The 121896-nt window shown below is 46.2% G+C and overlaps 1 protein-coding gene across 1 annotated transcript; it reads left to right on the top strand.

Annotated features, from left to right (window-relative positions):
• Nucleotides 1-10132: 10132 nt before the first annotated feature.
• LOC134933350 (solute carrier family 45 member 3-like) lies at nucleotides 10133-74796 on the top strand. Its single transcript, XM_063928477.1, has 5 exons — nucleotides 10133-10692; nucleotides 63679-63976; nucleotides 65735-66562; nucleotides 73238-73503; nucleotides 74019-74796. The coding sequence occupies exons 2-5, from the start codon at nucleotides 63829-63831 to the stop codon at nucleotides 74478-74480; spliced, it is 1704 nt and encodes a 567-aa protein (XP_063784547.1). The 5' UTR covers nucleotides 10133-10692; nucleotides 63679-63828; the 3' UTR covers nucleotides 74481-74796.
• Nucleotides 74797-121896: the final 47100 nt, after the last annotated feature.

Here is a 121896-nt window from a genome sequence, read left to right as displayed (position 1 = left end):
GATTCCATCTTGAACTTGAATTTTTTTATGTGTGTGTTCAAGGATTTTAAATTTAAAATGGGTCTCACCGAACCGTCCGGTTTCGGTACCACAAATAGTGTGGAATAGTAACCCCGGCCTTGTTGAAGTAGGGGTACCTTGATTATCACCTGCTGGGAATACAGCTTGTGAATTGCCGCTAGCACCGCCTCCCTGTCTGAGGGAGCAATCGGCAAGGCAGATTTTAGGAACCGGTGGGGTGGAGACGCCTCGAATTCCAGTTTGTACCCCTGAGATACTATTTGAAGGATCCAGGAATCCACCTGTGAGCGAGCCCACTGATCGCTGAAATTCTTGAGGCGGCCCCCCACCGTACCAGGCTCCGCCTGTGGAGCCCCACCGTCATGCGGCGGACTTGGCAGAAGAAGCGGGGGAGGACTTTTGCTCCTGGGAACCTGCTGTTTGTTGCAGCCTTTTTCCCCTTCCTCTGCCTCTGGATAGAAAGGATCCGCCTTTTCCACGCCTGTTTTTCTGGGTCCGAAAGGACTGAACCTGATAAAACGGCGCCTTCTTAGGCTGTGAGGGGACATGGGGTAAAAATGGTGACTTCCCAGACGTTGCTGTGGAAACTAGGTCCGAGAGACCATCCCCAAATAATTCCTCACCTTTATATGGCAACACTTCCATGTGCCTTTTAGAAACTGCATCTCCTGTCCACTGGCGAGTCCATAAGCCTCTCCTAGCAGAAATGGACAATGCACTAACTTTAGATGCCAGTCGGCAGATTTCCCTCTGTGCATCTCTCATATATAAGACTGAGTCTTTTATATGGTCTATGGTTAACAGGATCGTGTCTCTGTCTAATGTGTCAATATTTTCTGACAGTTTATCTGACCACGCAGCGGCAGCACTGCACATCCAAGCTGACGCAATAGCTGGCCTAAGTCTAATGCCTGAGTGTGTATATACAGACTTCAGGATCGCCTCCTGCTTTCTATCAGCAGGTTCCTTGAGGGCGGCCGTATCCGGAGACGGTAGTGCCACCTTTTTTGATAAACGTGTGAGCGCTTTATCCACCCTAGGAGGTGTTTCCCAACGTGACCTATCCTCTGGCGGGAAAGGGAACGCCATTAGTACCTTCTTAGGAATTACCAATTTTTTATCAGGGAAAGCCCACGCTTCTTCACACACTTCATTTAATTCATCTGATGGGGGAAAAACTATGGGTAGTTTTTTCTCCCCAAACATAATACCCTTTTTAGTGGTACCTGTATTTATATCAGAAATGTGTAACACCTCTTTCATTGCCTCAATCATGCAGTGAATGGCCTTAGTGGGCATCAGATTAGACTCATCGTCGTCGACACTGGTGTCAGTATTAGTGTCGACATCTGGGTCTGCGGTCTGAGGTAGCGGCCGTTTTAGAGCCCCTGATGACCTGTGCGACGCCTGGACAGGCACGAGCTGAGAAGTTGGCTGTCCCACATTAGGCATGTCGTCAAATTTCTTATGTAAGGAGTCTATACGTGCACTAATTTCTTTCCATAAGTTCAACCACTCAGGTGTCTGCCCCGCAGGGGGTGACATCCCTTCTAAAGGCATCTGCTCTGTCTCCACATCATTATCCTCATCAAACATGTCAACACAGCCGTACCGACACACCGCACACACACAAGGAATGCTCCACAGAGGACAGGACCCACAAAAGCCCTTTGGGGGGACAGAGTGAGAGTATGCCAGCACACACCAGAGCGCTATATAATGCAGGGACTAACTGAGTTATGTCCCCTATAGCTGCTTTTTCTATATAATTATATACAGCGCCTAAATTTAGTGCCCCCCCTCTCTTTTTACCCTTTTCTGTAGTGTAGACTGCAGGGGAGAGCCAGGGAGCTTCCTTCCAGTGGATCTGTGAAGGAGAAATGGCGCCAGTGTGCTGCAGGAGATAGCTCCGCCCCTTTTCCGCGGCCTATTCTCCCGCTTTTTTCTGGATTCTGGCAGGGGTATTTTCCACATATATAGCCTCTAGGGCTATATATTGTGGTATTTTTGCCAGCCAAGGTGTTATAATTGCTTCTCAGGGCGCCCCCCCCCAGCGCCCTGCACCCTCAGTGACCGGAGTGTGAAGTGTGTGTGAGGAGCAATGGCGCACAGCTGCAGTGCTGTGCGCTACCTTGGAGAAGACTGATGTCTTCTGCCGCCGATTTTCCAGACCTCTTCTTGCTTCTGGCTCTGTAAGGGGGACGGCGGCGCGTCTTCGGGACCGAACACCAAGGACTGGGCCTGCGGTCGATCCCTCTGGAGCTAATGGTGTCCAGTAGCCTAAGAAGCCCAATCCGGCTGCAAGCAGGCGAGTTCGCTTCTTCTCCTCTTAGTCCCTCGCTGCAGTGAGCCTGTTGCCAGCAGGTCTCACTGAAAATAAAAAACCTAAATCTATACTTTCTTTCTAAGGGCTCAGGAGAGCCCCTAGTGTGCATCCAACCTCGGCCGGGCACAAGATCTAACTGAGGCTTGGAGGAGGGTCATAGTGGGAGGAGCCAGTGCACACCAGGTAGTCATAAATCTTTCTAGAGTGCCCAGCCTTCTTCGGAGCCCGCTGTTCCCCATGGTCCTTACGGAGTTCCCAGCATCCACTAGGACGTCAGAGAAACGCTGATACCACCTTAGGGAGAAATTGGGTACGAGTCCTCAATTCTGCCATGTCCATATGGAAGATCAGATAAGGGCTTTTACATGACAAAGCCGCCAATTCTGACACACGCCTAGCCAAAGCCAAGGCCAAAAGCATGACCACTTTCCACGTGAGATACTTCAACTCCACGGTCTGAAGTGGCTCAAAACAATGTGATTTTAGGAAATCCAACACTACGTTGAGATCCCAAGGTGCCACTGGAGGCACAAAAGGGGGCTGAATATGCAGCCCTCCCTTAACAACGTCTGAACTTCAGGCAGCGTCTTACCTAGCCTTTAACAGCGTAGGAATCACTTCATCTGGAACGCCCTTTTCCGTTAGGATCCGGCGTTCAACCGCCAAGCCTTCAAACGCAGCCGCGGTAAGTCTTGGAACAGACAGGGCCCCTGCAGTAACAGGTTTTGTCTGAGAGACAGAGGCCATGGGTCCTCCGAGATCATTTCTTGTAGTTCAGGGTACCAAGTTCTTCTTGGCCAATCCGGAACCACGAGTATAGTTCTTACTCCTTTCTTACTTACTATCCTCCGTACCTTGGGTATGAGAGGAAGAGGAGGGAACACATAAACCGACTGGTACACCCACGGTGTCACTAGTGCGTCCACAGCTATCGCCTGAGGGTCTCTTGACCTGGCGCAATACTTTTTTAGCTTTTTGTTGAGGCGGGACGCCATCATGTCCACCTGTGGCCGTTCCCAATGGTCTACAATCTGCGTGAAGACTTCTGGATGAAGTCCCCACTCTCCCGGGTGGAGGTCGTGCCTGCTGAGGAAGTCTGCTTCCTAGTTTTCCACACCCGGAATGAACACTGCTGACAGTGTTAGCACGTGATTCTCCGCCCATCAGAGAATCCTTGTGGCTTCTGCCAACGCCATCCTGCTTCTTGTGCCGCCTTGTCGGTTTACATGGGCGACAGCCGTGATGTTGTCTGACTGAATCAGCACCGGCTGGTTTTGAAGCAGGGGTACTGCTTGACTTAGGGCATTGTAAATGGCCCTTAGGTCCAGAATATTTATGTGTAGGGAAGTCTCCTGACTCGATCATTGTCCTTGGAAGTTTCTTCCCTGAGTGACTGCTCCCCAACCTCGGAGGCTTGCATCCGCGGTCACCAGGACCCAGTCCTGAATGCCGAATCTGCGGCCCTCGAGAAGATGAGCACTCTGCAGCCACCACAGCAGAGACACCCTGGCCCTCGGGGACAGGGTGATCAGCCGATGCATCTGAAGATGCGATCCTCACTTGACTAACAGGTCCCACTGAAAGTTCCTTGCATGGAATCTGCCGAAGGGAATTGCTTCGTAAGAAGCTACCATCTTTCCCAGGACTCGCGTGCAATGATGCACCGACACCTGTTTTGGTTTCAGGAGGTCTCTGACCAGAGATGACAACTCCTTGGCCTTCTCCTCCGGGAGAAACACCTTCTTCTGTTCTGTGTCCAGAAACATGCCCAATATCAGCAGACGCGTCGTAGGAACCAGCTGCGACTTTGGGATATTCAGAATCCAGCCGTGCTGCTGTAGCACTTCCTGAGATAGTGCTACTCCGATCAACAACTGCTCCTTGGACCTCGCCTTTATAAGGAGATCGTCCAAGTACGGGATAATTATAACTCCCTTCTTTCGAAGTAGTATCATCATTTCGGCCATTACCTTGGTACACACCCTCGGTGCCGTGGACAGACCCAACGGCAACGTCTGGAATTGGTAATGGCAGTTCTGTACCACAACCTTGAGGTACTCCTGGTGAGGTGGGTAAATGGGGACATGTAGGTAAGCATCCATGATGTCCAGTGACACCATAAAATCCCCCTCTTCCAGGCTTGCAATAACCGCCCTGAGCGAATCTATTTTGAACTTGAACTTCCTTATATAAGTGTTCAAGGATTTTAAATTTAGAATGGGTCTCACCGAACCGTCTGGTTTCGGTATCACAAACATTGTGGAATAGTAACCTCGTCCCTGTTGAAGGAGAGGAACTTTGATTATCACCTGCTGGAGGTACAGCTTGTGAATTGCCGCCAGTACTACCTCCCTTTCCTTGGGAGTAGCAGGCAAGGCTGATTTGAGGTAACGGCGAGGGGGAGACGTCTCGAACTCCAGCTTGTATCCCTGAGATACCTGTAGAACCCAGAGATCCACCTGTGAGCAAACCCACTGGTCGCTGAAGTTCCGGAGACGGGCCCCCACCGCACCTGTCTCCACCTGTGGAGCCCCAGCGTCATGCGGTGGACTTAGTGGAAGCAGGGGAGGATATTTGTTCCTGGGAACTGGCTGTCTGGTGCAGCTTTTTCCCTCTACCCCTGCCTCTGGGCAGAAAGGACGCGCCTCTGATCCGCTTGCCTTTCTGAGGCCGAAAGGACTGTACTTGATAATACGGTGCTTTCTTAGGCTGTGAGGGAACCTGAGGTAAAAAGGTCGACTTCCCAGCTGTTGCTGTGGACACGAGGTCCGAGAGACCGTCCCCAAACAATTCCTCACCCTTATAAGGCAAAACTTCCATGTGCCTTTTAGAATCAGCATCACCTGTCCACTGCCGAGTCCATAATACTCTCCTGGCAGAAATGGACATTGCATTAATTCTAGATGCCAGCCGGCAAATGTCCCTCTGTGCATCTCTCATATATAAGACTACGTCTTTAATATGCTCTATAGTTAGCAAAATAGTATCCCTGTCAAGGGAATCAATGTTATCTGACAGGGAATCAGACCATGCTGCTGCAGCACTACACATCCATGCTGAAGCAATAGCAGGTCTCAGTATAGTACCTGAGTGTGTATACACAGACTTCAGGATAGCCTCCTGCTTTCTATCTGCAGGCTCCTTTAAGGCGGCCGTATCCTGAGACGGCAGTGCCACCTTTTTTGATAAGCGTGTGAGCGCCTTGTCCACCCTAGGGGATGTCTCCCAGCGTAACCTATCCGTTGGCGGGAAAGGGTACGCCATTAGTAACCGCTTAGAAATCACTAGTTTCTTATCTGGGGAAAACCACGCTTCTTCACACAATTCATTTAACTCATCAGATGGGGGAAAAGTCACAGGCTGCTTTTTCTCCCCAAACATAATACCCTTTTTTGTGGTAACCGGGTTAATGTCAGAAATGTGCAACACATTTTTCATTGCCGTAATCATACATCGGATGGCCCTTGTGGATTGTACATTTGTCTCATCCTCGTCGACACTGGAGTCAGACTCCGTGTCGACATCTGTTTCTGCCATCTGAGGCGTTTTTGAGCCCCTCATGGCCTCTGAGACGTTTGGGCAGGCGCGGGCTGAGATGCCGGCTGTCCCAAAGATGTTACGTCATCGAACCTTTTATGCAAGGAGTTGACACTGTCGGTATCACAAACATTGTGGAATAGTAACCTCGTCCCTGTTGAAGGAGAGGAACTTTGATTATCACCTGCTGGAGGTACAGCTTGTGAATTGCCGCCAGTACTACCTCCCTTTCCTTGGGAGTAGCAGGCAAGGCTGATTTGAGGTAACGGCGAGGGGGAGACGTCTCGAACTCCAGCTTGTATCCCTGAGATACCTGTAGAACCCAGAGATCCACCTGTGAGCGAACCCACTGGTCGCTGAAGTTCCGGAGACGGGCCCCCACCGCACCTGTCTCCACCTGTGGAGCCCCAGCGTCATGCGGTGGACTTAGTGGAAGCAGGGGAGGATATTTGTTCCTGGGAACTGGCTGTCTGGTGCAGCTTTTTCCCTCTACCCCTGCCTCTGGGCAGAAAGGACGCGCCTCTGACCCGCTTGCCTTTCTGAGGCCGAAAGGACTGTACTTGATAATACGGTGCTTTCTTAGGCTGTGAGGGAACCTGAGGTAAAAAAGTCGACTTCCCAGCTGTTGCTGTGGACACGAGATCCGAGAGACCGTCCCCAAACAATTCCTTACCCTTATAAGGCAAAACTTCCATGTGCCTTTTAGAATCAGCATCACCTGTCCACTGCCGAGTCCATAATACTCTCCTGGCAGAAATGGACATTGCATTAATTCTAGATGCCAGCCGGCAAATGTCCCTCTGTGCATCTCTCATATATAAGACTACGTCTTTAATATGCTCTATAGTTAGCAAAATAGTATCCCTGTCAAGGGAATCAATGTTATCTGACAGGGAATCAGACCATGCTGCTGCAGCACTACACATCCATGCTGAAGCAATAGCAGGTCTCAGTATAGTACCTGAGTGTGTATACACAGACTTCAGGATAGCCTCCTGCTTTCTATCTGCAGGCTCCTTTAAGGCGGCCGTATCCTGAGACGGCAGTGCCACCTTTTTTGATAAGCGTGTGAGCGCCTTGTCCACCCTAGGGGATGTCTCCCAGCGTAACCTATCCGTTGGCGGGAAAGGGTACGCCATTAGTAACCGCTTAGAAATCACTAGTTTCTTATCTGGGGAAAACCACGCTTCTTCACACAATTCATTTAACTCATCAGATGGGGGAAAAGTCACAGGCTGCTTTTTCTCCCCAAACATAATACCCTTTTTTGTGGTAACCGGGTTAATGTCAGAAATGTGCAACACATTTTTCATTGCCGTAATCATACATCGGATGGCCCTTGTGGATTGTACATATGTCTCATCCTCGTCGACACTGGAGTCAGACTCCGTGTCGACATCTGTTTCTGCCATCTGAGGCGTTTTTGAGCCCCTCATGGCCTCTGAGACGTTTGGGCAGGCGCGGGCTGAGATGCCGGCTGTCCCAAAGATGTTACGTCATCGAACCTTTTATGCAAGGAGTTGACACTGTCGGTTAATACCTTCCACATATCCATCCACTCTGGTGTCGGCCCCGCAGGGGGCGACATCACACTTATCGGCTCCTGCTCCGCCTCCACGTAAGCGTCCTCATCAAACATGTCGACACAGCCGTACCGACACACCGCACACACACACAGGGAATGCTCTGACTGAGAACAGGACCCCACAAAGTCCTTTGGGGAGACAGAGAGAGAGTATGCCAGCACACACCACAGCGCTATATAACCAGGGATTTACACTAAAGTGAGTGATTTTTCCCTATAGCAGCTTATTATACACAGTTTGCGCCTAAATTTAGTGCCCCCCCCTCTCTTTTTTACCCTTGAAGCCTGGAAACTGCAGGGGAGAGCCTGGGGAGCTGCCTTCCAGCGGAGCTGTGAAGAGAAAATGGCGCCTGTGTGCTGAGGAAGATAACCCCGCCCCTTTCTCGGCGGACTTCTCCCGCTTTTTTATATGCTTTATGGCGGGGGATTATGCACATATACAGTTTATTAGCTGTATTATGTGCTATTTTAGCCATGGAAGGTACTCTAATTGCTGTCCAGGGCGCCCCCCCCCCCCCCAGCGCCCTGCACCCAGCAGTGACCGGAGTGTGTGGTGTGCAGAGGGAGCAATGGCGCACAGCTGCAGTGCTGTGCGCTACCTTAATGTAGACCGGAGTCTTCAGCCGCCGATTTTCAACTTCTCTTCGGTTCTTCTGGCTCTGCAAGGGGGACGGCGGCGCGGCTCCGGGACCGGACGACCGAGGACTGGGCCTGTGTTCGATCCCTCTGGAGCTAATGGTGTCCAGTAGCCTAAGAAGCCCAAGCTAGCTGCAAGCAGGTAGGTTCGCTTCTCTCCCCTCAGTCCCACGTAACAGTGAGTCTGTTGCCAGCAGATCTCACTGAAAATAAAAAACCTAACAAATACTTTCTTTTCTAGGAAGCTCAGGAGAGCCCCTAGAGTGCATCCAGCTCTGGCCGGGCACAGATTCTAACTGAGGTCTGGAGGAGGGGCATAGAGGGAGGAGCCAGTGCACACCAGATGTAGTACCTAATCTTTCTTTAAAGAGTGCCCAGTCTCCTGCGGAGCCCGTCTATTCCCCCATGGTCCTTACGGAGTACCCAGCATCCACTAGGACGTCAGAGAAATAGAGTTGGTGTAGCTGTGCCCCCAGTTGATTTGCCCCCTGTAGTAGTGCCCCCAGTATGTGCCCCCTGTAGATTTGCCCACAGTAGCTGTGCCCCTTGTCGCTGTGCCGCCAGTTGATTTGCGCCCAGTAGCTGTTCCCTGGTAGCAGTGCCCCCTGTAGTATTGCTCCCAGTATGTGCCCCCTGTAGTAGCGCCACTTGCAAAGAAGAAAAAAAACAAAAAAAAAACAATACTTACCAGCCCCGCTCTTGCTTCCGGACCGCTGCTGTCTCTGGCCGCTGCCGGCTCCTCTCTATGGGAGAGACACCGTGACGTCTCTCCCATAGCAGCGCCGCACTGACACTAGGGGTCAATTATGACTTCTAGCATCAGTCAGTGACGCTGGCTGCAGCGGGCGCCCACACAGCCCACGGCGCCTGCTGCTGCCGGGGAGAGGGGCTCAGTAGTAACGGCTCCTGCAATGGCGGCGGCGCCCTGGGCAAAAAGCCTGCTTGCAAGAGCCGCTACTGCTCAGCACATCGCTATACACCGCTATACACACAGCAATGTGTGCTGAGTGATCTGTGCTATCCAGTGTTTTCTTTATGCATGCTAGGTGATCTGACTAGATATATACTGCATGTACGAACGTTCTGAGCTGGCCATTTTTTTTATATGGCTTTATTTTTGGAAGTCCGAAAACAAAACCTTATGGCCCCCATTTAACAACGAGTTTCCTTGCTGGAAACTCATTTTTGGAGTTAAATGGGACCAATCGCTAGCAGCGCTATTGGCCTTTCATATTCCCCATACTGCGGCCATGTAAACTGTATTTAAGAACAATACTTAAGGGCCCTACAGACATGCCGATCCGGCCGATGGACGACCCGGCGGCGGGGGGGGGCAGTGACGGGGGAAGTTAAGTTTCTTCACTCCCCCCGTCACCCGGCTCCATAGAACTGCAGGGAAATATGGACGAGATCGTCCATATTGGCCTGCATGCACAGCCGACGGGAGACCAGCGATGAACGAGCGCGGGGACGCGCATCGTTCATCGCTGGAGCCTCCACACTGAAAGATATGAACGAGTTCTCGTTCATTTATGAACGAGATCGTTCATATCTTTCAAACAAATCAGCATGTGTGTAGGGCCTATAAATGCAAATAGACTCCATCCCCGCAGTCTGAGTGGCAAGTGTAAGTTTATATAAATAAATACAGACTAATATAAAGCCTTTGTACACATTTTAATAAATGTAGACACTTTTGGGAGGCTGGAGATGGACATACACCTGCGGCTCATCACGCTGTGGGTAAGGAGACTGGGGCGGAGTTACAGTTTCAGTAAAATATAAGGGTTTTCTTACTATAAGGTCATTCTGCGATGGCGTTATATAAACTTTTATGGAGAACTTTAATGTTTTTACGTATACTGAGCAGCATAAGGGCCAGATGTACTAAGCCTTGAAAAGTGATAAATATCACGGTGATAAAGTACCAGCCAATCTGCTCCTGTCATTTTTCAAACACAGCCAGTGACATGGTAGTTAGGAGCTGATTGGCTGGCAGTTTATCACTGTGAAATTTATCACTTTTCAGGCTTAGTACATCTCCCCCCAAATTTCCTCACAGTGCCATCATCTGCGAGATAGGTATTAACGGAGATGATAACTGCGATATCGTCAGTGTTCACCCTTTGCTGAATAGCGGTTACGTCAAAAAAGACGGAATCGCTCGTTTCCACACCGTTTAACGTGAAAATTAACGCGCTGAATAGAGCCCTGTATAATGCATGGAGATGAGACGCACTGAAGCAGGGAGTTTAGCAGTGACACGTCCATGTGTGGAGAATGATGAGCAACTCCCTGCTCCGTGCAGCCGCCTGCTGCAGATGATGAGCCCACCCCCGTTGCTCCCCCTTCCCGGCTCCTCACAACCCCCCGCTGTGTCCCCCCGCAGTCAGTCTCGCCCTGCTCCTGTGAGTCAGGCTCAGTCTCGCCCCCTCTCTCACACTTCCCGGAGTTTCCGTTTCCTGCTGCCTCCAGCAGCCCCTGAACAAGCCTGGAACTTCCGATCCCCGCCGCCGCCGCCGCTTTGACCGGAGCCCCGGTGGGTTCCGGGATCCGGGAGGAGGAGGATGGGAGCGCCGCTGGTGGGGTAAGAGGAGGCTGCCCTGTACCGCACACACTGCCCCCTGTCACTCATACTACCAGCCCACACTCTGTAACTGTGCTGTAACTTTCCCCTGCCATGTCCCACACTGTGCTCTGCTGCCGCTGCCACATCAGCCCGGATTCCAGCACAGAGGGGCACGAGCCGGGCACTGCAGCATGGCACACTGGCTACTATCCAATGTACTGTTGAAAAACTTATTTCAATATATATATATATATATATATATATATATATACACACACACACACAAGATAGTCCAGGTATGAGTGGAATTGCATGCTGGGCCTTGTAGTGCCCCCAGTGTTCCCTTTCCTGACATCTAGTAGGTGCTGCAGCAACAGCTCATGCAGCTTATACACTGTGTATGTATTAGAGGAGGAGGGGGGGGGGGGGGGGGTGTCTCTATGGATAACAGTTCTTAAAATAAAACCCATATGACTTATATAAGCTGGCTAGTGTACATGGTGAGTATTAGGGAGGTGTACAGGAACACATGGTGGTAAGTCAGTATAGTTCTGTGTAGCTGACATGGTGGGTTTAGTTTTAATACCGCTGCTAATCCTATAGCCAGATACCCTATATATTAATCCTATATCAATTCTGTAATATTGTGATCCTCCATTTAGCGCATATATAAGTGAAAGGGAGTGCTCCCATTTGCTTGGTGTGATGCTGTCCTTTTCCGGGTTATGTATAAGGTGACCCACAGATGTGTCTCCATACGCCTTCGCTCAGATTGCACCAAATAGCCTCATTTGGGTCTGTGCGGAATTTGCAGCTTAGTCTCGTCAATCACCTCTTTGGGTTCAGTATGATTTACCAGCGGTCGGGATGCCGGCTGTCAGAATACCAACAACGGCATCCGGACCATCAGTATGCTGGCAGCAGGGGGAGAGCAAAATGTCCCCTTGCGGGCTTGCTGCACTCGCCACAGGTTCTATTCCCACTCTATGGGTGTCGTGGACACCCACGAGTGGGAATAGCCCCTGTGAGCCGGGATTCCGTCTGTCAGTATTGCCAACAGTCGGGATTCTGGCATCGATATCCTGACCGCCGGGATCCCGGCTGCCGGCAATTTAACTGCATCTGTCTCTTTAAATTTGCAGTAAATGCGCCTTATGATGGGTACACACCAAGCGATCCGTCTTACGATATATCGTTCCGACGCAGCTCGAAACAATACATCGCACGGATCGTATAGTGCAGAGGTTCTCAAACTCGGTCCTCGGGGGCCCACACAGTGCATGTTTTGCAGGTCTCCTCACAATATCACAAGTGAAATAATTAGCTCCACCTGTGGACCTTTTAAAATGTGTCAGTGAGTAATTAATACACCTGTGCACCTGCTGGGTTACCTGCAAAACATGCACTGTGTGGGCCCCCGAGGACCGAGTTTGAGAACCTCTGGTATAGTGTGTACACCCGATTGCGGGTGCCCGATGGTCGTTCATCACAACATCCCGTCTCCTGTGCTGCACAGAAGATGGGACGATGCAATGAATGTCACCATGCTGCTAAATGCAGCATGCAGTGGTACATTGCGCCATCATCCGCTGCATTGTGCAGCGTGGACAGATGGTGCAGTGTATCGTGCTGTCACTGGATTCACACATCGTAAAAGTACATTGCAAGGGAACACTAACTACTGGGGCTGGCATTACATGTAGTTCTGTATGCGACTAAGAAAAGGCAGAAGGCAGAGTTCTGATAAGCCCAGCTGTGTCATGACTCGCGGATCATATTATGATGTGCAATCTGCAGTTTAGAACATTTTATACCCATTCCTTTGCTATAAAAGTAGTAATCTAGTGTCCCGTGTTCACTGTGAGCGTATTTGTATTTGTCTATGATGAGAAAAAGAAGCAAAATCTTGGGAAAAGTATACACATCGCTACTTGTGACGGAGCGTAGTTGCGCCAACCTCTAACACCATATGGTGTAAAGTGAATAAAGACACGTCTAATATATAACAAGTTGTGTATATGGCAGAGGTCGGTAACTTGTGTACCTCAAGCTGTTGTGGAGCTAGAAGTTTTAGCATGCAAACCAGGGCCTGTAGCTCAACGTAAACTAGAGCAGTGTTTCCCAAACTCCCCCTTTGCAGTCCAGGTTTTAGTTTGAGTAGCCATCTGGACTCAAGCATAGATATCCTTAAAACCTGGACTGTAATGGCGGAGTTTGGTAAACTCTGAAGTAAATAATCACTCGCTGCCTGAGCCTTGGTTATGGCTAGGAGGTTCTGTTGGCTTTGAAAGTTGAGTGAAAATAAGCTATTCTGTGCAGTTAATTCCCTAATGATGTAAGTTCTGTATTTTTGATACTGTCGTAATCCAGAGTGCATAAAAACACAGCGGGGGCACTGCATTTTGGTACAGTACTGCTGGAACAGTTGGTGCAAATGCACTCCGCGACCAGGGTCTTCGTAATTTTTCCTTAAATCCATAGAGTTGCACAGGAAGATGAGTGAAGATCTCTGGGATTGGCTGCACATCGTTGTAAATTACATTTCCCGTAATGAATTAACAACGGTTTCAAAGAATAAACACCACATATTGTTGTATCAGAGCTCGATAAATGCCAGTCACCTTGGAGACTGAGGGGAGATTTATCATAGCTTGGAGAGAGATAAAGTACCAACCAATCAGCTCCTGTCATTTTTCAAACCCATTCTTTAAAATAACAGAAACTGATTGGTTGGTACTTTGGTGGTCATTCCGAGTTGTTCGCTCGGTAACTTTTTTCGCATCGCAGCGATTTTCCGCTTAGTGCGCATGCGCAATGTCCGCACTGCGACTGCGCCAAGTAAATTTGCTATGCAGTTAGGTATTTTACTCACGGTTTTTTCTTCGGTCTGGTGATCGTAATGTGATTGACAGGAAGTGGGTGTTTCTGGGCGGAAACAGGCCGTTTTATGGGTGTGTGCGAAAAAACGCTACCGTTTCTGGGAAAAACGCGGGAGTGGCTGAAGAAACGGAGGAGTGTCTGGGCGAACGCTGGGTGTGTTTGTGACGTCAAACCAGGAACGACAAGCACTGAACTGATCGCAGATGCCGAGTAAGTCTGGAGCTACTCAGAATCTGCTAAGAGAGGTGTAATCGCAATTTTGCAAATCTTTCGTTCGCAATTTTAAGAAGCTAAGATTCACTCCCAGTAGGCGGCGGCTTAGCGTGTGTAAAGCTGCTAAAAGCTGCTTGCGAGCGAACAACTCGGAATGAGGGCCTTTATCTCTCCTGAAGCGATGATAAATCTACCACTAAGGATTTTAACACTGTGGTCTCCATATGAGGTAGTCTCTGTGGTTTGGTCCTAATTGGTTAAGACCCCATCTGTGAGGGATTGTTTTTATTTTATTTTTTATTACAAGACCTCACTCTACATGACTAGCACATGTAGCAATAGTCAAGCTGAATGAGGACCCTCCCACATTATGGGATTGAAGGAGGAGGGTTGAGCGCTCTTTACTGGGCAATTTCAAATATCCCGCTGTAAGCTTGGCTCCGCTAATCCTGACCCAGTACTATGGCTGCCTTTATGCTATTGCAGTTTCCAGACCTGCTAACTCTGATCCTGGCTGTCATCGAAGAAGCTGCTAGGGAGAGAAGGAGATCCTGTTGCCTGGCTGTCACTGACCAGTTATGCTACAAGGCTCTCATAGTCCGCAGCTGGTGTGGGGCTGGCTATCCAGTTTCACTATAATGTATTCCCCCTATAGTAATAATATTATTAATTGGGGACACTGCAGTGTGGCATGCTGTGAGTTGGGGGCACTGCAGTGTGGCATGCTGTGAGTTGGGGGCACTGCAGTATGGCATGCTGTGAGTTGGGGGCACTACTGTGTGGCATATTGTGAGTTGGGGGCACTACTGTGTAGCATACTGTGAGTTGGGGGTGCTACTGTGGGGCATACTGTGAGTTGGGGGCGCTACTGTGAGGCATGCTGTGAGTTGGGCGAACGACTGTGTGGCATGCTGTGAGTTGGGGGCGCTACTGTGTGGCATGCTGTGAGTTGGGGGAGTGACTGTGTGGCATACAGTGAATTTGCTTACTAAAAATTATACTTCCATCTATTTTATTAAATATTTTGCTATGTCATTTATCTCACCACCGTGTGTATGCACCTTTAGAATTTGAACACATTGGAATTTTGAATAATAATTGTTTGTTTAAATAGCGTGTGTGTGTGTGTGTGTATGTGTGTATATATATATATATATATATATATACACACACACACACACACACACACACACACACACACACACACACACAGTAAAAATCACAGGGTGGGGTGCATGTAACGCTGCACTCTCCACCACAGAAGCGGGGTACACAGCTGTACTTACCACTCACAGGGCGGGGTGCATGTAGCCCATGACCACATCGCTCTAATAAATACAAACAGAGAACCCAGCACTCACCAAAGTAAACCGATTCAAGGTACCCCACCTCTAGCAGGCAGATAATGCAGCAGTGTGGTAGTCAGGTTTTAAGACTCTGTGATAGTGTAGGACCTGTATGAAGGTGGGGTACCTTGAATCGGTATACAGGCTTCCGTGCATTGGCCAATCCACCAACTAAACCCCCATCTTTTATTTATTGAATTGTTGAGGATAAGCGAGTTTACTTTGGTGAGTGCTGGGTTCTCTGTTTGTGTATATATATATATATATATATATATATATATATATATATATATATATATATATATATATATATATATATATATATATATATATATATATATATATATATATATATATATATATATATATATATATATTATAAAACAAACAAGAGGCAGGGGTCCGGCACAGCCACTTAATGTAGAATGACACTGGGTGCCCTCACAAGGTAAATCAACACATAGGTAGAGAGGGTGCGGCACTCCAATGATTTTCACACGTCAACTGATCCAAGTTACAACGTTTCAATGCCTTTTAATTTTATGGCATTTTCATCAGGTAATAGCAAGGCAAGTGTATTACCTGATGAAAATGCCATAAGATTAAAAGGCATTGAAACGTTGTAACTTGGATCAGTTGTCGAGTGAAAATCATTGGAGTGCCGCACCCTCTCTACCTGTGTGTGTGTGTGTGTGTATATATATATAATATATATATATATATATATATTATTACTATCCTTTATTTATATGGCGCCACAAGGGTTCCGCGGCGCCCTATTACAGAGTACATAAACAAATAATCAAACAGGAAAACAGCAACTTACAGTTGATGACAGTATAGGACAAGTACAGGGTAAATAAACATAGCTACATCAGCAGATGAAACTGGAATAAGTATCAGGTGGCAGAAGACTGCTGGATTTGGTGCAGTTGAAGATTATTAAAGTAAGAAAAAGGACATGAGGGAAGAGGACCCTGCTCGTGAGAGCTTACATTCTAAAGGGGAGGGTCAGACAGACAGGGGTGACACAGTACATAGAGAGCGTGGAACAGAGGGTTAGGATGAGATTTGGCTGGGTTTGGTAAAGAAGTGGGTCTTAAGAGCCAGTTTGAAGTTTTGTAGAGCGGTGGAGAGTCTGAGGGGGAGAGGTAAAGAATTCCAGAGAAAGGGAGCAGCACGTGAAAAATCTTGGAGGTAGGAGTGGGAGGAAGTAATCAAAAGACAGGAGAGTCAGCGTGCATTAGAAGAGCGAAGAGGACTGGTGGGAGAGTAAAGGAAGATAAGGTCAGAGATGTAAGTGAGAGAGGAGTGGGTGAGTGCTTTGTAAGTGAATGTGAGAAGTTTGAATTGGATTCTGAAAGGGAAGGGAAACCAGTGAAGGGCTTGTAGGAGAGGGGAGGTGGATATGTAGTGCATTTGGTGAGGAACATGAGCCGGGCTGCAGCATTGAGGATAGATTGGAGTGGAGAGAGGTAATTGTCAGGGAGGCCAGTTAGGAGGAGATTAAAGTAATCCAGTCTGGAAATAATCAGTGAGTGAATGATGATTTTAGTGGCATCCTGGGTGAGAAAAGGTCTGATCCTGGAAATGTTTTTGAGATGAAAATGACAGGTTTGTGAGAGGTGCTGACTATGTGGTTTGAAGGAGAGGGAGGAGTCAAGGATTACGCCAAGACAGCGTACTTGGGGGTTAGAGGAGATAGTCATGCCATCAATGGATAATGAGATTGTGGGAGGTGAGGTTGTGCGGGAGGGTGGGATTATTATTTATTTATTTATTTATTAACAGTTTCTTATATAGCGTAGCAAATTTAGTTGCACTTTACAACTGGACACAATAAGAAGACAAAACTGGGTAAAAACAAACAGTCATAGAGGTAGGAGGGCCCTGCTCGTAAACTTACAATCTATGGGGAAATAGGCATTGATACACAAGGATAGGTGCTATCTACTGCATAGTTGTCCACCAGATTGCAAAGGTTCTTGGTGGGCTGCATGATATCACATCACCACAGTAATGAACCAGGGTCAAGAGGAAGGGAGAGTGCAGAATTAAATATGTGAGGATAAGTGTGGACTGTACTGTGGGGAGATAATTGGATATGAAAGCTATGAAGGTAATGTGAGCGGTTCTGGAATTTTATAAGTTTGTCTGAATAGGGGTGTTTTCAGGGAACGTTTGAAGACTAGAGGAGAGTCTTCTTGTAAGTGGTAGGGCATTCCACAGATTGAGTGCAGCCCGAAGAAAGTCCTGTAATCGTTCATGGGAGCAAGTAATGAGTGTGGATGAGAGACGTAGATCTTGTGAAGAGCGAAGAGGTCGGGTTGGGAGATATTTTGAAATGAGTGAAGAGATGTATGTTGGTGTAGTATGGTTAATGGCCTTGTGTGTAAGTAACAGTATTTTATATTGAATAAGGTAGAATACAGGTAGCCAATGGAGGGACTGACATAGTGGGTCTGCAGACGATGAACGTCTAGCGAGGAATGTTAGCCTTGCAGCTGCATTCAGAATGGATTGTAATGGTGATATATATATTTATTTTTTGTTTGTTACCACTCTCACATGTGGGAGTACCACTGTTATTATGGTATTGCCTTGCTCTGCCTCTACCTCAGACGTTTGCACTTTAGTTGACCTTTCCGGACACTGATAAGTTAGCCATAGGGGTCAACCTCTTTTGACCTCAGGCTCCCATTTATCTTAAAAGGGTTGCCCGCCTAAATAATTGCAACTCCCCACACGTTTGCATTTGTATTAACGGTTCTCTTAATTCAAAGGCCATTTGTTTTTGACAGTTAACACATGATATCAATATTGTTATTCATGGGGCCACAAATGTTCATTGTGATAATACGGTGCTGATGCATTTCTTCTATCATTTATAGCACTATTTCCTCATAAGAAATAAATAACTGCAGAAAAACATCTATTGCTGACATATTAATACGACAATTTGAAACACTGAAATAAAATGCGACCGGGTAATAACAGGGGTTTTAATTAAATGATGTTTGCTGCCGCATATTTCATGTTGGTCACGTCAATAAAGGGTATAAGTGCTTAGTGTGTTATATCAGTGGTTCTCAATTCCAGTCCTCAAGTATGCTCAACAGGTCATGTTTTCTGGGGGTGTGGTATGGAGGGTCGACAGTGTCTAGGTTGACCAGTATTGGTCGACAGGGTCTCTAGGTCGACATGGTCTAGGTCAAAAGGTGGACATGAGTTTTTATGTTTTTTTGGTGTCGTTTTCTCCGTACAGTGACCGGGAACCCTAATTAGTGCACCGTGTACCCTCGCATGGCTCATTCGGTCAGGTTACTGTTCCCAATCGTAGTCCGCATGGATCGATAAGTATGAAAAAGTTAAAAAAAAGAAAAAAATTGTAAAAAACTCATGTCAACTTTTTGATCTGTCGACCTAGAGACCCTGTCGACCTAGTTGCTGTCGACCTAGAGACCAGATCCTGTTTTCTGGATTGCTTCAATCATGCACAGGTTAGCTGATCTGGTTTGCTGGGTCAGTAATTATACTATCTGTTTACACAGACAGAAATCCTGAAAACATGCCTTGGGGGAAACTGACTGTATTTGGGGACATATACTTTTAGCAATCAAGGCATCTATTGCTCAGATGTGGAAATCCTCTCTGATTCCCAATATTACAAATAAGTTCATAAGCATTATCTATTTAAGACGGCGGAAAATGACTTCATCTAGTCACATGAGACGGTTCCGATGGGAGAGATGAATGGGACATTCTACCATTCATAGTGCCCCTATGGATTTTGGTGTCTTGAATTCTCCTATTTCTGACCCTTAAGATGTTTCCTCTGAGCTAACCGGTGTGATGTTATACCTTTTTTTATCATATGTAAAACTGATTGATTCTCTGTGATTTTCGGCCCCTCCAAAGCAGGACTTTTCTGGCGACGCCGGCCGGCCCGCCCTTGTATTGTGTATTCTCTATTGTCTCTTTGTTTTTGTTTTTTTAATTTGTTTTATTGTCCTTTATATGTTTGTTGAAAATTTAAATCCAATAAACATTATTATGAAGACTGTAGTTGAAAACCACTGGGTTATATGAACCAGAAACACAGCAATGCTGGTCTGGGGTTAGAGGGTTGTTTGAGTCTGGAACGAGAACACGTGAATTTTGTGTGAACCTTACAGAAACGGTGGTAATGTGGTAGAATCGTTTACTGAGGTTAAGTGGTTCAGAAGATTGATAAGCTATCTGTACAGGTACGTTTTCAGGGAGTGGTTAGAGAATGCTCCTTTTGTGCTGTTATGTATGCACTCCAATGGGTCACACCGAGTGGTAAATAAAAGTGAAGATAACAGTACATTTATTTGAAAAAAGTACAGTTAATCCGTTCTTTTTTGCGTTAACATTGAAAGACATAGGGGGGGTATTCAATGCTTGTCAGACCCTTTCCGGCGCAAAGGATCCAACAATGCAGTATTCAATGAGCTGCCAAATCCGACAAGATTTTTTGAAAATCGGATTGACATTGTCGGAAACGAGTCCAAAACCTGTTGGATTTGACTGCGGAATCCGACAAAACATGTGGATCTGCGGGTCAATCCGCCAAACCACGTGTATTCCGACAAGTCGGAAATTGGCAACTTGTCGGAAAAAAAGTAGGGGAATTGAATAGGTTGGAACAGTTTCCAACCTAAAAAAGTCGGAAACTGACTTTTTTTCCGACAAGACGACAGTTTCCGACTACAATTGATAATGGGTATCACTTCTTAAAGCATGAAGAGTACAGTGAACATTAATTTTGCATTGTGATCTATGTGGTGTTTTGTTCTTTGCCTTTAAGAAAGAAACGGTAGAATGTCTTCAACATGGGTTTAAGTCGCCCCTCCGTTAGGCACAGGCAATCTTTTTATATTGTTTTAATGAAATAAAACAAAATCCACGGCCATGATAACAGGGTCCTCCCCCTCAGGGTATTGATTCAGTTATTTGATGACCTGCGACAATTAGACCATGTGCAGTAGTATATTGTAGAGCAGTAAATCTAGTACAGAATACAGTTGGCAATCCTGCTGGATACATTAACACATGTATTATTGCCATCATTGCTTCCAGTCCTACAGTGTCCTTGTCCGGTGCGTTCCATTCCTTACATACCTTGATTCTTTGTGTCTCTGCTAACAATAGCTTGCAAGAGCGCATTCTGGTTCATGTGACTGTGATGAGGAGTGATAGAATCTCTGGATAACCCTGCAAATAGGATTAAGAATCTAGTTTTGGATTTGCTAGATGGACCTTTTGGATTTAATAACACCGGATCGTTCTAGTAGCTGGCAGAGCGCTGCGCTGGTACATCTGCCATTATTGTTTTGGGGTAAAGTGGCACCCAACTCGACTTTCCCTGCAGTCATTAAATCAGTCACTGCCATGAATTTAGTACTGTGCATTGGATCTATCGGCTCTCTAAAAGGAATGCTTTTTTTTTTAATTTTATTTTATAGAAACACTAAAACCATCAAAAGCTTGAAATTAAAATTCAGTCTTTGCAAATTGCTTATCCTTAGAAGTTAGTAGAAACTGAATAGATTCAAAAAATAAAAATAAAATAAAGACTTGTTTCAACTTCAACTTTTTCAGTGTACAGTATTACAGTACTGTATATGGGAGTCACTGCCCCAAAGCCCCCAGCCCCCTCTTCCCCACCATCTATGGGTGATATTTAGTTGTTTATCGCTCCCGGTCTCCTGTCTGTTACAGGAGATTGGGAGGGGGAGGGGGGGGCGATATTCAATTGTGCATATTTATTGCTCTTGTCGCACAGCTAAACCCGACCAAACTGAAGGACGCAATGCGAAAAGTCCCGTTCAGGCACCCAAATGGGTCACTTTTCGCTCATTTCAGCTCGCCTCCTCCGGGGTAGCAAGCTGAAATTCCGACGCCGGCAGCTGATCACACCTGAACAGAGAAACAATTGAATAGCTCCTTTGGGTGCCACCTACTGGCTGCCGGCACCTCTAACATTTGAATATCGCTCTATACGTCATAAACAGGGCAGCAAACCGATTTGCCGTGCCCTGGTACTAGGGGGTGTGGCAAAGCATGTGGGGCCCTCTGCAGAAACTGACAGTCCTGAAACCCCAGACAGGCTGGCACTTTTCTTGTTTTTAAATGATTTGTCATTTTCAGTCTGAATTTTCCAGCCAGTCTTAACAGTCTATACAACAGGACAGCTGTGACCTTATGTTACTTTCCGGAGAGAAGAAGCTTATTCGTGTTACAAAAATGTGTTTGACAAAATTCTAGTTTAATCTCCTTTTCCTTCTACAAATGTGTCCCTCACAGCTAGTAAAAGGACATATTCCAAAATAAATATTTCAATAACTTAGACTGGATGGGGCAGTGTTCTGAGGTATTCACCTCTAAACAGTAACCCTAAACAGTTTGAGCAATTTGCGAGTATTCTCCGTGTGCCCATATCACAAGACGTATTACATTTTAGGATGATTATATTCCAAACATGTCTCAGCCGTGTTGGCTCTTCAAAAATTGTGTTCTGTATTCTGAAATAGCTTTTTGTTCTGTCAAAAACATGGTCTCAGGTCCAGTCCTCTTTTACAACCAAAAACTCATGTTTTGTGGATATCTGTAATCATCCCAACTGCTTCCACGGACAGAAATCCACAAAACATGGCCTGTTGGGGATGCTTGGGGGTTGTGGTTAAGAACCACTGCTGTATAGATAATGCCTTTAGCCTGATATTGTAGTGTGTATTAGGGATCGCCATCGGTGTGTTCGCCATCAATGGCGAAATTGTGAGTGGCCATCGATGGTCACTAACTATGCTATGGGAGACCACTCATCGATAGTCATCCCTGTTATTTCTGTGAATGACTCGCAGGCCAATCACAGCCCAGGGTTGGGGCTTAGCGGGTGTCAGGGGCGGAGCTATGTTCAGTGTGATGGCATCTTTAAAAAAAAAAAAAGAATAAATAATATTCGTTTAGGCTAAACCATCGATGGAGGGAAAACAACTGGTTCTCTCCCATCGATGGCAAAACCATTCGACATCAGCCATAAACCATCAATGATTAGGAATCGGCGATGGTCGATGGCCATCCCTAGTGTGTATAGCCTGAGTATAGTGCAGTGTTTGATAATGATCCTTATTAAAATGATAGGATCTATTACTGGGTAATTCTGAAAGTACATAGATCTGCAAAATCCAATGTTAGAAATTCCTGACTCACCGATTACGATCATGTTGGGTTGGAATCGGCAAGTAGAGGATTTCCAACATGTTGGATTTTGTTGATCTTCAGAAACAGTCATCGGCAAAATACAGGATTTTCCTGATAGAATGTTGACATATGGGCCCCATAATGGGATGTAGTTGCTTTACTTGCAATTGGGATCCCGGCATTTAGGATACATCAACGACACCCATAGAGTGGGAAAAGAACTTGTGGCAAGCGCAGCGAGCCCGCAAGGCGCTCCATTGCGCTTGCCCCCCTGACTGTATTCTGGCGTCCGGGATTCCGTGGTCTGGATGCTGACCTTCGGGATCCCGACTGCAGGCATTACAGCCCCAAACCCCCCCATAACACACTGTCCTGGTATTTTTTCTGTGCAGACTTGCAACAGCTGTGTTTGAAATTAGGGTGTGCAGTCCAATCTGTTTTTAATGAGGTGACCTAGACTTATCGAGTATGTATGTGGTGCCACTTTGGTGACCCTATTGGGCTGTTTTACCTCTAGGTGGCTACGTTTGGGTATTGCTTGTGTGTGAAGTCATTTTCCAATTGCAGAATGTCCAGTTCCTTCTGATCTTACTGCAGGTGTCTGCTGAAGTGTGGCTTTGTGGGAGGGGCTATGTACTGTATGTAGATCAGTATTTTGTGGCAGTGTTTGTTACCTATGGAACTAAAGTGTAGACTGGTCACCTATTCTTGGGCTTTAGTGGTTCCAACCACTTCTAAGCATAAACCTCTTCAGTTGCCATTAATGTCTCCTGTTCAAAGAGGACAAATAAGAATATATAGGGGTATATGCAATTCACGGCGAATTGCGGCAAATTATCGCCGTTTTTTAATTCGACACAATTCGACAGGTGAATTCCGGCAGGTGGCTGCCGGAATTCACCATATTTAATTAAAAACGGATTAGACAGTCCCGCGGGCGAAAAACGGCCGATTTGCCGGATTTTGCCACGATTTAAAAAAACGGGAAAAACCCGGAAAAAAAATGGCGTGGGGTCCCCCCTCCAAAGCATAACCAGCCTCGGGCTCTTCGAGCTGGTCCTGGTTTTAAAAATCCGGGGTTAAAATTAACAGCGGATCCCCCGTATTTTTAAAACCAGCACCGAGCTCTGCGCCTGGTGCTGGTGCCAAAAATACGGGGGACAAAACGAGTAGGGGTCCCCCGTATTTTTAACACCAGCATCGGGCTCCACTAGCTGGACAAATAATGCCACAGCCGGGGGTCACTTTTATACAGTGCCCTGCGGCCGTGGCATTAAATATCCAACTAGTCACCCCTGGCCGGGGTACCCTGGGGGAGTGGGGACCCCTTCAATCAAGGGGTCCCCCCCCAGCCACCCAAGGGCCAGGGGTGAAGCCCGAGGCTGTCCCCCCCCATCCAAAGGCTGCGGATGGGAGGCTGATAGCCTGGAGTAAAATGACAGAATATTGTTTTTTTCAGAAAAACTACAAGTCCCAGCAAGCCTCTCCCGCAAGCTGGTACTTGGAGAACCACAAGTACCAGCATGCGGGAGAAAACCGGGCCCGCTGGTACCTGTAGTTCTACTGGGAAAAAAATACCCAAATAAAAACAGGACACACACACCGTGACAAGTAAAACTTTATTACATACTGCCGACACACACATACTTACCTATGTTGACCCGCCGACTGCCACAGTCTCCGACGATCCGGGGTACCTGTGAAAAAATTTTTACTCACCTCAATCCAGTGTCCGGGAGATAATCCACGTACTTGTTAAAAAAAAAAAAAACGAACACCCGTACCATGCCGGACTGAAAGGGGTCCCATGCTTACACATCAGACCCCTTTCCCCGAATGCCGGGACACCACGTGACTCCTGTCACTGAGGTCCCTTCAGCCAATCAGGAGGCGCTACTTCCGTGGCGCTCACCTGATTGGCTGTGCGCTGTCTGAGCTGTCAGACAGCGCATCGCAAAGCCTCTCCATTACTTTCAATGGTGGGAACTTTGCCGTCAGCGGTGGGGTTACCCGCGGTCAGCCGCTGACCGGCGGGTGACCTCACCGCTAGCCGCAAAGTTCCCACCATTGAAAGTAATGGACGGAGCTGTGCGATGCGCTGTCTGAGTTCAGACAGCGCACAGCCAATCAGGTGAGCGCAACTTCGTTGCGCTTCCTGATTGGCTTTAGAGACCTTTCTGTGACAGCTGTCACTTGAGAGGTCTCTCTGCATTCGGGGTAAGGGGTCCCATGTGTCAACATGGGACCCCTTTCAGTCCGTTTGGTCGGGTGTCCGGTTTGTTTTTTTTAACAAGTACGTGGATTTATCTCTGGACCATGGCTGAGGTGAGTATATTGATCTTTTCTTTTCAGGTATCCGTGGATTCTACTTGGAGAAGAGGACCGATGTCGGCGTGTGAACATAGGTAAGTATGTGTGTGTCGACGTATGAAATAAAGTTTTACTTTCACGGTGTGTGTGTGTCCTGTTTTTATTTGGATATTTTTTTTCCAGTAGAACTACAGGTACCAGCGGGCCCGGTTTTCTCCCGCATGCTGGTACTTGTGATTCTCCAAGTACCAGCTTGCGGGGGAGGCTTGCTGGGACTTGTAGTTCTTCTGGAAAAAAACAATATTCTTGACATTTTACCAAGGCTATCAGCCTCCCATCCGCAGCCCTTGGATGGGGGGGACAGCCTCGGGCTTCACCCCTGGCCCTTGGGTGGCTGGGGGGGGGACCCCTTGATTGAAGGGGTCCCCACTCCCCCAGGGTACCCCGGCCAGGGGTGACTAGTTGGATATTTAATGCCACGGCCGCAGGGCACTGTATAAAAGTGACCCCCGGCTGTGGCATTATCTGTCCAGCTAGTGGAGCCCGATGCTGTTGTTAAAAATACGGGGGACCCCTACTCCTTTTTGTCCCCCGTATTTTTTTGCACCAGGCGCAGAGCCCGGTGCTGGTTTTAAAAATACGGGGGATCCCCTGTCAATTTTTCCCCCGCATTTTTAGAACCAGGACCAGCTCGAAGAGCCCGAGGCTGGTTATGCTTTGGAGGGGGGACCCCATGCCATTTTTTTCAGGGATTTCACCATTCCATCTATAAAAATAAAAAAAAAAAACATTTTTTAAAAATATATAAATAATACTTGTGCCACCAAAAAAGACAAACCAAGTACCTAATCCCTTCTAATATAAATAGATCTGATATTACCACGAAAAAACCCCACAAAAAAACCACGTTTTACATTTTTTTTATTGGTTTCACCCTCCAAAGTGTGGCGGATTGAAAATTACGAATTTGCTGTCTAAAAGCACTGCTGTCGAATTTCCAAACTTGAATTGAATATGCTTTTCTCGAATTGCAGCACTTGTATCATTGCAGAAAAGTCGAATTTGCAAAAAGTCGAATTTCAAAAAGTCGAATTTTGAAAGTCCGTTTTTTTGACGGAAAGCACTGAATTGCATTGACGAATATTTTTTTTTGGCGAAAAATACCCGAAATTCGACAATTTCGGGAATTCGACCGCAATTGCATATACCCTATAGTCTCCTTGCTAATCTGTGTGAACCTTGCAACTGTGGGTCCATTATGAACCAGCATGTCTCCCGCATGGAGCTGGTATGTTCTCTAGGGTTTTCTCCATTTCTTCACCCTCGTATGGGGAGATGTAGCAATCCTTCTAAAGAGGACAGGTGTAGGTGTTACCCATAGCAATCAGTCATCTATCATTTAACAAGTAGATCAGGGATGGGGAACCTTCGGTCCTCCAGCTGTTGTTGAACTACACATCCCAGCATGCCCTGCAACAGTTTTAGCATGGCCGAATAGCAAAACTGTAGCAAGGCACGCTGGTATGTGTAGTTCAACAACAGCTGGAGGACCGAAGGTTCCCCATCCCTGAAGTAGATTCTATAAAGTGGTAGCTAGAAGTGGATTGATTTCTTTGGGCAACGTTGCCAGTTTGCTTTACAATGTTGAATACACCTCCCCTGCAGCCTCCTAGTCCAAAGACAGATTGGTCGATGGGATTCTGATGAAACTAATGTGCTCACTTGTGGTGGGTAATTAGATTGGGGAAACTAATTAGTACAGTTTTCCAAACTCCGACATCACAGTCCAGGTTTTAAGGATATCCATGCTTGAGTACAGGTGCCTCAGTCAATTTGATTTAACCATCTACAATCAAGCATGGATATCCTTAAAACCTGGACTATAATGGCGGAGTTTTGGAAACTCTGGATTGTTGTGTCTGCTGCATAAATGATTGTGTGTTGAAGCTCTAACCCCATCTCCTCCACACATCACCCCTGGTAATACAGGAGGCAATCATGGCGGAAATCCTCCAGGTTTGCCTTAAAGGCCCTACACACTAAGCGATAATCCTCCAAGATATGAACGATCTCGTTCATTAATGAACGAGATACCGTTCATATCTTTTAGTGTGGAGGCACCAGCGATGAAGGATGCGCGGCCCCGCGCTCGTTCATCGCTGGTGCCCCGTCGGCTGTGCATGCAGGCCAATATGGACGATCTCATCCATATTTGCCTGCACTTCTATGGAGCCGGGTGACGGGGGGAATGATGAAACTTCACTCCCCCCGTCACTGCTCCCCCGCCGCCGGGTCACCCGGTGGCCGTATCCACTGTCGGGCAGCTCGGCGGCGGATCGTTAAATGTGTAGGGCCCTTTAGTGCATACACTCCTATATTGTCTTCCAATTTATGTATTGGTGAAATAGGAAATCTTTGAATGAAAAACCTTTCATGCTGGGGGAGATGTATCAAACCCATAATAACCCATCAGCTTCTACCTATCATTTATCTAGTAAAATGTTTCTCAAACCCATTCCTTATGTAACCCTCACAGTGCATGTTTTCCAGATCACCTAACTGAAGCACAGGTGTGTTAATTAACTGACACAGTAGATGTATAGGTGATGCAAATTATTCCTGATGATATCATCTCTATATAAGCACTGTTAGGGCTGAAACACACACACGCCAGCTTTTGGCGGCCGGGAAAAAGCCGGATGGCTTTTTCCCGTGCCGGTAGTTTAATTAAGAGTGTGAGGGGTAGGGTCCTTTAACACTGCAAGGCCCCGGCCCGGCTGCCGGAAATATCCACTGGAAGGTCCGGCTGCCGGGCCGGGGCCGTGCAGTCTTTGAAGGCAGTGGACCGTGTGTGTGAAGGGGAGCTTTCACACACAACGGTTTTTTTCCAAGCCGTGTCTGCTGCTGCGTATGCGCACAGCATCACACACGTCTCAAAGCCGTTGTGTGTGAAGGACTCTCCCGGATGGCAAAAAGCTGAACAAAGTTTGTCCGGCTTTTTGCCATCCGGGAGAAACCGACGCGGGTGTTACAGCCCTTAGGGTTCCACAAGGCAGAGTTTGAGAAACACTAATCTAGTGCATTCTATAACATGATGGCTGATTCTCTCCCTGCCCCCTTTAGAAGTGTCTGATACATCTCCTCCACTGACTTTTAAAATAAGGGTGTTTATCATGTAATATCTTGGTGTTTGCGGCACTGAAATTGGGGACGTTATGCTGGTGTCCCCTGTGTGTTTTGTAATGCTCGACTGCCTAGTAATCCAGTCACTTCAGGAAGTTCTACAAGAGCTAGGTGATTAAAGGTGTCTGTCCAAGCAAAACCGTGTCACCCATAATCCTCCCCATGCACTGTAGTAATAAATCATGTTCCATTTGTTCGGCTTATAAATGGAGCACGGCTCCCGCTCAGCAGCGGGTGTCTGATTATGTATATCCCACGCCTTCAAAGAGACAACTTAATTTCTTCCTGTCGGAGTAATAAATATCAGACTGGGGCGTTATAGCAGTTCATATTCAGCTCTTCCTGCATTCATTTACATGGCCATGTAGCAGCTACCAGTCTACTGCCAATTATCCTTCAGTCGTTATATAGCGGGTCAACTTTTAATAGTTCTATGCATAACCGTTTCTCTTTTTTTCACTTAATGGGGGAGATATATCAAATATTGGAGAGAGATAACGTCCCAACCAATCAGCTCCTAACTGCCATATTACAGGCTGTGTTTGAAAATTGACAGGAGCCGATTGGTAGTTTATCTCTCCTCCCCTTTTTTGATAAATCTCCCCCAAATGTCCATATCCTTAATTGGTTAATTTCTGCAGCGGGGTACACTGGTATTCCACAGGGAATAACATTGGGGTGTAGAGTTGGATCTTGATCCGAGGCACCAACAGGCTAAAGCTTTGACTGTTCCCAGGATGCGCTGCACCGCCTCCTCTATAGCCCCGCCTTCAGGCACTGGAGTTCAGTTTGTAAGTTTGTGCCTGGAGTGCAGGTCACTAACAGGGGGGCTGTGCTAGGCAGCCCTGAAAAGAGCTTTTTAAGAAGACTTCAAGGGCCGCAGCACTTTTATGTCCATTTACAAAAATCCGTTTAATATAGGCTCCATAGTACCCGGTGGTGAAGCACAGGGGATAAGGCGCTGACCTGTAGCCCCTCCCCCAGCTCCGGGCGCCATCTACTGCTGGTGTTCCTGCACTGGAACTGCATCTCTCTCTCTCTCCCTCACGCCCTGAAGAGATTTTGGCGCCATTACATAGCTGGGCTGATCTTCGGGACTGCTGGGCACTGTCTCCTCTGTACAACCGCCTGTCTTGTCAGCGCTGTGTATTTACAGACACTTAAGTATTCTACATGTCATTTTAGACAGTGTTCGTTAAGAACAAGTGTACTGCTATATGAATATTTAGTTCAAGTATTCTGTGATATACATCCAGTGTTTACTGTGCATTGTTATATCTGTATACATACATATCTATATGTAGATTTACTAGTCCAGTGCAGTCTTATTGTTTATATTTAATAATTTCTGCATTGTACCCGTGACTGTGTGTGCCTATAGCTGCTGCGAAGATTCTATTCTGTGTATCACTATATTCTGTACCCTGGGAGACTAAATGCATCAGGGTCTCATTTCAAATATAGTGTTCCACAGGATATACGGTTTTGTATTTTTCACTGTGTGTTTCAGTCACCTCACACCGCTTAAATCCTCTGTTTTGTGCTTTGCATTTGCTATCACATAGCACAGGTTTCTTTTTGCAGGTATTGTGTTTGTCTGGCTGTTTTGTACTGCTGCGCCCTAAGGCTACATTCCCAATAATGTCTGCTACTCAGGGCGGGAAATCTGCAGACGCACCTGCATAATGCAGTGCTGGCGCTACGGATTTGTCTGAGAAAAAGGTTTCAGCTGAGGGTTCAGGTACTGCGTGCCCTGCACCTTCCAGTCAGTTTGCAGCACCTGTGGCAAATCAAGACCCACCTTGGGCTGCTTTTTCAAATATGCTGTCGACGCTTGTAACGTGGCTTACGCCCCCTGTTGGACCTACTGTGCCATTGCAGCCACATATTGCCCCTGTCGTCAAACCGCCTTGGGCGGATGCTCTGTCTACCCAGTTACAACAATGAAATCGGTCTTTGGTTAGACAAAAACCTACCCCTCGCGCTGCTGGGGCCAAGGGGTCCTCTAAACTGGCCATTTCTTCCTCACAATCCACTAATAGCTCGGATGATTCTTCTGATGAGGATGGGGATTATACTGATCCGTCAGACACTGATACGGTTGCTTCTGATGAGGAATCTACAACTCAAGTTGATGTTCCTGACCTAGTGGAGGCTATCAAGCTGATTCTCCAGATTGATGATGATATTGAGGCCCCCGCTACGTCCAAGAAACCTGATAAGTTTAAACGTCAGAAGGTTGCTAAAGTAGTTTTACCGCATTCTGATCTTTTAATTGACATATGTCAGGAATCCTGGTCATCTCCAGGGAAAAATTTTTCCCTGTCCAAAAAGATGCTAGCTCGTTACTCTATCCCTGCGGAGTTGAGTAATAAGTGGGAAACTCCACCGCCGGTGGACTCACGTGTCGCCCGTCTTGTGGTGACATCTACCCTGCCTGTCACCACTGTCACCTCACTGAAGAAACTGACGGATAAGCATGTGGAGGGATGCCTGTTGTCTATTTACACACTTACCGGTGCTGTGCATAGACCAACTATGGCAGCCTCTTGGGCTGCAAAAGCTATTGAAGCATCATTCTGACACTGCAAGACAATATCTGTCGTATATTACCACAGCCTCTTGCTATATTCAGGAGGCGGCCTCTAACGCAGGCGTAATGGCGGCCAAGGCGTCTACTACGTCTATCCTGGCTCGCCGGATTTTGTGCTTAAGGTCCTGGAAAGTGGACCTGGACTCCAAAAAGACCTCGGAGGTTCTCCTTTTTAAGGGAGACCTACTATTTGGAGAGGATCGGAACAAGATCGTGACTGACTTGGCAACAGCTGAGACTGCATTTTTCCCAAGTACTAATCCTTCTGCTCCGAAGGCTAAGACCTTGTTTCTAGTCCTGAAACCAGATGGGTCCTCCCGGCCTATACTCAACCTCAAATAATTGAACAAATTTGTGAGGGTATCCAAATTCCGTATGGAAACTCTGCGTTCCATTGTACTGGCCTTGGAACCCAAGGACTATATGGTATCCCTGGACATACAGGATGCTTACCTGCACATTCCTATTGCCTTGTCACAGCAGCAATATCTGCGGTTTCCTATTGGCAACCTACAGTATCAATTCCAGGCCTTGCCTTTCGGACTGACCATGGCTCCTTGGATCTTCACCAAGGTCATGGCAGTCATGATGGCTCTTCTCCGCTGTCAGGGTCATGCCGTATCTGGACAACTTGCTGATCCTGGCGAACTCCCCAGAGGTTCTCCTCCGTCATCTGGAACTGCCGGTCCAATTCCTACAAGCCCACGGGTGGCTCATCAACTGGAAGAAGTTCTCACTGGTCTCTGCTCAGAGCATGGTGCATCTGGGGGCATTGTTGGACACACACAACCAACGATTGTTCTTGACTCCGGAGAAGGTCCTGAAACTTTAGGACAGGATCAGATACTTTCTCTCTCGCCAGAGAGTGTCAGTACACTCGGCGATGCAAGTACTAGGCCTCATGGTGTCGGCATTCGACATGGTAGAGTACGCCCAATTTCATTCCCGCCCTCTGCAGAGGTTAATCCTTTCCAAGTGGGACGACCTGCCTCACTGGATCAGGTCTCAAATGATCTTGACTTCGGAGGTTCGTCTGTCACTGAGCTGGTGGCTATAGGATCAACAGTTGAGCAGGGGCCGTCCCTTCTGGATCTCCAACTGGGTCCTCCTGACAACGGACGCCAGTCTGCGAGGTTGGGGCACAGTGTTGGAACAACACTCTCTCCAGGTTCGGTGGACCAGGGAGGGTTCTCTCCTCCCGATAAACATTCTGGAATTGCGGGCAGTGTTCAATGCTTTGACACTGGCCCTGCCTCTGGTACAGAACAGGGCTGTTCAAGTACAGACAACGCCACAACGGTGGCGCACATAAATCATCAAGGCGGCACTCGATGCCGCATGGCAATGATGGAAGTGTCAAAAATCCTCCAATGGGCGGAACGCCATCTGCCAGCTATATCGGCAGTGTTCATTCCGGGAGTCCTCAACTGGGAAGCGGACTTCCTCAGTCGTCAGGACGTGCACGCCGGAGAATGGAGCCTTCATCCAGAAGTCTTTCAACTTCTAGTGGACAAGTGAGGCCTACCAGATGTAGACCTAATGGCATCTCGACACAATCACAAGGTTCCGGTCTTCGGAGCAAGGACAAGGGATCCTCAAGCAGCGTTCGTGGACGCACTGGCAATTCCACGGATCTTTCGGTTGCCATACGTGTTCCTCTAGTGTCACTCCTGCCCAGAGTAATACGGAAGTTCAAGCAAGAAGGAGGAATACTATTTCTTGTTGCTCAAGCGTGGCCCAGGCGGCATTGGTTCTCAGATCTGCAGGGTCTCTCGATAGAGCGTCCTCTTCTACTTCCTCAATGCCCAGACCTCCACGTTCAGGGCCCTTTAGTCTACCTGGACCTGGTCAGACTGGCTTTGACGGCGTGGCTCTTGTAGCATCACTCCTGAGAGCAAAAGGGTTCTCTGAGGCGGTCATTCAAACTATGTTGAAAGCCCATAAACCGGCTTCAACTCGGATTTATTACAGGGTCTGTAATTCTTACTTCACATGGTGTGCCGCTAAGAATTATGATGCACATACTTTCAAAACTTCCAGGCTTCTGGCTTTTCTACAACCAGGCCTGGACTTGAGCCTTCATCTGGCCTCCTTCAAGGTTCATATATCTGCCTTGTTAGTGTGGTTTCAGAGAAAAATTGCGTCTCTTCCTGACTTTCACACTTTCACTCAGGGTGTTCTTGGGATTCAGCCTTCCTATGTCCCTCTTGTGGCTCCATGGGATCTGTCTGACGTCTTAAATGCCCTGCAAGAGTCTCCATTTGAACCTCTTGAGTCTGTGGACCTTAAATGCCTTACGTTTCAGGTCGTGTTTCTGTTGGCTATTGCCTCTGCTAGAAGGGTGTCTGACTTTGGTGCTTTGACCTGTCGTCCACCCTTTCTGATTTTTCACCGTGTGCGGGCTGTTCTTCGAACTCACCCTGGTTATCTACCTAAGGGGGTGGTCTTCAGTATGTCGGCTGTCGGGCTCCCGGTGCCGGTATGCTGGTCGCCGGGAGCCCGACCGCCGGCATACCTTACAACACCCACCTAAGGTGGTGTCAGCTTTTCACCTTAACCAGGAAATTGTTGTTCCGGCCTTCAGCTCTTCTGGTTTTCCCTCCAAAGAAAGATCTTTGGACATGGTACGTGCTCTCCGTATTTATGTGGAAAGGACTGCCTCTATCAGGAGGTCAGATTCTCTTTTTGTACTTTTTGGTTTTCACAAACGTGGCTGGCCTGCGAATAATCAAACCTTGGCCAGATGGATTAGAATGGTGATTGCACAAGCCTATGCGTAGGCTGAGCTCCCAGCTCCTGCTGCTATCAAAGCCCATTCTACTCGGTTGGATGGACCTTCTTGGGCGGCCCGCCGTGGCACGTCCGCAGAACAATTGTGCAAGGTGGCTACGTGGTCCTCAGTGAACATGTTTATCAGGTTCTATGCCTTTGATATTTCCGCCTCCCAGGATGCTTCCTTTGGACGCCGGGTTCTTGTGCCCACTATAGTGCGTCCCCTCCCATGAGGAACTGCTTTAGGACATCCCTGATGTTATTCCCTGTGGAATACCAGTGTACCCCGCTGCAGAAAAGGAGATTTATGATAGATTTACCATTGTTAAATCTCTTTCTGCAAGGTACACTGGATTCCATAGGGCGCCAACCCTGACGCATTTAGCTTCTTTGAGTTTGTATGGCATTAGCCGCTAGTCCCTTCTCCTGTCGTGAGAATGTGGTTCTATGTGACTAACATCTACCGTCTCTCTTACCTGCTACTGCATTGGACTGGAGGTGGGGCTATAGAGGAGGCGGTGCAGTGCATCCTGGGAACAGTCAAAGCTTTAGCCTGTTGGTGCCTCAGATCAAGATCCAACTCTACACCCCGATGTTATTCCCTGTGGAATCCAGTGTACCGCTCAATGAGATTTAACAATGGTAAGTCTACCATAAATCTCCTTATTTCTCATTTAGGCATAGCCTAGGAGTTGTGTGTGACCTCTTTTGAATTTAGTTTGCATATTTAACCCCAAAATCAAAAGTAGACTTTTCCTTTTCATAGCAATGCAATTTTTATTATTTGCCACAAATCTATGCTATTGAAAGTGTTCCTATTCTACTTCCGCTATTGAACTTTAGATCAGATTTCCGGGCCATTAAGTTGTGGGATAAGCCTCTCATGCCAATTATAGCAGTCTGGAAATTTTTTGCATTCCGCAAATTATTCCCAATCAGTTTAATTCTGTTGTGACCGGTGTCTCCGTCCTTACTTGAATCAATAGAAAGGATTCATTGTGAATGTTTAATTACACGGCATGGTTATTCTGCACTTAGGGGAACTAATATAGACTGCTAGAATGAGCTGTACTTTTATGTTTTTCAAAACCTTTTTTTATACAAAATGAATCGGAGAGAGATAAAGTGGATGGAGATAAAGTTCCAGGCAACCAGCTCCTGTCATTTTCAAACGCAGCCTGTAACATGATGGCTGGTACTTTATCCACTTTATCTCTCTCCAAGGCTTAGTATATACACGCCTATTAAAACATTAGGGGTACTCATTAACTTATTAAACAATAATTTAGCATTGTGACCTATGTGGTATTTTGGGTTTCTTTCTCTTAAGCTAGGTACACACCACAGCGACACTTCGGTGGATCTGCCGACAAAGCAGGATACAGTACAGTATACACGGATACAATACAGTCTACGGATACAGAACAGTACACTCATCCAAAGAGCTAAAAATCACAACTCTTAATCAGACCTTCAGTGTTTCAAGTCTCTAATGACAAAATATCTAGCTCCTCTTTTTCTGTGGGTATTTTCTGTTACAAATATATACAACATTACAGTTTTCTCTTAACAACCGTTATATTTGTTGTTGCTGCTATTGTTGAATTATAGTGTTCATTTTTCATGACCAATTGATAGCACGTCTTTTAGAATAAGCCATTATAGTGCCTCTCTGTTGCTTACCCACAAGAGCTGCTATTTTTGTGGGCTCATGAAATCCATACCTCCCGATTGTCCAGATTTCAGCAGGACAGTTCTTGAAAGGGGTGGGGTGGGGTGTGGGCGGATCATGGCTATGGTTTGTTTTGTCCCAATGTCTTATTGTTGGGGAATATTACTGGCATATCTACAATGGTCTTCATTGATAGTATCATCTGTGATTTACATCAATGGCAGGAAATAATCAATGGTTTATACCAGTGATGGCCATCAGTGCTTTGGAGGCGGGACTCAGCAGGCAGCGGGCCAATCAAGGTAGGGGTGTGACTATACAGGCTGTGTTGGGACCAGGGAAAGGCTCTGCCATTGATGGATCTCTGCCATCGATGGCTAACTCATTGACTGTTTGTGGCAAACCAGCAACGGTTACAAATAATGGATGCAGGGAGTGTGACGGTGAATGCACTGCCTGGGAGCTCTGTCTTGTCGCATGTTCCAAATCCCGGGTTGGACCTGGGATTTTGGTGTAAAAGCGGTATAATACCCCTATCAGACATGCAGCTTAATCCCAGGTTTATGCATGTGAACGCGCATCAACCCGGGATTACAGCATGTGTGAAAGGACACAACCTGGGAGTAAGTCCTAGATCGCGACCAGGGTCACAGAGCTGAGACCTGGGAATTTGCCGGCTGCTAGACCTGGCAGATTCCCGGGTCACATGTCTGAGAGGGTTATTAGAGACACAATAAGTTATATAGTGAAGGTTCTTCCGGCAGCACAACGTTGTGATGTGACGCTCACACAGCCAACTTGCTAACATTATTAGGGAGTATTAGAATTTGGAGCCTTTGTCCTGTGACCATTTCTGCCATATTGGGTTTCTATATTTTATTTTTGTGTTAGAATTCCTGTCATGAAGGCACTTCAGCTTGTTCTGTCTGGTCTCACCAAGACCCTCCAACGGGAGGCATTTGATATGCCGGCTGACGGGATCCCTGCACTCACTATACCGGTGCCAGAATCCCGACAGCCGGCATATCGACAATTCTTCTCCCTCTTGGGGTGTCCACGACACCCCTGCAGGGAGAATAAATAGCGCGCCACTGTGCCCGCAGCGTGGCGAGTGCAGCGAGCCCGCAAGGGGCTCTTTTGCGCTCACCCCGCTGCCTGCATTCCGGCGGTCAGGATCCCGGCATGCTGGGCACCGGGATCCCAGGCGCCGGCATAACGTAGTACATCCCCCTCTAACAAGACCCCTATCATAAGGTACAAAATGCTCTGGTACCGGACTTCACAATGTATGATTGCAGTCACCTGTTATAAAACACCTTCTCCTCAACCAATCACGTCAACCGCGGTGACTGCAATCATACATTAAGCAAAAACTGCAAGAGGAGAGCATTTTGTTTCTATACCTACAAATATGAGAAGCATTTTGCTTTACAAATATATAGTATTGTAAATGTGTAAGAAGAGCATGCAGAGCAATATCAAGTTTTGTTAGCCTGGGCATTAACGAAGACCCTGGGCTCAGTTTAGTGTAAGATGTGTACCTTTAAATAATCTTCTTGTATAAAGCAGTGACCTTTACCTCACTCATTGCTCTTTCTCATCATGCGCTCTCCTGTGAAACTCCTAGAATCCAAATTATGGTACATCACTCACTGAGTTGTTACCCAATACTGTGAGGGAGAATTAGTATCCTGTAATCGCTAGTGTGATACTCTTACATACATGGTACATACAGTGATGCATAGTACTTTCAGTGTCCTGTACTGATGTCTCTGGCTTGCAGTGACAGAGCAAGTGGTAATATAGCTAAAGTCTTCAATCAGTCTGCAAAGTCTTCAAAAGCTTATTTTTACATCTCTCCGACTCGCTCTCTCTCCATCTCCCTCTCTCTCTCCCTGTCTCGCTCCCTGACTCGCTGGCTGGCTCTCTTTCTCCCTGGTTCGTTCGCTGACTCATCCTGTCTTGCTTGCTGGCTCTCTTTCTCCCTGGCTCGTTCACTCCCCATCTCGCTATCTCTCTTGCTTGCTCTCGCCCTGTCTCGCTCGCTTTCTTGATAGCTATGTGTCTCATGCTCACTCTCGCTGGCCGTGTCTCTCGCTATGTGCCTTTCTCTCTCGCTATGTTACTCTATGTAAGAGAGAGAGAGAAAACGCTCTCCCTGTTTTGCTCGCTTACTCTTTTCTCCCTGGCTCTCTTCATGGCTCTCTCCCTCTCTTACTAGCTATGTCTCTCTCTGGCCGTGTCTCTCGCGAGGCCTTTGTCTTGCTACTGTATGTGTTATTCTCTATCGCTATGTTACTCTCTGTAAGAGAGAAAGAAAACACTGTCTATCTCTCTATCCCTGTCTCGCCCACTCTCTTTCTCCCTGGCTGGCTGGCTGACTCTCTTTCTCCCTGGCTCGCTGGCTGGCTCTTTCTCCCTGGCTCGCTGGCTGGCTCGCTTTCTCCCTGGCTCGCTGGCTGGCTCGCTTTCTCCCTGGCTTGCTTGCTGACTGGCTCGCTTTCTCCCTGGCTTGCTTGCTGACTGGCTCTTTCTCCCTGGCTTGCTTGCTGACTGGCTCTTTCTCCCTGGCTTGCTTGCTGACTGGCTCTTTCTCCCTGGCTTGCTTGCTGACTGGCTCTTTCTCCCTGGCTCGCTTGCTGGCTTTCTTTCTCCCTGGCTCGCTGGCTGGCTCTTTCTCCCTGGCTCGCTGGCTGGCTCTGTTTCTCCCTGGCTCGCTGGCTGGCTCTGTTTCTCCCTGGCTCGCTGGCTGGCTCTGTTTCTCCCTGGCTCGCTGGCTGGCTCTGTTTCTCCCTGGCTCGCTGGCTGGCTCTGTTTCTCCCTGGCTCGCTGGCTGGCTCTTTTTCTCGCTGGCTGGCTCTGTTTCTCTCTGGCTCGCTGGCTGGCTCTTTTTCTCGCTGGCTGGCTCTCTTTCTCCCTGGCTCGCTGGCTGTCTCTTTCTCCCTGGTTCTCTTCATGGCTCGCTCCATGGCTCTCTCCCTCTCTTACTAGCTATGTCTCTCTCTGGCCGTGTCTCTCGCGAGGCCTTTGTCTCGCTACTGTATGTGTCATTCTCTATCGCTATGTTACTCTCTGTAAGAGAGAATGAGAAAACACTGTCTATCTCTCTCTCCCTGTCTCGCCCACTCACTCTCTTTCTCCCTGGCTCGCTGGCTGGCTCTCTTTCTCCCTGGCTCGCTGGCTGGCTCTCTTTCTCCCTGGCTTGCTTGCTGGCTTTCTTTCTCCCTGGCTCGCTTGCTGGCTCTCTTTCTCCCTGGCTCGCTTGCTGGCTCTCTTTCTCCCTGGCTCGCTTGCTGGCTCTCTTTCTCCCTGGCTCGCTTGCTGGCTCTCTTTCTCCCTGGCTCGCTTGCTGGCTCTCTTTCTCCCTGGCTCGCTTGCTGGCTCTCTTTCTCCCTGGCTCGCTTGCTGGCTCTCTTTCTCCCTGGCTCGCTTGCTGGCTCTCTTTCTCCCTGGCTCGCTTGCTGGCTCTCTTTCTCCCTGGCTCGCTTGTTGGCTCTCTTTCTCCCCGGCTCGCTTGCTGGCTCTCTCCCTCCTTTTACTAGCTATGTCTCTCTCACGCGCTCTCTCTTGCTGGCCGAGTCTCTCGCCAGGCCTTTGTCTTGCTTTGTGTCTTTCTCTCTCGCTATGTTACTCTTTGTAAGGGGGAAAGAGAAAACACTCCTTTAATTTGTATACTTCTAGGTATGCGGGCAATGGATCGTTGCAGCAGCTGGTTGTTGCATCACTTATTACTGCTGACTGTATGCAGCAGAGACATCATTTCACTTGCACCGGCTCTGTAAACACAGCTGCATTACATACACTCAATGAACAGCCTAGACTAAATAACAAAGATTCCTGCTTTGCCGTGTCTTTACAATGATGAGCATTGGGAATATGGAAGAATCACTCTGTTTAACACATTACTATATAAATATGTTCACTTATCATGTATGTTTTTAATGCAGGACTTTAAAACATGCCAGAAATACTACCTGCAGTAAATAGACAGGTTTTCATCTGCATGGAATACTGTACATCTTACTGTACAAGTCCAAGTTATTCAATCACCATGTAAAAAGTCTAAACCGGGGTTCCGGCGCCCATGTGAGGAGAAGCTGATTGCTGCAGCTCTCCTGCACCCTCGGCAACCGGAGCACACAGCGCCTCCAATTCGCGGCTTTTCTCCGTGCCGGTCGCACAATACCAGTGGGAAGGTGTAGAGAACTGGATGGAGAGATTTCTGTCCTCCCCTATGCCCCCTAAAGTCCAAAGATCGAGGTCTGAAAAACGGCCGGGAGAATCCAAGATGGCCGCCGCATCTAACTCACAAACGAGTCTGCAGGCTGCTGGCAGCACCAGACAGGCTTCTGCAAAACACACTTCTCCCTCAGGTGAGCCTGACTGTACCAGTGACTTATGCTGATGTAGTAAGAGCTGTTAGGGATGCCATGGAGCCTATCATGGATGCACATGCTGTTAAAATGCAGCAGGCAGTAAAAGATCTAAAATCCCAAATCAAGCAGCTCACCAAGACTGTTCTTACAAATGAACAAAGGCTGGGGGAGACTTTTCAGGATGTTGGGGATCTTAAGCACAGATATGATGAGCTCCATAAATCTCACTTCCAACTGCTGAACAAGGTTGACGATCTTGAAAATAGATCGAGGAGATCGAATCTTCGGGTACTGGGGCTCCCTGAATCACTGAAAGGTCCTGATTTGACTCTGTTTTTGCAAACGTCCCTCCTTGATTTACTGCATATCCAAGATGAATGCACCGGCTTAGTTATTGAGAGAGCCCACAGACTGGGTCCCCCACGTTCTGCACCTAATAGCAGACCACGTGTGGTCATATTTAAATGTCTGAACTTTCTCCATAAGGAGGCAATATGGTCGGCATCCAGGAAGCATAGAAATTTACAATGGGAGGGAGCTCGTTTGGCCATTTTCCAGGACTACTCCGCGGAGGTTTCCCGGGCCCGTCGAGAATTTACCCCCCTTTGTTCTCGTTTGGTAAAGGCGAATAAAAAATTTGCTCTGCTCTTCCCTGCAAGACTACGTCTGTTTGATGGAAATTCCTTTCGAGACTTTACAAATCTTGCAGATGCAGAGGCTTATGTTTCCGAGGCCTCCCAGGCAGATGACGACTCCTCTCAGGTGGACGACACCCTGGAGAGGGATGGCTGAGTATTGCTCCTGGACTTCTCTGTTTCTGGCGATGCCCGCCAATCTAATATAATTTAATTATTGCGGTAGAAGCTGCTGCAGGTGTTTTTCCCCACAAAAGAGCATTTGGTCTTATACAACGGGCCGAACCATTTTACTTTGTTTTATGTTTTAGATTTTTCTTATACATATGCTGTTTTCTCCTGGAAATGCAATCTTTCTAGAATGTTTACATATGTTTAGAGGAGATATTTCCATCCTTTATTTATGTGACAGGCTGCATTTTTCTTTTTCTGTAACATGCTCTGTGTGCTCTGATATTTTCTGGTTAATTTTCTTAGATATATTTTCATATAATATGTTGCCGAGGGTGGGTAAGGGCGCCCCCTCCCTCACTTTTTTTCTCAGGTTATCAAATTCTGGCTGGCTCAGTGGTGGTCTATGACGGCCTCTGTGCTTGCTCGAACCGGTTGTTCTTGTTTTCTGAAGTTATGATCGTCCTTAGCAGGACTTTCTTTCACAATTTTAATGTTATATTCTGTGTGTTTTCTATGTTTTTGTTCTTCTTTTCTTCTCCCCCTCCCCTTCTTTTCCTTATGTGTCCACCCCGGTATGTTTGGTATTTGTTTCTCGACGGCTGTAGATATTATGGTTACTGTGCATGTTTTCAGGTTCTCCCAGGTCATTTGATGCATGGCTAGTCTGAGTGTAGGCACGTGGAATGTGGGAGGGATCAACTCCCCAGCTAAACGCAGAAAGATTTTACTCTATCTTCGGAAGGTGGGCATGGATGTTGTTTTCATTCAGGAATCTCACCTTATGCCAAATGAGGTGGTAAAACTGAACACTATGGGTTGGTCTGTGGTAGCCTCTTCCTCCTTCTCTTCTAAGGCTAGAGGAGTGATTATATTAGCACGACACACGGTCCCTATCTCTGTCCAAGCTATTATAGATGACACTCAGGGTAGGTATGTATTGGCAGATGTCACATTGTATGCATCCAGGTTCCTACTTTGTAATATTTATGCCCCTAATCAGTACTCTAGGCAATTCTATACGAACATGGTCACTAAGCTACTAAGTTACTCTGAAATTCCCATAATACTGGGTGGAGATTTTAATATATATTCTTCAACCATGGATAAATCCCCTCCCCCCCGCACTCCCCCCTCGTTACCGCGTATTGGTATCCCCTATATTTGCTCGCAGCTGTCCTTAGTGGATGTGTGGCGCGCATGCTATCCATTAGAAAGGGAGTTTACATGTCTCTCAGCTGCGCACCACACGTTCTCGAGGATTGATTATCTGCTGTTATCTGAATCCCTTTTCTCAAAAGTGGCTGACTCAAAAATTGAGAATATCTGTATTTCAGATCATGCTCTATGCTGGATGAAATTGATGCTCCTCTCAGAAAAATCCCCATTCCGCTCCTGGCACTTCCCCTCTCATTTAAGTGGCTCTCTAAAATTCCGCTCCTCATTAGATGCAGCGTGGCTGGATTATCATATGCACAATGGAGAAACTCTGAGCGACGATCCTGCTCTTTTCTGGCAGGCGTCAAAATCAGTTATCCGGGGACACATTATTTCCTATAGTAAAAAAAGGGATTTAGATTTAAATTCACAATATTTGGAAGCCCAGGCGGCTCTCACTCTCGCTTTCCAGGAATTTAAGTCCTCCCCCTCCCCTTCTACTAGAGAACGGTACCTTACACAAAAAACACTGTTCGATACCCTCCTCTCTCAATTGGAAGCAAAATATTCATTTTCAAGAGACTGTAGCATTTACAGATATGGCAACAAGTCTGGCAAACTGTTATCACGTTTATTAAAGGGCAGACACCCTAAAGTGGTCATTCACTCTCTGCTCACCCAAGGTGGAGACAGAGTACGGACCTCGGCCGAGATTGCTGAGGTGCTACAGTCTTTTTATTCCACTCTGTATGCACGTCCTATTATCAACCAGACACACAAGTCTAGCTTTTGGTCTTCTACTGATCTGCCTCAAATGTCTGAGTCGCATTGTACCTCTCTTCTTGCACCTATCACCACTGAGGAAGTTTCTCTAGCAATAGCTGGACTGAAGACTGGGAAGACTCCGGGTCCTGACGGGTTCGCCAATGACTACTATAAAATTCTATCTACTAGACTGAGCGAACCTCTTTCTGTCTTATTTAATTCTTTTATGCAGGGTGCTTCCTTGCCCCAATATTTTAATTCAGCCGTCATAAAGGTTATCCCGAAGCCTGGCCGGGATCCTGAGTCTCCCAGCTCTTATCGTCCGATCTCCCTTTTAAACACGGATTATAAATTATTCACTAAAATCCTCTCAAATAGACTCAAATTCATAGTCCCTGACATAGTGCATACGGACCAGACTGGATTTGTCTGGGGTAGGCAATCAGTGAGCAATATCTGAAAGGTCTTGACTGTTATGCAGGCCTTTCAGCTTTCCAAACCCACGGATACTAATGTATTTTCTCTAACGTCCTAGTGGATGCTGGGACTCCGTCAGGACCATGGGGAATAGCGGGCTCCGCAGGAGACAGGGCACATCTAAATAAAGCTTTTAGGATCACATGGTGCGTACTGGCTCCTCCCCCTATGACCCTCCTCCAAGCCTCAGTTAGGTTTTTGTGCCCGTCCGAGAAGGGTGCAATCTAGGTGGCTCTCCTAAAGAGCTGCTTAGAAAAAGTTTTTTTAGGTTTAAATCTCAGTGAATCCTGCTGGCAACAGGATCACTGCATCGAGGGACTTAGGGGAGAGATTTCCAACTCACCTGCGTGCAGGATGGATTGGAGTCTTAGGCTACTGGACACTTTAGCTCCAGAGGGAGTCGGAACACAGGTCCTCCTGGGGTTCGTCCCGGAGCCGCGCCGCCGATCCCCCTTACAGACGCTGAAGACGGAGGTCCGGAAAGCAGGCGGCAGAAGACTCCTCAGTCTTCATGAAGGTAGCGCACAGCACTGCAGCTGTGCGCCATTGTTGCTACACGTCTCACTGATTCAGTCACGGAGGGTGCAGGGCGCTGCTGGGGGCGCCCTGGGCAGCAATATTAAATACCTTTAGTGGCAAAATAAATACATCACATATAGCCATTAAGGCTATATGTATGTATTTAACCCAGGCCAGTTTTCTTAAAACCCGGGAGAAAAGCCCGCCGTAAAAGGGGCGGAGCTTATTCTCCTCAGCACTCAGCGCCATTTTCCTGCTCAGCTCCGCTGGTGAGGAAGGCTCCCAGGACTCTCCCCTGCACTGCACTACAGAAACAGGGTAACAAAGAGAAGGGGGGCATAATTTGGCGATATTGATATATTAAAAGCGCTTATATCAAAAACAACACCTTCTAGGGTTGTTTATATACATTTATAGCGCTTTTGGTGTGTGCTGGCAAACTCTCCCTCTGTCTCCCCAAAGGGCTAAGAGGGTCCTGTCTTCGATTAGAGCATTCCCTGTGTGGCTGCTGTGTGTCGGTACGTGTGTGTCGACATGTATGAGGACGATGTTGGTGTGGAGGCAGAGCAATTGCCGGTAATGGTGATGTCACCCCCTAGGGAGTCGACACCGGAATGGATGGCTTTAGTTATGGAATTACGTGATAATGTTAGCACATTACAAAAGTCAGTTGACGAAATGAGACGGCCGGAAAACCAGTTAGTACCGGCTCAGGCGTCTCAGACACAGTCAGGGGCTGTAAAACGTCCCTTACCTCAGTCAGTCGACACGGGTACCGACACAGATGAATCTAGTGTCGACGGTGAAGAAACAAACGTATTTTCCAATAGGGCCACACGTTATATGATCACGGCAATGAAGGAGGCTTTGCAGATCTCTGATACTGCTGGTACCTCAAAAAGGGGTATTATGTGGGGGGTGAAAAAACTACCTGTAACTTTTCCAGAATCAGAGGAATTGAATGACGTGTGTGACGAAGCGTGGGTTAACCCAGATAGAAAACTGCTAATTTCCAAGAAGTTATTGGCATTATACCCTTTCCCACCAGAGGTTAGGGCGCGCTGGGAAACACCCCCTAGGGTGGATAAGGCGCTCACACGTTTATCAAAGCAAGTGGCGTTGCCGTCTCCTGATACGGCCGCCCTCAAGGATCCAGCAGATAGGAGGCTGGAAACTACACTGAAGAGTATATACACACATACTGGTGTTATACTGCGACCGGCAGTAGCCTCAGCCTGGATGTGCAGTGCTGGGGTAGTGTGGTTGGATTCTCTGACTGAAAATATTGATACCCTGGATAGGGACAGTATTTTATTGACTCTAGAGCAATTAAAGGATGCTTTTCTTTATATGCGAGATGCTCAGAGGGATATTTGTACTCTAGCATCAAGAGTAAGCGCGATGTCCATATCTGCCAGAAGAAGTTTATGGACGCGACAGTGGTCAGGTGATGCGGATTCCAAAAGGCATATGGAAGTATTGCCATATAAAGGAGAGGAATTATTTGGGGTCGGTCTTTCGGACCTGGTGGCCACGGCAACTGCCGGCAAATCCACTTTTTTACCTCAGACCCCCTCCCAACAGAAAAAGACACCGTCTTTTCAGCCGCAGTCCTTTCGCTCCTATAAAAACAAGCAACCAAAAGGACAGTCTTATCTGCCGCGAGGCAGAGGAAAGGGTAAGAGAGGGCAGCAAGCAGCCCCTGCCCAGGACCAGAAGCCCGCCCCGGGTTCTACAAAGCCATCAGCATGACGCTGGGGCTTTACAAGCGGACTCAGGAGCGGTGGGGGGTCGACTCAAGATTTTCAGCAATCAGTGGGCTCGCTCACAAGTGGACCCGTGGATCCTGCAGATAATATCTCAGGGTTACATGTTGGAGTTCGAAAGGTCTCCCCCTCGCCGGTTCCTAAAGTCTGCTTTACCAACGTCTCCCTCAGAAAGGACGTCGGTTTTGGAAGCCATTCACAAGCTGTATTCTCAGCAGGTGATAGTCAAGGTACCCCTCCTACAACAGGGAAAGGGGTATTATTCCACACTATTTGTGGTACCGAAGCCGGACGGTTCGGTAAGACCTATTCTAAACCTGAAATCCTTGAACCTGTACATACAGAAATTCAAGTTCAAGATGGAGTCACTCAGAGCAGTGATAGCGAATCTGGAAGAAGGGGACTTCATGGTGTCCCTGGACATAAAAGATGCTTATCTGCATGTCCCAATTTACCCCTCACACCAAGGGTATCTCAGGTTCGTGATACAAGACTGTCATTATCAGTTTCAAACGCTGCCGTTTGGTTTGTCCACGGCCCCTCGGGTCTTTACCAAGGTAATGACCGAAATGATGGTTCTTCTACGAAGAAAAGGCGTATTAATTATCCCTTACTTGGACGATCTCCTGATAAGGGCAAAGTCCAGAGAACAGCTGGAAGTCGGTGTAGCACTAACCCAGGTAGTGCTTCAGCAACACGGGTGGATTCTGAATCTTCCAAAATCTCAATTGACCCCGACAACTCGTCTGCTGTTCCTGGGAATGATTCTGGACACGGTTCAGAAAAAGGTGTTTCTCCCGGAGGAGAAAGCAAGGGAGTTATCCGAACTTGTCAGGAACCTCCTAAAACCAGGAACTGTGTCAGTACATCAATGCACAAGAGTCCTGGGAAAGATGGTGGCTTCTTACGAAGCGATTCCATTTGGCAGATTCCATGCACGGACATTTCAGTGGGATCTGCTGGACAAATGGTCCGGATCGCATCTGCACATGCATCAGCGGATAACACTGTCACCAAGAACAAGGTTGTCTCTCCTGTGGTGGTTGCAGAGTGCCCATCTGTTAGAGGGCCGCAGATTCGGCATACAGGACTGGGTCCTGGTGACTACGGATGCCAGCCTACGAGGCTGGGGAGCAGTCACACAGGGAAGAAACTTCCAGGGCGTGTGGTCAAACCTGGAGACGTCCCTTCACATAAATATACTGGAGCTAAGAGCGATCTACAATGCTCTAAGCCTGGCAAAATCGCTGCTTCAGGGTCAGCCGGTGTTGATCCAGTCGGACAACATCACGGCAGTCGCCCACGTAAACCGACAAGGCGGCACGAGAAGCAGAAGAGCAATGACAGAAGCTGCAAGGATTCTGCGCTGGGCGGAGAATCATGTCATAGCACTGTCAGCAGTGTTCATCCCGGGAGTGGACAACTGGGAAGCAGACTTCCTCAGCAGACACGACCTTCACCCGGGAGAGTGGGGACTTCATCCAGAAGTCTTCCACATGATTGTGAACCGTTGGGAAAGACCAAAGGTGGACATGATGGCGTCTCGCCTCAACAAAAAATTGGACAGATATTGCGCCAGGTCAAGAGACCCTCAGGCAATAGCTGTGGACGCTCTGGTAACACCGTGGGTGTACCAGTCAGTGTATGTGTTCCCTCCTCTGCCTCTCATACCAAAGGTACTGAGAATTATACGGAAAAGAGGAGTAAGAACAATACTGGTGGCTCCGGACTGGCCAAGAAGAACTTGGTATCCGGAATTCAAGAGATGCTCACGGAGGATCCATGGCCTCTACCTCTAAGAAGGGATCTGCTTCAGCAGGGACCTTGTATGTTCCAAGACTTACCGCGTCTGCGTTTGACGGCATGGCGGTTGAACGCCGGATTCTAAAAGAAAAGGGCATTCCAGAGGAAGTTATTCCTACCTTGATTAAGGCTAGAAAGGAAGTGACTGTACAACATTATCACCGCATTTGGCGAAAATATGTTGCGTGGTGTGAGACCAAGAAGGCTCCAACGGAAGAATTTCAATTGGGTCGATTCTTACATTTCCTGCAAGCAGGATTGTCTATGGGCCTAAAATTGGGGTCCATTAAAGTTCAAATTTCGGCCTTATCAATCTTCTTCCAGAAGGAATTGGCATCAGTGCCTGAAGTACAAACTTTTGTCAAAGGTGTACTACATATACAACCCCCAATAGTGCCTCCAGTGGCACCGTGGGATTTGAACGTAGTTTTGAATTTTCTCAAATCTCATTGGTTTGAGCCTCTAAAATCGGTAGATTTAAAATACCTTACATGGAAGGTAACCATGCTATTGGCCCTGGCTTCAGCCAGGAGAGTTTCAGAGTTGGCGGCTTTATCATACAAAAGCCCATATCTGATTTTCCATTCGGACAGGGCAGAACTGCGGACACGTCCTCATTTTCTCCCTAAGGTGGTTTCGGCTTTTCACTTGAACCAGCCTATTGTGGTGCCTGCGGCTACTAGCGACTTGGAGGACTCCAAGTTACTGGACGTTGTCAGAGCATTAAAAATATATATTTCAAGGACAGCTGGAGTCAGAAAATCTGACTCGTTGTTTATATTGTATGCACCCAACAAGATGGATGCTCCTGCGTCTAAACAGACGATTGCACGTTGGATCTGTAGCACAATCCAACTTGCACATTCTGTGGCAGGCCTGCCACAGCCTAAATCTGTAAAGGCCCACTCCACAAGGAAAGTGGGCTCATCTTGGGCGGCTGCCCGAGGGGTCTCGGCATTACAACTTTGCCGAGCAGCTACGTGGTCAGGGGAGAACACGTTTGTAAAATTTTACAAATTTGATACTCTGGCTAAGGAGGACCTGGAGTTCTCTCATTCGGTGCTGCAGAGTCATCCGCACTCTCCCGCCCGTTTGGGAGCTTTGGTATAATCCCCATGGTCCTGACGGAGTCCCAGCATCCACTAGGACGTTAGAGAAAATAAGAATTTACTTACCGATAATTCTATTTCTCATAGTCCGTAGTGGATGCTGGGCGCCCATCCCAAGTGCGGATTGTCTGCAATACTTGTACATAGTTATTGTTACAAAGATCGGGTTATTACTATTGTTGTGAGCCATCTTTTCAGAGGCTACTTCGTTTTTTGTTATCATACTGTTAACTGGGTTCAGATCACAAGTTGTACGGTGTGATTGGTGTGGCTGGTATGAGTCTTACCCGGGATTCAAGATCCTTCCTTATTGTGTACGCTCGTCCGGGCACAGTACCTAACTGAGGCTTGGAGGAGGGTCATAGGGGGAGGAGCCAGTACGCACCATGTGATCCTAAAAGCTTTATTTAGATGTGCCCTGTCTCCTGCGGAGCCCGCTATTCCCCATGGTCCTGACGGAGTCCCAGCATCCACTACAGACTATGAGAAATAGAATTATCGGTAAGTAAATTCTTATTATTATCCATTGATGCCGAAAAGGCGTTCGACCTGGTCACCTGGGACCATCTGTATGAAACGCTCCATCGCTTTGGTGCACCTGAGGACTTTGTCTCTCTTATTTCCCGTCTATATGAATCTCCCTCCACTCAAGTTTTGGAGAATAGTATTCTCTCTTCCCCTTTCCTTATCCAGAGTGGCACACGACAGGGCTGCCCCTTGTCACCTTTATTATTTGCCTTAGCTTTAGAACCCTTAGCTGTTTCCCTGAGAAACTCTCCCGAATTTGCAGGTATAAAAATCATGGACACCACGGTAAAATTATCACTGTATGCCGACGACATGCTGCTATTTATTTCCAATCCTGATACGTCCATCCCTGCGATTGTCTCCCTGATTGAACAATTTGGTTCTTTTGCGGGATACAAGATTAATATATCCAAATCCGAGCTCCTCCTCCTTTCAGGGGACTCCTCCCTCTTTCCATCACACCCGGTCCTGTCCCGATTCCCAATTACCCGAGATAGTCTTAAATATTTAGGAGTCCAGATCCCTACTTCTCTCCCGGATCTATATGCGATTAATTTTGGTCCTATTTTGTCCAAGGTGTCTAAAATACTTACTGACTGGGCGTCCCTGCCCTTATCTCTTATGGGTCGTGCAGAGGTTATTAAATCTGTGATATTTCCCAAGATTGCTTACTTCCTGCTTATGCTCCCTATTGCCCTCGTTGAGAAAGATGTCCTTTTTCTTAAGCAATGTTTCACTAGATTTCTATGGGCCGGAAAACGACCAAGAGTCCCCTACGCTAGATTGCAGCTATTACGTGAAGAGGGAGGTATGGGAATCCCGGATCCAGTCCTATTTAGTAGAGCAGCAATGTACAGGTATATCACAGACTGGCTTTGGGGCAGATCAGTATTTACGAACCTGACACTTGAACTGGCCGTATTTCACCCTTTCTCCCCTGCTGCACTCTTACACACCCCAAACTCCCGCCTCCCATCTGGGATAAAACAGAATTTCTCTATCGTCCTAGTGGATGCTGGGGTTCCTGAAAGGACCATGGGGAATAGCGGCTCCGCAGGAGACAGGGCACAAAAAGTAAAGCTTTTTCCGATCAGGTGGTGTGCACTGGCTCCTCCCCCTATGACCCTCCTCCAGACTCCAGTTAGATTTTTGTGCCCGGCCGAGAAGGGTGCAATCTAGGTGGCTCTCCTAAAGAGCTGCTTAGAAAAAGTTTAGCTAGGTTTTTTATTTTACAGTGATTCCTGCTGGCAACAGGATCACTGCAGCGAGGGACTGAGGGGAGAAGGAGTCAACTCACCTGCGTGCAGGATGGATTGGTTTCTTGGCTACTGGACATCAAGCTCCAGAGGGACGATCACAGGTACAGCCTGGATGGTCACCGGAGCCACGCCGCCGGCCCCCTTGCAGATGCTGAAATCAGAAGAGGTCCAGAATCGGCGGCTGAAGACTCCTGCAGTCTTCTAAAGGTAGCGCACAGCACTGCAGCTGTGCGCCATTTTCCTCTCAGCACACTTCACACGGCAGTCACTGAGGGTGCAGGGCGCTGGGAGGGGGGCGCCCTGGGAGGCAAATGATTACCTATAAAGGCTAAAAATACCTCACATATAGCCCTAGAGGCTATATGGAGATATTTAACCCCTGCCTAATTTTTCTAAATAGCGGGAGACGAGCCCGCCAGAAAAGGGGCGGGGCCTATCTCCTCAGCACACGGCGCCATTTCCTCTCACAGCTCCGCTGGTCAGGACGGCTCCCAAGTCTCTCCCCTGCACTGCACTACAGAAACAGGGTAAAACAGAGAGGGGGGGGCACATTTATGGCGATATTTTGATATAACAAAGCAGCTATAAGGGAGCACTTATTATAAGGCTATCCCTGATATATATATAGCGCTTTTGGTGTGTGCTGGCAAACTCTCCCTCTGTCTCCCCAAAGGGCTAGTGGGTCCTGTCTTCGTTAGGAGCATTCCCTGTGTGTCTGCTGTGTGTCGGTACGTGTGTGTCGACATGTATGAGGACGATATTGGTGTGGAGGCGGAGCAATTGCCAAATATGAGGATGTCACCCCCTAGGGAGTCGACACCAGAATGGATGCCTTTATTTATGGAACTACGGGATAGTGTCAACACGCTAAAGCAGTCGTTTGACGACATGAGACGGCCGGACAATCAATTAGTGCCTGTCCAGGCGACTCAAACACCGTCAGGGGCTGTGAAACGCCCTTTGCCTCAGTCGGTCGACACAGACCCAGACACAGGCGATGACTCCAGTGGTGACGGTGACGAATCAACCGTATTTTCCAGTAGGGCCACACGTTATATGATTTTGGCGATGAAGGAGGCGTTACATTTAGCTGATACTACAGGTACCACTAAACAGGGTATTATGTGGGGTATGAAAAAACTACCTATAGTTTTTCCTGAATCAGAAGAACTAAATGACGTGTGTAATGAAGCGTGGGTTGCCCCTGATAAAAAGCTGATAATTTCAAAGAAATTATTGGCATTATACCCTTTCCCGCCAGAGGTTAGGGAGCGCTGGGAAACACCTCCTAGGGTGGACAAGGCGCTAACACGCTTATCTAAACAAGTGGCGTTACCCTCTCCTGAGACGGCCGCACTTAAAGATCCATCAGATAGGAGGATGGAAAATATCCAAAAAAGTATATACACACATGCAGGTGTTATACTACGACCAGCTGTAGCGACTGCCTGGATGGGCAGTGCGGGGGTAGTTTGGTCAGAGTCCCTGATTGAAAATATTGATACCCTGGACAGGGACCATATTTTACTGTCGTTAGAACAAATAAAGGATGCATTTCTTTATATGCGTGATGCACAGAGGGATATATGCACACTGGCATCACGGGTAAGTGCTATGTCCATTTCGGCCAGAAGAGCTTTATGGACGCGACAGTGGACAGGCGATGCGGATTCAAAACGGCATATGGAAGTTTTGCCGTATAAAGGGGAGGAGTTATTTGGAGTCGGTCTATCAGATTTGGTGGCCACGGCTACAGCCGGGAAATCCACCTTTCTACCTCAAGTCACTCCCCAACAGAAAAAGGCACCGACTTTTCAACCGCAGCCCTTTCGTTCCTTTAAAAATAAGAGAGCAAAGGGCTATTCATATCTGCCACGAGGCAAAGGTCGAGGGAAGAGACAGCAACACGCAGCTCCTTCCCAGGATCAGAAGCCCTCCCCGGCTTCTACAAAAGCCTCAGCATGACGCTGGGGCTTCTCAAGCGGACTCGGGGACGGTGGGGGGTCGTCTCAAAAATTACAGCGCGCAGTGGGCTCACTCGCAAGTAGATCCCTGGATCCTGCAGATAATATCTCAGGGATACAGGTTGGAATTAGAGACAGATCCACCTCGCCGTTTCCTGAAGTCTGCTTTACCAACGTCCCCCTCCGAAAGGGAGACGGTTTTGGAAGCCATTCACAAGCTGTACTCTCAGCAGGTGATAGTCAAGGTACCTCTTCTGCAACAAGGGAAGGGGTATTATTCCACTCTTTTTGTGGTACCGAAGCCGGATGGCTCGGTAAGGCCTATTCTAAATCTGAAGTCCTTGAACCTGTACATAAAGAAGTTCAAGTTCAAAATGGAGTCACTCAGAGCAGTGATAGCGAACCTGGAAGAGGGGGACTTTATGGTATCCTTGGACATCAAGGATGCGTATCTCCACGTTCCAATTTACCCCTCACACCAGGGGTACCTCAGGTTCGTTGTACAAAACTGTCACTATCAGTTTCAGACGCTGCCGTTCGGATTGTCCACGGCACCTCGGATCTTTACAAAGGTAATGGCCGAGATGATGATTCTTCTTCGAAGAAAAGGCGTATTAATTATCCCATACTTGGACGATCTCCTAATAAGGGCGAGGTCCAGAGAACAGCTAGAGATGGGATTAGCACTGTCTCAAGAAGTGCTAAAACAGCACGGGTGGATTCTGAATATTCCAAAATCCCAGTTAATGCCGACAACTCGTCTGCTGTTCCTAGGGATGATTCTGGACACGGTTCAGAAAAAGGTTTTTCTCCCGGAGGAAAAAGCCAAGGAGTTATCCGAGCTTGTCAGGAACCTCCTAAAACCAGGAAAGGTGTCTGTACATCAATGCACAAGAGTCCTGGGAAAAATGGTGGCTTCTTACGAAGCAATTCCATTCGGCAGATTCCACGCAAGAATTTTCCAAAGGGATCTGTTGGACAAATGGTCAGGGTCGCATCTTCAGATGCACCTGCGGATAACCCTGTCTCCAAGGACAAGGGTGTCTCTTCTGTGGTGGTTGCAGAGTGCTCATCTATTGGAGGGCCGCAGATTCGGCATACAGGATTGGATCCTGGTGACCACGGACGCCAGCCTGAGAGGCTGGGGAGCAGTCACACAAGGAAGAAACTTCCAGGGAGTATGGACGAGCCTGGAAACGTCTCTTCACATAAACATTCTGGAACTAAGAGCAATATACAATGCTCTAAGCCAGGCAGAACCTCTGCTTCAGGGAAAACCGGTGTTGATCCAGTCGGACAACATCACGGCAGTCGCCCATGTGAACAGACAGGGCGGCACAAGAAGCAGGAGTGCAATGGCAGAAGCTGCAAGGATTCTTCGCTGGGCAGAGAATCATGTGATAGCACTGTCAGCAGTGTTCATCCCGGGAGTGGACAACTGGGAAGCAGACTTCCTCAGCAGACACTATCTTCACCCGGGAGAGTGGGGACTTCATCCAGAAGTCTTCCACATGCTGGTAACCCGTTGGGAAAGACCAATGGTGGACATGATGGCGTCTCGCCTCAACAAAAAACTGGACAGGTATTGCGCCAGGTCAAGAGATCCGCAGGCAATAGCTGTGGACGCGCTGGTAACGCCTTGGGTGTACCAGTCGGTGTATGTGTTTCCTCCTCTGCCTCTCATACCAAAGGTATTGAGAATTATACGGCAAAGAGGCGTAAGAACGATACTAGTGGTTCCGGATTGGCCAAGAAGGACTTGGTACCCGGAACTTCAAGAGATGATCACGGAAGATCCGTGGCCTCTACCTCTAAGGAGGGACTTGCTTCAGCAGGGTCCCTGTCTGTTTCAAGACTTACCGCGGCTGCGTTTGACGGCATGGCGGTTGAACGCCGGATCCTAAAGGAAAAAGGCATGCCGGAAGAAGTCATTCCTACTTTGATTAAAGGAAGGAAGTAACCGTGCAACATTATCACCGAATTTGGCGAAAATATGTTGCGTGGTGCGAAGATCGGAGTGCTCCGACGGAGGAATTTCAACTGGGTCGATTCCTACATTTCCTGCAATCAGGATTGTCTATGGGTCTCAAATTGGGATCTATTAAGGTTCAAATTTCGGCCCTGTCGATTTTCTTTCAAAAAGAATTGGCTTCAGTCCCTGAAGTCCAGACCTTTGTTAAGGGAGTGCTGCATATACAGCCTCCTGTGGTGCCTCCAGTGGCACCGTGGGATCTCAATGTGGTTTTGGAATTTCTAAAATCTCATTGGTTTGAACCACTAAAAAAGGTGGATTTAAAATATCTCACATGGAAAGTGACCATGTTACTAGCCCTGGCTTCGGCCAGGAGAGTGTCAGAACTGGCAGCTTTATCTTACAAAAGCCCATATCTGATTTTCCATTCGGACAGGGCAGAACTGCGGACTCGTCCGCATTTTCTCCCTAAGGTGGTGTCAGCATTTCATCTGAACCAGCCTATTGTAGTGCCTGCGGCTACAAGTGACTTGGAGGACTCCAAGTTACTGGACGTTGTCAGAGCATTAAAAATATATATTGCAAGGACAGCTGGAGTCAGAAAATCTGACTCGTTGTTTATATTGTATGCACCCAACAAGATGGGTGCTCCTGCGTCTAAGCAGACGATTGCTCGTTGGATCTGTAGCACAATCCAACTTGCACATTCTGTGGCAGGCCTGCCACAGCCTAAATCTGTAAAGGCCCACTCCACAAAGAAGGTGGGCTCATCTTGGGCGGCTGCCCGAGGGGTCTCGGCATTACAACTTTGCCGAGCAGCTACGTGGTCAGGGGAGAACACGTTTGTAAAATTTTACAAATTTGATACTCTGGCTAAGGAGGACCTGGAGTTCTCTCATTCGGTGCTGCAGAGTCATCCGCACTCTCCCGCCCGTTTGGGAGCTTTGGTATAATCCCCATGGTCCTTTCAGGAACCCCAGCATCCACTAGGACGATAGAGAAAATAAGATTTTACTTACCGATAAATCTATTTCTCGGAGTCCGTAGTGGATGCTGGGCGCCCATCCCAAGTGCGGATTATCTGCATAAATTGTACATAGTTATTGTTAACTAATTCGGGTTATTGTTGAAGGAAGCCATCTTTCAGAGGCTCCGCTGTTATCATACTGTTAACTGGGTTTAGATCACAAGTTGTACGGTGTGATTGGTGTGGCTGGTATGAGTCTTACCCGGGATTCAAAATCCTCCCTTATTGTGTACGCTCGTCCGGGCACAGTACCTAACTGGAGTCTGGAGGAGGGTCATAGGGGGAGGAGCCAGTGCACACCACCTGATCGGAAAAAGCTTTACTTTTTGTGCCCTGTCTCCTGCGGAGCCGCTATTCCCCATGGTCCTTTCAGGAACCCCAGCATCCACTACGGACTCCGAGAAATAGATTTATCGGTAAGTAAAATCTTATTATTTTGTTTTGGCATACATATCGAGCATGGCAGGTCACACACACTAAAGCACAGAGAAAACCTGACACCTCTCTTCACACTACGTTCTGGGGTAACCCATGTTTCCTTCCTGGCCTTGATAACACACATTTTTTGAGTTGGAGAGAAAAGGGGATCGCAGCTATTAGAGACATATATGACCCAGGAGGCAACGCAGTGCTTTCTTTCTCTGACATCCAGTTAAAGTTTGGTATATCCCACCGGGAATTTTTTATGTACCTACAGGCTAGACACTTTGCTCAATCCCAGTCTCATTCTATGATTTCTGAGGCTACCACAGACCCGCTGCGCACCCTAATGGTGCTCACTAAAGATTGTCCTTACCATCTCAATTATTTCAGAAACACCTTTAGGGTCTCATATAGAGACCGTCTCTGGGAACCCGCGCTGTCCTCATGGTCCAGAGATATCCCCAATATGGGATCGAGCGCTGATTTATTAGATAACATTTTACCCATTTTTAGGTCCTTATATTCTGCCTCTTTGCAAGAGGTACACTTGAAAACGCTCCAAAGGGCATATATAGCACCTAATCAGAGGGCACACATGGTCCCAGACGACACTGGCTGTTGCATCAAATGTACTGCGCAGAATGCCACCTTGTACCACAATATGTGGTCTTGCCGGAAAATATCTAAGTTTTGGTATAAGGTGGTCGCTTATCTCAACACAGTATTTAACTTACAGTTAATAAAACGTCCTAAGGCTTGCTTGTTACTTGATTTTAGGGAATGGTCTCTTGGGCCTGAAGATAGAGATATTGTTCCGGTAATCTCTGTCATTTTGACAATTGCCAAGAAACAAATTCTTAATAATTGGATCAAACCGTCTACCTCTTCTTTGATGGCTGTAAAACACATGACCCTCCGAATTATTTATTTTGAGAGGCGTGCTACTCTTCCTGACATAGAAATGGGGGTCAGGCGGTTTGCCAAGAAGTGGGAGAGGTACATTGATACTCTAGATCCGGACATACAATCTTTCATCTATAAACTATTTGAGACAACAAAGTGGTACCTATATAGACAAATCGATAGGGCCTATTGATAACTTAGGCCTATGTACTGTTCCTTTGAGACCTCCTGTTCTTTTCCTAGGAAATGTAATCATACTAATCTTAATACCCCACGCTGTATGTTTAGTCCGAGGCCAATTAGATACTGAACCTTCTCTTTGGTTAGAATGGCTAACCATGCCGGAAATGCCTAGTTATTATTCTTAATTAAGATGTCTTTGGCCGTTACTCAGTCAGGAACTGATCATACTTGTATTGTCTTCCCCATTTGTCCCCCCCCCCTCTCTCCTCCTGTCTGTCTTCTTCATTGACCTCTCCGGTATATTGATGTTCTGTGAACTCTCAGGTAAAACTAGGTGCTTGACCTTGGGTATATGATGATTTCGTATGCTGAGACGCAAACGGATACTGTTTTCATCATTTCTTAGACCTCATGTTGATTAAGACTGTCCATCCTTTGCCTTTTATCCAAGCCCACAGCTGCCGACCATATATGTATTTGTTGATTTTACTGATGTGATTTAAAAGCACTTTACGTTGGAACACTGTAACTATACCGGTTCCTCTCCGGTCTTTGGTTTGTCTGTACCATGAAGGTCTTCCCTGTTTTTTGTATTTCTATATAAAAATCTAATAAAATTTGTTGAATTAAAAAAAAAAGTCTAAACCGTTCATCCAGGTTACCTACATCATAAAATACATTTGCCTTGTCTCTATGGAAAATATTTTATTAAAAAATATACGCGGGATACCCTCTAAATACACCCCCAGTATGTACTTACGGGGAACTGCAGCAGATATTGTTGATGCTTTTTTATTTAACTGCAAAAGCAGCCCGCAAGGATTTCTACGTGTATTGCTAAAATGCATAATGCTTTGCATTCTGGAGCTTGGTCCTGGTAGCCAAAACCATCTTCAGATGTTGCTAGCCATTATTGCTGGATTCAGTATGCTGGATCCTCCGACGGGATCCGTCATCAAAATACTGACGCCTGGAATCACAATCTTTGTTATTGCGGGAAGCGCACGCTTCCTGCCACAGGAGGTAGGAGGTTAGGTTTAGCAATTAGAAGGGGAGTTAGTGTGCAGGGACGGGAAGGTTATGGTTAGGTATTGGGGAGGGAGGATTAGGGTTAGGCACATTCTCTTACGTCCTAAAGGATGCTGGGGTACATATTAGTACCATGGGGTATAGATGGGTCCACTAGGAGCCATTGGCACTTTAAGAGTTTGAGAGTGTGGGCTGGCTCCTCCCTCTATGCCCCTCCTTCCAGAATCAGTTTAGAAAATGTGCCCGGAGGAGCCGGTCACAGCTAGGGGAGCTCTACGGAGCTTCTTTAATAAAAGTTTATTTTACAGTTTATTATTTTACAGGCAGGCTGCTGGCACCAGCCTCCCTGCTTCGAGGGACTTAGGGGGGTAGTAGTGTCCGCCCTGCGGGGTCTGAGCCACTATCTCCGCTGACTGACAGGACACTGAGCTCCTGAGGGGATTGAACGTTCCCCGCCACGGGATCGCTCACCCCGGCAGCATGCCGCCACCCCCTTACAGAGCCAGAAGATCAGAAGATGGCGAGATATGGCGGCACAAGGGTAGGAGCGCAGCTCTGAGAGGCTGCGCTCCGGGAAGGCTCAACGGCACACAGTGTTGGCGCTATGAGGGGCGTCCTGAGCCAGCATCTTAATACCCTACTCTGGTCACAGACGCTAACCGGAGACTGAATCCCCAGGCTAGCGTCAGAATCCTCCGTACTCAGACGCCCACAGGGGACGGAATCCCTTGCCTAGCGACGGAATCTTCAGGCCAGTATAAACAATTTGTGCGGAAAAACGCGCCATCTTCAAGGGGCGGAGCATCTCCTCAGAATGGACCCAGCAGCGTTCAGCACCATTTTCCTGCCTGCAGTTCCTGTACACAGACGCTGACAGAGCTGTCCCTCCAATCAACTCCAGCTATCCTGTGCGGTACCAGGGGGTTGTAGAAGGGGCGGTGAATTAGTTCTGTGTAACTATTACAGTACACAGTGGGCGCTGGTAAGGGGTGTCCTTTATCTAAACAGCGCTGTGTATGGGTTGGCTCCAATCTCTGTGTCTCTCTTGCCATTCTCAGGGGGGAAACTCTGTTTAGCCTCACCTGTGTGTGTGGTGTGTTTGGGGTCTCCAGTTAGCTATGTCCAGGGACTCTGTGTCATATGCGGCTGAGGATATGTCCTCCCAGGATGATCTCATACCATGTAATCAGGATTGCACTGTTGTAGCGCAGATACCAGCAAGGGAGCCTGAGTGGTTATCAAAACTATGATTTCTCAGATTTCTACTAGGGTTGCTCAGAATGAATCTGCAACTGAGGTTTTACAGAATTCTATGGCAGTTTGAAGAAATTAAGATTTCAGTTTTTATTCTGTGTGCTATAGGTACATGAATTTATAACACATCTCTGGTTTCCCAGGCCAGATCTGGGGCACCATGCCTTACCACCATTTACTAGGTAATAGTGCAGGCTTAAAAAACACGATTAATTTCTATCCACTTTATTGTATTGGCATGTGCGCGTCCTCCTGCAACGTTCTGGCTCCATCCTGCGCTGTTTTCTTTTGCCAAACCTGTATTTATACCATTTGACCCAGCTGTTCATATTTATTGCTGCTGTTCCCATCCAGCCCCGCTCTGCTCTAGTTCCTGCTTAGTATGAGTTTATATCCAGAGAACAGCATCATGTCGTATCTCAGGAAACTCTTATTGGCAGGCAGAGATAGATGGGCAGGCTAGAAAAAAAGAATTCTATTACGAATAAGAGACCGTAATGCACACAACATTTGGAAGCTGATTAAATTCCAGGTGATGTGGAAGTGTCAAAGGGTGGTCCACAGCAGTCCTGTACTGTATGTTCTGGGCTTCAGATTGCTTCTCCATGCACATTCGCCATTGCACTAACATATGCCCTGTAACAGCAAGTTGAAACGATGAGACGTTGTGTATATATTACTGAGCCATGTCAAGGCGACCTCTCCGGTTTCCTCTTTATTGCTTGTAAAAGGTTTTTGGTCTGACATCATGGATTACAAATATCCCAGTCAGTTACTCTATACCAGAAGATACATTAGCCCAGACTAGAAATCAAATAATGGTAGAGGAGAGACTATAATGTTTTATAACAGCCTGCAGCAGCGTTGGCTTGTGTCCAAGCGTGAATGCAACAGGGTTCCTGCTAACAAACCACCATGTAATAGGAAGATATTCCAACTTCAGACATCATTTTGTTTCTTGCATCAGGGAGAAGACACAGTGGAAGTGGTATGTTTACATTCTGAGTTGTTAATATGTTAAATATCATTGTAGAGCAAGCCACTTTTTTTTTTTACGATAATGTAATCCATTGCCCTAGGGATGAATAAATTACCAGAAATAATAATAAATAATTAATAATAATTTTATTTGAACATAGCGCTCTAGAAATAATGTATAGGGAGATTGATTTAGCAGTGATTTGCTGCAGAGCATCCCAGGCTGTACAGCGGAGTACATTTATGCAACGCTAATTATCCTACCCACCTTTAGAGGCCACAGATTGACTTGGTCTCATAGTGTTGTGCCCTTCTAAACCTTCCCAGCATGCCATCTGTTGTTACTTGTAGTGAAAGTATCCATTGCTTAGCTAGGTGGCGCTTCTCTGTCTCACAACAGTGCAAAAGTCATAGCTGGGAGGTTGCATAGAACATCTCTAAAAGCTGCAGATACACAGGGCTATGATGTCACATCGAGAAAACTGACATGCTGTGCTTTATCATTTTAACTTTTTGTCCAATGTCATTCAGTCCACTCAAGGCGGTGACCTAAAGATGAGATGTGGTTTAAGCAATCTACAATAGAGGATAGTAAGACATTGCTCATCATTGCTTCACATAGCACATGACAACCTCGGCAAATACACAGGGTAGCACTTTCCTGTCGCTTTCCTTGTTGCAAACTTGCTCCATCTGTACGGAATGAATGCCCCCAAAGTACCTTAAGTAAAAACTACCAATATCACCAATAGAAACAAAGTTTTGTATATGGAGAAGCTAGATTTACTATATTTCAGAGGTTCCCAAACTCACTCCTCAAGGCATACCTCCCAACATGACCCTCTCCAGGAGGGACACAATGCTCTGCTTCTGGACTTTTAATCTATGATTGACGACACCTGTTTTTGACAGGTTGACGGATAAGCAGGGTGTTTCAGCACAGGTGATGGCAATCATGGCAATCATAAATTAAGAGGGAAATCCAGAAGCAGAGCATTCTGTCCCTCCTGGAGAGGGTCATGTTAGGTATGCAGAGCTGGCCCTAACCAATATGATGCCCTAGGCAAGATTTTGGCTGGTGCCCCCTAGCACCACCGCTAGTTTCGCACCCTTTTCCCAGCACCATCACCCCTCACCCATAGCAGTTCTTTTTTTGTACCCCTGTAATTTAAATAAGAACAGTGTGCACATTCAGCGCACAGCCCAAAAGGGTATGTGTTTTTGCTGGAAAGGGGTGTGGCCACACAATAGTACCCCCAATTCAAATTATGCCTCACAGTAGTGCAACTTTATTCACAATTTATCATACAACAGTGTCCCTTATTCACATTACATCACACAGTAGTACCACTCTACCTTATATATGTTATTCCTCACAGTAGTGCCCCTCATTCACATAACATCATACTGAATTGCTCCTTATTCACATTACACCACACCATATTGCTCCTTATTCACATTACACCACACAGTAGTGCCCTTTCTATATGTTACGCCACACAGTAGAGCACCTTATACACATAATGCCACACATTGGTAATGCATTTATACACATAATACCACACAGTAATGCCCCTTACACATATGACACACATCATTAATGTCCTTATAAACATAATGCGCCTTACACATTATGTCAACCCTTATTAATGCCCTTATACGCATAATTTCCCTTACACATATGCTGCACATTATTAGTGCCCTCATACACATAATGACACACATAGTGTTCCTTACACATATGTTACACATTATTAATGCCCTTATACACATAATGACACATATAGTTCCTGGCGTAAGTCAACTGGCAGCTCTGCTAACGGGTGCCTAATTTTTATGAAAATGCATCTTATTTGCATTGCTATGTGGCTAGGATGCACAAGCAGCTTCTGCTGATTAAAATGATATGTGGCATGCCTATATACTGTGTGCGACTGTGGCTGTATCTGCATACGTAATACACACAGAATGTAGGCATGCCGCATATCATTTTAATAAGCAGAAACTGCTTGTGCCCCTAGGCATACCAGATGCCCTAGGCAATTGCCTAGTTTGTCTATGCCTAGGGCCGGCTCTGGAGGTATGCTCAAGGCACCCTGACAGACCAGGTTTTAACGATAACCATGCTTTGGGCTCAGGTGACTAATTTAGTACCTCAGTTAATTTGATTTAGCCATATGTGCTCAGCCTTGAATATCCTTAAAACCTGTACTGTTAGGGCGCCTTGAGGACCTAGTTTAGGAAACTTTGCTTATAATTACACCACAATTCTTTCAAACTAATTGTACCAGTGAATACATACTCTACTATCTGATATGTGCAGGGCCCATCTCTGTTTGTCTGCTTGGATACTTAATATTGTGACATATATATAGGTGTGTTATTGGATACTTTTCATGCATTATCTTATATAATAAAAGGTTAATGCTGCTCCTCACCTCTATATGGGGGATTCAAGTGTTTTGCACAACCCTGGGTTGGTGGTCTAGGACCAATTCAAATTATTTATGGTCAATTTAATAGGCAAAACAAGTGCTGGTGGCTGCCAATCATAAGATATGTGGACAAACAGAAGCAAATCTTGTCCCTCATCACACAATTGCCCCCGAGGATGACATATAAACACAACTTACTTAAAGTTATATTTCTTTCTGAATCTCTCAATAAGAAACTTTTGGCCTAGGGGTGCCGTGAAAACAATTCTGGTACCCTAGGGCGCTGTGATTAAAAGAAAAAAGTTTGTGAACCACTGCTCTATGCTATGACCTGTTTACAAAACAGGTCACAGCCTTTTTTTTTTTTTTGCATTTATTTTTATGTGACATTGAACCAGCTTTCCCAGCAGCAGCACTATGCAATCTGGTTTGATTTTAGACATGACTATTTAGCAGGAACTTCTAAGCATTCCTTCCCCAGTAATCCCTGTAAACTGAGCTCATGATGATAGTGTTGCAAAGTGAACTTGTCAGGAAAGATCAATTGTTAGAAGTACGTTCTGGGTGCAGCTCTTCATGGGGGAGGTCTTATTGCGTTATGCTTTTTTGAGGCACATAATAATGCATACAAGTGTTAACTAGCCATGGCACTTCTTCGTTTGATTTATCTTTTCAAAATGACTTATTTGTAATGTGTGTTTAGCTAGGATCAAGGTAGCTTTGTAGTTATCATCTTAAGGGGTATATTCGATTAGCGTCGGATCCATTCCGACATGTATTTGTCGGAATGGATCCGACAACCCCTATTCAATCTCATCTCAATTCGACTTTTTTAAATTGAATTGAGATGAGGGAGCCAGAGGAGGAGAGGGGGGGGGAGGGGGGGGTGCCGAGGGGAGACCAGCGGGGGACAGCCACCGGCAGACGGAGGAGATCAGCGCTACAGTAGCGCTGCAGGAGGATGTCACACAGCCGCCTGACCTCACGGCAGTGTCCACCCGACTCCAGCAAGCGTGACCTCACTTGCTGGAGTCGGGTGGAAGCTGCCGTGAGCGGCGCGGCTGTGTGACATCCTGCTGCAGCACTGTGCTGTAGCGCTGATCTCCCCTATATGCCCGCCGGCTATCCCCATCTCCCTGCGGCTCCCCCAGCTCTCCTCCTCTGGGTCCCACATCTCAGTCCGACATTTTTTTATGTCGGACTGAGATGGTCGAAAAGGGGGCCAAATCCTGTCGGTTTTGGCCCCGTTTTTTGACACAAGCACATGGATCGGCAGCTATTCCGCTATTTTTGAATAGGTTGGAACCCCTTCCGACCTAAAAAAAAGTCAAAAACTGCCGTCTTTTCGACAGACGGCAGCTTTCGACGTCAATTGAGTGTGCATCTATCTTTAAATGGGTGAAGATAGAACGGCCTCTAGCCATGTATATACTGTATGTATACTCACTGCAGCACAGATTACTTTTCAGGTTGGATGTGCTTATTTTAGAGGCAGTGACCTGCCCACTTATATGATTATGTTAGTGAGGACATGGCTGCATGTGACAGAGGGATGAATGTATTAATGTTCCTGGATCATCCCTTATGTGTGTGGATATCCAGATCGCAGTGAATCTGGTCCACACACCGATGGAGCAGAGTCTTCAAGCAGCACAGAGTATATCAGGAGATGAGTGATGTGTAAGTGAGGACAGGGCCACATGTGATGGGAACAGTAACATGATGTGAGAAGGGGAATAAAGGCAGCAGGAAGCCACAGACCAAGAGTTATATAGTAGAAGGAGCAAGGTACCATGGTAGCACAGTGTAATGATGTGAGGCTCCTGTCAAACTGATATAGGGAGATTGTTGTGCCAGATGCAGTTTCTGTATGAACCAGAGTTGACCAATGCATTCATCTTATTTAAAAAATGATCTCTATTACTATCCTATTGTAAATATTTTGTAGGTTGCGTAAAACATGATCACTCATGAGTCGTGGCCTCTTGTATCTCTGTCATTTCTTAGGTATCAATAATGATACGTCTCTGAGCTATCTATATAGTAATATTCTTTCTTTTTTTTTACCTTGTAGCAAGGTTCATTGAGTATGGCAACCGGGAGAGAACAAATGGCGGCACTGGCATCAACGACTTCTGTTCAAGATAACCCTGAGTCCAAAACAAGGTCGTCAGACACCTTACATATCCGGCCTTAGACACTGGCAAGAGAGAGGCTCCGGAACATGGAGCCGTGCAGCTTGCCGTGGCACCTTGTCCTGCTGAACTTCATGACATGTGGCCTTGAAATCTGTGTGGCAGCTGGGATCACCTATGTTCCCCCGTTACTTCTGGAAGCTGGAGTGGAAGAGCAGTACATGACCATGGTTTTAGGTGAGTTATCATTGTATGAGTTGTGATTACGGTTGCAGTGAGTATTCATTTGTAAGTGTCTGACAGACGGAGAGTGGCCGTTTCGTAGGATTTAACGGAGCTGCAAAACCGAGGGCATGTCGGGACCGTCTTTGTGTCGTGGATCAGCCGCCGATTGCCATCCTGTACACGGGAAACAGGTCTGAGGTGTCTCAGTGGTATCCGGTCTGTAGGTCGACCACACTTAGGTCGACGTGAGTTTTTCACAATTTTTTTTTTTTTTTTACATTTTCATACTTTGATTCACGTGGACTACGATTGGGAACGGTAACCTGTGTCGAGTGCAGCGAGGCACCTTGCCCGAAGCATTGCGAGCGGACACGGCGCACTAATTGGGGTTCCCAGTCACTCTACGAAGAAAACGACCCCCAAAAAAACTCATGTTGACCTTGCACAATTCGAGCTAATTATTGTGTCGACCTATTTTAGGTGTCAACTTAGTCACCGTCGACCTAAGTGTGGTCGACCCTATGACCCACACCCGTCTCACTTATGTCGGCCATTCTGAGTGACCGTAGACTTACTCGAGGAGTTGAGTTTTCCTGGATCTGTCCTGATGCTGCGAATGTGTACATAGTTGCAGCCAATTATGAGGGCTCTAGTGGGCTTCTCTAGACAAATACCGGGAGCTGTTACATTAGCATTTTTTCGCACATAACATATTGTAAGTTCCCCATACAGTATGTTATATATTACATATCTGCTAAGTTTCACATCAAATACATTTTTAACTCCAATCCAGTAAAAAAAAAGAAGCCACAGGGCTTTTAATGAATCAGACCAGGCTCAGTCCTGACCTACGTTTTGACCCCTGTCATAGATGTGTTATCAAGTGTCTAATTTAATTGTAGTAGTTTGCTAAAGCCTGAGGCCCTGTCATTTTTGTGTGTTTTCATTCTTTCAGCTTGTGGTGTCTGGTGTCTCTTGCAGTAATTTACAGACATGTCCTGGAGGGGCTCACGAAATGTGACTTCATTGAGTGTATTTACCCAACGACAGACATGTCTATAAATAAATCTACGTACTGTCACAGTGACATAAATGTAATTTGTCAGTAGGAATTGCCGTCTGTAGGTTTTTCTTTTTGTGTGTGTGATGGGGACATCAATACTTGCTATATATTCCCTGTACCAATGGCTTTCAACTCTAATCCGCAGCAGGTTATGTTTTCTGGATTACTTTAACATACGGGTGACTTGACCTATTTTGCTGTGTCAGTGGTAATCCCACTTCTTTTCACAGACAAAAGTCCAGAAAACATGATCTGTTGACTCTGGTGATACACCACAGCAGTTTATTCTCTGTTGGGGAGATTTATCAAGGCTTGGAGAGAGAGTAAGTACCAACCAATCAGCTGCTAACGTTCATTTTTCAAACCCAGCCTGTAAAATGACAGTTAAGAGCTAATTTATCTCTCTCCAAGATGTGATACGTATCCTTCTATTATGTAACAAAACTTACCAGACGTGGGCTTTTTACTCCTCTAGTACCCTTACAGACAGAGATTTGATTGGCTGCATAAACAACTTTATGAAGGTCTTTACAGTGCACAATATGAAGGAATTCAGTGAAAACTGATGTGTGCAATTAGCTCATACCCGGTGTGGCTAGAATAAAGTCAAGGAGTGAAACACTAATTACAGGCTTGTCGGTTTTCTTTAATCCATGCACAATGCAATAGCTCTGGAAAAATGTAATTTATGTCTATCTTTTTGGCAGGTATCGGGCCAGTTCTGGGGCTTATCCTTGTACCACTAATTGGATCAGCAAGCGACAATTGCCAAAGCAACTATGGTCGGAGACGCCCATTTATCTGGCTGCTATCTCTTGGTGTCCTTGTTTCACTCTTCATCATTCCACATGCGGACTCCTTGGCTTCCTACTTCTCATATGGCGGGAACCGTGTTCATATTTTTTTCCTCATTTTTGGGGTGGGACTGTTAGACTGTTGCGTACAGGTCTGTTTTACCCCACTGGAGGCCCTGTTGTCTGACCTTTACCATGATGACGAAGGCTGTAGTCAAGCCTTCGCCGTGTTCTCATTCATGATCAGCGTTGGGGGTTGTATCGGATATCTACTGACCTCCGTCAACTGGAATTACACTTTTGTGTCCTTTTACCTCGGTGGTCAAGACGACTGCCTATTTATAATGCTAACGCTAATATTTATAATAAGTGTCCTTGTTACTATGAAGACTGTGGAAGAACATAAAAACTATGGAGAACAGCAGGTCATGGACCTCAAACCTTCCATGACCTCCAAGTCCTTCACCAGAGGATGTTGTATACCAAAATTAAAACTCCGCTCTTGGAAATGCAACCCAGTTTTCTGCCTACTGAGCCTCTGCTGGTCCATCACGCCCAGAATATATCACAGTTACTGTCGCATCCCGGCTGTCATGAGACAGCTGTGTGCCGCCCAGTTGTGTAGCTGGATGGCCGTTATGTCTTTCATGCTGTTCTACACAGATTTTGTTGGAGAAGGATTGTACAAAGGTATTCCAAGCGCAGCTCCTGGGACCGAATCAAGGATCCGCTATGATGAAGGTAATACTGAAAAATGTCTAATGCAATATTGCCACTGAAAAATCTGATAATGGTAATATTTAGTACGACTTGCTAATCTCTTGCGTCAAGATAAAATGTCCTGCTCAGTCTTACTGCAGCTCTGATCAAATGTAATATGCATAACATATTCCACAACCCTCGGGCAAAATCCTACAGGGTGCTAATATGACAAGACACTTGGATGGAAGTGCATAATGTGCCTGTTTATGCTTGTTGTGGCATCACTGACCATGCCCCATGTGCGGCTCTGCCAGGCTGTACACAAAGGATTTCTGTTCCAAGGTTTCTTCACAGTTACAGAATGATGATAATATTGGCCTTAATTTCAGCAAAGCTACATGATGGATAGCCTGGTAGAGTCTAGACCTGTTCCGTTAAGGGAAGAACACTTCATTTATTTAAACATGTTATTCGGCACTCTGTAGTCACAGTATTTAAAACCTTTAAATGTCCAGGGTGGCACTAACTATAATTGTCCCTCTCTTGATACCTTTATTTTATATCTGAGACATGACAAACTGCTTAGTCTTCTCTTGGCCTTGTTAGTATGTGAAAGTATGATGCTATATATTCTCACTACCCTACAGAAAACAATGATAACAGGCAGCAGTTATAGGTGCAAACTAAAAAGTTCTAGCATGTCCAGTTCGCCATGAGTGTCTGAAGGTGTTGCTTGGCTCCTTGTGCTGGAAATCTGAAAGGGCCGCCACACTCTAAAGCTGGCCATAGACTTATGCGACTTCTCGGAGGGGAGATGTCCTATACGATCACCCCGGCAGCTTCACAGCGACAGGATCGCATATGATACATCGCATGCAGTCCTTTTGCATACGATGTATCGTATGCGACCGCAGCCAACCCCAGCTGCCGCTACGATGTATCTATAGTGCAGTACTTCCGATTGGAGGTAAAACACATGCAATTTGCCAGTTTTCATCCAATTTATCAGCCCGAAATGTCAGAATCTGATGAAATAGGGCAAAATCGCACTACTGTATGGGCACCTTTAAAGCAGCGGTTCCTAAACTTGGTCCTTCAGGCACCCTAAAAGTCCAGGTTTTCAGAATATCCATGGCTGAGTGGGATCCGGTCTCGAGGTCGACAGTAACTAGGTTGACACTATCTAGGTCGACCACTATTGGTCGACAGTAGCTAGGTCGACAGGGTCTCTAGGTCGACAGGTCAAAAGGTCGACCTGAGTTTTTCACGATTTCTTTCTTTTTTTGAACCTTTTCATACTCAACGATCCACTTGGACTACGATTGGAATGGTAATCTGTGCCGAGCGCAGCGCGCGAAGCAAGGGGACACGGTGCACTAATTGGGGTTCCCGGTCACTCTACGAAGAAAACGACACCAAAAAACATTAAAAAATCATGTCTTCCTTTTGACCTGTCGACCTAGAGCCTGTCGACCTAGTTACTGTCGACCAATAGTGGTCGACCTAGACACTGTCGACCTAGTTACTATCTACCTTCCATACCACACTCGGGTGAGTACAGGTGGATAAATCAAATTGACTGAGGTACTCTTAAAGTCACTTGTGCCCAAGCACTGTAGTCCTTAAATCCTAGGCCATAAGGTGCCTTGAGGTCTGAGTTTAGGAACCGCTGCTCTGTAGTGTTTTCTTGTTGATATACTGCCATCATAATATACCAGCAGTGCCCTACAAAGTGATGAAAACATGTGTTGCTTCTTGTATTAACACGACACCGGTTTCCCTAGTCATTGATGCCAGTACAGTTGCTCAGTTTTAAATAAAAAACAAAACTCTGGCTCAGGATTATATTAAATGAACACCTGCAGTGAGGGTAGTTCCACCTTGTTACATAGGTGACCATGTGCAAAACCCCTAGCCTATATGAATAACCATCATGAGCCTTATTGCAGTAAAGTGATGCAAGAAAAGGAATCTCCATACTCTTTTCAGACGCTGGAGTTAGACTGTCAATATTTTAGGCCTATAAAACCCCTTTATTTATTCAGTATTACGGTATACAGGTTCTGAAATGTAACGGTCAGTGGTTACTTGGCCTTTAACTGCTGCTCTTAGGGCAGGTCACATGTTGGGCTTAAAGGACCATTTATTAACAATACCATCCCCTCCCTATGACATAGATTATCTTTAGCTGCAGTATTTCTATGTATGTGCTATAAACAGAACAGCTGAGGACCTGTGAAACTCTCTGGACCTTGCAGTCTATATATAAAAGCCAAATGAGCAGCACTCTGTACCCACTTAATACTGGCACGGATTAGATGCCATTACTGGATAAAATGATACTTTATAACTAGTGTTATTTTAAGAAGTGATCCATTCTTCAGTGAGGAGGAGGCCTCGTAGTCCCTTTCTATGTTTCAGCCTCATCATCCAAGTAGTTGTCCTCTTTTGTATCACGCTCCCTAGGCAGTACCCCACCACCCCCTCCTGGAGCCCTCACGATTTCTTGGCACCCACTATACATTGGCGAGCTAGGGTTATCTGGTGGAGACACTGAGCCCTAATCTGCTCGCTCCTTTGCTTTTGGTCCAGTGAAGTGCTCTGGCTGCTCAATTTAATGTAGGAGCCATTTTACCATGTTACAGAGGTTGCCACAATCTAAAAAGTGGGGATGTCCAAAAATGTACGACCCCCTCAGCAATAGCTCTATTCACGTTATTTTGCTGCCAGTGATAACACGATTGACGTCCTCTTTAAAATGTGAGACATTCAAGGTGGGATGTGATAAAAAGTTCTGTAGGTCATTATTAAATGTTATGAAGGTTTAATATTGTCCTCTGTTTTGTACATACCTCGGCCTGCAAAACCTCATGTTGACCTGTTTTGGGACCTGGCTGACAGGCTCGAATTTAGTCAGAGCCGCCATTTTTTCAGTTCTAGGGCTGCAAAGTTACAGAGCTAGCAGACCGCCTCTTGTTATCCTGTGTACAGATGATACGTGGGGGAAGTCGGAGCTGTATGATGTGTGGCCTGAGGAGTAAATCCAGGTCTGCGTATTTAGAGATGTGATTAAATTATACTGCAAGGCTGCACAGTAGGCCCGGTTGGGATGTATAGGTTGTATGTTGCTATGTTTTGCGGCATCGCGGGTCCCCGACAGCTGTAAGCTCCGGACCTCCCACTTCCCTGAGGGATACTGGAGAGTGGTCAGGAGGCCTCCCCAAAATTTGTGAGTGTGAGTCTCCTGGACATTTATAAAGAGTAGGAAAGAATGGATTTAATACAGTGCCCTCAAGTAACCAGTATATAGCATGAGGCATGTAGCGTTGTTTGATCACACTGTAAGGCAGGGTTGGCTGGTTTAAACTACCTTGGTTTAAGCCAAATGTTTTTTTGTCTTTTGTAAAAAGCCACTTTAAAAAAAAAATAAAAAAATAATTATTATTATACTGTCACGACTTCTTAAAAATTCCTATTTATAGTAAAAAAACTAGTGTTTTTATTAGAAATGTTTAATCCAGTGACATGGCCAATGCTAATGCTTAACGTGTGTGTGTGTGTGTGTGTGTGTGTGTGTGTTTCTCTGAAAAGTGCTTTTGAATTTTCCATTTTGTATTACTATTCAGATTTATTTAATTATAGTAAGTAATAAGTAGGACTGAGGGGAATATCCAATTATCCCCGGTAAAACATTGGGTCCGAAAAATGCAGTTTTTCAGACTTTTTTCCGATTGTTTCACCAATGATTTTTTTTTTTTTTTTTTTTTTTTACAGGCTATGGATCGCCTGTGTAATAAAAAAAAAAAAAAAAAAAACCTCTCAAACACACATGTTCAGTGAAACCTGTGTGTTTTCGTGTGAAACAGCTGTTTCTGGGGATTCTGCTTCGCCTGCCGAAGAAAGGTGAAACAAAATCCCAGATAAGCCGGCGCGTGCCGCGGCTTATCGGGGCTAATTTTCTAGCCCCCGGTGAAACAGTTAGCCCGGGTAAATTACCGGGGCTAATTGGATGTCCCCCCAATGCTTAACATTAACTTGTTCTTATTTTCAATTTGATCTAATTCTCGGAGTGTACTTTGTATGTATTAATATGTTTAGTCTATTTACATATATTCAGATCTAATAGGAATAATCAGCTGTAAAAAAAAAATGGTTTTATTGAAAGATGTAAACTAAATCAAATCAAAGCCTAATAACCTCATTAATGTTAGAAAGCTTTAAAACATGGCTGATCAAGGTTTATAATACATAATATATTTTTTTTCATTAAAACATTTTGCAAAAAAAAAAAAGTTGTTAAAAAAAAAAAAGCATGCTGTTTTTTTTTGTTAATTTTTTAAACTGTATTTTTCCCCCCAACCCTGCTGTAAGGCTTTGAGTATTACGGTGTGGTTTAGTTTTGGCATTTCAGATGTGTTTCTGAGTTAATATAGGCTGTAAGTGATCTGAGATAATTCCAGCATATGTTGAAGTTGCTTACATCTGACTCCGATATGTAGAAAACTCATCTCTCTAACTGTATAAGCTGCAGAGGCTTTATTAGCTGGTTTTACATTTGTGCATACATTGCTGGGATAGCTGTGCACTTAATCAGGCAGAAGAATGTGCAGCCTGGTCTGTGTGGTGTAGAATAAATATTTGCTCCATTTTTATTTAGAACTATAGGACATGGTCACATCTACTAATATATGGTGCACAATCTAAAGATAATGTTTCCTACAGAAAGCAAACATAATGTTACATTAGTGCAGTACAAAGTACCATGTCTATAAGGGGTCACTCAGGGCCAAAAGTACGGACCCACAATACTTGTCAACCTAACTTTGCAGCTAACCCTGAATATGCATATGGTGGAAATGTCATTACAGGGCACCCTGCTTCCACCTTAGCTCCACCCCCTTACTTCATAAAAAAGTAAGTACTCCCTCTAATGCGGCTCAGCATCTCCACTTAATTGGAATATGAAAAGGGCTTTGGACACTCACACAAAACAGGGAGTTCTGCTAAATATGGCGGATTTCTAACAGGAGGCAGAGTCAAGGGCAGATGCATGGTGGCATAGGAAGAGGAATCGGCAGCAGAAAGAAGTAATAATGCCACTGGTGCCCAGGTCATTGGTACGGCCTCATCTAGAATAGTGTTCGGTTCTGGAGGCCATATCTTCAGAAGGATATAAATACATTAGAGACTGTATAAAGAAGAGCAACTAAAATGGTGCATGGCCTACATCACAAAACTTACCCGGAAAGACTAAAAATATCTCAATATGTATAGTTTGTAGCAGATAAGTGAAAGGGGGGACATGATAGAAACTTTCACATATACCAAGGGTTTTAATAAGATCCAGGAGGGAAGCATTCTCCAAATGAAGAGAAGTATTGAAACATGAGGACATGCACCGAGACTGGAGAGAGGTAGGTTCAGGGGAAATATGAGAAAAAACTAACGCCACAGAAAGGGTAGTGGACAAGTGGAAAAGCCTCCTGTCAGAGGTGGTAGAGGCTAAAAGTGTGTACACACGGTGAGATTTATCCTTGCGATTTTGACTATATAGTCAAAATCGCAAGGAAAGTCAGTGCAAATTGCACTGTGTTACCGTTGTGCACTGCCGCAGGGTCGGTATCGCAAGGCTTGATAGACTGCAGGCAAGTCAATCTTCACTATCTAGTACAAAGTATAGTCAAAATTGCCAGTTAGTTAAAATCGCACATAGTCAAAATCTGTGCTTCTGGGTTCTGGGGGAGTTCAAGGGAAATCGCATAGTCAAAATCGGAGATAGTCAATATCTCTGTGTATGCATTAAGGCCCATACACACTGGGCGATTTTGAGCTGAAAGCAGGTCACTTTTGGTGTGTTGAGCTGCTTTCAGCTCAAAGCCGCCCAGTGTGTATGCCCCAGCGATGAGCGGTGAGCTGCCAGCCGCCGTTTATCTACTGGTATTACCAGTAGATGAACAGCGGGGTGAGCAGCTTTCCATAGCGTCCTGCTATGGAAAGCCGCTCACCCCCGCTGACATCGCAGGGCAGCAAGGAAAAACGCTCAGTGTGTATGAACCTTAACAAGCATGTGATAGACATAAGGATATCCTTACAAAGAGATAAGGATCAACAATATGGTTAGAAAAGGGACAGACTAGATGGGCCAAGTGCTTCTTATCTGCCAAATTCTATGTAATGTTACTATAATAACCAGCTACCATCTGGCCACACAGTCATATATGCAATTTTTCTTTTTATTTGTAATTAGGGAGACATTGGAGCTGATATGGGGTGACTACGCCCACACACAGCATCTCCTCCCTTCCCTGTATAGACCCATGAACATTTTCAGCTCTACGCCCATGTGGCCCTTAATTCAGCCCTGAATAAAGTAATCATATTGCTTGCATTCTATGGAGTCAGTCCCATCCCCCCCCGAAGGGTGTAAGATTATGTTACTGCAGCATGTAAATGCCAGCAATGACACCCGATCTCACACCCCTCACGACCCGGTAAAGTGCCAGACTTGCGGATTTGTGAGTTGGCAGTACAGTAAGTGCGGCATAGCGCCACGCTTACTAGCACCCGCAATGTCTTTGCAGGGAATAGGATTGAATCCTATGCAGTAATTGTTATGGCAGAGGTTCCCGTCTAGCAGGGAGAATTGACTGTTCTGCATTGCATCACTGGGGAAGTGATTGTGTGACCCTGACTGTCTTGTTCTCTGCCCCGCAGGAATCCGCATGGGGAGCCTCGGCCTTTTCCTCCAGTGCGCAACATCCACCTTCTTTTCCATGATCATCAACAAGCTCGCCAGACAGTACGGGTCGCGGAAAGTCTATTTGTTCAGCATGATCACATTCACTTCCTCCGTCCTGGTTATATGCCTGTCACAGGATATCATTATAGTGACCATCATGTCATCATTGACTGGCTTCGCATACGCTACCCTCCAAACGCTCCCATACACGTTAATATGTCTCTATCACAAAGATAAAGAAGTAAGTACAGAAATGATCACAGACCTCCGCTGTACAAGCCCTGCGCATGTTCACCAATGGTGTCTTCTAAACAGTAACGTTTCACTTGTACAGCTAGCAGGAATTTTATGCCATTTATAGCGCCCACTGGATTATCTATTGTATAATGATGCAGTTCACATGAGCCCTCGGGGTCCTGGGGGGCACACCCTGCACCCATGTTTTCATACATACCCTCCTTAGTCCTGTGTAGGCAGCAGCAGCGCTGCAGAAACCACAGAGAAAATGCTGCAAACCCCATTTTTCCAGTATTTTGGGCATGCACAGTAGAAAGATCACTGGGAAAATGGCCGCCACACAATTTTCCCGGAGACCTGCACATGCGCACTAGACTCTGGGACAGTGCTAGGAAGTGCAGTGTACAAAGGAAAATATACTAGCCTCGTGAAAATAAAATAAATGATATATACTCTATGGTAATGATGTAAAATCCTCTCTGCATCTGAAATAATGTATATTATATTATTTCTCAACAGGTGTTTATGCCGAGACCAGCAGTGCCGTCCCACACAAACAATGGGAATACCCTCACCAAAGAAGCTGTATGCTTTTCACCCAATGGAGTGTACAGCCACCAAAACGGTACTTGTAAGCAGAAAGCAACGGGCCGCAGCACAGAGGAAAGTGTATATATTGCAGAAGAGCCTTACAGCTATGCACATTCTCAGGACTACTATAAAGACAACAATAACCAGACTGCTAACTCCATGAACGAGACTTGTACGGACATTTACGCAAAGCGAGGGATCGGCCTTGACTTTGCGACTCTGGACAGCACATTCCTCCTCTCTCAGGTCTTTCCGTCCCTCTTCATGGGGATGATAGTACAATTAATGGAGAATGTCACAGTCTACATCGCTTCGTCTGTCGTTTTCGGAGTTTTTGCCATTTATTTAGCAAACCGCATTGTTTTTGACCAAAAAGACTTGAAGGTATAAAGGACTGAATGTTAACAAGGGAGAGGAGACGCTAAAAACTTTTGTTTACAGTGTTCACGTTTACAGTAACACAAGTTTTTCTGTCATTTTCCTGTTGCCCGTGTAACTAGTAACCCATTCTTCTTTATTTTATTTTCTTTATTGTGAGGATTTGGGTAAAGGTTAAAGGGAGCAAGGATGAAGCGTGATAGCAGATATAGACAATTGTATCTTGCTAATGCTATAGATCAATGTCCGTTAACCATCTACAGATGGGTGTGGTTCATCAAATCGACAGTATCTAGGTCGACAATGTTTAGGTCGACCACTATAGGTCGACAGTCACTAGGTCGACATGGATGGAAGGTCGACAGGGTTTCTAGGTCGACATGTGCTAGGTCGACAGGTCTAAAGGTCGACATGAGGTTTTTTTTTTGGGTGTCGTTTTCTTCGTAGAGTGACCGGGATCCCAAATTAGTGCACCGCGTCCCCTCGCATGGCTCGCTTCGCTCGCCATGCTTCCGGCATGGTGCCTTCGCTCCGCTACCGCTTCGCTCGGCACACTTTACCGTTCCAATCGTAGTCCACGTGGATCGTTAAGTATGAAAAAAGAAAAAAAATGTGAAAACCTCATGTCGACCTTTAGACCTGTCGACCTAGCACATGTCGACCTAGAAACCCTGTCGCCCTTCCATCCATGTCGACCTAGTGACTGTCGACCTATTGTGGTCGACCTAAACATTGTCAACCTAGATACTGTCGATCTTCAGACCGGATCCCATACAGATAATGGAGGGAATGTAGCAGGGCATGAGAATCAGAAAGTGAGAGATTTTGTGAGAGTTCTCCAGTTGTTTTTAAAGTGGCAATCATTTACATGATCAAAATCAAGCTGGTTTTGCCGTGTAAATGATTGCCACTTTAAAAACAACTGGAGAACTCTCACAAAATCTCTCACTTTCTGATTCTCACAGCCTATTACATTCACCCCATTATATTGAAACAGGCGAGCGATGTATCTAATAATTTAAGGACCACTAAAAGTAAAAAAGAGTCAGTCTAAGGCTTAAGCTGCCTATACACCTAAAGATTTATTGTCAGATCTGGCTGGTTGGGATGAAAATCTGGTAATGGATGAGAGCAAAGGGCAATTACTGTACCATTTGCTCCCAAACACTGGAAAACAGACAAAAATGGTCAATCAGACAAATTAGTTAAATCCATTTCATTTAACCAATTTGTCTGAATGACCTTTTTGTCAGTTTTACGGTATTTAGAAGCAAATGGTCAATTGCCATTTGCTCTCAGCCATTACCAGATTTTCATCCCAACCAGCCAGATCTGACAATAAATCTTTAGGTGTATGGCCAGCTTTAGAATTGACGCATTCTCCATTTTTGTTAGGGGTGGATTTACTAAAGATTTTACAAATGAAAAGTCAACCAATCACATTTTAGCTGTCATTTGCCTTACATTCTAGAAAATGATGAAGGTTGCGAGATACAACACCTAGACTTGTCTGTTTTAGAAATCAGTTATCAACACTTTCCAGCGATGATCAAACTCTGATTTTCAGCTTTGCATAAACCTTTATTTTTGGTTAGTGTGAACTAAAGGCCTTAAGTGCACATTCGAAAGTCCTCCCCATTTGTGAATGTTATTATAAGTGCTATGCTCTAGATTCTAAAACTCAGTCTCACGTATTAGGATATAAATAGTGTTGTTACAATTCATATCTATTCTGACAATGAAACCCCAAGACTTTTATCCAAGGGAAACGAAAATACTGGAAGTTTACAAAGAAACATTAAAATGTACATGCATCTAATTTATTTTCTTTATTAGATTATTTTACAATTAAATATAATGTACTGTATAATGTTTGTATCTTCAATCTAACTTGTAAGGAATATTAACTACTGTTAAAGCTGCTAGCTTTGTATATTTTACTACGGAGAACTGTGTGGGTTTTTATTTTGTGGATTTCTTATTGTGGAGATATTTTATATAACAAGTGCATCAGCCATTGTTTTGGTCTAACTAAATATTGGTTTAGTTCAAAATGCAGTGTTCTCCAGAGGGCCTTTTCATGGGCTCATCGCCCGGAATTTTTCCCCATATCCGTTCTATTGTCCGTCATTGACAGCAGGGGAGTCATAGCATTAGGCATCCACGGCCGTCCCAACCTATAGAGTAGCAGCCAGCGGGGGGTGCTGTGAGCAACAGACATACCGACTGCATAGCCGCCCCTGTTAGAAGAAGGAGCCCGTTGGGCTCTTCCTCAACCCCAAATATTTCATAATGCCACCCGGCTGGAAAAATAAATCTGGGAAGGTACACAGCAATGGCTTCCTGCTCTGTATGTTTGTGACAAGTCCACCTACAAACAGATTTAAAAATTCCAAATGTACAAATTAACTGGAGATTTACTTTCATCTTCCAAACTGTACTAGAGAGAGTAGTTCTAATCTAATTGCTATGGATAACGGTCCATTTCTGTACATGGCATCATTATATCACTTCATGTTTCTCCCAAGATGGTGCCTCGGTAAGATCCACCCTCTTCAGTTTGGGTTTTCAGTTGACTGCTCTAAAACAAAACCTGGGTAGACCCATTCACACCGACACACAACCTTTGTTTTAGCCTTGGTGTGAAAGAATATATAAGAGAGATGGTTCCTGTCCAGTCACAATGGAAACTACTCTGACCAAAATGGCTCCATCCACTCTGAAGCCTATATATTTCTGTAGTTCCTGTTTCCTGCACAAAATATGCTGCAGTCGGTAATCCTGATTCCTGGGCTGCATTAACATTTTAGTTGCACGTTGACAAAACCTTGTATTAGCACAATTACTTCACAGCTACAGAGGCTGCATTGAAGTCTGATTAACACAAATGGGTTTATAGAAACAACAGAATTTAGATCCCAAGTGCCTGATCACAACTGTTTTTTACAATATTTATTGGTATTGTTTTTTAAAACATTTTTGTAAGTACTGAAGTAATTTATAAGGTAGGATGGTTTCTAACGTTTAAACAATGATCATGTATATACTATGTATACAAAATGCCATAAAATTCATTTTAATAAATTATTCCTTTATCACTGTTAATATGCATTATTGTTGATCATGTGTTTCAAGAGAATAAATAACCTTTTTTTAAAAAAATACAGATTGTAATGAGCCAATCTTTGCACTTACATTTGATGTGTTTATGTTTAAAACTTAACAGTATAAACCTCATTTAACACTTGGCTGTGCTGCAATCAGGTAAAAATGCAACATTTATATTTATGGAGCATGGTGGTAAATATATAATGTAGTGTCTTACAAGGAGTTTCATTTCTTAATTATAAAAAAAAACTCTCTCTCTCTCTCTCTCTCTCTCTCTCTCTCTCTCTCTCTCTCTCTCTCTATATATATATATATATATATATATATATATATATATATATATATATATATATATATACAAACAAATATAGAAAACCACAGCACTCGCCACCCCAGAAGCGGGGTGCAGTGTCTGCACTCACCACTCATAGGGTGGGGTGCATGCAGCCCATGGCCACCTACCCAAATACATACAAAATAGAGAATTCAGCACTCACCATAGCAAGCTCACTTGTCCTCACAACATCAATAAATAAATGATGTTGTGAGGACAAGTGAGCTTGCTATGGTGAGTGCTGAATTCTCTATTTTGTATGTATTTGGGTAGGTGGCCATGGGCTGCATGCACCCCACCCTATGAGTGGTGAGTGCAGACACTGCACCCCGCTTCTGGGGTGGCGAGTGCTGTGGTTTTCTATATTTGTTTGTATATTTTGGGGTTAATCTTTGGTTAACTCTTATTAACCATGGTCACAGGCCTTTTCATGCACCCCTGTGTAATCTTAATTGTTCTAAACCTGTATCAGCTGCTCCTTAGTAATTTATCGGCTGTGTCAGGTGACTAGTATGCCTTTAAAAGCCACTAGATATGTGGCAGGCATACATTAAACCTAGTGGGCATATTTGCAGTTATATTATATGTGATACAGTTGCCAGGTTTTAATTCTTTAGGCTTTGTGATAGTGTAGGACCTGCATGAAGGTGGGGTACCTTGAAAATCGGTATGCGGGCTTCCGTGCATTGGCCAATCCACCAACTAAACCCCCATCATTTATTTATTGATGTTGTGAGGACAAGTGAGCTTGCTATGGTGAGTGCTGAATTCTCTATTTTGTATGTATTTGGGTAGGTGGCCATGGGCTGCATGCACCCCACCCTATGAGTGGTGAGTGCAGACACTGCACCCCGCTTCTGGGGTGGCGAGTGCTGTGGTTTTCTATATTTGTTTGTATATTTTGGGGTTAATCTTTGGTTAACTCTTATTAACCATGGTCACAGGCCTTTTCATGCACCCCTGTGTAATCTTAATTGTTCTAAACCTGTATCAGCTGCTCCTTAGTAATTTATCGGCTGTGTCAGGTGACTAGTATGCCTTTAAAAGCCACTAGATATGTGGCAGGCATACATTAAACCTAGTGGGCATATTTGCAGTTATATTATATGTGATACAGTTGCCAGGTTTTAATTCTTTAGGCTTTGTGATAGTGTAGGACCTGCATGAAGGTGGGGTACCTTGAAAATCGGTATGCGGGCTTCCGTGCATTGGCCAATCCACCAACTAAACCCCCATCATTTATTTATTGATGTTGTGAGGACAAGTGAGCTTGCTATGGTGAGTGCTGAATTCTCTATTTTGTATGTATTTGGGTAGGTGGCCATGGGCTGCATGCACCCCACCCTATGAGTGGTGAGTGCAGACACTGCACCCCGCTTCTGGGGTGGCGAGTGCTGTGGTTTTCTATATTTGTTTGTATATTTTGGGGTTAATCTTTGGTTAACTCTTATTAACCATGGTCACAGGCCTTTTCATGCACCCCTGTGTAATCTTAATTGTTCTAAACCTGTATCAGCTGCTCCTTAGTAATTTATCGGCTGTGTCAGGTGACTAGTATGCCTTTAAAAGCCACTAGATATGTGGCAGGCATACATTAAACCTAGTGGGCATATTTGCAGTTATATTATATGTGATACAGTTGCCAGGTTTTAATTCTTTAGGCTTTGTGATAGTGTAGGACCTGCATGAAGGTGGGGTACCTTGAAAATCGGTATGCGGGCTTCCGTGCATTGGCCAATCCACCAACTAAACCCCCATCATTTATTTATTGATGTTGTGAGGACAAGTGAGCTTGCTATGGTGAGTGCTGAATTCTCTATTTTGTATGTATTTGGGTAGGTGGCCATGGGCTGCATGCACCCCACCCTATGAGTGGTGAGTGCAGACACTGCACCCCGCTTCTGGGGTGGCGAGTGCTGTGGTTTTCTATATTTGTTTGTATATTTTGGGGTTAATCTTTGGTTAACTCTTATTAACCATGGTCACAGGCCTTTTCATGCACCCCTGTGTAATCTTAATTGTTCTAAACCTGTATCAGCTGCTCCTTAGTAATTTATCGGCTGTGTCAGGTGACTAGTATGCCTTTAAAAGCCACTAGATATGTGGCAGGCATACATTAAACCTAGTGGGCATATTTGCAGTTATATTATATGTGATACAGTTGCCAGGTTTTAATTCTTTAGGCTTTGTGATAGTGTAGGACCTGCATGAAGGTGGGGTACCTTGAAAATCGGTATGCGGGCTTCCGTGCATTGGCCAATCCACCAACTAAACCCCCATCATTTATTTATTGATGTTGTGAGGACAAGTGAGCTTGCTATGGTGAGTGCTGAATTCTCTATTTTGTATATATATATATATATATATATATTTCTCTGACGTCCTAGTGGATGCTGGGGACTCCGTAAGGACCATGGGGAATAGACGGGCTCCGCAGGAGACTGGGCACTCTAAAAGAAAGATTAGGTACTATCTGGTGTGCACTGGCTCCTCCCTCTATGCCCCTCCTCCAGACCTCAGTTAGAATCTGTGCCCGGCCAGAGCTGGATGTGGGCTCTCCTGAGCCTGCTAGTAAAGAAAGTAATGTTAGGTTTTTTATTTTCAGTGAGATCTGCTGGCAACAGACTCACTGCTACGTGGGACCGAGGGGAGAGAAGCAAACGTACCTGTTCACAGCTAGGTTGCGCTTCTTAGGCTACTGGACACCATTAGCTCCAGAGGGTTCGAACACAGGCAAAGGTCCTCGGTCGTCCGTTTCCGGAGCCGCGCCGCCGTCCCCCTCGCAGAGCCAGAAGATCAGAAGTTGGTGATGAAATCCGCGGCTGAAGACTCCTGTCTTCATTAAGGTAGCGCACAGCACCGCAGCTGTGCGCCATTGCTCCCACTGCACACCACACACTCCGGTCACTGTAGGGTGCAGGGCGCTGGGGGGGGGGCGCCCTGGGCAGCAATAAGAATACCTTTGGCATAAAAAAGACACGTAATACAGTCTGTACCAAAAAAAAACAAGTGGCGCTTAACAATCATATAGTATAAAATATTTAATAAAAATACACATTAAATACAATGCAACAACCTCCCGCGGGTGTAAGACAATTATTAAAACATCACAATAATGTTGTGCAGCAGTGTGATAGATCAAAACACCTGATATTTGGTTAGAATACAGGTTGCAAACATGAAAAATAGCCACTGTTGACACAAGAGTCTCGGGATTACACAAAGAACAATATGTACACACTTGAAGGTGCAGCTGCAGAATAATTTCCAACTGTGTGACTCACAGTGGCATGCCCACAGGGTGGTACCCGTGACCCGGGTTGGAGTAGATTTGTTCAACAGATATTGGCAATGTAAACAGATAGTTGAAAAAAATATATAGAAATATAAATATGGTAAGTGAACCTGTTACCGCTGGGCAGGAGCTTTCGATTCCTGCTCCCTGGTGTTGTCCCGTTAGCCAGGGAGATGATGTACACCAGAGCCTCAGCGGGATGAAGCAGTGTTGTAATATGTGGGAGACTTGATTCGGGCGTCCTCACCGAGACGCTGCTGCATGCGGGAGCTCCGTGTCCCCTTTCACATTGGTCGTTTGCCGATGGAGCCGGAGTGGCAGGGGCCCGGCCAGAAGCACCGATCAACAGCCCGTCTGACGCTCGTATCACCCGTCAGTGTGGTAGCGGCTGTGGCTGAGGGCCGCGCGGGGTTGAAGCTGCGGGCTGGGGCGCTTATACTGCAGCCGTCGGTCTGGTTTCCCGTGCACGGCTCAGATGGAGATGGAAGTACACAGCGGTACCGGTTCTCATGAAATTTCCTGTATTCCTAAGGACTCGCGCGGCTCTCAGCCACAGCCGCTACCACACTGACGGGTGATACGAGCGTCAGACGGGCTGTTGATCGGTGCTTCTGGCCGGGCCCCTGCCACTCCGGCTCGGTCGGCAAACGATCAATGTGAAAGGGGACACGGAGCTCCCGCATGCAGCAGCGTCTCGGTGAGGACGCCCGAATCAAGTCTCCCACATATTACAACACTGCTTCATCCCGCTGAGGCTCTGGTGTACATCATCTCCCTGGCTAACGGGACAACACCAGGGAGCAGGAATCGAAAGCTCCTGCCCAGCGGTAACAGGTTCACTTACCATATTTATATTTCTATATATTTTTTTCAACTATCTGTTTACATTGCTAATATCTGTTGAACAAATCTACTCCAACCCGGGTCACGGGTACCACCCTGTGGGCATGCCACTGTGAGTCACACAGTTGGAAATTATTCTGCAGCTGCACCTTCAAGTGTGTACATATTGTTTTTTGTGTAATCCCGAGACTCTTGTGTCAACAGTGGCTATTTTTCATGTTTGCTACCTGTATTCTAACCAAATATCAGGTGTTTTGATCTATCACACTGCTGCACAACATTATTGTGATGTTTTAATAATTGTCTTACACCCCCGGGAGGTTGTTGCATTGTATTTAATGTGTATTTTTATTAAATATTTTATACTATATGATTGTTAAGCGCCACTTGGTTTTTTTTGGTACTTTTGTGGATTAAGGGATTGGCAATCCCCTTATACAAGAGGCGGCTGACGATCATATTGCAGTCTCACTCACCTAAGCGCTTAGTGTATTTTCTGTCTTTCATAATACAGTCTGTGACTGTATATCTGTAAAACCCCCGCCATTTTTTAGTCAGAAACAGCGGGACAGAAGCCCGCCGCTGAGGGGGCGGGGCCTTCTTCCTCAGCACACCAGCGCCATTTCTCTTCACAGCTCCGCTGGAAGGACGCTCCCCAGGCTCTCCCCTGCAGTCTCCTGGCACTAATAGGGTAAAAAGAGAGGGGGGGCACATAAATTTAGGCAAAAGGTGTATTGATACAGCAGCTATTGGGAAAAATTCACTTCTGGTAGTGTGTATCCCTGTGTATATAGCGCTGTGGTGTGTGCTGGCATACTCTTTCTCTGTCTCCCCATAGACCTTGTGGGGTCCTGTCCTCAGTCAGAGCATTCCCTGTGTGTGTGCTGTGTGTCGGTACGGCTGTGTCGACATGTTTGATGAGGAGGGTTACGTGGAGGCGGAGCAAGTGCAGATAAATGTGGTGTCGCCCCCGTCGGTGCCGACACCTGATTGGATGGATATGTGGAAGGTCTTAAATGACAATGTAAACTCATTACATAAGAGATTTGATTATGTTGCTGCCGGGGGACAGCCGGGCTCTCAACCCGGGCCTACCCAGGCGCCTCAGAGGCCGTCAGCGTCTCAAAAACGCCCACTATCTCAGTTGGTTGACACAGATGTCGACACGGAGTCCGACTCCAGCGTCGACGAGGATGAGGCACTATTACAGCCCAAAATGACTAAGGCCATCCGATACATGATTATTGCAATGAAAAATGTATTAAACATTTCAGAGGCTGACCCTGTCCCTGACAAGAGGGTAAATATGTTTGGGGAGAAAAAGCAGCCAGTGACTTTTCCCCCATCACATGAATTAAATGAGTTATGTGAAGAAGCGTGGTCTTCCCCTGATAAGAAAGTGGTGATTCCCAAGAGAATACTAATGGCGTACCCTTTCCCGCCAACGGATAGGTTACGCTGGGAATCCTCCCCTAGGGTTGACAAGGCCCTGACGCGCTTATCTAAAAGAGTGGCCCTGCCGTCTCAGGATACGGCCGCCCTAAAGGAACCTGCGGATAGGAAGCAGGAAGGTATCTTGAAGTCTGTGTATACACACTCTGGTACTCTACTGAGACCAGCTATTGCTTCAGCTTGGATGTGCAGTGCTGTTGCAGCATGGACAGATACTCTGTCAGAGGGGTTGGATACCCTGGACAGGGATACCGTATTGCTAACACTTAGCCATATTAAAGATGTCGTCTTATATATGCGGGATGCCCAGAGGGACATTTCCTGCTGGGCTCTCGAATAAATGCAATGTCCATTTCTGCCATGAGGGTCTTATGGACTCGGCAATGGACAGGGGATGCCGACTCTAAAAAACACATGGAGGTTTTGCCTTATAAGGGTGAGGAATTGTTTGGGGACGGTCTCTCGGACCTCGTATCCACAGCGACAGCTGGAAAGTCGACTTTCTTGCCACAGGTTTCCTCACAGCCTAAGAAAGCACCGTATTACCAAATGCAGTCCTTTCGTTCTCAAAAAAGCAAGAGAGTCAGAGGTGCATCCTTTCTTGCCAGAGGCAGGGGTAGAGGAAAGAAGCTGCACCATGCAGCCAGTTCTCAGGAACAAAAGTCCTCCCCTGCTTCCAATAAGTCCACCGCATGACGCTGGGGCTCCACAGGCGGAGCCAGGAGCGGTGGGGGCGCGTCTCCGAAATTTCTGCAACCAGTGGGTTTGCTCACAAGTGGATCCTTGGGCTATACAAATTGTATCTCAGGGATACAAGCTGGAATTCGAAGTGACGCCCCCTCACCGTTACCTAAAATCCGCCTTGCCAGCTTCTCCCACGGGGAGGGAGATAGTCCTGACGGCTATTCACAAGCTGTACCTCCAGCAAGTGATATAATGGTACCCCCCCTTCAGCAGGGAAGGGGTTACTATTCCACACTGTTTGTGGTACCGAAACCGGACGGTTCGGTAAGACCCATTCTAAATTTAAAATCCTTGAACATTTACATGAAAAAGTTCAAGTTCAAAATGGAATCGCTCAGAGCGGTCATTGCCAGCCTGGAAGAGGGGGATTTTATGGTTTCTCTGGACATCAAGGATGCGTACTTGCATGTCCCCATTTATCCACCTCACCAGGAGTACCTCAGGTTTGTGGTACAGGACTGTCATTACCAATTCCAGACGTTGCCGTTTGGTCTATCCACGGCACCGAGAGTCTTTACCAAGGTAATGGCGGAGATGATGGTACTTCTCCGGAAGCAAGGAGTTACAGTTATCCCGTACTTGGACGATCTCCTCATAAAGGCGAGGTCCAGAGAGCAGTTGTTGGTCAGCGTAGCGCACTCTCAGGAAGTGTTGCTACGGCACGGCTGGATTCTGAATATTCCAAAGTCGCAGCTGATTCCTACGACGCGTCTGCCCTTCCTGGGCATGATTCTGGACACAGAACAGAAGAAGGTATTTCTCCTGGAGGAGAAGGTTCAGGAGTTAGTGACCATGGTAAGGGATCTCCTGAAACCAAAGCAGGTGTCGGTGCATCACTGCACGCGAGTCCTGGGAAAGATGGTCGCGTCATACGAAGCCATTCCTTTCGGCAGGTTCCATGCCAGGATCTTTCAGTGGGATCTGTTGGACAAGTGGTCCGGATCGCATCTTCAGATGCATCGGCTGATCGCCCTGTCCCCAAGGGCCAGGGTGTCTCTTCTGTGGTGGCTGCAGAGTGCTCATCTTCTCGAGGGCCGCAGGTTCGGCATACAGGACTGGGTCCTGGTGACCAAGGATGCAAACCTCCGCGGATGGGGGGCAGTCACTCAGGGAAGAAACTTCCAGGGGCTGTGGTCAAGTCAGGAGACTCGTCTGCACATAAACATACTGGAATTAAGGGCCATATACAACGCCCTGAGTCAAGCGGAGCCCCTGCTTCGAGACCAACCAGTGCTGATTCAGTCAGACAACATCACGGCAGTCGCCCATGTAAACCGACAGGGCGGCACAAGAAGCAGGGTGGCGATGGCGGAAGCCACAAGGATTCTTCGTTGGGCGGAGAATCACATACAAGCACTGTCAGCAGTGTTCATTCCGGGAGTGGACAACTGGGAAGCAGACTTCCTCAGCAGGCACGACCTCCACCCGGGAGAGTGGGGACTTCATCAAGAAGTCTTCGAGCAGATTGCAAATCGGTGGGAACGGCCACAGGTGGACATGATGGCGTCCCGCCTAAACAAAAAGCTAAAAAAATATTGCGCCAGGTCAAGGGACCCTCAGGCGATAGCTGTGGACGCACTGGTAACTCCGTGGGTGTTCCAGTCGGTATATGTGTTTCCTCCTCTTCCTCTCATACACAAGGTACTGAGAACAGTAAGAAAAAGAGGAGTGAGAACGATACTCATTGTTCCGGATTGGCCAAGAAGGACTTGGTACCCAGAACTTCAAGAGATGGTCACAGAGGACCCATGGCCTCTGCCTCTCAGACAGGACCTGTTGCAGCAGGGGCCCTGTCTGTTCCAAGACTTACCGCGGCTGCGTTTGACGGCATGGCGGTTGAACGCCGGATCCTAGCGGAAAAGGGTATACCGGAGGAAGTAATTCCTACGCTGATAAGAGCTAGGAAGGATGTGACAGCAAAGCATTATCACCGCATATGGCGGAAATATGTTGCTTGGTGTGAGGCCAGGAAGGCCCCTACAGAGGACTTCCAGTTGGGTCGTTTTCTGCATTTCCTAGTCAGGTGTGACTATGGGCCTCAAATTAGGGTCCATAAAGGTTCAGATCTCGGCCCTATCCATTTTCTTTCAAAAAGAACTGGCTTCACTGCCTGACGTTCAGACGTTTATAAAGGGAGTGCTGCATATTCAGCCTCCTTTTGTGCCACCAGTGGCACCTTGGGATCTTAACGTTGTGTTGGATTTCCTGATATCCCACTGGTTTGAGCCACTTAAGACCGTGGAGCTAAAATATCTCACGTGGAAAGTGGTCATGCTATTGGCCTTAGCTTCGGCTAGGCGTGTGTCAGAATTGGCGGCTTTGTCATGTAAAAGCCCTTATCTGATCTTCCATATGGACAGGGCAGAATTGAGGAATCGTCCCCAACTTTTTTCCTAAGGTGGTATCATCGTTTCATTTGAACCAACCTATTGTGGTGCCTGTGGCTACTAGGGACTTGGAGGATTCCAAGTTGCTGGACGTAGTCCGGGCTTTAAAAATTTATGTTTCCAGAACGGCGGGAGTCAGAAAGTCTGACTCGCTGTTTATTCTGTATGCAGCCAACAAGGTTGGCACTTCTGCTTCGAAGCAGACTATTGCTCACTGGATCTGTAGCACGATTCAGCTGGCTCACTCTGCGGCTGGATTGCCGCATCCAAAATCAGTAAAAGCCCATTCCACAAGGAAGGTGGGCTCTTCTTGGGCGGCTGCCCGAGGGGTCTCGGCTTTACAGCTTTGCCGAGCTGCTACTTGGTCGGGTTCAAACACATTTGCTAAGTTCTACAAGTTTGATACCCTGGCTGAGGAGGACCTTGAGTTTGCTCATTCGGTGCTGCAGAGTCGTCCGCACTCTCCCGCCCGTTTGGGAGCTTTGGTATAATCCCCATGGTCCTTACGGAGTCCCCAGCATCCACTAGGACGTCAGAGAAAATAAGAATTTACTCACCGGTAATTCTATTTCTCGTAGTCCGTAGTGGATGCTGGGCGCCCGTCCCAAGTGCGGACTTCTTCTGCAATACGTGTATATAGTTATTGCTTACTAACGGGTTATTGTTATGAGCCATCCGTTGATTGAGGCTCAGTTGTTGTTCATACTGTTAACTGGGTATGGTTATCACAAGTTATACGGTGTGATTGGTGTGGCTGGTATGAGTCTTACCCTGGATTCCAAATCCTTTCCTTGTAGTGTCAGCTCTTCCGGGCACAGTTTCCCTAACTGAGGTCTGGAGGAGGGGCATAGAGGGAGGAGCCAGTGCACACCAGATAGTACCTAATCTTTCTTTTAGAGTGCCCAGTCTCCTGCGGAGCCCGTCTATTCCCCATGGTCCTTACGGAGTCCCCAGCATCCACTACGGACTACGAGAAATAGAAACACCGGTGAGTAAATTCTTAATATATATATATATATATCTATCTGTGTGCAATGGCCCCGGCACTCACGTAATCCACCGTAGGATATGTCTCGCTCCTGTGCCCTCCCCCTCCGGGGGTCTCCCTCCGGTACAGACAGCAGTAGAAAAAAGAGGCGGCACTCGGAGACTGTGTAATCAAAGTGTATTAAACAAAAGTGGCATCAACGTTTCGGGGACCAGTTCCCCTTCTTCAGGATAAAGTGACAGTGCATAAAACAGTGCTTAAATACCATTTCTCTAACGTCCTAGTGGATGCTGGGGACTCCGTCAGGACCATGGGGATTAGCGGCTCCGCAGGAGACAGGGCACAAAAATAAAGCTTTAGGATCAGGTGGTGTGCACTGGCTCCTCCCCCCATGACCCTCCTCCAAGCCTCAGTTAGGTTTTTGTGCCCGTCCGAGCAGGGTGCAATCTAGGTGGCTCTCCTAAAGAGCTGCTTAGAAAAAGTTTTTAGGTTTTTTATTTTCAGTGAGTCCTGCTGGCAACAGGCTCACTGCATCGAGGGACTTAGGGGAGAGAAGTGAACTCACCTGCGTGCAGGATGGATTGGCTTCTTAGGCTACTGGACACCATTAGCTCCAGAGGGAGTCGGAACACAGGTCTCACCCTGGGGTTCGTCCCGGAGCCGCGCCGCCGACCCCCCTTGCAGATGCCGAAGATGGAAGAGGTCCAGAAGCAGGCGGCAGAAGACTCTTCAGTCTTCCTGAGGTAGCGCACAGCACTGCAGCTGTGCGCCATTGTTGTCAGCACACTTCACACAGCGGTCACGGAGGGTGCAGGGCGTTGGGGGGGCGCCCTGGGCAGCAATATATAATACCTTTCTCTATCGTCCTAGTGGATGCTGGGGTTCCTGAAAGGACCATGGGGAATAGCGGCTCCGCAGGAGACAGGGCACAAAAAGTAAAGCTTTAGGATCAGGTGGTGTGCACTGGCTCCTCCCCCTATGACCCTCCTCCAAGCCTCAGTTAGATTTTTGTGCCCGGCCGAGAAGGGTGCAATCTAGGTGGCTCTCCTAAAGAGCTGCTTAGAAAAGTTTAGCTTAGGTTTTTTATTTTACAGTGAGTCCTGCTGGCAACAGGATCACTGCAACGAGGGACTTAGGGGAGAAGAAGTGAACTCACCTGCGTGCAGGATGGATTGGCTTCTTGGCTACTGGACATTAGCTCCAGAGGGACGATCACAGGTACAGCCTGGATGGTCACCGGAGCCTCGCCGCCGGCCCCCTTGCAGATGCTGAAACGAGAAGAGGTCCAGAATCGGCGGCAGAAGACTCCTCAGTCTTCTTAAGGTAGCGCACAGCACTGCAGCTGTGCGCCATTTTCCTCTCAGCACACTTCACACGGCAGTCACTGAGGGTGCAGGGCGCTGGGAGGGGGGCGCCCTGGGAGGCAAATGAAAACCTTTTTTGGCTAAAAATACCTCACATATAGCCTCCGGGGGCTATATGGAGATATTTAACCCCTGCCAGAATCCGTTAAGAGCGGGAGACGAGGCCGCCGAAAAAGGGGCGGGGCCTATCTCCTCAGCACACAGCGCCATTTTCCCTCACAGAAAGGCTGGAGGGAAGGCTCCCAGGCTCTCCCCTGCACTGCACTACAGAAACAGGGTTAAAACAGAGAGGGGGGGCACTAATTTGGCGTTAGAAATATATAAAAAAGATGCTATAAGGGAAAACACTTATATAAGGTTGTCCCTATATAATTATAGCGTTTTTGGTGTGTGCTGGCAAACTCTCCCTCTGTCTCTCCAAAGGGCTAGTAGGTCCTGTCCTCTATCAGAGCATTCCCTGTGTGTGTGCTGTGTGTCGGTACGTGTGTGTCGACATGTATGAGGACGATGTTGGTGAGGAGGCGGAGCAATTGCCTGTAATGGTGATGTCACTCTCTAGGGAGTCGACACCGGAATGGATGGCTTATTTAGGGAATTACGTGATAATGTCAACACGCGCCAAGGTCGGTTGACGACATGAGACGGCCGACAAACAATTAGTACCGGTCCAGACGTCTCAAAAACACCGTCAGGGGTTTTAAAACGCCCGTTTACTTTAGTCGGTCGACACAGACACAGACAGGGACACTGAATCCAGTGTCGACGGTGAATAAACAAACGTATTCCTTATTAGGGCCACACGTTAAGGGCAATGAAGGAGGTGTTACATATTTCTGATACTACAAGTACCACAAAAGAGGGTATTATGTGGGATGTGAAAAAACTACCGTAGTTTTTCCTGAATCAGATAAATTAAATGAAGTGTGTGATGATGCGTGGGTTCCCCCCGATAGAAAATATGGGCGGTATACCCTTTCCCGCCAGAAGTTAGGGCGCGTTGGGAAACACCCCTTAGGGTGGATAAGGCGCTCACACGCTTATCAGAACAAGTGGCGGTACCGTCTATAGATAGGGCCGTCCTCAAGGAGCCAGCTGACAGGAGGCTGGAAAAATATCATAAAAAGTATATACACACATACTGGTGTTATACTGCGACCAGCGATCGCCTCTGCCTGGATGTGCAGAGCTGGGGTGGCTTGGTCGGATTCCCTGACTAAAAATATTGATACCCTTGACAGGGACAGTATTTTATTGACTATAGAGCATTTAAAGGATGTATTTCTATATATGCGAGATGCACAGAGGGATATTTGCACTCTGGCATCAAGAGTAAGTGCGATGTCCATATCTGCCAGAAGATGTTTATGGACACGACAGTGGTCAGGTGATGCAGATTCCAAACGGCACAAAGGTGTATTGCCGTATAAAGGAAGAGGAGTTATTTGGGGTCGGTCCATCGGACCTGGTGGCCACGGCAACTGCTGGAAAATCCACCGTTTTTACCCTAAGTCACATCTCTGCAGAAAAAGACACCGTCTTTTCAGCTTCAGTCCTTTCGTCCCTATAAGAGTCATATCTGCCCAGGGATAGAGGAAATGGAAGAAGACTGCAGCAGGCAGCCCATTCCCAGGAACAGAAGCGTTCCACCGCTTCTGACAAGCTCTCAGCATGACGCTGAGACCGTACAGGACCCCTGGATCCTACAAGTAGTATCCCAGGGGTACAGTTTGGAATGTCGAGACGTTTCCCCTGCGCAGGCTCCTGAAGTCTGCTTTACCAAGGTCTCCCTCCGACAAGGAGGCAGTATGGGAAAAAATTCACGAGCTGTATTCCCAGCAGGTGATAATTAAATTACCCCTCCTACAACAAGAAAAGGGGGTATTATTCCACACTATATTGTGGTACTGAAGCCAGAAGGCTAGGTGAGACCTATTCTAAATCTAAAAAAAAAAAAAAAATTTTGAACACTTACAAAGGTTCAAATCAAGATGGAGTCACTCAGAGCAGTGATAACGAACCGGGAAGAAGGGGACTATCTGGTGTCCCGAGACATCAGGGATGCTTACCTCCATGTCCCAAATTTGCCCTGATCACTAAGGGTACCTCAGGTTCGTGGTACAGAACTGTCACTATCAGTTTCAGACGCTGCCGTTTGGATTGTCTACGGCACCCCGGGTCTTTACCAAGGTAATGGCCGAAATGATGGTTCTTCTTCGAAGAAAAGGCGTCTTAATTATCCCTTACTTGGACGATCTCCTGATAAGGGCAAAGTCCAGGGAACAGTTGGAGGTCGGAGTAGCACTATCTCGGATACTGTTACAACAGCAGGGGTGGATTCTAAATATTCCAAAATCGCAGCTGATCCCGACAACAAGTCTCCTGTGCTTAGGGATGATTCTGGACACAGTCCAGAAAAAGGTGTTTCTCCCGGAAGAGAAAGCCAGGGAGTTATCCGAGCTAGTCAGGAACCTCCTAAAATCAGTGCATCATTGCACAAGGGCCATGGTAAAAAAATGGTGACTTCCTTCGAAGCAATTCCAGTCGGCAGATTTCATGCAAGAACTTTTCAGTGGGATCTGCTGGACAAATGGTCCGGATCGCATCTTCAGATGCATCAGCGGATAACCCTATATCCAAGGACAAGGGTGTCTCTCCTGTGGTGGTTACAGAGTGCTCATCTTCTAGAGGGCCGCAGATTCGGCATTCAGTTTTGGATGTTGGTGACCACGGAGGCCAGCCCGAGAGGCTGGGGAGCAGTCACACAAGGAAAAAATTTCCAGGGAGTGTGATCAAGTCTGGAGATTTTTCTCCACATAAATATAGCTAAGGGTAAATTTATAATGCTCTAAGCTTAGCAAGACCTCTGCTTCAAGGTCAGCCGGTATTGATCCAGTGGGATAAAACATCACGGCAGTCGCCCACGTAAATAGACAGGGCGGCACAAGAAGCAGGAGGGCAGTGGCAAAAACTGCAAGGACTTTTCGCTGGGCGGAAAATCATGTGATAGCACTGTCAGCAGTGTTTCATTCCGGGAATGGAAACTGGGAAGCAGACTTCCTCAGTAGGCACGACCTCCACCCGGCAGAGTGGGAACTTCATGGGGAAGTTTTCCACATAATTGTAAACCGTTGGGAATTACCAAAGGTGGACATGATGGCGTCCCGTCTGAACAAAAAACGGGACAGGTATTGCGCCAGGTTAAGAGACCCTCAGGCAATAGCTGTGGACGTTCTGGTAACACCGTGGGTGTACCAGTCGGTGTATGTGTTCCATCCTCTGCTTTTCATACCTAAGGTACTGAGAATTATAAGACGTAGAGGAGTAAGAACTATACTCATGGCTCCGGATTGGCCAAGAAGGACTTGGTACCCGGAACTTCAAGAGATGCTCACAGAGGACTTATGGCCTCTGCCGCTAAGAAGGGACTTGTTTCAGCAAGTACCATGTCTGTTCCAAGACTTACCGCAGCTGCGTTTGACGGCATGGCGGTGGAACGCCGGATCCTAAGGGAAAAGGCATTCAGGAAGAGGTCATTCCTACCCTGGTCAAAGCCAGAAAGGAGGTGACCGCACAACATTATCACCACATGTGGCGAAAATATGTTGCGTGGTGTGAGGCCAGGAAGGCCCCACGAAGAAATTTCAACTCGGTCGATTCCTGCATTTCTTGCAAACAGGAGTGTCTATGGGCCTCAAATTGGGGTCCATTAAGGTTCAAATTTCGGCCCTGTCGATTTTTCTTCCAGAAAGAATTGGCTTCAGTTCCTGAAGTCCAGAAGTTTGTCAAGGGAGTATTGCATATACAACCCCCTTTTGTGCCTCCAGTGGCACTGTGGGATCTCAACGTAGTTCTGGGATTCCTCAAAACACATTGGTTTAAAACCAGTCAAATCTGTGGATTTGAAGCATCTCACATGAAAAGTGAACATGCTCTTGGACCTGGCCTGGACCAGGCGAGTGTCAAATTGGTGTTTTTTTTCTCAAAAAAGCCCATATCTGTTTGTCCATTCGGACAGGGCAGAGCTGCGGACTCGTCCCCAGTTCTCTCCCTAAGGTGGTGTCAGTGTTTCACCTGAACCATCTTATTGTGGTGTCTTGCGCCTACTAGGGACTTGGAGGACTCCAAGTTGCTAGATGTGGTCAGGGCCCTGAAAATATAGGTTCCAGGACGGCTGGAGTCAGGAAAACTGACTTGCTGTTATCCTGTATGCACCCAACAAACTGGGTGCTCTTGCTTTTAAGCAGACTTTTGCTAGTTGGATGTGTAATACAATTCAGCTTGCACATTCTGTGGCAGGCCTGCCACAGCCAAAATATGTAAATGCCCATTCCACATGGAAGGTGGGCTCATCTTGGGCGGCTGCCCGAGGGGTCTCGGCTTTACAACTTTGCCGAGCGGCTATTTAGTCAGGGGCAAACACGTTTGTAAAATCCTACAAATTTGATACCCTGGCTAAGGAGGACCTGGAGTTCTCTCATTCGGTGCTGCAGAGTCATCCGCACTCTCCCGCCCGTTTGGGAGCTTTGGTATAATCCCCATGGTCCTTTCAGGAACCCCAGCATCCACTAGGACGATAGAGAAAATAAGAATTTACTTACCGATAATTCTATTTCTCGGAGTCCGTAGTGGATGCTGGGCGCCCATCCCAAGTGCGGATTATCTGCATTACTTGTACATAGTTACAAAAATCGGGTTATTATTGTTGTGAGCCATCTTTTCAGAGGCTCCGCTGTTATCATACTGTTAACTGGGTTCAGATCACAGGTTGTACAGTGTGATTGGTGTGGCTGGTATGAGTCTTACCCGGGATTCATAAATCCTTCCTTATTGTGTACGCTCGTCCGGGCACAGTACCTAACTGAGGCTTGGAGGAGGGTCATAGGGGGAGGAGCCAGTGCACACCACCTGATCCTAAAGCTTTACTTTTTGTGCCCTGTCTCCTGCGGAGCCGCTATTCCCCATGGTCCTTTCAGGAACCCCAGCATCCACTACGGACTCCGAGAAATAGAATTATCGGTAAGTAAATTCTTATTTTTTATGGCTAAAAATACATCACATATAGCCCTTTGAGGCTATATGGATGTATTTAACCCCTGCCAGATCTCACAGATTCCGGAGAAGAGCCCGCCGAAATAGGGGGCGGGGCTTATTCTCCTCAGCACACAGCGCCATTTTCCTGCTCAGCTCCGCTGTGAGGAAGGCTCCCAGGACTCTCCCCTGCACTGCACTACAGAAACAGGGTAAAACAGAGAGGGGGGGCACTTTTTTTGGCGATATTAATATATTTAAGCTGCTATAAGGATACAACACTTATATAGGGTTGTTCCCATATATATTATAGCGCTTGGGTGTGTGCTGGCAAACTCTCCCTCTGTCTCCCCAAAGGGCTAGTGGGGTCCTGTCTTCAATAGAGCATTCCCTGTGTGTCTGCTGTGTGTCGGTACGTGTGTGTCGACATGTATGAGGACGATGTTGGTGTGGAGGCAGAGCAATTGCCGGTAATGGTGATGTCACCCCCTAGGGAGTCGACACCGGAATGGATGGCTTTGTTTATGGAATTACGTGATAATGTCAGCACATTACAAAAATCAGTTGACGACATGAGACGGCCGTCAAACCAGTTGGTACCTGCCCAGGCGTCTCAGACACCGTCAGGGGCTGTAAAACGCCCTTTACCTCAGTCGGTCGATACAGACCCAGACACGGACACTGAATCTAGTGTCGACGGTGAAGAAACAAACGTATTTTCCAGTAGGGCCACACGTTATATGATCACGGCAATGAAGGAGACTTTGCATATCTCTGATACTACAAGTACCACAAAAAGGGGTATTATGTGGGGGGTGAAAAAACTACCTGTAGTTTTTCCTGAATCAGAGGAATTGAATGATGTATGTGATGAAGCGTGGGTTAACCCAGATAGAAAAGGGCTAATTTCTAAAAAGTTATTGGCATTATACCCTTTCCCGCCAGAGGTTAGGGCGCGCTGGGAAACACCCCCTAAGGTGGATAAGGCGCTCACACGCTTATCAAAACAAGTGGCGTTACCGTCTCCTGATACGGCCGCCCTCAAGGATCCAGCTGATAGGAGGCTGGAAACTACTCTAAAAAGTATATACACACATACTGGTGTTATACTGCGACCAGCCATCGCCTCAGCCTGGATGTGCAGTGCTGGAGTGGTCTGGTCGGATTCCCTGACTGAAAATATTGATACCCTGGATAGGGACAGTATTTTACAGACTTTAGAGCAATTAAAGGATGCTTTTCTTTATATGCGAGATGCTCAGAGGGATATTTGCACTCTGGCATCGAGAGTAAGTGCGATGTCCATATCTGCCAGAAGAAGTTTATGGACACGACAGTGGTCAGGTGATGCGGATTCCAAACGGCATATGGAAGTATTGCCGTATAAAGGGGAGGAATTATTTGGCGTCGGTCTATCGGATTTGGTGGCCACGGCAACTGCCGGGAAATCCACCTTTTTACCTCAGACCCCCTCCCAACAGAAAAAGACACCGTCTTTTCAACCGCAGTCCTTTCGGTCCTATAAGAACAAGCGGGCAAAAGGACAGTCATATCTGCCCCGAGGCAGAGGAAAGGGTAAGAGAGGGCAGCAAGCAGCCCCTTCCCAGGAACAGAAGCCCTCCGCGGGTTCTGCAAAGCCCTCAGCATGACGCTGGGGCTTTACAAGCGGACTCAGGAGCGGTGGGGGGTCGACTCAAGAATTTCAGCGCGCAGTGGGCTTGCTCACAGGTGGACCCCTGGATCCTGCAGGTAGTATCTCAGGGTTACAGGTTGGAATTCGAGAAGTCTCCCCCTCGCCGGTTCCTAAAGTCTGCTTTGCCAACGTCTCCCTCAGACAGGGCGACGGTATTGGAAGCCATTCACAAGCTGTTTTCTCAGCAGGTGATAGTCAAGGTACCCCTCCTACAACAGGGAAAGGTGTATTACTCCACGCTATTTGTGGTACCGAAGCCGGACGGCTCGGTAAGACCTATTCTAAATCTGAAATCTTTGAACCTGTACATACAAGAATTCAAGTTCAAGATGGAATCACTCAGAGCAGTGATAGCGAATCTGGAAGAAGGGGACTTTATGGTGTCCCTGGACATAAAAGATGCTTACCTGCATGTCCCAATTTGCCCTTCACATCAAGGGTACCTCAGGTTCGTGGTGCAAAACTGTCATTATCAGTTTCAGACGCTGCCGTTTGGATTGTCCACGGCACCTCGGGTCTTTACCAAGGTAATGGCCGAAATGATGATTCTTCTGCGAAGAAGAGGCGTATTAATTATCCCTTACTTGGACGATCTCCTGATAAGGGCAAGGTCCAGAGAACAGCTGGAGGACGGAGTAGCACTAACCCAAGTAGTGCTGCAACAACACGGGTGGATTCTGAATTTTCCAAAATCTCAGTTGACCCCGACAACACGTCTGCTGTTCCTGGGAATGATTCTGGACACGGTTCAGAAAAAGGTGTTTCTTCCGGAGGAGAAAGCCAAGGAGTTATCCGAACTTGTCAGGAACCTCCTAAAACCAGGAAAAGTGTCTGTGCATCAATGCACAAGAGTCCTGGGAAAGATGGTGGCTTCTTACGAAGCAATCCCATTCGGCAGATTCCACGCACAAACTTTTCAGTGGGATCTGCTGGACAAATGGTCCGGATCGCATCTGCAGATGCATCAGCGGATAACCTTATCGCCACGGACAAGGGTGTCTCTTCTGTGGTGGTTGCAGAGTGCTCATCTGTTAGAAGGCCGCAGATTCGGCATACAGGACTGGGTCCTGGTGACCACGGATGCCAGTCTGAGAGGCTGGGGAGCGGTCACACAGGGAAGAAACTTCCAGGGAGTATGGTCAAGCCTGGAGATGTCTCTTCACATAAATATACTGGAGCTAAGAGCGATTTACAATGCTCTAAGCCTGGCAAAACCCCTGCTTCAGGGTCAGCCGGTGTTGATCCAGTCGGACAACATCACGGCAGTCGCCCACGTAAACAGACAGGGCGGCACAAGAAGCAGGAGAGCAATGGCAGAAGCTGCAAGGATTCTTCGCTGGGCGGAAGATCATGTGATAGCACTGTCAGCAGTGTTCATTCCGGGAGTGGACAACTGGGAAGCAGACTTCCTCAGCAGACACGATCTACACCCGGGAGAGTGGGGACTTCATCCAGAAGTCTTCCACATGATTGTGAACCGTTGGGAAAAACCAAAGGTGGATATGATGGCGTCTCGCCTCAACAAAAAACTGGACAGGTATTGCGCCAGGTCAAGAGACCCTCAGGCAATAGCTGTGGACGCTCTGGTAACACCGTGGGTGTTCCAGTCAGTGTATGTGTTTCCTCCTCTGCCTCTCATACCCAAAGTACTGAGAATTATACGGCAAAGGGGAGTAAGAACGATACTCGTGGCTCCGGATTGGCCAAGAAGAACTTGGTACCCGGAACTTCAGGAGATGCTCACGGAAAATCCGTGGCCTCTACCTCTAAGACGGGACCTGATTCAGCAGGGACCGTGTCTATTCCAAGACTTACCGCGGCTGCGTTTGACGGCGTGGCGGTTGAACGCCGAATTCTAAGGGAAAAAGGCATTCCAGAAGAGGTCATTCCTACACTGGTTAAAGCCAGGAAGGAGGTGACTGCACAACATTATCACCGCATTTGGAGAAAATATGTTGCGTGGTGTGAGGCCAGGAAGGCCCCCACGGAGGAATTTCAATTGGGTCGATTCCTACATTTCCTGCAAACAGGATTGTCTATGGGCCTCAAGTTGGGGTCCATTAAGGTTCAAATTTCGGCCCTGTCGATTTTCTTCCAGAAAGAATTGGCTTCAGTTCCTGAAGTCCAGACTTTTGTAAAAGGAGTACTACATATACAGCCCCCGGTTGTGCCCCCAGTGGCTCCGTGGGACCTTAATGTAGTTTTGGATTTTCTCAAATCCCATTGGTTTGAGCCACTCAAATCGGCGGATTTGAAATATCTTACATGGAAAGTAACCATGCTACTGGCCCTGGCTTCAGCCAGGAGAGTGTCAGAATTGGCGGCTTTATCGTATAAAAGCCCTGTCAAAGTCAGAAAAATATCTCTATGCACACTACCATATTTGCACCTCACACAGGTCCGTGCTGCGCATGCGTGCGCTCTCCCGTACGTGCGCATACTCACAGTCGCGGGCACCCGCAGGCGCACGGTATGCGTATTTACGGTAGAGTTTATGTGATCGCAGCGTGCGACTCAATCGTTACATATTTTCACTATATAATGTATTTTGTAGATCATGGTCCCTTTGATAGATTCTGAAAGTTTAGTTAACATAGCATGTTCCTGAACAGAGAGATCCCTCTTTGTATTGTACGAAGGGTCTAACAGGGGTCATACAGTGGTGTTTGGTACCCATCGGAAGAGTATTTAAATAGCAATATTCCGGTGTTGGTTTGGAGCGGATTAATCGCTCGTGCGAATAGTTATGGACATAAGAAGTTTATGTCCATTTACTATTATTTGTTCTTATTTAGTCATGCGGCGGGAAACTCAGTGTCCCACCCACCTGAACAGTTGGAAGCAGTCACAGCCCACCTGTATGAATCAACCTATGACCTTTTGTTATAATGCGAAGCCGAATTCCTGTGTCCAATGAACAATGAGATTGTAGGGACCATTGAATTGCATTGTGTGTGGGGCATAAATAGGCAGGCCGACCATATCCAGTTCACTCTCTTCAACGGTTCTCATTGCTGATAATCGGGAGCTGGATATCGAGGCGCATGCGATCGTTTCCCCTTGTGCGTAAGTGTTTCTCCGCAACTATATTGATCTTCTTGTTATTGTGGGCCAATTTCTCTCTCTCTCTCTCTCCTCCTCTTTCTCTCTTATTTTCCTTTAAATAGTAATTGTATTATATTTCCTGTGTAGTTATCTGGTTAGGTAGTCTATGTTATATTGTAGTGTATGATTTGTATTTGTATTAATTCTTTTGCAAGTATATCATTCATAATATATATATTAGGCGTTGGACCCTAAGCACGGTATCTGTGTAATTATTATAGTGTTAAGTATTCTCAGAGCGTCGGTGACGCTCATTCAGCTTTTGAGTTAATAAGGTTACACTAGGTTGCATCTACACCCTATCTCTACACTAAGGTTTTACAGCATATTTCATTGTTTATGGTTTAGATATAAAGGTTTAACATTGTGAGCGTCAGCGCCGCTGGTGATCTCCTCGTGGTCCCGAGCGTCCGCTACGCTATAGCGAATCATTAAGTTAGTCAGCAGCCAATAGCGTGCCTGCCTGTGATCTCTTGGCCGTGAGCGAACGTGACGCTTGAGCGTCTCGACTACGGCTAAGCGATTGTTACGCAACGTGCGTACCCTTACGGTACTTCATACGTAGATAGCGTACAGTGTTCTTAGACCTCATAAAGGGTTTTATATAAGATAAATATTTAGCTTTATCAATTGGCGGCTCGTCCTGTCCTTCACATATCTGCACTAGGTAATTTCAGCAGACATTATCCAGCAGCAAAGGGCGGGAGATCATATTCCTCGTAGTGCTGTTTGGATAAGCGTCTGCTTCTCTTAGTAAAGGGTGCTGAAGGAATCCGGAAACCGGAGGTAAGAACAACACGCTAGTCTCTTTTAAAACTGTTTATTTTTCTGTCTTGCGTACACACGCACGCACACATATATATCTGCATTTCTTTTCATTTGTGTATTTTCGTATATCACTCTCCTGTTTGCCAGTTTTATAGTTGATAAACGTGCTAAGAGAGATTTGCCGCTATTTTATAGTTTAAGAGTAAAGGTAATATAGTTAAAGTATAGACAAACACAGCTGTGCCTGAGAGACAAGGCGAAGTCAGTGTGGTGCGCGGTAGATGATAAAGGATCATCTACATTGATAAACGTATAAATTGTGTTACGGTGGAGCTTTGCTTTGCGTACACGTGTCTCTAACAAAGGACTGAGACTTGTGTACGCAACCCAAGGGCCGACGCACGCAGCGTATATTACGCAACGGAGCGTACGGGTACGCCCACGTAACTCAAATCACAAGTGTTAATTTTTTTTTTTTCTCGGAGAAATTTCTGCGCAGAAATAGAAATAGAAACAAAAGTGTATATGTGGTGAGTGAGTGTTTGTTTTTACAATTTTTGAGGTTGAACCACAAGAAAAGTCGAGTTCTCGTGAGGTACATGCGTGTAAGTGACGTACATGGTGGCTAGGGAGGCATCCCTGGTTAAAACATACAATTTGAGCATTAGAGTGTAGCAGACCAGGAGGTCATACTGTAACAGACCAGGAGGTCATAGCAGACCAGCAGGTTCAGGTACAGCAGACAAGGAAGTCCGCTATACAGTCCACAGGCACAACACCAAGAAAGGGTTGGTGCAACACCCATATAGGCCATACAAGCTCTGGCTGAAGGAATTCGCAGCCGCAATTTTCGATTCCACTGGTCGCTCCGTACATAAGATTAGTTGCTTATGTGCTGAACGATTGTACCGCACGTAATTGTGTGCATTAGTAAACCTGACCGGTACTATTTGTGTACGAAGGTCATAAACGCTATTTGTACATTCTAACGTGATTTGTGTAATTTTTTTTATTTTAAGGGAGGTTCGCTGCTCACTCAGGAACTATCCAACAACCAATAGTTACTGGAAAGAGTAAGTGTTCTTCGGATCACCCTCACAGGTTCCAGTAAATAGAGGTTCAGGTCGCAGGGGCCCTGGGTCGAGTACGCCAGCACCATATCGGTGTGATCAGGTCGTATTGGTCGGCGTGGGCGAGTGAGTGGGGTACTCGGTAAACCGCCACCGTCAGCCTATTTTGAACATTTTGGTTTGCGTAAGGGTTGGTTGAATAAAGCAACACCTTCGAACTATGGGGGCCACTTGTTCAGGTAGGGGGCGATCAACCTCGGTTCGGGTTGATTCAGTGAACCGACCAGTCGGGTCGGCAAGATACGTAATGTGTGAGAAATACGGAAGTCACACAGAAGCTTTATGTGATGAATGGGAGAGAATGACGGTACATGACGGGGAGAAATTCCCAAGAGTAGGTAGCTTCAGCACAGAAGTGTTAACGAATTTAAGGAGAAGGATATGTCTCATTAAATCAGCCAAGAGACGAATCAAACATTATGATTATTTACAGTTGTGGCAACAGGAGGGTGACATACAGAGAGGATTGGCTCAGGCGGCGGGATCTGGCTCGATCAGAAAACTGATAGCCACGGCCCCACCGCCACCATATATATCGGGAGAAAAATTGGTTGCGGAGAATGACGCATTAAGGTGTAACAAACAAACACTTAGCAACTGTGTAAATGTTAAAGATAATGTTAACCAATTAACCAATGCAAGTATTAACCCGTGCAAGTTGTACCCTGTTTTGAACTTTCCTCAGGAGTGTGATCAAGAGGACGAATCGGCAACAATTTCAGCGCTCTCTCTAGCAGCCACCATAGCAGAGACCACTGTAGGCACAGCTCAACCCCCGAGATTAGTAACGAAAGCCCCTAGCGGAGGGATAGGTGAGGTCGTATCAACGGGTAAGTACGGCACCATACACTATGCTGAAACTATTTCACCACAGCCTGTAGAATCTACACAGAATGAGGTTGTTAGAGTTAATCCTGTTAAGGTAATAGTAGTTCCAAATGGGAAAACAGACACTTCAGGAGTCACTCCTGTTAGGAACATTGCCATGTACAGCCCATTTTCCCAAATGGAATTAAGGACCATAGTGTCGGAATTCCCTGACCCTAGAAAAGACTTAGTTGCCAGCCAAAAATACATCAGAGACCTAGGTAACACCGTAGAGCCCAACAACAAAGACTGGCAGATATTGCTGAGAGCATGTTTACCCTCCAATGTCGACGCAGCTCAATTTTTAGCTGACTGTGGATTAGATCAGGATGTACCTCTTACAGAAGTGTACAACAAAGACAATGTAAAAAGAATAAGTTTACAGTTAAAGGAGTATTTCCCAGCCGTAGTTAAATGGAACAAAATATTCTCCATTAAACAGAAGGAGTCAGAAACAGCTGCAGAGTATTTTCACAGAGCATTATCAGAAATGGCAAAATACACAGGCATAGAGGACATTAAAACAAACATAAACCATCGAGAAGTAGCAGTATCGGTACTGATGGACGGTTTAAAAGAATCATTAAAGACTAGGGTACAGACCACACAACCATGTTGGCGAGGTCTGTCTGTGGCTACTTTGAGAGAGGCTGCTATTGATCACGATAGGAACATCACCAGACACAGGGAACAACAAGGTGATAAGTTAATGGCAGTAAGTATACAGGCCCTGACCACAAGGCAGCCTTTGTTTATATCACCAAACCCTGTGGGTAAGTCAAATGTGGTTACTTGTTATTCTTGTCATAAACAGGGACACATGGCACGAGATTGTAGAATGAAGAATTCACGAAACTCATACCAACCCCCTAGACAACGACACGACACACGACATTGGGAGCAAGGTCCGCAGAAACGGAGTTATGAGCCACATACAGGGGAAACAAAAAGATACCCCCCGAACAGAGACTGGCAAGCCTCTGGTAGCTCCCAATTAACTCCATCACAAGTAGTTGCTGCCAGCGGGATTCAGGGAGGTCACCATACCCAATAGGGGTGTGGCCATACCTGTAATCTGCAGCCAGTAAAATTGATTGCAAGTCTTGGAAGTGAACCAGAAATTGCAATCAATATAGCTGGTAAATCATTAAACTTTCTTGTAGACACAGGGGCGGCCAAATCAGTGATAAATTCGACAGTGGGCATGAGAACCACTGGTAAGACAATTCCAGCCATAGGGGTAACGGGAGTAGTCCAGCACTACCCTGTTAGCAAACCAGCCGAGATTACAGTAGGGCCTTTACATACCAAGCATTCCTTTTTGCTGGCTGCATCGGCACCGACTAATCTCCTGGGAAGAGACTTACTGTGTAAAATGGGGTGCGTCATTTATTGTACTCCTGAAGGTGTATTCTTGGACATACCTGAGAATCACGCTCAGGAAGTGCGAGACATGTTAGACTCCCCGTCAAAATTAATGTCACATACCATTATGACAAATAGGACTCCCTCCCAAGTAGAAGAAATGACATCTCAGATACCAGAGTCACTTTGGACTAAAGATGGACAGGACACTGGATTAATGGCAAACGTAGCTCCGGTAGTTGTACAAGTAAAAGATGGTAGGATAGCTCCAAAAATCCCACAGTACCCTCTGAAACCAGAGGTGGAGCTAGGAGTGTATCCCGTAATAGAGCGCTTGCTACAACAGGGCATTCTGGTAAGAACGTCCAGCACTGCCAATAGTCCCATCTTCCCTGTTAAAAAGAGTGGGGGGAGGGGTTACCGGCTAGTGCAGGATCTAAGGGGGATTAACAAAATAGTTGAGAGTCAGTTCCCCGTAGTGCCAAATCCAGCTTTCATCCTAATGCAAATCCCTCCCACTGCGAAATTTTTCACTGTTATTGACCTCTGCTCCGCTTTCTTTTCGGTACCTCTGCACCCTGACAGTCAATATTTGTTTGCATTCACATACAGAGGAGTCCAATACACATGGACTCGATTACCACAAGGATTCATAGATAGCCCAAGTATATTTTCTCAGGCTTTGCATGATTGTTTACAGTCTTTCCAACCAGTGAGTGGATCAGTATTAATACAGTACGTGGATGATCTACTACTGTGTTCTGATTCATTGGAAGCATCCCTGAAGGATACGAAACAGCTCCTGTTTCATCTTTCAGACACAGGACACAAGGTTTCCAAAGACAAGTTGCAATTATGCCAAACTAAGGTAAAATATTTGGGACACTGTTTAACACAAGGACTGAGACACCTGACCGCTGATAGAATTCAAGCAATTAGAGACATGACTCTGCCACAAACCCAGCAACAGATCAGAACATTTTTAGGAATGTGTGGGTATTGCCATAACTGGATCCCAGGGTTTTCCATCCTAGCGTTACCCTTGCAGGAGATGGTCTCCTCGAACAAACCTGATCGGATTTCGCATACAGACGAGTCTGAGACGGCATTTGAGAGACTTAAACAGTGCCTAACGCAGGCACCAGCATTGGTTATGCCTGACTATGGGAAACCCTTTGAACTATACGGAACAGAAAGTGCTGGTTGCGCGGCAGGCGTACTAACCCAAAAGCACGGTGATGCCAGCAGGCCGGTAGCATATTACAGCGCTCAGCTAGATACGGTGGCGCGATCCCTCCCCACATGCTTGCGAAGCGTTGCTGCGATAGCATTGCTAGTAACGAAAAGCGAAGACGTCGTGCTAGGTCACAACCTCACAATTCATACACCACATGCAGTGTCAGCCTTGTTGAATTCTGCCCAAACCAGACACGTCTCATCAGCGCGGTTTACAAGATGGGAATTGGCACTAATGGCCCCCGTAAACATCACCATAAGGAGGTGCAGTGCATTAAATCCTGCAACATATCTCCCAGGTGTGCCTGGACAGGCACAAAGGGTGGAGGATGAGAGTGGTGGGGAAGGAGGATTTAATACAAAGGAAGACACTCATGATTGTATGGAATATTTGACCCAAAATTTTACCGCAAGGCCTGACATCAGTGACAACCCACTGGAAGATGTAGAACTTACGTTCTACACGGACGGTAGTTGTCATAGACAGTCAGACTCGGGAGACTTGTGTACTGGATACGCAGTCGTAGATGACCAAGGCACCATAGAAGCGGAACCGCTAGGCCCACCTCACTCAGCCCAGGTTGCTGAACTGGTCGCCCTAACCAGAGCATGTGAATTGGCTAAGGGCAAATCAGCCAATATCTACACCGATTCTAGATACGCATTCGGGGTAGTCCATGATTTCGGAGCCCTATGGCGCCTCAGAAATTTCATGACGGCAGCTGGTACACCGGTAGCGCATGCAGCTCATATAAAAAGGCTTCTAGCAGCGATACAGGAACCCGACAGAGTGGCTGTTATCAAATGTAAAGCACATACATATAGCCAAGACCCAGTATCACTTGGTAACAGCCGAGCAGACGAAGCTGCTAAATTAGCAGCTGCTACCCCCAGACAGACAGACACCACACAACTGATGGTATTTAATACCATCAACACACAGAAGTTGTGTGAGATGCAAAATTTGTGTTCCACACAGGAAAAGGCAGTCTGGAAGGCAAAGGGATATGGTCAGGAGTCCTCAGGACTCTGGACGGATGGACACGGTAAACCAGTGGCCCCCAAAGCATACCTTCCATGCTTAGCTGAGGCAGCTCACGGGCTGACTCATCTGGGCAAGGAAGGGATGTGCAAGTTGGTAAGAGCATATTGGTGTGCCCCAGGATTTTCTTCTCATGCGAGTAAAAGGGCAATGTCATGCCTTACCTGTCTGAGAAAGAACATCGGAAAGGCAATACCTACAGAACCATCTCATTTCCCACCTGCCGGCGGCCCTTTCCAGGTAATACAGATTGACTTTATTCAATTACCCCCTTGTCGAAATTTGAAATATGTACTTGTTTGTATAGATGTTTTCTCAAATTGGGTCGAAGCATTTCCGGCGGCCACAAATACCGCTATGTTTACTGCTAAGAAAATTGTGCAGGAATTTGTATGTAGATATGGTATCCCTAGAATTATCGAAAGTGATAGGAGTACCCATTTTACAGGTGATGTCTTTCAAGGAATGTGTAAATTGATGGGAATTGATAGCAAGCTGCACACTCCATACCGTCCACAGGCGAGTGCGAAAGTGGAAAGAGTGAACAGCACTATTAAAAATAAACTGAGTAAAGTGATGGCAGAGACAGGATTGACATGGCCAGAAGCTTTACCCATTGTACTGTACAGCATCAGAACCACTCCCAGGTCCCCTCTTAATCTGTCTCCCTTTGAAATCTTGTTTGGTCGACAACCGCATGTTATGATTAACCCTCAGGATGATTTGAAGTGTAACAATGAAGTGACTGTAAAATACTTGATTAACATGAGTAAACAGTTGAGGAATCAAAATGATAATCTGAAGTTAGTGATTCCTGATTTACCAGATAGTAATTGTCATGACATTGAACCTGGGGATTATGTAATGATACGGAATTTTCTACGCTCAGGTTGCCTTATTGACAGATGGGAAGGACCATACCAGGTCTTATTGACTAGCACTACAGCATTGAAGGTTGCTGAGAGAGAGACTTGGGTTCATTCGTCCCACTGTAAAAAGGTTGCTGATCCAGAGAGGCCCCGTGATAAGGAACAGACGGTAGAGGTTGTATCACTGGAGTGTCTGTTCCAGGAGGATTGAGGCGGCACCTGAGCATTGAAAATCACAAGACCAAAAGCAGTTGTCGATCCCCTGTTCCCTTTTATTGTTTTTCTCCAACTTCCCATCCCCTCTCCCTCAAATTTTTTTTTTTTTCCTCTTTCTCATTCTTCTCCGTTTCCTCCTACAAGATGGACTTGCCCCAAGAGACTGTGATCCGGATTTTCCTGTTGACCATGATGTTGACCAGAGCAGTCTGTTCCGGCGAGAGTACCATGGAGGTCGAGAGAGGTTCTGGAATGGGTTCTGATGACAGAGATGGAGGCGTAGTTTTCCAAGAACAACATAATCAACAAGCAAAGGCGAGTATCAGAAAACGATCCGATAGCATTGACCATAGAAGGAATTGTGAAGGATTGTTAGCTGAAGAAAACTGTATCTGTCGGCTCTGTAACAATGTCATTGAGGATGGGTGCATAAAGAAATGCCAATCCAGTTTTAATATCCATATGGACCGGCATCCATTGAGTGACTATCACTCCTTAGTGGGTAGTGTGTTAAATAAAACAGATTGTTGGGTATGCTCTCAAGTACCTCAAGGTCATAGCAAATCAGGGCTAGTACCATTTCCTTTAACGTTAGGGGAGGTACTTGAGTTAAGTGGTGGGAGACCGGTGGACAGGAGGTTTAATATCTCCAGCCCTCCTAGTTTGATGCTCCACCAATACCATGTGGATAGGTCCCTATTATGTTTTAACATCTCCAATCCCCGAAAGCCGGGAAATTGGGAAGTGTCATGGAGTAATCAGACCATGACCTTTTCGCATAGAGCAGATAGAATGCCTACAGATACAGAGCTTATACGCCACATAGCCAGTAGAGGAAAATCTTTCCGGTATAGGTATACCTTAGGAAATAGGATTACGAGAGTTGGAGAGGTATCACCAGGATACTGTGCACATATCGTACAACCTGATACGTGTACTAAGCAGATGGAAGAATTAGGGTTAGGAGATTTCACATGGAAGGTGTGTAATATGGTTATGTCCTACTCCGTCCCATATGTTCTCCCCGATGATGCATATTTCATATGCGGGAGAAAGGCGTATAAGTGGCTTGCCCCAAACTCTGAAGGATTGTGTTATATTGGAAAAGTACTGCCTGAAGTAATGACTGTATCACATGACAAAATGAAAGACATACATCGTGTTGCCCAAACTCCTTATACTCACACCCATTACGAGCACGTAGTTAAACGGCACCTGATAGAAAGAACAGAGCATCCGGCCTCTGACATGATCCATGAATCCACCGGGATTCAGTTTCTAATCGCGTTAGACATCACTCGCACCGCTAGAGGAGTGTTGAATTATAAATACATATCTGCGCTCGCCAATTTGTTAGATAATATCACTGAAATGTATGATGACACGTTTAGGTATACTGGAAGAGAACTTCAGGCTTATAAAACAGAACTGGTACAGCATAGAATGGTTCTTAATTACCTCACGGCAGTGACAGGCGGATATTGTGTCACACTGGCAACACAATACGGCGTGAAATGTTGCACATATATTACGAATAGCACCGAGGACCCGGTCGAGGTCATAGACCAAAAGATGGACGATATTCTCCAACTGAAGTGGGAATTTCGCAGGAGACACAATCTCACTCTTGCTGCTGTAGGTAATGAGCTGACTGGTTGGGTGTCATGGTTGAACCCGCGAAATTGGTTCTCTGGTTTAGGAGACTGGGCTCAAGGAGTCATAATGGATGTTGGGAAGTTTCTCCTATGTATCTTAGGTGTTATCATAACGATTGGTTTGATATTTAGATGCGGTCAGGCTTTAATGAGGTGCAATCGTCGTACTAGGGTAATGAGTTTAAGGAGTGAGGAAACTGTAATTCCAATGGACTTGATTTATGACCCAAATGTAGAAACAATGATGTGATGAAAATGCGATTTCTACGGTCCGTTTCTTTCACCTGTTTTTCCGTTTCCTCCAAGGTAAAAAGACCCACTTGGACGAGGAATTTGATGAGCCGATATACAGACAACAGAGGGATTAAAGAAGAAGTTTTGACAACCTGATACACAGATTTTTGATGAACTATGCCATGGATCCCCAGTTTCCCTAGAAATTTTAAAATTACGCTAGCCCAACACTTTTGTAAATCTATGGACATTGACAGCTTTTGCTCGCACCTTATGGGCAAAAGCACAAAGAAGACTGCATTCAACAGACACCAAACAAGACCTCAATCGACGAATGTACATTTACCTGACATAGAATACCACCGCATTTACCGTAATTATGTATTTTCTTCATTTCTACAACCCTCAGGTAATGACACACATAGTCGATAGGGAATACAGGCACAGATATCAGCAATCACATATCTCCCCCATTCATGTATCATCAACTAAAATGTGCTCCCCCATTTTGTTACAACCAAAGCCGAAAAGAGCTCGGTAAAGTTTGACAGCCCATCCACAGACCCGTACCACGGGATAAGAAGGAATTCAAATGTATACTTCGCAATACCTCGAAGCTTGATTTAAAACACGTACGGCACGATGATACATGACCCCCAAGCACGGATTCATACACACATGCTTCTGCTACCTCACTAGGTCATACCATTTTCCTACCTTCTCCTCTCCTCCCCTACCCAACCATGTAAATGTATTAACCCCTGATATATATTTTTCTCTTTTTTGAAACGTTTTAGAAGGTGGCAGTTATTGATGACTGCCAAAGGGTGGACTGTCAAAGTCAGAAAAATATCTCTATGCACACTACCATATTTGCACCTCACACAGGTCCGTGCTGCGCATGCGTGCGCTCTCCCGTACGTGCGCATACTCACAGTCGCGGGCACCCGCAGGCGCACGGTATGCGTATTTACGGTAGAGTTTATGTGATCGCAGCGTGCGACTCAATCGTTACATATTTTCACTATATAATGTATTTTGTAGATCATGGTCCCTTTGATAGATTCTGAAAGTTTAGTTAACATAGCATGTTCCTGAACAGAGAGATCCCTCTTTGTATTGTACGAAGGGTCTAACAGGGGTCATACAGTGGTGTTTGGTACCCATCGGAAGAGTATTTAAATAGCAATATTCCGGTGTTGGTTTGGAGCGGATTAATCGCTCGTGCGAATAGTTATGGACATAAGAAGTTTATGTCCATTTACTATTATTTGTTCTTATTTAGTCATGCGGCGGGAAACTCAGTGTCCCACCCACCTGAACAGTTGGAAGCAGTCACAGCCCACCTGTATGAATCAACCTATGACCTTTTGTTATAATGCGAAGCCGAATTCCTGTGTCCAATGAACAATGAGATTGTAGGGACCATTGAATTGCATTGTGTGTGGGGCATAAATAGGCAGGCCGACCATATCCAGTTCACTCTCTTCAACGGTTCTCATTGCTGATAATCGGGAGCTGGATATCGAGGCGCATGCGATCGTTTCCCCTTGTGCGTAAGTGTTTCTCCGCAACTATATTGATCTTCTTGTTATTGTGGGCCAATTTCTCTCTCTCTCTCTCTCCTCCTCTTTCTCTCTTATTTTCCTTTAAATAGTAATTGTATTATATTTCCTGTGTAGTTATCTGGTTAGGTAGTCTATGTTATATTGTAGTGTATGATTTGTATTTGTATTAATTCTTTTGCAAGTATATCATTCATAATATATATATTAGGCGTTGGACCCTAAGCACGATATCTGTGTAATTATTATAGTGTTAAGTATTCTCAGAGCGTCGGTGACGCTCATTCAGCTTTTGAGTTAATAAGGTTACACTAGGTTGCATCTACACCCTATCTCTACACTAAGGTTTTACAGCATATTTCATTGTTTATGGTTTAGATATAAAGGTTTAACATTGTGAGCGTCAGCGCCGCTGGTGATCTCCTCGTGGTCCCGAGCGTCCGCTACGCTATAGCGAATCATTAAGTTAGTCAGCAGCCAATAGCGTGCCTGCCTGTGATCTCTTGGCCGTGAGCGAACGTGACGCTTGAGCGTCTCGACTACGGCTAAGCGATTGTTACGCAACGTGCGTACCCTTACGGTACTTCATACGTAGATAGCGTACAGTGTTCTTAGACCTCATAAAGGGTATTATATAAGATAAATATTTAGCTTTATCAGCCCATATCTGATTTTCCATTCGGACAGGGCAGAACTGCGGACGCGTCCTCATTTTCTGCCTAAGGTGGTGTCAGCGTTTCACCTGAACCAGCCTATTGTGGTGCCTGCGGCTACTAGCGATTTGGAGGATTCCAAGTTGCTGGACGTTGTCAGGGCATTGAAAATATATATTTCAAGGACGGCTGGAGTCAGAAAATCTGACTCGCTGTTTATACTGTATGCACCCAACAAGCTGGGTGCTCCTGCTTCTAAGCAGACGATTGCTCGTTGGATTTGTAGCACAATTCAACTTGCACATTCTGTGGCAGGCCTGCCACAGCCTAAATCTGTCAAGGCCCATTCCACAAGGAAGGTGGGCTCATCCTGGGCGGCTGCCCGAGGGGTCTCGGCATTACAACTCTGCCGAGCAGCTACGTGGTCGGGGCAGAACACGTTTGTAAAATTCTACAAATTTGATACCCTGGCTAAAGAGGACCTGGAGTTCTCTCATTCGGTGCTGCAGAGTCATCCGCACTCTCCCGCCCGTTTGGGAGCTTTGGTATAATCCCCATGGTCCTGACGGAGTCCCCAGCATCCACTAGGACGTTAGAGAAAATAAGATTTTACTTACCGATAAATCTATTTCTCGTAGTCCGTAGTGGATGCTGGGCGCCCATCCCTAGTGCGGATTGTCTGCAATACTTGTACATAGTTATTGTTACAAAAAAATCGGGTTGTTCTTGTTGTGAGCCGTCTGTTCAGAGGCTCCTACGTTGTCATACTGTTAACTGGGTTCAGATCACAAGTTGTACGGTGTGATTGGTGTGGCTGGTATGAGTCTTACCCGGGATTCAAAATCCTTCCTTATTGTGTACGCTCGTCCGGGCACAGTATCCTAACTGAGGCTTGGAGGAGGGTCATGGGGGGAGGAGCCAGTGCACACCACCTGATCCTAAAGCTTTATTTTTGTGCCCTGTCTCCTGCGGAGCCGCTAATCCCCATGGTCCTGACGGAGTCCCCAGCATCCACTACGGACTACGAGAAATAGATTTATCGGTAAGTAAAATCTTATTTTCCCTTTACTCACCCCCCTTCACGTGCATGCAATCTTCCCAGCGTTTCCAGCTGGCCGCTCGTCGGAGCCTCCACCCGGCGCTTCCGCTCGCGTCAGCGTAACCAGGAAGTGACGTCGCGGGAACCCTCCGATGCGGCCATGGAAACACTGTAAACAAAAAATACAGATTGTCAGTACGTACAGTGCTTACAAAACATACCTCAGAGTACGCTGACCACTTGGCCAGTAAAGTGCTTATGTGCATATAATTATCACAATGTTAAAATCTGCATCATTCAATGTGTAATCTCAATAAAATTGTGCATGTACATTAAAAACTTTACTATTTTAAAAAAAAAGATATGAATGAACAAACTGCAACATTGGCAACTCAGTAACCCTATTAGATCAATTGTGTTGGCTACCTACGACACACTGTGCCCCTCAGACAGGATTAAACTGGAAAAACCTTTGACAGCACAAGCTATCACTGCTAGGGTACCTGACATGGTGTACTACTGGGCTGGGCTACACAAAACAGGTTTAACGAAAGTCTAAACCACTATATTAAAATGTTACTTATTCCCTCGCTTGGGAATCCAACGTTTTGTGAGATGCAGTGTACAATTTTAAAAAATTATGAAAAATTATAAAAAATTAATAAGGCCTAGATTGTCATTTAGCCCACCTGGTTTTAACGTGTTTAGTCTGTGTATCCACACTGACTCAAGTTGTAAGAGTTTTTTGCCCCTGTTGCCCCCTCGGGCTGACTCTGGGACATGGTCAATAATCCGATGTTTTAAGGTGGCCATACTGTGTCGATGTTCCACGAAATGCTTGGCCACCGGCTGGTCACCCCCTCCTGTTGCTAAAGCGTTTCTAATGGCTTGCCTGTGCTGTGCCATTCTCACCTTAAATTGGCATTCGGTTTTGCCGATATAGTAGCGCCCACAAGGGCACATAATGGCATATATCACAAATTTTGAACTACAGGTTAACGGCCATTTGATTTTAAAGCTCTTGCCTGAAAATGGGTGCGAAATGGTGTCACCTGGTGACATATAGGTACATGTCGTGCACCCTGTGCACTTAAAACACCCATTCTTTCTTGTCATAAAGTGGGTGGGCTTTACTTTGAGTTTGGCCCTATCGGTTTTAACCAATATATCCTTGATACTCCTTCCCTTTGTGTAGCTAGGCATGACACGTACATCTCGGAAGATTCCCAAATCAGGGTCACTTGACACTATGGGCCATACCCAGGGAATGATCTTAGACATATCTTTGGCATTAGCTGGTATAAACAAATCATCCCTCTTAGCTGCAACCGCTTTAGTGCGTGCAGCAGAGAGTAATTTCCGTGGGTACCCTCTGTTCAGGAACCTGTGTTCCATTTCGTCAAGTTGTACATCCCTGATTTGCTCTTGACTATTAGTCCTGCACACACGAAGGAACTGCGAATATGGCAGACCTTTGATGGTGGCGGGTGGGTGGAAACTGTCGTACCGCAATATTGTGTTGCGATCAGTAGGTTTCCTGTAAAGACATGTGACTAACCTACCGTCTTGTAGTTTAATCACTATATCCAAAAAACAAATTTCTTGTGTACTGCTGACCAAAGTGAGTTTAGCAGGGCTCTCTGATTGATTATGCAAATTAACTAAGTTAATCAAATCCAGTACATCACCCCGCCACATTATAAGCACGTCGTCTATGTAACGATAATACAAAAATAGACGTTCAGCTACCCTTGGATCAGCTAAAAATAGCTCACATTCCACCTCCCACATAAAGGCGTTTGCGAACGAGGGTGCCACGGAAGATCCCATGGCACACCCCGTTCGCTGTCGATAAAATTTGCCATCAAAAATAAAAAAGTTGTGTGACAGGGTAAACTGTAATAAATTCATAAAGAAATCAATATCAGGGCCTGTGTACAAAATGTTACCAGTAATCAGTCTCCTGACTGCCTGTATACCTGCCTGGTGTGGAATGCAGGTATAATAGAGGCTAGTCACGTCAATAGTGACCAAGGAGACATCTGCTGGCACCTGCTCAATGGTGGCCAATTTCTTGAGCAGAGTGCTAGAATCTTTCAAATGTGTGCTGGTGCCCTGTACACAGGGTTGCAAATAGGCATCGAGGTAGATGGCCACTGGTTCACACAGAGACTCCCGGGCAGAAATGATAGGTCTGCCCGGGGGTCTCCGTGCGTCCTTGTGGATCTTTGGTATAGTATAGAAGAGGGGAGACACAGGGAATTCAGACAACAATTTGACATACACCTCAGAAGAAATTATGCCCTCTGCCCGTGCTTGGTCAAGTAGCAGCTTAAGTTCTTCTTTATAGTCCTGTGATGGATCTTTACTTAAAATACTATAGGTGTCTAGATCATTAAGCAGTCTCAAGCATTCGGCCATGTAATCTTTGGTATCTTGAACGACGATGGATCCGCCTTTATCAGCCCCCCGTATTATTAAATCTTTTCTGTTACTTAATGACTTGAGTGCTAATCTTTCATCCTGTTGAAGATTATGGTACGACGGCACTGTCACTTTATCCTGAAGAAGGGGAACTGGTCCCCGAAACGTTGATGCCACTTTTGTTTAATACACTTTGATTACACAGTCTCCGAGTGCCGCCTCTTTTTTCTACTGCTATATATATATATATATATATATATATAGTCTTTGTCAGCCGGCACTCAGACGGTATAAATCAACAGGCCCCGGTGCCCTAGTCCACAATCAAGATAGAAGTCCAAGGAGGAAGCAATTAAAGGCACTCGGCGGGGCAAAAAATACAACACTCAGAAATGGAGTTAAATCGATAATCGACTCAGAAATGAAGTTAATTAGATTTAACTTCAGTTCTGAGTGTTGTATTTTTTGCCCCGCCGAGTGCCTTTAATTGCTTCCTCCTTGGACTTCTATATATATATATATATATATATATATCTCTGTCTATCTGGTCACCGTAATCTTAGAAACAGCATTATTTGAGTTATGCATTGGTGCAAAAATCGGGACAGTACGATGGTGTAATGGTTGGCATTACTGCCTCACAGCACTAAGGTCATGGGTTCGATTTCCACCATGGCCCTAACTGTGTGGAGTTTGTATATTCTCCCCGTACTTGTGTAGGTTTCCTCCGGGTACTCCGGTTTCCTCCCACAATCCAAAAATATACTGGTAGGTTAAGTAGATCCCAACAAAAATTATTAACCCTAGTGTGAATGTGTCTGTGTGTACATGTGATAGGGAATATAGATTGTAAGCTCCACTGGGGCAGAGGGACTGATGTGAATGGGCAAATATTCTCTGTATAGCGCTGCGGAATATGTGCGCTATATAAATAACCGGTAATAAATAGATACAGGTTGAGTAACCCTTATCCAAAATGCTTGGGACCAGAGGTATTTTGGATATCGGATTTTTCCGTATTTTGGAATAATTGCATACCATAATGAGATATCATGATGATGGGACCCAAATCTAAGCACAGAATACATTTATGTTTCATATATACCTTATACACACAGCCTGAAGGTCATTTAATACAATATTTTTTTATAACTTTGTACATTAAAAAAAGTGTGTCTACATTCACACAATTCATTTATGTTTCATATACACTTCATACACACAGCCTGAAGGTTATTTAATACAACATTTTTAATAACTGTGTATTAAACAAAGTTTGTGTACATTGAGTCATCAAAAAACAAAGGTTTCACTATCTCACTCTCGCTCAAAAAAGTCCGTATTTCGGAATATTCCGTATTTCGGAATATTTGGATATGGGATACTCAACCTGTATATAGATATATATAGATATATTTATTTATCTGGTCACCAAAGATGAGAGAGATTTCATGTTGGGGAGCATATGGTTCGTATTGAACCGTAATTACTTTGAGTTTGAAGGACATTACTACCTGCAGCGACAAGGCACAGCGATGGGGACTAAATTTGCCCCATCGTATGCTAATATATACATGGACCAGTGGGAGCAGGAAAATCTATACACCAACGAGGGTTTTAGATACCACAACATCAAGTTCTATAAAAGGTACATAGACGATTTGATTCTGATTTGGGATGGAGACCAAGAGTCATTGGCTAGTTTCATCTCCTCTATACAGAAGAATTCGTATAATCTCAGATTTACACATAAACATCATCCTTCTGTCATGCGGCCGCCGTACTTGCCTCTCCGGGGGTGCTGGATCTCCAGGCGGCCGTCCTCACTGGCGGTCTCCGGCACCCGGCGCTCCGTCTGGCGCTCGTAGTATGGACGTCGCGGGTGCGCCCGGCATTCACTGGGGGACAGGTGGCGTCATCAAGCGCTTCCCCAATCAGACGCTGGCGGGAAGTTCAAATTCAGACGCCGGGCAGAGCTCCGGCGCCTGAGTATCATCGTTACTGCTATTGTAGTTGTGATCTCCAGAGCTCCTGTATCCCTGTGGCTTCCAGCGCTTCCAGACAAACCTCTGTGCCTCCGAGCACTTCAGCGCTTCCAGACGAACCTCTGTGCCTCCCAGTACCTCTGTGCCTCCGAGCACTTCAGCGCTTCCAGACGAACCTCCGTGCCTCCAAGCACCTCCGTGCCTCCAAGCACCTCCGTGCCTCCAAGCACCTCAGTACCTCCAAGCACCTCAGTGCCTCAAGCACTTCTGTGCCTCCAAGCACCTCAGTGCCTCCAAGCACTTCTGCGCCTACAAGCACCTCAGTGCCTCCAAGCACTTCAGTGCCTCCAGGCACTTCTGCACCTCAGTGCCTACAAGCATCTCAGTACCTCCAAGCACTTCTGCGCCTCCAAGCACTTCTGCGCCTCCAAGCACTTCTGCGCCTACAAGCACCTCAGTGCCTCCAAGCACCTCAGTGCCTCCAGGCACTTCTGCACCTACAGGCACCTCAGTGCCTCCAGGCACTTCTGCACCTATAAGCACCTCAGTACCTCCAGGCACCTCTGTGCCTCCAAGCACTTCTGTGCCTACAAGCACCTCAGTGCCTCCAAGCACCTCAGTGTCTCCAAGCAGCTCAGAGCCTCCAAACACCCAGTGCTCACAAGCGTAGTTGGTGTCCCCAGCATCCAGTACTTTCTCATTTATTCCTCAGCACCTTTTCAAGTTCTGTCTTTCAGGAGACCTCCAGCATCCACACGTACCTCCTGTCTGCCGACCAGATCCTGCATGAGGAAAACCTATATTCGGCCATCTCTGCTACGGTCCAGCGGCGGTTCCTCTTCCCGGTGACCGGAAGAAACCCCGAGTCCACAACACTTTCAAACCAGGTCCGTGATACCTTCCACTATCGACTATTTAGATATTCTTCTAAGTGTGAATAATGAAGGCGTTATGAACACTAAAACCTTTCTTAAGGAGACTGACGCTAATAGTTTCATACCACACAACAGCTGCCACCTCGCTAGATGGAAGACGTCAGTACCTTATTCACAGTTTATGAGGATGAGAAAGAATTGTAGTACCTTATCCAGTTATTGGGAACAATCGTCAGATTTGGTTAGACAATTCATTGACAGAGGTTATGAAGAATCAGCATTACTCTATGATCAAATAAGAGCATCTAAGATAGATAGAAAGAAATTCTTTTCTGCAGAAGGGAAACTTAAGGATAATTTGCAAACCGAGAGATCTTTCATTACTCAATTTAACCAAGAGAATGTGAAAATCAGATGCATTTTGAATCAGCACTGGCATCTCCTACTCAGAGATCCCATATTATTCCCGCATCTACCTGACAGACCGAACATAGTTTTTAGAAAGTCCAGAAATCTTAAGAGCATCTTGGCACCAAGCCAATTACCTCCTCGTCAACCTCCAAGGGATAGCTCCAACGGGCACCCTATGATGTCAAGAACAGGCCTATTCCCTTGCAACAAATGTATTTGTTGTCAACAAGAGAATCTTTAGCTGGAAGGATGATAGTACTAGGATACATAAGCTGAAGACCGTGGTAACATGTAACACCAATTATGTTATCTACAAAATTAATTGCCCATGTATGCTCTCTTACATCGGCAAAACCAAGAGGTGTTTGAAATTAAGAATCCAGGAACATTTACGAAACATCAGGAATCAAGTTTTGAACCACAGTCTTCCCCCGACACTTTCTTGAATGTCATAATTCTGAAATCCAGGGTTTAACGTTCTGGATCATATTACTGAGAATAAGAGAGGAGGTGATAGAGATCTGTACTTGGCCCAGAGAGAATCCTATTGGATCTACACCCTGAACACCCTCATCCCTAATGGACTCAATGAGAACATTTACATGGCTTGTTTTTTGTAGATTAGGCCTCATTTTCATACAGAGAACCTGAGTATGGTTCGCTCCTCATTAGTCAGGTCTCTCAAATTAGGCCCCACTCCTTTCCACTTTTACTCCTTCGTCTTCCCTCTTCTTCTTGTGTATTTTTGCAATGAATATTTTTCTGATATCTGACATGTGTTGTGCATTAGAACTGCACTGTAGGGACTAATATCTTGCTGGATGATTCAATGTATACTATGTAGAATGTCCATTCTTACTATGGACATTAATGTATGTGGATACTGATATCTTTTGTAAAAGTGGAGCCTTTTTCTCTAAAGTATTAGTAATATATTAAGCTGTATATTTCTTAGATCTAACCCGTTCACCTCCACTACTTGGAAAGGTTCCCTCAAAGTAAATAAGTCTTAAAAGGACATAATTGTCGCTAATATTGCCAGTCAGGCATTATACCACTCTTAATAATTATCGGTTTGAACCAGCATCACACATTATTAATAGTAATTCAGTCACACTTAAGGCCCCTTTAGTTAACTGGTTTCTGTATACTGTAAACACGTTAAGTTTCGTTTCTTCACGGCACTAAGCCTTCCGTGTCCCCATTGGTTCAGTAACAACAGGTGATTGCATCTATTAAGGATGCACATAGGCGGCTATGCGCAGCGCCGGTTGCTATGGCGCTGGAACGCAAGCCGCACCTTTTCACGTCACGTGACTGGAGCACGGCCTGCGGACGGACGGGGAAGGTTCCCCTGGTAACCCCGGGACAGCAGCACGAGTGACGAGCAGTGAAGCGCTCGTTCACGACTCGGATTGACTAGAAATTTTGGTAATTAGCACACAAGTATATGTAGTTAATATTGCAGGGTTCTGGGCCCGCTCTTCATTACCTTTATTCGTTAAGTACTATGTCACTTTGAACAATGTTGTTCTACACTGTAGCACTAGGGGTGCACTGAATAAACATGGTTTATATACCACACTTTAGTGAAATTGACTTATATACTAATTTAATTGATTAATTAATTGGCTTCCAGATGAGATTGACATAGGTCTAATGTCCATTAGTCTAATCAGGGAAATTATGTCATAAGACTTCCCCTATAAAAGTTTGAATTGAGCTCCCATGTTCCATTGCAAGGATACTGGAGTACTACTGGCTGTCTGCTTGGAAAGTAAGGGTTTTTCATACTCTTTGGAAGAAGGCTCTATTTAATTTATGATATGTATATTATTCTGGGTTAGACTGATTGGCACTTAATTTTCTAATGTTTAAAGTTCTTAGTCTTTAATGTAGACTTACATAGTGCCAAGTATTATGTACAAAAGGAGTGATATTTAAGATTGATTATTTGAACATGCATCATGTCTCACTTATGTAGTCTAATTAATGTGAATTGGATTTATTATAAATCTGCTAGCATGTGAGCAATGCACAATGTCTCAGTTTTTAACACTCATACAGAGGTCAGGTGATCAAGCTAGTAGTTGAGTATACTAATCTAAAAAAGGGGGAGGTAGAGGACTGCTGCGCCTCAGAGAGCTGCAGTAGGGATACCAACAGATGATCACTCAATCACCCTGGAACACAATGCACAAGAAAATAAGGGATCCCTTCTGCGCTCATCCAACAACAATAAACAGTAATGCAATAAATGATAGGTTCCCAATGGATAAGTCTATGACTAAATTATAGTCTCTTTTAGTTCTTATGCAAAGCGGAAGTGCTGGATGTAGGGAGACTCAATGCATACCGTACTCACAAGGAGTCGTGGTATGTCCCGCGTGTAGAGGTTTCTTAAGTCGCTTGGTTCTTCTTTACCTTCTCCGAGGTGGAAAGTTCTTATCCTCGTAGTTGGAGCAACTGATGGTGTAGTATGTTCGTGCAAGCAGGAGATCACTGGATATAGATAAGTGGTGGGATACGGGGATATCTTCAACGTGACTCTAAGGGTAGTGGTCCGTAATTTTCATCCTTTCTGTACGTGCTGATATAGAAATGGAGGTGGTGGGAGTGACTGGTGATTTAACGCGTACCTTACTCACGTTAAATCAGGGTTGATCTTCCATGTAAAGGTATCTTTGTTTCTTCGTCGTTCGTCCTTCCTGTTATTGTCCTTCCTTCGTCACAGGGATGGTACTGGATCGAAGTTGTTTTCTCGGTGAAAAAGCAGGAGAGAACAGATAATGGTGTAGTATGTACGTAACGGCACGTAATTAAGTGACTGTTTAAAGCAATAAATGGCTTTTGTGCTGGGTTGATGTTCAGGTGCGTACCACACTCACATCCATACGGGGAAGGAGAAAGCGCATCAAGGTATCTTTCCCTTGGACTGGAATTGTATCATTCAGTCATTCACACCCGGACTGGATACAGGATAGATGAGAAATGGGCGTACCCGACTCACACTCAAAGGTGTTGAGGTCTGCACATAAGGGTATCTTTAGGATGGTCCTATACGTCGTGGCTCTCCAATTCTCACGTGGATGGCGGTGTATAGGGAGGAGGAGAGTGGAGTGTCAATAAATAATGAATGAGGTATTGACACGTCAAGAAAGATTTATTGAACACAAACAAAAAATGGAAAAAATGGCAACAAACCAGTGGTCAATACAGAAAAGGTGCCAGCGGGGATGGGTGAAAGATGTTAAAAAAAGGGGTCCGGATTAACCTCACCTTAGCTGGTACCGTCCTGATTGATCACTGGTAGTACTGGCCCTCACACCAACGCGTTTCGACTTGGAAGTCTTTTTCAAGGTGTGTATTGAGGGCACTGGTACAGATATTTATACCCCCTGACAGGAAGTCATGTGGTGGGGGTGGGGTTACATCATTGTGCAATGGTATACATAGAGCCAAGTAAAACATACATAAGTAAAACTTAACAAGTGGACATTGCCATAGTAAGGTGACATACTTAAAACTTAATTGAAATACATCGTTTAAAAGGTTACTTCCTGTCGCGTGGAACGCATATAATACCGGAAGTGACGTCGATGCGTTCCACGCCGGACGGAGGGAATAATTAAAAACATATGATTTAGACGTGGAGTGCTCCCCAAGGATTGAACCCTGATGCGGGCATAGTGTAGTTAAACATAGTGCTGCATTTAGCCGAGAGCGCAAGCAAGCGTAACGGTGACATGCTCGCGCTCCCGGAAGTAGGGTTTGGGCCGTCATACTGTGGACCGCATAGGCAGGAAGTGACATGCCTGCGTTCCACCGGCCCCGAGATCGCGATCCTTCCTGTAGGTGGAGCGCAATGAGGTGTTATGCGTTCCACTGAGCGTAGCAAGTCTGTGCAGCATATGGTGGGTGGGTGGAGCGCAAAGAACGGGTTATGCGTTCCACTGGAAACAACAGGTTTCTGCAGCATATATTAAGACAAGGGACCAGAATGAAATATAGTGAGTAAATGGCAAAATACAGGAATAGAAGAATAAAAAGGAAGGTCAGGATTGTATACACAAAACCGACAAAAATAAAAAGTAATAAAAATAAAAATAAAAACATGAATAAATATCTGATGAGACCGTTAAGAAATACAAGTGACCCTGATTAATATGTGGGTAATATTCGAGGTAAAAAAAGGGGGGGGGGGGGGGATTCGAAAAAAGTCCTCAGAAATTTATGAGGGATTAGAATGGGTTAGCTGTTTTTACAGAAACCATTTGGTCTCAAATTCTAGATTAAGACCTTTAGGTTTTAAAGTACCCAAATTAAATATAGTCCTCATCTCGGTCCGAGCAAGTCTTTCCTCAAGGTCGCCTTTTCTCCAATTCCCTTGTACTGCTTGGATACCGCAGAATAAGGCTAATTCCGATGTTTTGCAGTCATGTTCTTCCTTAAAATGTGCTGAGATCCCATGTGTTAGCAGTCCTTTCTTAATATTCCTTAGGTGTTCACCCATTCTTTCTTTGAGTTTTCTCGTGGTTCTCCCCACATACTGTTTGTTGCATGTCAAAGTCAGAAAAATGTCTCTATGCACGTTGCCATATTTGCACCGCACACTGGTCCGCGCTGCGCATGCGTACGCTCTCCCGTGAAGGCGCATACCCGCGATAGCGTGCACTCGCAGGCGCGGTATGCGTATTTACGGTAGAGTTTATGTAGTCGTAGCGTGCGACTCATTCGTTACAAATGTTCACAA

This window comes from Pseudophryne corroboree, chromosome 6 (genome assembly GCF_028390025.1).
Source record: "Pseudophryne corroboree isolate aPseCor3 chromosome 6, aPseCor3.hap2, whole genome shotgun sequence".
In the NCBI taxonomy this organism is placed as follows: Eukaryota; Metazoa; Chordata; class Amphibia; order Anura; family Myobatrachidae; genus Pseudophryne; species Pseudophryne corroboree.
Note: the sequence above shows the minus strand (reverse complement) of the source record. Positions and strands in the feature narration are given on the sequence as shown.

Coding starts and splice junctions, on each gene's coding strand:
- LOC134933350 (XM_063928477.1), top strand. CDS start 63,829: ATGGAGCCGTGCAGCTTGCCGTGGCACCTTGTCCTGCTGAACTTCATG. Junction 66,563..73,237: donor AAGGATCCGCTATGATGAAG/GTAATACTGAAA, acceptor TCTGCCCCGCAG/GAATCCGCATGGGGAGCCTC. Junction 73,504..74,018: donor TCTATCACAAAGATAAAGAA/GTAAGTACAGAA, acceptor ATTTCTCAACAG/GTGTTTATGCCGAGACCAGC.